Raw genomic sequence first — 121461 nt, forward strand, 5'->3', positions numbered from 1 at the left:
ACGATGGCTAATGGTACCCAATACGTAGCTCACAAATATGACTCATTGTAAGCAACCAGAGAATGTAATTTTGGACTCGATTTTGGACACAGTGTCGAGGTAGACTTGCTCTAAGTCTAATTCGTGCTTGAGAGTGGAGTATTTTCTTCCTTCGCAGAGGTAGACAGGAAGGAAACAAATGTTCCTCTCTCAAGCACGAGATAGACTTTTCGCATGGGGCTATTTGCCACAACAAGCATAACAAAAATTGAACACCCTCGTAAACATAAATTTTGACATATCATGCTTTATTCTGACACAATTTACATCTGTATACTTCTTTAAATTTCAGGTTAGAAATTCAGGCTACACTTCCTAATGTTGGTTTCTCTTCGAGTTTGTCATAGTCTACATGAAATTCCTTCGGAACTTTCCGCCAACTATGATAGTCAAAGCAGTAATACATTCCGCGTTCATATGAACTTGTTTTCACTTGTGGATCCATACCAGGGGCTCTTGTGATCCAAACTCTCTCCTCCTTGTGATACCTCCAGTCTCTAGAATATCTGCAACAAAACACAGTGTAAACAAAGTGGTTCAAAATTCGGGACTATCTAATTAAAAACAAGGAAAATATTCCAATGTTGGGAGTTTGAGGGTATTCTTTTATAAAAAAGCTTTTGGTACCTCAAAAATTCAAAATGTCATAGAAAACAGTAACATGGCAATGCGGGAAGCTTAGAATGCTTAATTCTCGCTGTTTCGTAATTTTTTCAAATACAAGCAGGGTTTGGTATGAGCTGGATTCTACTCTATGAGAAAGGGTAGCAATCAGAAGGCTGACCTTTGGTTTATTGCACTACCACTACCCTTAGGGTATCAACTTCTAGGGAGCGTTAATATCTGAAACTGCAGGGTATTGGTGACTTTTGGGGTTGATCTCACTGAATGATAACATTTTTTATAGGTACAAGCTGGAAAGGTCATGACCCCAGGCCCCTGCTTTTTTAACCCTTAAACCCCATCATAAGTCATTGGATGGAATCGGTGCTGATGATGTCCGTTTGAATTTAAAAACCAAGTATTTTACCTGCCTATTGAGTGGTATCCATAGTTTGTTCAGATGATCTCCCCGACACCCGCCATCTAAGAAATACCCTTGCTACCAGCCGTCTATTTCTTGCCAATCGAAGTTTTTTAACACATTGTGTCACAAGCCCCCTTTTTAGCTAAGAAAGATACATCCTCGCAAAAAGAACCTAAAATTTTAGAATCTACAAACTGTCTTTTTTGATTAAGAACATTTTTGTTCGAGATCAATTGTTTGCCCTACAAAGCTTTCTAAACCTCTGATTGTCATCCTTATTACCTGCAATTACTAACCCAAAATATTATCTTTCATATAAGAACCTAATGTAAGAACCTTGAACATTGCAACTTATATATTTATCATCAAAACAAGCCCCAAGAACTGTTTTTTGAAAAAGGGTCTCTTGATAGTCTAGCAGACACCACCCCTCTTTGATGATCGCAAAGGAAACGTCTATTTTGATGCATTCACTTTTGACGTTATGTAACTCCTAAATTTAATCGCAAACTTTTTCAATCGAAAAGAATATTATTTGTAAAACATCAAATGGACAACAGTAGCGCTGTTTATTGTAGCATATCAGATCAGTTGGAGTTCGCGAAATTTTGAAGCGTCCAGGTGCAAAACATTATCGTTAAGGTCCTAAATTCAAATACTGAAAAACGCAATTTTAAAGAACTTTAGCACGTTCAGTTCTATTGTTGGTTGTATGAAAACAAACCAGGAGACAAAATAACACGATGTCGATGTTCTTTTCGAATAAAAACATTATCGTCTTAAACACGCACAATTTTGCCATAATTTATGAATCAAGAGGATTTTTTATTGATTAGCAAACTCTCAGAAATATAAACACAAAACCAAACGATACAAAATCAATGACAGTAATTTATAATTCGATAAACGAGATATCAAAGCTAAAAGCGCAGCTGTCGTGTTCATATCAACTTTGTCGAAAATTGAGCAAGGAGAAAAAGCAAAAATTGATATGGCATAACAAAAAGTCTTATTTCACACGGGAGTCACGGGAAATACTCAGCTGAACATTCAGTCCTCTTTTATCAGTTTTCTTTTGTTGTCAAATTTTTGTTAGAAAACGAAGAACGACCAACAAAGTCTCTGGGCATCGTTATACGAGACCGCAAACATTTGATTTGCTAGGATCCTGAAAATGAACCTTAGGTTATTCTGCACTTTTCACAATTTTTGAGTCAGGAGTTTTTTGATCCATTGACTCCTGGGAAATATATTGTCCTTTTCCATTCGCTATGGATTGACCAAGCTAGCCCATACATCTTTATACTAAGGCGAGGTTCGAGGTTTTAGCTCATTGGAAGTGGGTTGGAAAACACAAATCAGTGTTCCGAAACCGTTTTAGGTCAGATTTGAAATTTTTGGCCAATTGGTCTTCTCAAACCATACCCGGTAAATTTCGATGTACATATCAATTTAATTTCATTGCATGTAGGGTCAAGGAAAGCTGACGAAACTTCTACCAGCGCACAATCCAACTTTGTTATTCAAATAACACTATGGGTGGGAAAATGAAATTAAGCTTAAGGTGGGTATGACGTCATAAAAAACAATTGAGGAGGAGATAATGATCATGAAACGTTACAGTTGCTTAAGCAAAGATAACTGCATTGTCACTTCAATATGAAGATCCGCGCTTGCTTGAAAATAAGTGTGCTCTAATCTTTTAACAAGGTAGGCTTTTCTCGTTAACAATTGGTTCGAGTAACTGCGGTTGCAAAAGGAAACCACGTGACATGTTATCTGCTTCGCATTAAACGATATTAATACGTTCAGGAGAAAGAAACCCAGCCTACTAAGAACATATCAACAAAAGGTATATTGATGAATAAATTTTCATTAAGACATGTCAATTTTACTGTTTCCACAATCCCATTCTCATTATGCCAGTGTTGACATTAGAACAAAATACTCAGTAAACAGGGTCTGCATGACAAATCTGAATTCACAACTTCATAGCTCCGAAAACGTCTACTTCAAGCCACCAATGTTTAAACGTAACAGAGCTGTCACAAACTAACAAATATCGCAATGCAGTATACCAGGTCTCTTTCCTTACTTCAAATAAATTTCAGCCTGTTTCAGCTATTGCAAAAAATAGGTTCAGAAGCACTGACCCTGTCTCACAAACTTAATTTAAATCATCGTCTGCCTGATAAGAGTTCAAAGAATTCTTCCACTAACATCTGACAATCACTTTGAATTTTGTAGAAAATTTCGCTGGTCGAAAATCACAAATCGATATCAAACTTTTGTCCCAATCCACAAAATGCTATCACATTGGTTGATATTTGGTTGTTCAATTGGTTGCTGGCTCAATTAGATTAGCTGCCCAATCAGAGTAAGACTTGGTACAGCCCACGTGTTTCGCAAGCTCAGCGCCTGTGTAACGGATAGCACTTTGAGCAGTGGGGCGGTCAAGGGGGGAGTTTGCGCACAGTCTTGCGTCAGGGTCCTGGTAAATCAGGAAACGATTCGATGTTTCTCTTCAGATAATTAAACGAGGATTTCGCGTTACATATTCTAGCCATGTTGGTTGGGCCATGGAACACCTCAGATTCGGGACACTGATATAAACCTCAGTCGTTATCAAAGGCAAGGACCAAAAAGTTATAGGCTAGGTATTATCAAGTGGAAATAACGACAATTGACAAAGCAGAGCGTCTTCTTAGATCCATATTGGAATAAAATAGATCCAATCAAGGGTACAAGGTCTAATCATGAATATGAACGGCCAAAGTAAGCCCTGCTAAGAAAAAAACAGTTCTATTTTCTCATTAGAACTGGCAAAACTGCTAACAAGGTCGTTTACTTACAGTTCTGCTGCAGCGGCTAGTTGTAGAATATCACCACAGTTCGTATAATACAAATAGAACAGCAAATCCTCGCCGTATCGATTTAGTCGTATATTCGCCAGTCGATCTCGGATTGTAGTGTTTACTAAGTATTCTGGAGGCACGTAGAAATCTAGAAACAAAGAGAGAGTAATCAGCGTCAAAATCTAAAGAGTCAAAATCTAAAAGGAAAGATATCGCCTTAGTTGGTACGTGAATGCGAGGCCATGCAGTCCTATCAAATGTAATCATCAAACTAAAAGATTCAACATCGACGCCAAAAAGGATTTGCTCAGGGGTCAGACTTAAGAGATACTGTATTGAGACCTTAGGCATATTTCTTAGGCGTGACAAGGTGTTTAACTTGCAAAAATGGGCAATTAAATACACATAAATTGCACTTCATGTATCTTAAAATTTCAACCAAACTCAACTTGGGCTGTCTTGTTGTCTTCTTGGGTTTACAATAATATCCTGTGACCTCCAAAGTGAAAGCTTTTTAAAGCTGTCAAGTTTTTTTCAATGAGCTGGAAACCAAAACAATAGAGCCACAGGTCCTCAACGTTTAAAATATAAAAAAAACAGCAAGCGTACTTTCCACCACTGAAAGGGAGGGCGCTTTCAAACCGTTCTTGGATAGTCCAAATGCCAAAGACGTACAACAAAATACTGCAAAGTTTCCCTTGACAGTTGTATGGTTTCAAAGATTACGCTTGCAAACCCCTCTGCAGGGGTCAAAATCGAGAAAAGAAATGCTTACAGAAGAGGACTAATTCAGTGACAATGGGATTGTGAAAATTGTGTAAACATTCTGAAGAAAGTAGTATGATTGTGAAAATCAGTTATAATGATCAGGATTTAACACAGGATCACGTAATATTTCCTTTTTGAGCTACCCTCTGCCTGCAATATTACCTGATATGACAAGATACTTCCCTAAAGTGTTCCAATTATCAATAGAGCTTTTTTTAAGTTAACAAAGCTAGCTAGAATGTGGCCCCTAGTAGAGGATGGAAACTGTTTATTGAGCAAAATTTGACGCTAAGAAACTCGTCTAGGTAAAAACCGGCTTTTAACTACGATAATGCATAAACTTGCTGCATCTGAAATTTTTTCAACGTGCATTCGAGTGAAATTGGTACGATGTAGCTAATTGGACCGATGTACTAATGTGTAAAATCCCATTAGCTGATATTAAAAAATTAACCACTGGTGATATCAAAACAAAAGGCCCGAGCTAATGTAACTTTTAATACCTAATCTGGCAGCAACAATACAATAGGTTTAAGAAAAGACGTTCTCGAATCTGGAGCAGCGAATCGATTAAACAGAAATCCCAACGTTCTGCCAAGACGTGTTTCAAATTTGAAATCAAATTAAAATTTGGTTTTGAGTAGAGAACACTTCTAGTAATCTTTCCGGGCATTGCTTTTCCACTTTGGGATTTTGAGACGTTTGAAGATACCGGAGGATGGAGACTCTAGGAACATTTACTTTAACTGATTTTTATTACCTATAAAGGGTAGAGGCACCAATTTTAAACACTGCTATACAGCTTGCTATGAAACTGGCTATCTTCATTGTTTATTAAAATACATTTCACAACGTTTTGTTCTTAGACACAGCTCAATAGTAATGCAATGTAAGGTAAATTGAATGGATTTGGAAATTATTTCCGGCGATTCTCATTAAAGTTTGGTAAGTTCCTAAACCAGCAAATTTTTCTAAGTGCATTAGAGAATAGAGTTTATTGTCTAACACCTTTGTTGAAAAGACAGAAAAAGGTCTGAACAAACAAACATTTGTAATAACATTCTCTTGAAAAACGTAGGCCTCGTTTAGCCAGTGACGTCACGATTTCGATTCGTTACAGAAGCGTTTTGGAAAGGCCTCCTTTTCAAAAATCGCTGAACAGTTACAGATAGATATCGTTGGTAAACTTGCTTACGCTTAGTAAAGCAAACACAAAGTATGTGTTACTTTATAAACCCTTGTATCCAGTTATATGGTACCGAAATGAGGTTCACGGCGAACCGAAAACGAGGTTTTATTTCTACCGGCCACAAAGTTATGTCACTGAACTCGCGAAACCAATCACGGATAGCGCTGGATCATTATTTAAGGGTTGGATCAATCGCTATCTGAATGGGCAACACAATAGAAAAAGTTCTTTCAGCTTTGTTTTACGAATAGAGCCAGAATGAGTCACGAGCAAACGAAAAACGCAAAGGTGAAAAAGACAGCTCCAATCAAGATAAATAGTTGTGACGAGCGGTGGTGGTGCAAAAAAGTGGTTAGCATTGAGGGGTCTAAAAACTAAGACATCATAACTAGTGGTTCGACCAAATACCACACTTTGTGTCAATAATGGACCAAAGAAAAGTACCATAGGGTTAGGGAGGGGGAGGAGTGGTGCGAGAGACACAAGCGTACCGAGCATCCAAGATAATACTCTTTCCACCATGGACCTCCCGGCCAGTAGTATGACCACATAGATTATAAGGTCTTTGAAGTCAATACTGAGTATTGATAAACTTTTTTGCAACAATACTGAACAAATTTCGATTCAATAATCTTTTATTTTGTTATAATTTCTATTGTTTATAAAAACAAAGTTCTTTATAAATCAACTCTTATACACTTGGTTTCAATTCTTTTCAAAATTATCAAAAATAAAAGTGGCAGAATGGAAGCTGAATGTAGACCACCAACATAATACGAGAGACCTGGAAACAAATGACGTCAACACTTCATATATATATATATATATATAGCAGTGTTTCCATAACAAAAAGGTTAGTTGACTTGACCGTTAATAAAAAACAAGGACATTTCTTTAACATTGACGCAATAATCATGAGTCATGACGAGGTGTTTTTTTAGATTATATTTTTAATTTCTTTATTAACAAAACATATCAATCGAATTCCTCCAACAGCCAAAGATAGAACAGTGCAACAACGAAAAAGGAAACAACACTACCAACTTTGCAAAAATGGCCTGGAAAAATGACGTCAAGAGTTTCAAATATAGACCACGTTTTCTTTAGTAAGGAAACTGATGCACTGAGCTATAACTTTACCCATCCATTATTACTTTTGCGAAAACTATCCCTTTATTTCTACATTTTTTTTGCATACAAAACAGGCTTTGTAAAGGAACCTTTCAAACAATTTCAATTCCTAGGTATGGTTAAAAATATTGTAAGAAATCTAAATATAATTTCTACTATTTAGGCTCCACCTACGGTTGCACCTATTCGCACGATGGAAGCATAGGCATTGAAGCAAGGTGACAAACTTTACTCCAGAGGCCTGGACACAGATTGCTTACAGCATGGGTAGAATTACGTAACTTCAAGCTTGAATTGGGGTTACGTCAATTGTTTCAAACTTAAAACTGAGGGAAGCAAACGAGACAGAATGGAAATGCAATGAAGTCAATAGGGGATAAATTTCAAAAGAAAATGAAGAATAAATAGTAAGAATCACCAAAATTGGGAGCAGGTATTTCAGTTCAAGTTTTCTGCACAAGAAAGACAAAAGTCTTAGCAACGACTGTCTCGAAGGTTTCGTGACAACGTGATCGCAATTGATGGCTGAGAGCTGGTCAGAAAATAGATTATCCTCCAGAAATCTTCTAGCAATCTAATCTTTCCGCGGCTTCAAGGCTGAGTTCAAAACACCAGGCTTTCGAACGGCTAAGGAAGGCCTGGAAAACAAAGCTGCTACCAGACAAGGACAACTCCTTGCTTCTACTGTTTCTTTGACTCCGCCACGACGATTTCTACATTCCTGCGCAAGACTCAGTGGATTTCTTGGATTTCGTGGAGTTCAATGGATTTCTTGACCCAGTGAAAAATTAATGCAGAACGGAAGCTTAGTTAATGAGAAAGGCACCCAAGGTTGAGCTTTGTCTGATTTTGAACTTAAGCCGAAACAAATCGTGAGCACTGATATGTGATCGTCTTCCCTGCTTATCATGTCTACTTTTGACTGCCTTCTCCGAATACTTCCCGCGATGGCTCTCTAGATAAAGGAGTTCTCATATTCTCCAAACTTAAGAATTTTCTTTGGGGTTTTAGAATCCTTTAGCCTTAAACACAAAATGCAGCTTCAAACAGCTCCGTCCAACAATCTTCTGACACTAGAGATAATCTCCCTAAATGCATAGTGATAAAGGTGAATCCCATATGGTCTGGCAAGGTACTTAAGATGTGCCTATCTGGGAAGGCATTTACTATAGGCCAGCAGCACGAGGACAGTCACAAGTACCTCGATGCTTTTAGCCCCCCCCCCCTGGATGGAAATAAAGTATATCTATTGTTTTAGGGGGGGTTCGTGTCCAACTCATAACCATTGTACCTATGGCCTGCCATTGGCTGCTGGGTAAATAGAAGGCGAGTGTACAAGTGGTGGCTTGAAATCTGGCTTTAACTTAAAACCTTCAGCATTTCCCGTAAACAGAACTGTTTCTGAAGCCCCCGAGTAATCTCAGTAAAACGGAAACCTTAATCGCAGTGGTTATCTTAAATAATAAGTATTCAGGAACTACGTCATCGGTTAATGGTAATAAGGGTTAAGTAGAGAAATGACAATACTCACCAATTTCATGCGGTCGACACGTGGTGTCTGAGAAGGGTGATCCAAAAGTATGATACAGGCTTCTTTAAAAAGAAAAAAACAAAAATGAAGCTGAAAGACGTACTAGTATAGACTACTCCTGAGATTGCGCGTGTTTACAGTGGCGATAACTAAAATAAGCCCCGCATCTGTACCAAACAGTAGCAGAAAAAATACAGGATAAAATTAAATCCAATAGGCGAAATTTGTGCCCCTAGATATAAAGCCCCTTGTCTCTAGATATGAAAACGTTCAAGGTTTTATGGAGCGTTGTTGAGAACGATTTAACAGAACATCAGCGAAGCACCAGTCCACGCAACGGTAGTCAAGATGCGCGAGGGTGGCTCGGTGGTTAGGGTCTATAAATCCAAGTGATTAATAATAGCGAGGAGATTCGCCAGCTCTCTGTTATTAAAAATACGAGGGGTAGTTGCATCGAATGGAAGGACCAGGACACTGCTCGATAAGCATGAGCTTCTCAGTGTCCTAAAAACTACTACAGAAGCTAGGTAAAAACAAATATATATGGAGTTTCTTTTAGCGCCAAACTTAAAACAAATAGATAGTTGTCTACAAGGTCGTATGCTATATGAAAATGCTGGGAGACGAGGGGCCATTTCACTTTTGCAAATAGCGTACGAGATTATGCCTAAAACAAAAGGATTTATGGGGGGAAGGATTACATTTTTAGATAAAACAATAGGATTTTCACAAAAGGTGTATGAGATTTTCTTAGAGTGATTTGCCCCTCGCTGGGAGAGTTTTAACACCTCAAAATGAACATCACTGGACAGCGCTCTACAAATTTTGAGCAATGTTCAGTTATATGTTGAGTGTTTCAAAAAGGCTTAAACCTAGAATTCCTTGAACTATTTGAAATGAGAAGGTTTTTATTTATCTCAACATCGACAAAACCTTTGAAGACCATGGTACTATAAAAAACCTCAACAAAGATAGGTTTCGTCAATACCGGTTTTGGTGGGCCTACAGTCCTTCTGCGAACGGGGAAATCTCCACGATTATTCAGAACATCCCAGAACCCTTGAAACACGATTCACAGTAAGAAATAACCATCAGTGTTTCCTAAAAATTCCACACACTATTGTATTGCTAATCCTGGCTAAAAACGTCATCATAATTGCAATAATGGATTTAGGGCTCTTCAAGTATAATGGGACATAAGTTCGTTTTAACACCTCCAAAAAGAATATCACTTTAAGTCTCTTAATAATACACAGATAAAATCTTATCCTGTAGGATACCATCAGTTCACAAGTCATTTTTCATACGAATTTTGAAAGGCCAAGTTACAATGATGACTTTAGCCAAGCTATAAAATTTTGGCCAGTTTTAATATGGGCGGAATTGTGGTTAGATTTATGTTTTAACGCGTATTACTTTGGTCATGTACATACTAACTGAACCAGTCAACGTATTCTATTTTTGGCACCAATGGAAAGACAAGCTTTATCCATGGAAATCTGCAATAATAATTTGATAGGATATAAGCCTGAATATAAATACACCCCGATATATAGTGAGTCGTTTTGAATTCCGTGAAACTTATGCCTTGAATACAACCATGGTAGAAAAAAGAACAAATTATACCATGTGCTTTCAATAAAAACTGTAGGAAAATGTGCAAGTAAACACGATCATGAACTTCCCGTGAGAGGTCTGGAGACGAATGACGTCAAAAGCTCTAATTGTAGGGTAGACATTTTATAAAAGCCTTTTCTGACGCCACTGATAGGTTGAATGTTTCCTAGCTTTTCTTACTGTCTATCTACAAGGTCATTGAAAAAAGTTCTCGACATTATACACGCCCACTTCTTCTCAAAGGCTCCTGGGTAATCTTTCCTTGGTCGTTTCGCTTCGATTCCAAAAAAATGTCTTCTTTACGCCTTAATCGGTGTTCGAATCGAAAAAGGAATAGAATGGATGCTTCGTTGCTTAAAAAAGCGCTGTGATACAAAAATTACTCGGCATTCATTGTCAAAACAATCTGTCTTCGGAGAAGAACAACGTGAACACAACATATACGTTTTTCTATAGAAATGAGGTAGCGTAGACAAACAAATCGTGTTTGTTTACGTTACCTTAAGACAGACAAACAGCGTGTCTAAGTAAGTCGACAGACAAATCGTTGTGGAAATTGCATCATCTATTTTCCAGTAACCTAATTCTCTCAACTTTATGATCACCACATCTGTGAATCCAATGGCCTTCCTTTTGTTATATCCATCATTCCATTAGAAATACTCCTCAAAATTATCTTTATCTTATCCTCCATGAAATCGTTTTCCTCCGTCGTTTACAGCTTCGTAATGCTCAACAAATTCTCAGTTGCCCTCGATTAGACCGCATTTAACCTTGGATTTTCCCATTTCTGAAGCCTAACGTAAGCAGCATATCCCTTTTCGAAATCAGAGAATTAAAATCTAACTGCGGGGAAAATATCTCTTCTTCAGTCTCAAAGAAAAATATCAACTGATTCATAAAACAAAAAAGTACTTACTCTGTTGAGTTTAAATTCAGTCCAAGGGTCGTTAAATCGCTAAAAATACGAAAAATAAAAGTTAAATTCACATTCGCTGTCACTGTCTCAATGTGACTGTATAGAAATTTTAAGAGTGAGGTCATCAAATTATATATCCGGATGGGGAGAACGCCTGTCCTCAAATGGTCATGTGTAAGCCAACAGGCAACAGATTCATTTAATTTTGTACAATTAGAGACAGTTTGTGATCCTTTTTAGGAAATGTAATCCATAACTTAAAAATTCTAAAAAGTATACTCCTGACGTCATCAAATAAGGGCTCTTTTGGAAGGATGAGCAGATAGGGTTCCTTTCAACTTCATTTGTAACATTTAAGCATGATACTTCAAAGAGACGTGTGTGTACTTTTAACATACAAATGATCGCTTTCTTTACTAAGAGGAGATCATGTATCAACCTTAAGGTTACGGTAAACGTTTTCTGGATGAAAAAACCCATTTTCGATTTTTCACGTTCAAGTAGGCGAACTTTCAAGGCACACAATAATACCAAATTTGAAACTAATAGAAATTTCGAAAATGGAAAAAATCCCATGTGAACGAAGGTTTCCATAATTTCTTTATCAAAGCTTTTAGTTGAGGTCTGAAAATCTCTTGACCTGTTAAGCCGATTATCGTTGCTTTGCGGTTGTGGTCGCATTTCCATTTACAATATCGCATGGAACATCCATGTATCCCATGTACGGCTGTGTTTATTTAAACAGGCTTATTGATCTGAAAGCTTTAAGTGACTTGACCCGGATTTCACTGTGGTTTACGAGTGTACCTTGCAAGTGCGATCAGTAAAATGCCGTTTTCTACAGACTTACAATTCCTCAACATACAGGTACGAAAAGCTATTTTGTACCCAAGGAACCAATTTGACAGGATATAGTTTCAAGGGGAGGAGGAATTTGAAAATTCTGAGACACAATTTGGTAGCTAAGGACCTGCGCTTTTTGGTGATATAAGTCAGATTTTGTTACCGCAAATGCAAGGGTACAAAAATAGCTTTTTAAGATGGTACACTCATGTAAGCAATAAATTTGCCTGGAAAGTATCATTTTACAATATTTGCCAATTATGTTTATATGGTTGGAATGACCACGTTCTTGTGCATCGAATGATGTATAGTTTAATCTGATTCCGTTAACAGTTTTGCTTTTAGGGAGAGAAAATCAAATATCGTGTCAAAATGTTTACCGTAACCTTAAAGCTATCTTGTGAGTATTTGACAATGGCTATATTGCCTGATGTCACAGCACAAGAGAAAGATAAAACAAATATACAGTTGCAAACTGTTTCAAACAGTTGTGAACTGTTTTAAACTGCTTTAAACTTTCGCAAAAAAATCATATAAACAAGTGCCAAAACTCGTATTAAAATGACAAGGCTCTTGCACTTGCTTTAATACGGTAACGATGCCGTTAGCAGTTTGTCGTTAACTATTGTAAACCTTTGTACATTGTCTTAAACTAACTATTGTAAACAATGGTGAACAGTTGTGACCTGTGGCGAACTGCTGTAAATAGTTCAAAGTAACGATCAAAACAAGGCTGAAATGTAACATGGCTCTTACGCATGCTGTTACGCTTAAGTAATACCATGTTTCATACTAACTTTTATAAACTATTGTAAACTTTTGTTTAGACTTGTAAAACTGTTTTAATCTGTTTTGAAATGTTGTAGACTTGTTGTTGACTGGTGTAAACAGATGTAAACTAAAGATGAGATGTTTGATACACAGGTTAACAAAAGCTTGATGAAACGAACAAACAAACCTTCCAAGGGCCAAAGTGACCAAATTCGGTTCCGTCTCTGCTGCTCGGATGAACGTTAACAGTCCAATCATACCAAACTGATCAGTAACCATTCCGACGGGAATATTGGTAATAACACCTACAGGAAATTTGTGTATTAGCAGAAAAGTCGAATATTTCACTAAAAGTGACTATATTTATGGATTGATTATTGACTACAGAGAAAATATGCTCGTGCACACTCTTTGTGGTATGGTACTATCTTGTCCTTGTAGTAAGTTGTAGTACTGTAATATTGTAGTATTATTGCAATCTAGTAATTGTATTATTTGTAATATTGTAATGTATGATTTTATATCTTAATATCTAAGTGTTGCAGTTTTTGACCTTCAAGGCTCACATAAAAAGAAAAATGAGGTATTAAATCGTTACAGTTGACAATAAAGAAATTTATATGTTATACAAAACTGAAACTTTTTGAATGTTCATTGTATCAAACGCGAAAAGGATACTAAAGCAGATATATTTCACTAATAACCTTTTACTTTTCTAACAGCTATGCCCGCCCTACACTTAGTTCTCAATACGTCTATGTTTAAACTGTCAGTCAAGTATCAGTTACATTTCAAACTAATGTTTTTAAAAAGACCTTTAAAAAAATTGCTGCTTAAGCCATCTGTCATATAACTCTTGATGCCATGCAGAGCAGGACAGATGTAAGTTGAAATTCTGAGTTTCACGCTTAATGGATCATTAGGCAACTGTCGATATAAATAGACGCTTTGGCGCAGATAACAGGACGGTTCTAAGATGAAACTCAGAATTTTATGCCAAATGCGATCATCAATTAACAAAAAACCTTTATGTGTTAAAATAATGTCTATCTTACCAGATGAGCTCGTTTGTATCCCAGCAGAGCCTGGAGTTCTTGACTTTTTATCACTAAAAGGCCTACAAAGATCAAGAAAAGCAGATAATAAAGCATTTACAAACAGCCAACAGTCAAAAAAATTAAGGTATCTAATTGGCAAGCTTTTTACTCAATTACTGATAAAGTGAGAAAAACGGAAAGGGATTTCTATAAAATCACGCGGCTGAAAAGAAAGTAGCAGCTAATAATTTGCTCATCATTAAAAAATGCGAAACAGCTGCTCAGAATCTGATGCTCCAAAAAATCTCGGCGTTTAGTGAAAGGAAAAGAAGACGTGGAGAACGGCTGCCCATTGACACAGAACATTTAGAACTGCTCATTTGCAGATATCATCGCGAATGCTGAACAAAAGTAGCAAATGGCGAAATCGATACTTTTAGTCGTATATCGATAGAAATGGTCAAATCTTGCCGAAATAACAATACATAAAAAAATATGTGATATAATTTGTCACTAGAAAGCAATGTCAATAATGTGTCAAAAATAAAGAACCAACAGCCTAATCAGTCCAATCAACTATGATCGCTTGCCATCATATCATCAATCAAATAATCATCAATCACTTACCATCAATCATAAATCGAATAATAATTAACTTTTAACTTGTTTATAGCCTAGCAACAATGACTGCCATTAATCATAGTAAATGTCAAGGATTGTCTTGAATCGTGCCATCACAAAATCATCGAACAACAAAGTCCCCAATCGTTAATAACTGAATCACAATCAGTCGCAAAATTAATCTCACACCGAAACCACGAACCATCATGAATGGAAAACAGCTTCAATAACTCATTATAAAGCCGAAAATTAAAAAGTGATTAATCAACAATCATGACGATCATTCGACAATCATGACGATCATTCAACAATCATGACAATCACATGTCAATCATGATAATCACTCGACAATTATTAATGACATACCTGCCGTCTTTTACCACACTTTCGTAAGAAGATCCTGAGCTCATTAGTAACTCCTGGTACACTGTGGAAACAAGAAAATTACTCATCAGATACCTTATCTAAAAACAACAAAGTAAGTGATACAAATGACAAAATTATGCCTGATATTGACACTTAATGTTTAATTACAGCCTTAATCACGCTTGTAACTGCAACTGTTGAATGTGCGCTATTTTGAATACCATGATGAGCATTCTGTTTATTTTTACGAGCCACCTTATATTGCAAAAATGCTGAACAGAATCACCTGAAAACGACTTTCCTCGTAACAAGAAAACCACGCATAAAAACAAAGATTCAAAAACAAGACTTTTTCAATTGTTTTTCTACTTAAAAACGAAATATTATGGAAAAGATTACACCTAAGCAAAAGAAACTGGCCTGATGAAGAATCATTTGGTAATTTACACCGATATTTTATCTGCAGGAATAAAGTGCAGACAGTTTTTTAAGGCCCACAGATAATCTAATGTCCCTCGTTAAATTTTCAGTGGCAAACGTAACTATAATTTGAGGCACGGGCCATTCTGAATAACCCAAGGCATTAGAAAGTCCAAGTCGTCTAACAATTCGGAACATTTCCCTTTCGGATTCCAGTACCCTCCACAACAAATTAAAGACATTTATGACAATTTAGTTAAAAAAATTGGTCTGCATCAATTGCTGATGTATCAATCTGAACCCTCCTTGTGATCTTTATGAATGAAGAGCATACATTTCGAGAGAGCGTTTCGGTGACAATCTGTTAATTCCTCTAAGATGGGCCTACACTGTTGCTGCGCGGGTTAATCTGTTGTACGCCACAATAAACATAAGGGGATCGATCAATGGTATCGCTGGCTGCTCAGAGAGCCACGGTAAAAGCTATATCAGGCCATGTATACCCCGCCCCAGTGTAGCGCTATGGGGGGGGGGGGCTGACTACAGATCTAAGGGTCTGTGGTTCTAGACCCTGGCATGACCGCTCTCTGTAATTCAAGGTCGAGGAATCACGAGGTGTGGTCACATCGAGAGGTAGGAGGAGGACACTGCTCGATAGGCCTAGCTTTTCAGTGTCCTAAAAAATAACCTTCAGATGCAGATTTTACTTTCGGCAATACCGCATCGACCAACCGCTTGAATTAGGCTCGCTAAAGGATAGGTTAAAATTGTCATAGTTAAAAAGCACTGGAATATTAAAGCTTTTAAAGCGACAAACAAGCTAAAACTGACAGTGGCTGGCTGATTAACAAATAGCTAGTTTATAGACCCTGTTTACTTTGACACCAAGAATTCATGTCAAAATTCAACAGCGTGGCTTCTAAATAGCCTTGAAAGCTTCGAAAAGTGATCTTTTCATGAAACTTTGTTTGCTGATAAAAAATTAAACAAACACACCTGCAATTAAATCACAGTTAAAAGAAACTGTCTTAGTACAAATTACATTTAAGTATACATTTAAGGGTGTATCACAGAACCTCGAATAAAGATGAGGGGCATTGATGTCAATGTCTTATGAGCCAAAATAATGATCAAAACCATTACTGTTATAGTTAGAGTCAAGGCTATTATGTCTCTACTGGAATGAAAACAATACTCGGGATAAAAAATTGTCATTACCCCCATTGGCAGTTTCATAACAAACAAAAGAAAATCTAAAATGCTATAAAATAATATCATATCGTTTCGCTACAAACACAAAATATTTATCCTATAGATAAATCGTTGGTATTTCACATCTATCCTGTTTTTAATTTGTTTTGAGATAGCTACATTTGATACGTATTGTATTGCATTTTGCAATTACAGTTAACAGTTAAGGCTTTATTAGCTCTGCTTCCTCTACTTTGTCGCATAGATTCCCTATTTTTGGTTAGACCTTGTACTAGGATGTACTTCTATGCAGGGGCGGACACTTCGTCAAATATTGAGGGGGGGGCAAGCCTATTGTTTAAATAAGATGACGTCACATTTCCCATTGTTTTAGAGCAAAAGACCATTGTCCTCTAAAGTATTGGGGCCAGTCACCCCCCCCCCCCCCCTTGCCCCCCCCCAAGTGTCCGCCACTGCTTCTATGAACAATTTGGATTGCTTTTCGCGATTTCGCTTGCTTTAACATCTTATCGAAGTCAATTTCAGGTTATATGAATGATTTATACAGCGAACATACATAAACGCAGTGCCCAGAAAATACAAAGTTTTGCTTTGTCAATAGAACTGGAGTAGAATTCACTCACCCAGTGATTTGTTTTCTTGATGTAATGAAGAATCTGACTGCGAAGATCCCGGGAGAGCTGGAAAGTCTTCATTTTGAATTTGAAACTCGCTAACTGAGTCTTGACTTTTGTTTGTTACCATGACAACTAGAATGAGGGTAGACATAGCCTTACGAAATATATAGAGCAGGGGCGGATCCAGAGCAAACTTGAAGGAGGGGCAGTTGGTAGTGGGGGCGCTGAAAAATTTGACGATGAGAGAACATTGTATACAACAATTTCAGATCCATTTTCGGAATAAACAAGATAACTTTGAAGTAATCCTTGAAGCAAATTAACCTATTGGTCTCAGAAACTTTTTTACCGGATTCTCATTCTTCGAAAGGGGCGCACAATTTCCAAAAAAGGGGCGCCATACTTGCTTCAACTCGTCGAGGGAGGGGTAACTGCCCCTAGTTGCCCCCCCTCCTAAATCCGCCACTGATATAGAGCGACTTAAGAAGAGTATAAACGAAGGGGAAGGGTGACTTAATCGAAAATTTAATGTGAATATACAAGATTTTAGTGTTGCTAAGGATGTAGATACTAGGACTAAATTTGCTATGTGATGAATATTCTTTGAAGATGGCAAAAAATACAGCGGAAACACAGCATAATGAAGCTCTACGTCCGACATTCCTCAGAGTATAAGCGTCGGACAATGACCGAAAGTAAGCTGGAAACCTATATATATAACAAGGTGTTGATCGAAAGCAAAGTGAGAGGAAGAAAGACGCATTTGATTGGCTCATTTGTTTTTAAAATTTACATTTATGTATTTACAGAAGACTCCAAAGAAAACAATGAGATACTTACATGATTCTAAATCATGATTTTGAAGAGCACCACCTAAGGTAGAAATATGAACATAGTCAAGAAAAATAAAAAAAATATCTGCTTTAAATAATTGTTAATAATATAGGTATAGCAAGACAATAAACGGAAAACTTTCATATCACACAGGCGATGATATAATTCTTGCTCCCATCAAGAGGGGCGTCAAACAGACGATTCAACGTAACTGTGGCAAGGAACAAATAAAGGAATCGTGTTGCATGTCGTTGCAAAAAATTTCAAACCGTTGGGGAATTGCATTTTGTAGTCTCCTTTTACAATTAATCAATTAATTTTACAATTGTATTCGCCTTTTATGCCCCAACCTTGAATGATATTCCACCCTGACATACCAGTTCTAAGGGTGAGGTTAGATGGGTACATACATGGTTATCATGTGAGGAATAACACATTCAACGGGCAATTACATATTCAATATTGCCTCGCAGAATGTTTCGTTTCTGAAATAAACTTGAAAAATAATGTGAAAATGCCTCAAAAGAGCTATTTGCATGGCGACCATCAAGTAGATTTTAAAAGGCCCCTCCACGAAGCAGCCCAAAAAGCTCAGCCTAAATGAAGAAGCTCCCCTCTCCCCCTGTATCAAATAATTTGTAAGCTAATTCGAAGATCAACAATAATAAAAAACAAAGACGAACCGTAGCCCGTTCTTGAAGGCAGTGACGCACTTTGTGAACTTGAGGGTGACGATGATGATGAAGCTCCTCTGTTTGCCAGTGCAGGGAAGTCTACGTCAAAATTACTGATTCCTGAACCGATTGGCTGTGTAAGATTGTCTGATGACCCTGCGTAAAAATAATCAGGATTACAAGTATTGAAAAGATATATCAAAACTGTAGTATCGTAGGGCAAAAGGAATTCCAGCGTTTGAACTGACGGGTAAAAGTTGGCTTGCGAAATACACTGTTGAGAAATCAAGTGTCAGACTTTTCGACCAAAACCTCTAAAAAAGGCAAGAATCACTTTTTCCTTTTCGAATATAAAATGGGCGCTGAGTGTAGGCTATGAGGGCGTTTTATAAAAATATCAAACTCAGCCTCTGATTTGGAAATGGTGAATGTGTCGTCAACAAATCGAAAAAAGACACCAGGATTTTGGTCTCAGTCGAAACGTTTTATACTCTGAGAAAAGTCAGACAAAAAGTTTTAGGCATGTTGTAAAATGTTTGCTTTTTTTCAATGCCATTTTCAAATTATGTATCGTGAAACAATTCTACAAAGTTCTTATAAGAATACCTTAATTTTTGCTGAGCTTCGATATTGTTAAAAATTTGTGATTCTCAGAGTAAAATTATTCTTAAAACATTCTTTAGAAAAAAAATTAAGTTATTTGCTTCTCCTCTTCTCTATCGCGAAAACAGTGCAGGAAAAAAAGAAAGCCAAACGAGGGTACCTGAAAAATGCTGTTTGAAAGTAAGGTACGTCTTGTTTGCTCAAAGTCTCATACAGAAAATAAGCCTTACTGTTGATAAAAATTAAGCCCTTGCTATTATTTTTAATTAGTTCTTAAGTTAAAGCAATTTCGAGCCTTAATATTCTATTGAAATGTATTCTTATAAAAATGTGTATTTACGTGTTATCGTTATACAGCCATGCCTTAACGTCCATAAGCACTTTATGACAGACTGGTAAACAGAAATTTTTATTAACTTCATTTAAACATTGTTACAGATAAAACCAGAAATAAAACCACTACTTACCTGAGAAAACTGATGCCATTGTTGATTGTAAAGATGATACCGCGTGCCCTGCTGATACATTTTGTAACTGGCCAAGTAAACCACCCTGAAAAATCGGGTGTTAATTAAAAAAAACAATTATATGAGAAAACAGAAATACGTATTTCGCGCAAAAAGTGCAATTGGAGTTCAAGTCGATGAAAAAATTTATAAAAACTTGTAGAGCTATCAGAAACTTCCTCTCCCAAAAATTTCTATCGAATAAATTATGTTTCCAAGAAGAATCGATAGATCTATCAACTCAAAAACTTTCAAAACGAGAAAAACTATCCCGAGAACCAGAAGACCGTTCTTATAAGCAATAACCATTTCCATCTAGCAGGTATTGCAATATTTAATGCCAATAGCATGACAATTAACGAAGAAATAATCATCAACATTTCAATGAGGACACTATCAAGAGCTTCAATTTACAATTTCTTACAAAGTACGAAGCAAGAGGCAGCCTCTTTTTAAAACAAAACTCAAAATGAGGCTTTAACAAAATAGGAAGATAAATAAAAGTTTGCTGCTTTTTAAAGACTTTTTACAGTATAAGCTCATCACCAATAAAGGTATACAAACGTACCTGGCTACCAGATGATGAGAAAGGTCTTGTTCCGATTCCTGACAACGGTCCGCCTCCGGACAAGCTGCTTAAGCTGCAGATAGATTATATTTATATCATCAAAATCATCATGATCAATTCAAATATTGAAAACAGTTAACTGACGATGCTAACAAAATCTAGCGAACGGTTACAAATGGTTGGTGGTGCTGACCCTACTAACGTGGCTCTACTAGAAAAACAGCACGTATATTACAATCAATTTGATGTTCTTTCTAACCACTAAGTCAAAACTTTACTAATGAACACCACATACGGACATTTCCCAATAACGGACACCCTACAGCAACCGAGAAATGATTTCAGTCCGAAATATTTTGAGTGTGATCGAAATCTCACATAACGAACCCATAGTTTTACGACACCTTTCTTCAACGGGCATAATATCTTATCCGTTATGTTGATGTTTACTTTAATAATCAAAAATGAAACAATAACAAGCCAAACATAATTATAGAAATATCTTGCAAAAAGATTCTTGAAACTAATGAAAATATATCAACTCTTATATTTAAGAAAGCTTAGTTTACCTTCCAAAACTTCCAACTCTGTTCGGTTGTTGATTTGATGTTTGTATTTGTGAAACTTGTTGCTGATGTACAGGCTGGGTCAGTCCAAGAGGTAATAAATTTGGGGAACTTCGGGAGCCACTAAATGAAACACAAAAAATTAAATCGATTTGATGATCCAGAATATAAAATTAAATCAGCGGAACTAACTTTAAAAGCAAAACTTATTGACTAGGTCAGAATAAAAATATGAAGTAAATAGTATGAACTTTAATAGATTCTTTAAGAGAAAACTTACTAACCTGTGGGATTTTCTGGAATCACATGAAAATTGTAAAATCTTTCGTGTATTGAATTATCGAATATTCAAATCCTATATATAGATTTCACGTATTCCTTTAAAACCAAACAACAGGCGCACTCTTGCAGTCACCTAATTGATATTTTTCATTCTAAACAGGATCAGCCGATTACACTAAGATTAAAACAGGGCCAGGAAACGGACAAGGTGTCTTGAAAAGGGAATCTTCTCGACCAACTGATCCAAATAAAATTGATGTACCTGCTTAAAACAGAGGGTAATCCTGCAGTTCTTCCTGTCTTTTGTATTGAGTTATTTATTGCTGATTGGCTCTGTGAATTAGACGCAAGACTTGACGGTAACTGCTGTCCAATTGTTGATCGTCCACCCATTGATAGCAATCCATTCCTGCTTAAACAAGAAAAAAACGTTTAGCAAAAAACATTAAACATTCACACATTTCTAAAATAAAGATTGCATTTTTTGCATGCATGACAATTAGAACTTAGAATTAGAAATTAAACGATATGGTCTCCATTATGATATTAGACGATGGGTTGCTTCGAAAGACTGATATTGGGGGGGGGGGGGCGGGGTGTATGGTCAGGATCACCATAACCTACCCGCTTAAACCGCATCTGCATCCACCAAACTTGCACCAAAACCTTTAAGAGTTCTGAAGAATCATCCTTCTATTTAATCTGAGGCGTGGCATGTCTAGTGCTCCTCTTATTTTTTGGTAAATCGAGCCTTGGTCTTCTTATAAAGTCTTTTGCTTTAAAAAAAATGTTTCTTCGTAAATTATTCCAAGTGGTGGGTGAAGAATTTGATGACTTCCTAATCGTGTGCCCTATCCAAATTCGCCAAAGCATGTTCCGCAAATCTTACAACCTACCGGGATTCAAAACTTTGGTATATACCTTATCCGCATTTGCTAATACGTCCAACGGTTTGCAACGCATTTGCTAATCAGTTAATACTACAACCGGTTGAAGATTAAATGAAGGTAGGACAATCATAAATTCAGGTGAGAAGTAATCTCCTGAAACTTTGCTTACCTGCCAGGGGACGTCTGACCAGATGTAGAAGATGAACTGTGGTGAAATCCAGTAGAAATAGGCGGCATTCCTGTACCAGATAAACCGCCAAACCTGTCACTTCCAGATGCAATCGGCGGCGTAGAAAAACTCCGCGAGAACTGCAAAGGAAAAAACCAAACAATTCGTTATCCTGGTTTCCTCCGAAATAACTCAACAATGTCTACCACCAGAATGGATCCTTGTAAACATCGTGTTCTTTCCATTAATGATTCTTTTTAAAAACAGCAAACGTCATAATGTTTCCAACCACAACGACGCTAGTTGACAAGTTAATGATCGAAACAAATAGACGGATTATGTTGTTTCATACTGAAAATGGCAGCAGAAAAACCGACATAGCTTTTTCCATCGTTTGCAGAAAATGCTTGGGGACATATTTTTAAAAACCCTTTTGGTGTTGTTCAAGTCAATTTAACCTTCAAAAACGAGGTAATTTATTCGCAACAAACAAAGGAACATCGACATACATTATTCAACATACATTCTGTAATTACATACATCCCTTTGGTTGCTGTATCACAAAGAAAGATCCTTAAGTGCTTGTAGGCACTACAAATCTTATAGCACTGTTTGTTCCTCACTACACATTACCTGTGTTGTACTAATCTGCCCTCTTGATGTTTGTGTCATTTGTCCTGAACTGTACATTGGTAAAACTCCTCCTAAAACACGACAATGAAAAGCTGAGGGCATGCCAATCTACCTTAAGTTGCTTAAGTATATGTGTAACAAAGACAAAGGTCGTGTATACAGATGTAATATATTTTTTATGTCGCATATACCTTCAAAAGGTAATACTCTATATTCTGGGAAAATGACTCACATTGTTCTGATAAAGCATCCAAGACGAAATTACTTCTTGTGTAAATAGAGTTCTTAAGTGTGACGTCAAAGAATTATTTATTTTTGACTATGAAATTAAAAACTCTCTTAAGTGCAAATGCATTGAATCTGCTATGAATTGGTCACATCTCAGCAAAGTCGAAATACATTTAACTGATTGTCCACATAAAAAGGATGGCATAATTGTTCTTGGCAGGTTATGTGGTCTAAATTAAAAGGCTTTAAAGATAGATCTTTAATGACGTCATAACTAAAGAGCTCGAGTGACCCTCTCAAGGGTTCGTTTGGAAAACCCGTTGCACGTTAGATAATGGTATTTGCTGCTGGGAAAACAGCGGATAGAGTTTTCAATATACTGTATACGTTTTTAAGGCTAGAAGGGCTTAGGAAATATTCGTAAGGTTTAAAAATTTAGATAAGGTGGCTTTAGTACATGTTTCTGAAATTATGATACTCTGTGGCAAAGTTTTCACAAGACACTAGAAGTGAGGAAAATTATGGTGCTATTCTTCAAAATTTCTTTAAAAAATGCGATATGGTTAGAGCAAGCAGAAGTTTTTGGGAATCGTGAATCAGGAGAATATTCTATTTAACAAGGGGCCGTATCCAAGTAGCAGGGGCCGGTGAAAGACTCATTATATGACAAAAGTTAGCCAGGATTTTGTTTCATTCCAGGTCGCCATTTTTCCCGCATGTTGGAAATTTGGTTTCTACTTACGGGCGATTTGGACCAGTATGGCCTTCCCAGTATTTTGTGCTTTTTAGTAAATCATTGCGTCGAAGGTCAAGAAGATTTTCTATTCACAAGTATATTTCTTCTCTTGTGGAAATTCAGCATGGGATGAAACAGTAAACTGGAGTTGCTGTGTTGTCAGCTGCTGAACTTAGACTAGATCCGGGTTGAAATGTTTTATGCAAGGGGTTTCTGTAGATAAACTTAATGGGTTAGAAATCAATTTAGGATGTTAGCAAAAAACATACCTGGCTGACTAGTCGACCTCCATAAATCGGCTGAAACGTCTAAAAAAGGAGGAAATTTGATATAACAATAGGCAGACAGATGGCAGATAAATATAGAAGGTAACAAATCAACAGTTCAAATCAACGATAAAAGAGCAACGCAAAAAGTTGAGTAAATTTAAATTAAAAATAGACAAGCATTGATGAAAATCCATTCTTGTACTTAGACATAGCTCCATATGATATAATTTTTTATTTAATAATTCAATATAGTCATTTTTTAAAATTGCCCTTTTCTTGATATAGCCCCTTTCTGGGTTTAGCCCTATTCTAAATATAGCCCCTTTTTGGGGTATAGCCCCTTTTTGGATCAAGCCCCTTATCGAAAATAGCCTCTTTCTGGAAACTGCATCACTTGCCAACTACAGCTGCTATATGGATGTTGCCTTTTCTGGATTTTCTTTCTGATAATTAGAGAGTTTGCATGATAAATTTTTACGAAATATATAATGGTTAAAAGGAATTTTAGGCTTTTGTCAAGCCATAGTCAGATAAAGTGAAATTAGGCCGTACCATCTAACGACTGTCCACCATTCCATGCAGCCGACCGTGGATCTGATGGAACAAAAATAATTTATAAACATCAAAAGTAAATACGCATAAACCACTTGAGGCTTGGCTAGCAAATCCCCTCACCATGAAGAGTATTTGAAATAATCAAATCAAATAGGCAAGAGAACTCTAACCAATACTGCAGAAAACCATTTAGTAACAAAACAATGGCTAGATACATCTTCCCAGATTCTAGTGTGAAACCCCCCTCAAATTCCTAAAAATTGACAACGGTAGCATAAACCCCGCATCTCCGTCCCATAAAAAGAGACAAAATACTTGCCATCAAAAGTTTGTCCTGAACCATTCCAAGTGCCAACTCTCGGATCTGAAAGTAAGAACAGAAAACCTTTAATGTTGATACAGAACATTCCGCTGCAAACCAACTCTTACAAAACTACCTCATGTTAAATGACACCAATTGGAACAGACCTACTGTCCTTTTTATGAAGCACAGTATATAATAATAACTGCTAAAATGCACATGGCAGAGTGTTCGATGCAGCACTGACAGAACTGTGCGTGCTTTGGCAGATGATCTACCTAAGAACAAAACTTGGACGTTCAACCCAGAACCGTTCTACACGCAAACGCTCAGTATACACTGATTAGGTTGCTCAAAAATCTATCGTTTTCGTAAATAAACATAACAGATGTTGTCTAAATGGATGTCTTCACATGAATGATTAACATGTATGGCATGATGCAATAATTTTGACATCTGTGCTAAAAGCTCTGAACAGTGGGATGTGCTTGTCAGACCATTGCTCAAAAGAAATACGATCTGATAAGCATGGTTGATATTGCTTGGAATTTCTGATAATATACTGCTATAGAGACCCGTATTTTTTACTAATTAAACATTTTCTAAACGATTCAGTTGAATACTAATTGATAAAAGGGGATTTCATGACATAAAGATGTGCCTGATGCAAGCTGACAAACTTGAAATCTCACATTTGACAGCCTACATTTTTTAGGTTTGCCAAGGTTGACAATATAACTTGAAAATAAGGTGAAAGTGTCCTGGAAAATAAGCGAATTAAAAGCAAGACGTTTCGAGTGTAGCCCGTTATCAAGTGAAAATAGAAAGTGGTGATAGAATTATATACGTAAAAGGAAGAGGGGGTTCGAGAGAGCCTAGGCTGGTTCTCATTCAAAAAATATTTCTCACCAATTTAGGGTTTAGATTCATATAATATTGGTGCTCCCAGTATGCAATGATTTCAGGTATTTTGTCCTTGTTTTCTGATTCACCTAATTAAGTGTTAGTTTTGTTGGACCTCTAATATTAACACTGAAAATTGAAGTCTAGCTTATTCTTTATCAGAAACCTTCTTTGGATATTACGGTAAACAAGTTACCTATTAAACTTGGGCACAAATACAGCTTTCTAGGCTACAGATTCTATAAAATGTGATCTTATAAGACGGTATTTTAAAGTAATAAATTCCCGGGGTCAGCGAAGTATAAGGTGGAAATCACACAAACCTGACTGGGATCCATATAAACTTAACTGTGACATTTGTTGACTGATCTAAAATATAAAAACGTCAAACTACAGTTTCCGTTTTTTTGGCATTATTCAGCCTATGCCACACAATGAGAAGGTCGCAAAATTATCTTTTACTGGCATCTTAAAGGTTTTATAAACAATATTTGGCGGTACAGATTTGAAAAAAATGGCTTTGGAAAAAGTAAACATTTTTTGACAAACTAAAAGCTTTTCGTCCGACACTCTTCAGAGCATAAAACTTAAGAATGCTGATCGATAATTCAAAACAATTTTCAAAATATTTGATGTTTTAGCACATGATTTTAATATGAACCTGGTGGTAAATTTAATTGGCTAAATAATATGACTACCAATCAAAACAAGATTCTAGCTGGCTGGCCTTTGTATAAATTCAAAGAAATATCATCTGTCATTGTTTTTCCCCTAAACTCCTACTTTTGCCAAAAGAAACAGCTTATGATAAAATTAATGGAAGACAGCAGCTTACATCTCTGTCTGAGGGTCTTTGCGGAAATCCTGGTTTGCTAAGCAATGGGTTGTTGAAATCTTCTTCAGTTTCATTTTCGTCTTTATACATTCCCATTTTGTAACCTTGTTTTCCATGTCCGAATCCACTGCCAAGATTTGGTTTTCGTCCACCTACATCGAAAATTGGAGTTGACGAGGGAACTGCCTTTACTTAAAAACACAACTGAATGAATTCCTTTAAAAGAAATAAACCAACATTCTGCTTTTTCTGCACTTGAATGTTCAATGTTTCCAAGGAGCATCCCTTAAGGTAAGCTAATAGATTTTCACAGTGATCATGCCATTCTCGTAGGCTGTAGAATTTTTGGACACTTCTATACCTACTTACTTTATGCCTTCAAATTCTTTGTGTTGCAATTTCATCGACTCGTGATTTTTTCAATTTCTGAAGATTAAGCATTGGTGAAAAAGTTGTTTCGCTCGAGAGGCAAGAATCTCGTGTCATAAACTGTCAGTACATAGTGGGATGTGGCAAATTTTTACACTTTTTCGTAACGCAAACATTTGCCGCATAAATAAACCTTGGAAAAAAGCTTTATTTCGAATCGGTTCCAGTTAAGAAAATGTTGCAATTATTCAAAGTTTAAGTAATATCACCCAGTAAAGGCAGGCTCTTATCAGAATAGAGATAAGTTCGGTCTGGGAATCGAAAGCCACGATACCATTTGAACACATTCAAACATCATTAGCCGCATGGAGCAGGTAATCCAAATGCTGGTGACATTGCTTCAAAATATTCTAAAAGGCATTAAAAATTTGATTTACAGAGATTTGGCTCTCGGCTCCCCAAAGAATGTCAGAATATCAGAAAATTTCATACCTGGTGATAAATCTTGCGGTTGTTTTCTATAGGAGCCTTGAAACCTACAAAAATAAAAAACATTTATGAGTGTTCAATAACCCTTATAATATCATAAAGCAAAACTGTGTTCCCAAAACCCTTTGACAATTTGGGTGAAGACACTCTGACTGAGGGGCAAATCACTCCAAGAAAATCTCGTACACCTTTTGTGAAAATCCTATTGTTATATTTGAAAATCGACAGAAATCCTTTTGTTTTAGGAAAAATCTCGTGCGCTATTTGCAAGAGTGAATTGCCCCTCGACTCTGGCCACACTTAAAAATCTTATTATTGGAATAAAAAAGGGTGCCACATTTCGTCTGCTATAACTTTTCTACATCAAAATTGCGATTCGATTCTGCATGATTTGTAGAGGAAAAGCCTGCTTCGGCTATAGAATGCATTTAAAGGACATAGCAATACATAAGGAAACCAATGCCTGAGGGCTGCAGGAGTGGAAGCTGCCTGTTCCAATAATCCCCCAAAACATCCACTGCCCTTATTTTCTATCATATTCAAAATATCGCTGACTTTATCTCTTACATCCCAACCCCCTTCCAATCCACAGTATGCCGTAATAACTATGTGCAAGGGGAGGGGGGCATTGCGGAGTGACAATTCTTGAAGTAGCGATAAAAACATTCTATGGGTTTTTAGTCATCAAGGGTCGATTTATTTGGAAAGAGGATTCCAGTAAATAAGCCTGATAGCAAAATCTGGAAGCGAGAAATAATGAGGTGGGGTTTAAGGAATTTTAAAGCCGGACACACTCTATAAAGTACGATACTATTTTTGGTAAATTAAGGGCTTATTTCAGAATAACACACTGCCAACCCGCTTCTCTTTCTCTCATGTGAAATAAAGTTGACATCGCCGTTTTCGACAAGTATTCTTCCTTTAACCATAAACTCAAATAAATGACCTTCCTTATGCAAAATACACAACACTCTTTTTCTTAGCAGTAGGGCATAAGAACTAAATTTGATCCTAAAATATAATACTGAAGGTAACAAGCATTAGACAGCCAGCGATGGCTGTTTACGAGTTATTCGCAAGAAATGGGATTGATTTCCAAACAAACAGCTGTACTGGTTGTGTTTGATTGGATTTCCTGCCACAACTATTTTATAAACCATAAACTATTTCTTAACTGATCAAAACATCACCAGACACTTCCATAATTGCGTTCCAGGCTCTTACTACAACCCATTTACGGTGGGGTAATGTGTATACCATGACAGGGTCTTTGTCACAGAACGGTGATCATGTAATAAAAGTAGCATTTCACTTTAAGGGCTGTTTACTAGATGCTTTGATAAGTCGCAGATTAAGCAGACCATTTAACGTCTTAACAAGTTAGGAAAAACCCAATAAAAAGACCAGATCAACATTAATCCAGTCTAGCTTGAAACAAGGTTTCTTCTCAGTTTCAAAAAGTCTTTGGGGATATGACATTTAACAGGAAAATAAAAAAAACTAGATTAATTTTGAAAATTTAAAAACAATTGTTCTCATCGTGCGTAAAACAAGAAACTCTAAAAATGTTTATACTGTGCTCAAGTGACAAATCAGTAAGTTTCAATTAAAAATTCAAGTGGATGAGCAAAATGAAAAAAGGACAAATGAGCTAAATTTCAATTTTCAAGCCATGTCAAAGGGAACCTAAGATAGGTGCAAAAAAGAAGGATTTATTATGAAAAGACAGTGGATATATGAATATTTGAAGTAATTATGAATATGGAAAATAACAGTAGAAAGAAACAGACATGTCATTTCTAAAGGAGATTGTCACTAACAGAGATACTAGAATCATTTATTCCCTAGCAAATGGATGCATAGACATAACAGCTTATGAAAATGTAACAGTTAACTTAAAGAATTATGAAATGAGTGTCAGCATAGAAAATATATTCCAAAACATTATTTGCAAGAAATTTTTATTGGAACATCTAATAGCTACACTAATAATCCAAATATTTTTCGCTTCTTCTCTTCCTGGATGCTATTTCTTCCGCGCCCTCTCTTGCTCCCTCACACAATGTTGATAATTTTTGGAAAATATTCCATGATTCCTAATCTATTATGTAATTTTAAAGTAAACAAATGGGAAAGGGAAGAATGGTTGAATTCACTTAAAATCAAAACTTTTAATGTTACTGTTTCAACACTTTTGACAGTGGTTTCATTTGCAGAAAGGCTTTGAGTGATAAAACTTTTGGCAGTGGTATGAGAGACTTTACTATAAGGGTTATATTTACAAAAATGTCTAGCAAGATCAACATGAGATTGAAAAGGTTTCTGATGGAGAGACCTTAACTTAAAACTGGTTAACATTTTCAGCCTTTTTCAGAGACAAAGCATTTTTTCATTTAAATTACCAGGTACATGAAAGATTGAGCAGGAAAAAAGGTGGAGCAGAAAGTTTACTCTTAAAGTTACTGTTTTACTAACAAATGCTTTCTGTAACTTCGCTTAAAGTAGTCATCCCAAGTGAAAGCACAGAAAAACATGAATTTTCCCTTTAGACATTAGTACAAGTTCTAATAGCTTTCCAGCTAGTGCAAGTTACTGTAGCTAGATTACCAGAAAGCAGAGACAATGCAAATAATGTATTATATGATAGACTTTGCTTAAAGTCACCCCAAATGTTGCTGGAAATAAGGCTAAATTGACTAGTTTTGGATATTTTTGATAAAATTTTATGGTCATAACTAAGACCAGCACTCAGTGTATAAGATCTTGGATTAAATTGCTTATGATGAATAATGTAAATCAGCAAAGGATGGTACAGTTTAGAAAGGGATGACAAAAGTATTTACAATAATATTGAAACTAGGCTTAAACTATAGAAACTTATAACTTATCCCTGTATACAGGGGGAGGGCTTATAACTGTTTCTACCTAGCATATGAAGGTAGTTTTTAGGACACTGAGAAGCTTATGCTTATTGAGCAGTGTTCTGGTCCTTCCTCTCAATGTGACCACACCTCGTGATTCCTTTGCCTGGAATTACAGAGAGCTGGAAACTCTCCTCACTCTGGGTGAAAGTTTGGTCATGCCAGGGAGTCAGTGCCTCTAGCAACTGAGCCATCCTCACACATTTTGAAGGGCTTCATATTTATATGGTAGAGAAGGATTTAAGTTAAATTTTTAACCAAAAACTAGCTGTCTGCTTTAATATCTTCAGGGCATTTTCTTATTGGAAATCCCTGTGTTGATAATTAAAACCAAGATCCAAAGCTCTTATAAGGAATAATTGAAAGAAAAGTAAAGATTTAAGTCTGATTTTTCAGGGAATCAAGAATTAAGCATAACCATACCTGTACAATGCTAAAGCATATTTGATAAATTTGACATTTAATGTGTTTCAATTTTTTTGATAAGCAAAAAATTAATAACTGTCATTATATTTTTAATTTAGCATTTAGCATTTTGTTCTGACATCATGAATAAAAATTAACAATTCTTAATCTTAACTCTCTCAGCAGTGTGAAACGTCTGGAGTGTCAGAGATCTGATTAATCAATAATAACTACATTATTGACCAGAATACATGATAAACATTGAAAACTATTGAATACAATTTGACTTTTTTCAGAATAATGGGACTTATGTCTTCTTTATGTACAACAAAAAACATTTATTAAGGTGTTTAAAAAAATATTTGATAAGCTGTTGCCATCTTAAAATGGTACTTACTGGTTCATCCCTAAAATATTATCTCCAAAACCTCCACCAACAGACATTAAACCAAATAAATCTTTGATCTGTATATGAATTGTTTATGCTAAGAAAGAAGGAAAAGAGGTGTTAGTTGTTACCATATCAAGTACTAGCTTTCAATAATTATTAGAGAAAAAATATTCTGAAGTGTGACCTTAACTGTTAAGAGAAAATGATCAACAGGTCCAAATTAGTGATTCACTAATTTAACAATTTGCAATCAAGATCTCATTTTCATGAGTAGACTTTCTGCAAAAACTTGTGAATTGTCAAAGCATTATATGAGTGAAATTTTTCTCTAAGTTAAAGATGTCCAAAATTACAACATACAGCAATGAATTTTCATAAAGTTGTATAAAATTTTCTGATTCGCTGTACAAAACAGGCCTGCCTGTTCGGGGCAAGTGATAGCTCACACTCGCCTCAGTGCTCAGTATTCAGAGAACCCTGAACAACCTATAAGATGATTAATTGGTTGAACAAAAATATGCGATTCTGCTATCGGGCAGCATTTACTGGAAAACACAGGTTGTGCGAAAAATTATAGTGGCAACATGTTTCGATTTATTGGTAAAGCTTGATCGTTGTTCCATCTAGCAGTTTTGCAATGCACCTACTTAAACATGAAAAAGCCGGTATTGTCTAGACAGGAGTTCGTTTTCACCTAAAGATCTGTTGGTAATATTTTCCATTTGCCATAGGCAAGTGGTACTGATTGGGCAACCTCAATAGTTGTGCTCATGTTTCTGATTGGCCTATTTATATCCACAATTGGATATATATATTTCCTAGCATAGAGTTTTTGATCTATGTTCTGATGATTTATACTCTGAAGTGTGTCTGAGGAAAAACTTAAGTCCATTTCAAAATGTGTTTTGCAAAGCCATTTTTAAACTCTGTGCAACAAAAAGATTGTTATTTTTGTGTTGTGCGAGCTTTACACGAAACTGAAAGAGTGCTTTCTTTTAAATCCTTTCAGCAAAGGCGGTGTCTTAGTCACGGCTAAAGCAAATACAAATTGAAAGAAGTAAAACAGCATACTCCTGACTGAGGCTATTAAAGGCAACCGACAGATACTAAAGTGGCTTAAGTCATCTGTCGATTGTCTTTAAAGTACATTCTATGTGTTACTGATTCAGCTTGCCATAGCAAATTAGGGGAGAGATTCACGGCTCACCTACAAAAATACAAACAACTAGGCCTGCAATAGTTATCATGAGTGCTAGATTGTTGTCAACATTGATGCCTTTACCATCAAGAAGAAAAAAATCAAGATAATCAGTAAGCCTTTGTTCTGCAATGTCTTAGTTTCATGGATACATTGCTAAACATGATTTCACAGTAAGAAAACCCGAATAAAAGATTTAAGTCATGCAGTTAATAATATTGTCAAACATTTGTGATTGTTGTGTCTTGAAGACTGGAAAAAATATGACAACAATAGCTTGATCAATAAAACATGATGCTTAGTTTCATCAATATGTTAAAAGATGTCTAGTTTTCAGGAGAAGCCAATGTGTTGAGCTATAAACAAAAAAACTTATCATATGATTGCATTGTTAAAAAATAATAACAAAAAATGCATAAATTGAATCAAAGCAGTGAATAATTTATCAAGATACAACCACATATCAATTGAAAATCCTTGATATCTTTTGTTAACTGGGTAAGAATCTGAATAATTCCATAATTGTCTCAAAGTGTATAAATAATCTTTGGTAAAGAAAGCTTGATTCTGAAATTGCCACATCTCCAAAAAGTTTTTTCAATTCATGAGATAATTATCTAATCAAAAATTTAGATATGGCACTAAACTCTTTTGATTATCTTTTAATACTTGAATATATCCAAGCAGTGATCAAATTTAAATACTGAAAAATATCCATCTACAGCTCTGCAAATTGAAGAAACTCAAAACAATTTTCACTGATACATCAGGTACCATGAGTGTTGAGAAGGGTTATGGGTCTAAAAAAAGTGCAAGGGATATAACCAAACAAAAACAGAGCTTTAATGGTGGTTCACTTCTTAATATCTTGCATCGTTTGCAAAAAGTGGGGTAAGGCTCCCCATGCCCCCTCCTTCGCAGTGCCTGTACATGATGTGAAAAACACAATAAATAAAGGAAAAAAGACATGTTTTTTATTGCCGCTGAAGGATATTGTCATTTTAAAAACCTAATTCTAAAAATGTATAATAACTACTACTTTTCACCTACACCTTAATGGATGTAAAATAATCATAATGACCAAAATGGTAAGCTTCTGTGAATTTATACCCAGATGTGGATTGAAAGTAAGGTGTCAGGAAGAATCATGTGTTGATAAACCTATTTTGTCATACTTTGAGGGGTATAAAAAACACTTCATTATGGCTTATTCTTTTTCTTTTCTGTGCCATTTTCAAACACAAATAAAAGTGTGTTAAACTATGCACCAAGACTTGTGGAAAAGTTAGAAACAACTAACTTGCTTCATAATTCAAGTATTTTTACGAGCATTTTAGTTTCAAAATACAGAAACAGCTAAAATGCACAAGAGGCAGAAAAATATCAATTTCCTTATTTCATAGCAGAAATATCTAAGGCAAAAAGTTGCTTCAAATGTTATGCTTAGTGCCTTGAAAATAAACTTTGATAAACTCTGTCATTCCTTGTTTAATTTTGTGCAAGACCTGTCTCTAGCACCATCATTGAATAATAACCAAGTATCAAAATGTTTTGAAAAAAATAGCTGTAAAAAGATGCATTGTTGGAGTATGGTTGTCTGAAATAGGACATAAGAAAATATATATATACAAGGCTCGACGAATTTAATGATGGAATAAAATTTATTAGCAAATTTTGAGCAAAAAAACCCATGTGAAAATTCTCAAATTGATAAAAGTAATGCTTATAGCCAGTCAAATCTAACCAAACCTTAATTTATGTTATTTGGAAGTCATTGTAAACCAAAAAAATATTCTAGTACAAGAGATTTTCTATAAAGCAGCAATTACATCAAACTTGGTATAAATTTTGCAGAAAGAATATTGCTTTGGTATGAAAAAAACAAAGAGAAAAAATGGCCACAAGAAGAAGAAAACATACACAGAACATTATAGACAGAAAAATACATAGATACATTGCCATCAATTATCAGCTCAACTTAATTGTAATGTTAGAAGAAGCTTTTAGCTTTCTTAAGAGATGAGGTACTTTAATTTGTTTGATTTTTGCATATGGAAGCTAATTTGGAACTGAATTAAAGTGCATCTGAAGATCGCTTGGTGATAGGATTGTGTATACAAAGTAAGTATGAAATGCCCCTTCAAGGTTTGGACAGATCATGTAAGAAACCTTACACACCATACTATGAATCATACATGCCCTCTCTCTTGTTTCCTCAGAACAACGTTGATGGTTTTGGAAAATGTCATACAAGTTCCATGAAAAAACACAATTCCTAATCTGTTGTGTCATTTTAGATGGGAATGAGAAGAAAGGTTGAATTTACTTTGAGGGGTGTAATCAAATCAATTTGCAAATGATGTTAAACAATGATGAAGATTTTTTTAACCTTAAATATTTTAATGCACACAGAGATTTCAGGCAAGGCACAGAAGTTCTTCCATTTACATAACAAACTTTTCATCTGGGGCACATATCCCAATTAAAGATAATTTTGGGCGAGCATTGCTGCACACAGTTTTAGTATATGAGGTGGAGTTGCAAATGGAGAGAAATAGCGCACAAGCATAATTTTTCATTGCTGTCTATTAGATGCAAGACTTCTTTGATAGGAGGGTAAGATAAATTGGCGGTTTGCATCTGGGTCTGTTCTTTAATCATTGTTATTTTATAATAATTGTAGTTAGTTAATATCATAAATATATATTCATTGATAGTGTATATGATAATAAAAGGTTTTTATAATTGGGCCCTTGAAAATCAGCTTTGCTTTAGGACAGCCCCTCAAATGAAATGAAAACTTATGTGCAGTAATATAATGGAGCAGTCTTGAGTCCCTTAGGAAAGAATCTCTTGTGGGGCTTTGCTAATAAAAATATTGTCCTTTAGGTTGTCTTACAAACTGTTAGCTTTCTACCCAAACACTTCAAGATCAAAATGCCGATTTCAGTATGCAACTGTAAGTATGTGCAAGTTTTCCAGCTTGAGACATTTTCCAGCTTCAATCAATATGATCTGGTGAAGTCTTCATTGTCTACCAAAACTATTTTCAATTACATCTCCTTACTATCTAAACTATAGAACTAACTATTTATTGTTGCATTTGGTTAATTTGTAGAACAAATAATCAAAGCATATTGCTATAAAATCCTAGCTTGTCTCAAAGCAATCTTTAAAAAACTGTTGGCCCTAATTTCATTGGCAATGAGGCATGAAAGGATATCGTCTGCTTTAAACCAATAACGGTTTCCTGTTTCTTTGTTGTAATTCTCATGATAAAATCCACATTTAATAAACAGTACACAATAAAGAAACGAAACGAATATTCGAATTTTCTTCATAAGCTTGATAAAATGCAACAATCTTGCATTATTATCATAATATTTCAGCTTGCGCCACAACAAAGTAGTTCCAGGAAATTTTAATGAAAACATAGCAAAACCGATAATCTTAAGGACATCTAATTCTTAATGTTCCTACGCACAAATACAAGTCAACTCATCAAACAGTATCGTTATCGAAGAATTTTGATATTAATAGATAGATGCGCATAATGTTTGATTCAAACGTAGATTACCGCCCTTCTTCGTTTGGGCCTAGCCTCAAGATATCGGAAAACTTCCCTCACTTCGCGTCATTCATAAAGCAAAAATAGAGCCGATACATACCTCATAAGTTTATTTAAACCAAGTAGAAAGATGAAGCTTGATGATATTTACAGCAGATTTACAAGCAAGACATACCAATACAAATAATAATTATTCAAAATATCCTAAGCAGTTTTTACAAAAGTGGAAACCCCGACTTATCAAGCAGTCGCGCATAAAAAGAATCAATAACGCATGCGTGTGCCTGCAGCCTCAGCTCCATAACGAAACGAAATTGCTGGCTGTATAAATTTACTTGCAACGTTCTTTTGGTAAAGTTATGTGTTTTCTCAAACCTGCAATATTTTTCATCATCAAAATAGACGTTAGTAGAACAGTGATTATCGTTTTAAATGAACAAAATGCACAATTTTTATTTGACAATAACTGTTCACAATTCATGTGGTTACCATTCGAAGTTATCAATTTCTATTTTCACATTTGCCAAAAAATGGATCATAGAATCTGAATCTTGAAGTTAAAATTAGTCTGTGCCTAAAAATTGGCCGTGAATCATGCCATTTTCAAAATCAAGCTTTTCCGTTACAACTCATTGAAATTTTCACTGAAAATATTTCAAAAACTACAAGCAGTATCTCGCGAATGAACAGTCAAAACTACATGAGATTTTAATTGTAGACTGATTTCAACAGGATGATTTCAAATCTAATTTCTCAATGCTGGCAAAGTTTTCAAAATAGCGACATACAAAACCTACATCAAATTGAATCCGCGAATTAGCCACAATTTGGCTGTTTTTGTATATGTTCTTTGGCAGGCCGAATTTGGCAATCGTTCGTAAAATATGTGGCTGCCAAAAATTCGAGATATCTGGCAACCCTGCACAAAAGGATAGAATAAGGCTACGTTCACACTACTCCGTATTCGTTTCGCTCCGTTTTCGTTGGTGAAAACGATGTCCGTTCACACTACACTCTTTTTTTATAAGAACCAGTAAATTTGAGTTCAGGCTGACTGTCCTTAATTTTTTCGAAAATCTGAGGCTGAATTGTTCTTAATTTGTTTTTAAATTAAGAGGGTGTAAGCAGTGCTATTGCTAGCTTTTTCGCTCTAAGGAGGTGTTCAGGCCTCATTTGCCAATAAAGTGAGAGACAGTCTTAATTTGCTGACAAATTTGAATATTCACCGAAAAAGCACCCACACATCGCTTCAAAATCGTCGATTTTGAGAAAAAAGTTATTCAAAATTGCATTTTGCAGAAGCTCAGTCTCAGCTTGTTCTTAATTTGTTCTTAACTTTTGACCAGTTTTGAGTTTCGTGTTCTTATAAAATTGTTCTTATAAAAAAAGTGTAATCCGTTTTCGTATGAAACGCTTTGAATACGATAGGTGCTCACACTACTCCAACAAAAACGCTTGTGGTTGCCTCTTTTTTGGGAAGAGACGTTCACGAATCCACAACAAATTGGCGTCATTATAAATGAAATTAAATAAAATCGTGAAAAACTTTGTTGTAACAGCTACAAGTCTATTGTGAAATCTCAATTTAAAAATTTTTAGATTTGGTGTGCTAGAAAGCACGTATTTTGTTGCCGTTGCTAGCGTATTCAAATGTCTCCGTTTTTGGTGCTCACACTGAAAATGGAGCGTATTCGAAAGTATCCGTTTTCATTGGCGTTTTCAAACGACTCCATTTTCATAGCAGAGTAGTGTGAACGCAAGGCAAAAATCGGATAAGTTTGACTCCGTTTTCATTTGAAAACGGAGTAGTGTGAACTAAGGCGTTTTCCATATAACTTTCATACGACCCTGTTTTCAAAATTAGTCTGCTTAATTGTCAATTACATCTATCCGCCCAATCTTGTTTTTAATATAATTGATAATAATTCATCATATTTCATAAGGACTATATTCAATCTTCTAAATGATACTTGCAGTAGAACCTATTTATTATGAAGATGCATAGGGACCATCGATGCTTATAAAAGGTTTAGGAAAGTACCGGTTTAAATGATGGCCTATCAGAAATCATCAGGTCATATCAAGCATTGAATAATTTCAACAAGCATGCTTCTGTTTGGCATTAACCATTTTATATTTAAAGATAATTTTTTTTCAAAGCAGAGTTTAAGCTTCAGAGTTGTTCAAGAACTTTTGACAACTGTTCAAGTTGATATTTTTATTGTTGTATTGGACAACCAAACTGGTCAGATATTTGGAAATATAGCACAACATTTTGAATCTTGGATTCATTTCTGTTCAAAATAATATATGTTTGCGAAAATCACCCAATATTTTTTAGCAATGGACATAGCAACGCTCTTTGGGTTTTTTAGAATTTTTCGTTCAAGTTGATAAAAAATACATCATTCATATTGATAATTCAGTCATGATCATCTGATGACAGGGAAAGTTGCAATTTCGTAAATTTTGTAAAAGATTTTTTAATCGCAGAGAGAATGGATGATCTATGGCTGTTCGATTTTGCAAAGCACCCAGCTTTTGAAGTTGGAAAGCAATTTACCATTTATACCATCACAACCATTAAAGATATGAACAAAACACAGCGTGGCACACCAAGTGTTTTAAAAGAGCATGCCATGGAATGTTACGGAAAAGGAGCTTGATTCTGGTAACATGTAAAAATAGATAACTGTCCCTTTAATCGTAACGGTCACCACTTAGGCCACTTTGACATCAAGGTAGCTGAGAATTTCTGCAGAAAGAGGTAATTAATTAGATTTCTGTTTTTGAACGCTTTTCTTTGCCCTTTTATTCAAATGATTCTTTCTCATATCTGTCTAAAATAGATGCAAAGTGAACAAAACTTTGATATAGACAAATTCAAAGCTTTGCCATGTAAAAATTATACACATGCTGTTTCTGTCATACAAACTTTTGTATATAAGAATACCCTAATTATTGCTAATTCTCAATATTCTTAAAAATTCGTGACTCTGAGCCTAAAATCATTCTTGTGAGCAAAGATCAAAATTCATCACGAAAACATTGTAGAAAACGAAACGTGATAGCATAATAAAGCATGTCGTGTGTTTCTCAATTTTTTGCATTTAATTCACGCTTGTCTGTTGGCTCAAATAGCTCATGTGATTAAATAGTCAAATTGTAATGAAAATTAAATTTTGCTTTCGTTTTTATCAAATCGTAATTTCTACCTGTTTTTAGCCTTTATATTTCTTGTAAAATCTATTCTTACAATATAGTGTGTAGTTTTCATACTGTTTATAAAGCTTTGGTTATAATAATACTTGCAGGTTCACAACCAAAAACCTTTCAATGGCAGAAGTAACGGGTCTTTAAATAATGATCAGTTTAGTGCAAGGAGTGCTTGAAAAAGCCTTCTTTGCAAATATGCCTATGTGAAAAAGTCTTTGACAGCTTAACTGTCAAATAAAGAAGAAAAATTGTTAATTTTTCTAGACAGTTTCTAGAAAGTAAAATTGTTAATGGGAAAGTTTAAAGATAAAATCGGATGCTCACTGAAATACGATTGATGGTAAAATATGACATTTGTCAGAAAAACAAATAGAAAGAAGACACACATTTCACTACATGAAAATAAAACGAACAATACCGAACAAAATCCTAAGATTTACAAACAATTTACGTCATTGGCCTTTCACCTTTTATCAATTGGCCTTTGACCTTTGCTACTGTCTTTGTCAAACATGGGTAAGTACAAAGTCAAGATCTTCCAATAAAACTATAAACAGTGCTTTTTCCAAAATGAAAAGTCAAGTATGATAAAGTTCATAAACAAAAGAAGTTGGAGAAAATATTTCAAATTGCCACTGTTTTGTATTCAGAAGAAGATTCTAAGAATTATGAAACTAAGAGGAAAGAAGAAGGCTTTCAGTGTCTGTTCACTCGTTCGTTCTATAAATGAGATCATCGGCTGCGTTATTTGAAATGTGAAGGAGCCAACAGATTTTAGTCTTACTTTTGCATTTTAGATGACATTTTCAAACTCTATATCTGACACACAAAACAGTGGTTTGTGTAAATGAAACGCTAGGGTGGGTTATTTGCAAAAGTCAAGGGGAATTTATAACTGTCTTTTTATCAAATCATATTGTTATAGACTATGCCATTTCCAAATGTACATGGAATAGTCCTGAAAATCACTTGATATTAAAAGTTACATTTTGGAACATCGTGAAGTCATATGTCCATAGTTTAGAATTGGGGTCGGAATACTCTATTGACGGGATTGACTTTGCTCTTTGTCTGGGCCTTAGCCTTTTTTGCGAGCCATCTCTTTTGTACGAAGCAACAAGTTGGTGTGCAGGTTGGTGCACATGTAGAGGGGCATCCTACTGCACAGCCGGCTGGTGCGGGTGGTGGTGGAGGTGGCATAGGTTGGGCCATTGGAACTGGGACATAAATGGTCTGCTCGTTTCCTTGTTCACCTCCGCAGCATGATGCATCGCATGCTGGGGCACAGGTCTGTGGGCATCCTCCCATACAAGCTGCTCCGGCTGGGGCTCCTCCGACGAGGAGATTCTGGTCGAGGTCGGCTAGAAGAAGAAAAGGAATGATGTTTATGAAGGTAGAGTAACATGTGACGGAAGCAAAGTACCAGAGTTAAAAGTATAACATAATTATTCTGTATTTGTGACAGGACAAGGGCGTTGTTTGATGACTTGGCATATAAAAAAGAGCATCAGAATCGATTCCCCACAAGGTTTTGCAAATCATTCAAAAATTGCACTGCAAGACCAAAAATGTGCCGTTTCTCTTTATCAAGTTGAATTTGAATAAACGGCCCGTTTTATAAGAGCTGCTTGTACGGTTTGTCATATAATAGTTCAAATCAAATCTCAACTACTGATTATAAAGGCTAATAATCTAAAAAGGGGGCGAGGTTAAGGCACCGTAAAATGTGTTTGAAACCATAGAAAAACGCTTTGCTCTTGGTTTTTAACAGATTCAGCCCCCCAAATATTTCAACCCCTTCAATCTGCTTTGTGCTTCGCGGTCCCTCAATGTGGGTTAAGGTGCCATTCCCTTGCTGCACTCTCCCAATTCTTTGAATGAAACCTACGTCTGTAACTTTTGTTATGTGTTTGCAGTTGGTCCAGGATTTTATCTCACCTCTATAGCTTACACATACTCGGTCATGTGAATAGCACAAACTGGTACCTGTACTTGCATATCGATAGTGGAAGTCAGTCAAGCGCAATAAAACAAGAAGTACTTACTGACTTCAATGTAACTTGGTTGAATCTCAAGTTCACCAATTTTGCCAGCTTGAACTGCTTGGGAAAAGATATTCATGTGGCCTTTTGCCTTCTTTGTGAATCGAATGGCAAAGTGTGCCAAAATTCCTCCCTCAGTACACCTGAATCAAATAAAGAATTAAAAATGACGATGACGACAAAATTATCCTTTCATTCAAAGATTCTTTTAGGGACTAGCTAAGAAAAATTTTACTCCATTCTACAGATATTTATTTACTAAAAGTTTCTCTGTGAACGGTTTTGGACCGTACAGAACTTGAAAATGGTTTTCAAAAAGCAAACATTTGAAACGTTCTCTTGGTATAAAGTTTCTCTTTGGTTTTTAATGATAACTGCAGGACATAAAAAACTTCTGCGAGGCCTAAGCCTATCTGTTCATAGAACAACGTACTTCAATTCAACATCAACATGAAATTTTATCTTTGCTATGGATATTGATACCTCACGATCCCTTGTTAAGCAAGAAAGTTGCTACAATATAACAAACGGGATACATGGTGGTTGAAAAACAAGAGAGTTTCACAGTGAAAAGGTTATATCCATGTCTAAGAACATAATATTTTTCATGTCATTATTTATTTTTCTTATATACATGTAACCAAGTTTTTTTCTTAAAAACATCAGCCAGAAATCAATCAGAAACTAACAGCCTTATCCCTAAACATTTATTTAGTAGAAACATGTCTTCATTTATTTATGTCTTTATTTTCCATTTTTGTGTCATTTATCTGTTGATCCTATTTCATCGTATTAATCTAAAGCATCTTTTAAATTATACTTAATGATTATAGATTTTCTCTAACCATTTCATATATTCTACATAACTAGCAAAAATCCTCCTCTCTTGATTTCTAATAGAAATAGATTTTCTAGATAAAGACAAAGGTAGGATATGCATAAAAAGCGAAAAACCGTTTCATTACTCTTTCTTTTATGCATCGCTCTTTATAAGTATTTGTTGTTCATTGCAAACCTGTAACTTAATGTTCGTTGCATACCTGAAAGTGTCCATTCTTTGAGCATTGCTTATTTGCAACTCTATCTGAGGCATTTACTCTTTGTTACATTTGTTTATGTTTAACGTAGCTATCAATTTCCTAGTGGTGTCAACTAAAAACTAGCATTATATTGTAAACAATTAGCTAGCAAGCTTGCCGTAGCTTTCGGAGATGTAGTTGCGAATGAAGATGAAGACAAATGAGTACTATAACGTAAAACTTACTCGAAGCTTAGTGCAAGCAAATCTTGATAATAATCGTAGTTTGCGTACATTTGAAGGGTCTGTAATAGAAATTATGGCTAAATGCATATTTTCCTTGTAGAAAAGGATCATATCAATATTTGAGCAAACAAATGCTAAAAGACGTATTACATTGTAAGAAATCTTTGGAACATTAATATTGACATAAGATATTTGTTTAAAAACATACACAAGATATTAACTGTTTTGTTTATTGAAATCGATTTTGTGACGAAGTAAGATGCACATATATGCAAGGTGTGTTTGTAAATGGTACCACGATATAATAAGGCATCTGGCGTCCTGTATTGTAGTCTAGGTACATTTTAATGCATAGAAAGTAAAAAAGAAAGTGTGATGAATAAGATGATGTTTGAGGAAGTGATAAAGAATAAAGAGGAATTGATTGATTATGACTTGAGTAAATACATCAAAATAAGAAAGGAGATAAAGCAGAACACTTTATTCATCTAGAGGCAAGTGATGCTCTTTTTCTTTATATACAGACTCAGGGCTAACACGAAAAAACAGTATTCGACATTATCAACAAAGATAAAAAATATTTTCCTTCATGTTATTTTTTTGTTTTTTCTTCATATTTGATCTTATAGATGTCTGTTTTTAGATTGGGTCATTTTGTTATTTTTCGGTTATATCTTCATATTTTACTATTATTGTTAAGTTTCTTACTGTATTTAACAATAAGATTATGCAGCTATATAGAATGAATGGATAATAAAAACAGAATGGAGTCTGCTTACAGCATCGTAGAGTTTTCCTCTGAGTTCCTGGAATTTTGCACTTGCAACATTGGTTAAATCAGCACTGCATTCTTGCCCAAGAATTTTCAATGTGACGTAATAGTCTTTTCCTACCATTGATAAAGAAGAGAAAAAATTCATCATTTAGTCTAAACTCTCTGGCTTATTTAAATACAGCAAATATGAGACTCAGCATACAGATATTGAAAGGTTAAGGAATCAAATTAGGCGGAATATTGTGCAAAAATGGCTAGTTTTAAAATGAAAATTGTATCTGGTTTACTTACCTTCAGCTGGTGGTGTTGGCGGTTTTGTAGGTTTGGGCGTCGTAACCTTTGGTGTTGTTGGTTTTTTGGTTGGTTTTGGTTTATCTGCATCAACAGCGAGGTCTGGAAACGAAGCAACGCAAAATCATTCTAGCTTTATTAAACGTTTTCCGGAAACATCGAGATTCCTTTTGAAATAAACGAAAGCTTCTGTTGTGTTGAACTGGTGAATCTATTTTCAAGCAGATTCTTAGACTTGAAGTCTATACCCATAAAGTTTATAACAAGGGTCTTTCCTCAGAAAAAAAGTCATTTTTTGCTGTAGTGCATATTATCATGATATAATTGTTTGTCAGCCAAGGGGTCGTTCACACCCCATTTCCACACTCTATCTACACGCAAATTTGGCTAAGGAATTTATAATTATAAACATTCATCATGGAAAATGGAGAAATTAAATTTACTGTGAAGATCATGGCCTTAATTTTATATTTTGAATGCACAATGATGAACACTATTCATGTCGCCAATGCATGAGTTTGGCATCTCTCTTATGTGCTATTTATCATTGTTAATCAACTCAAGAAAAAAAGTACTTATTGCAAAGCTAATGCAAAGAAATAATAACGATCAATATAAGTAAACTGTACCAGGAAAATTTTTTTCTAAAATAACTAATGACGTTTCGAGCATAGCCCGTTATCAAGTGACACATTTTTCCTGGTACAATTTACTTACATTAATCGTTATCATAGCATCATATTGTACCGCACGCATTTTAGTATATTTATGGAATCTAAAGCAAAGAACACGGTTTACGAAATACCATTAGATTGAGATATAAGGATACACAGTAGAAAATTATCATGAAATAATATAACGCTCCTCGGTAATGATATAAAATCTGAAGAAGTAGACTTAGATCTTATTGCGTTATAAGAATCGGAAGTTAAAATACTTACAACTAATGGATAACAGCACCAGGACAGCTAAGAGTTTGTGGCTGCGAAAGGCCTATAGCAAAAAAATTGTATAGCATTTATTGAGCAGAAAGAGTATTTTAACTATTTTGAGTGGCGTGAGGTGTTTAAAAGGTATCGAGGCAATTAAAAAATGCCTCATATATTCGCTATTCTCTCTTTTCAAAAGAACTGTAAAGAAATGAAAAAAAAGCATTAGAATATTTTTGAATTCATTTCTTGATCTTAGATTTTGATTGGAATGCCGTCTATTTGCAGTATTCATGAACCCCACACGCGCCATTACAAGTATGCCAAAACAGCTTTTGATGTACAATAGAAGAAACAAATATATATTTTCCGCAATGCATCATTGCTTTGACACAGTACAATTTTAAAAACCACCAAAGTATAACCCGGGCTAGATATTTATTATATAAAATTTCAGTAACATCATTTTTGTATCGGAATATGTTACAGGGCAACAAAGACGCTACAATCTAGACACTTACTATATTAACAAAAAGGTTTTTAAGGAAAAACTGGATCTATTTTTGAAATGAAGTAGCTTTGATAAACTAGGCTTTTAAAATTCATCATGAACTTTTAACACGTTCATAGTTATGAAATAGTAAATTAGGCTTTTGACATTTCTTTTCTTCTCTTTTTAGCAGGACAAGCATTGAAAACAGCGTTACTTATGTTGAAGCTTTTATCCTGTTGAAATATTCGTATTATTATCTTTATTATTATTATTATCATTATTATTTTTGTTATTATGAGTTCATTTCACACCGTCATTGGTGGATTTCTTGAAGGTCCAGTGGCAACAAGCCTCCTTAGAGCTCCAAGACTTTCCTTATGATCCTGGCTGTGTTCAGCAACGCGGTGGTCTGCATGGTTTCAATCTTTGTTCAGATTCCAATTTGGTCTAATCTTTTTTTTATATTATTATTATTATTATTATTACTATTATTGTTATTATATTTATGTGTACGAATACCGTCTTTACACTTATACCATATAGCTAAACCTTATTCAGATGAATTGAAAGAAGTGACTACATCTCAACAACATCAAAGTCTCTATGTGCCCTATTGAATTAGAGAAGGTGTTGTTCAGTACCCCAGAAGCACTGTATTTAATCGTGACTTTTTGTCACCTTATATTGTGATAGTACAGACAAATAGAAGATATTCTTAAAAGCACAAAGCTTTTTTGAAGGCATTTTTTCGAAATGATCATAAGATGGCTAATGTTGTTAAACGCAATGTTATTTTGAAAAAACAAATCTGTCTTTTTGCAAAATACACACATTGACATGCAATTGGCCATGATGTCTCTCGGGCAACATACAATCCAAGTGCACTGTCAAGGTCTGAAAAGAGGGTATTGCTATTCCTGAACACAATCAGGAAAAATAACCTTGCTGTAAATAATAGTTTAAGTAATATGATCGCAGAATCTATAAGAAAAAGCATTCAAAATTTGCTATGTTCTTCTGTGTTTGCAAAGCTTGTTTGATTCGTCTAGATATTTAGGTTAAACATATTTGTCAGCATCCTTAAAGTAAAGATTCAAATATTGTTCGAGTTTTGAAACGAGTCACGTAAAGTTTTTGATAGACATTACTTGAAATTGGTTTATACCAGGGCACGAGATGAAATGTTTAGCTTCTAATTTGAAAAATAGTAGCCCATATTACTTGACAAATCTATAACCCTATCTGTAATAGGATCCTGTCAAAAGATTAAAAAGATTGAAAAAACGAAGGTACAAAAGTAACAGTCTGTGACGCCTTCATAACAGATCGTCTCAGTCTTTCAAGTTTTTCTCTTGCATTAAACCATGTACAAAGATGAGCGATCAAGAATATATTGCAGCGAATCTGTATTCCAAACACTCTATAAATTCTTAATTCTTATTCTTTAAATGAATTTTCGGATATCATAGAAAATAGCATTACGCAACAAGCATCACAAAGTTTGGCGGCATTCGCATCGATGCTTGCCAATGCTGCACCTCTAACTAAAGAGAAACAGCTGCAAAATATTGCTTATAAAAATGCTATTAAATTAACGCTATCAATATCGAATTTCAGTAAAAGCTATTTTAGCAAAGAAAAATGATATTCTTACCTCCATTTTCGTGTTTAAGGATGGCCTACGTTACGATCCAGGCTCGAGCATTAACAAAAATATTTACAACGTGTGATCACATTGAGAGAGGAGTCATTTCACAAGATCAAAAGGGCAGTGACGTCTGGTCAAGCATAAAGGGCTACCCGTCGTTATAATGGACCCAAGGCAGTTGTCCAATGGCGACTGGAAGAGTATTTGAAAGACGAAAAGGCCAGCAAAGTTAAATTTTTCGTAAGATATTTCCCAAGCGAAGATGCTAAGAAAGGAATGGTATTACCATTGGCAGAAAAATAAAAGTTTAAGTCAGAATGCGGCGTTGAAAAGAACAAAACCTCCTGCCTAGGCCATATCATGAAGAGCTTCGGCTCACGCATCAGCGACCTGCTGGTTGAATAGGTGACCGAGCCCCAGGTCAAGGCCATTGAGCATCATTGGCTTTCAAACAAACTAATGCAGAATTTGGAAATTTAAATGTCATTATAGCATTCGTTTTAAGTTTGCTGCTTTTTAAACAAACAACTATAACACAAGGTGTCATAAACATCTCAAGGTTTAGTAGCGAGAAGAGAACAAAGTACGACAGATAGATATCCCAACGGGTACTTGCTCTATCTTTGCAACTGTTTAGAGGGGGGTACATGTAAAGGGATGGGCTGCCCTTGCAATTTTTTAACAACGAAGGAGAGCTCTGTTTGCCTTTCCCTGAAGATCGCTGTTGAATCAGATTTTGCACACTCTACTAAAAATACTCATGGGTTCCCCCTAAATGGAATAACTGCTTTGACAATGTTGCTAGAGTTTTTGAATTTCTAGCACACTGTTCTTCAGTCCTTTACAATCTTTTAATAAAACTGCTGTGGAGGACGAAATTCGTTTTTTATCAGTTTGTCCCCTTTACGAGACTGCTAGGAATTTTTTGTTATCTATGACATATTCAAAATTCCCCAAATAATCATGCCTTGACCTTTGTGATAAGTTTATTTGGTTGTTGAGTCAAGAAGATACGGATTGTCTGATATCAATAGCTATTTTACATCGCTGGCTTTTGAATCACGGGAATCTTTTGGGAAGTCCTTTATGTGCATATCCTCGTAACGTAAACTTTCTAGCTTATAATCATTTTTTCATCTGTTTATCTTCGTATTAGCTGTTGCTGTTTTCTGAGAGTTATTGTTAATTTGTAATTATTTTAATTTGTAAGTATAGTAATTGTGTTGGCGATGGGCTATTTCGGCCTACAAGCTTTATTGTAAAAAAAAATAACAATGATGACTATTTATTCCCACCTTTGTCTTTCAACATGCGTTAATCACAATCTGTTTTTAAAACAGCCTTACCTATTTTTTCCCTGATAGCTTCAAGGCATATGGCTAACTTGCATTAGTTTATTCTTCTTATTGCTTGTTATTATCTTTCACTATGAATCAAGCGGTTATTCAACATCCTATCGCTGAAAAGTTACTTTAGCTAACCGTAAGTCAGTCTATGGAAGACACAGGTTTGTATAATCAAATTCTGGGGGACCTTTTAAGGAACATTGCCTTTTTACAAATATATACAAAAAATTTTGTACCTCTCAGTGATTAAAGATGATACAGCGTACATGGAGGAGAAAAACTTGGTGAATAAACAAGATACAAAGAGAGGAAACAGAAACAATAATTAGACGCATCTCACCTGGAAGGGGTAATGACATTTTAGATCACATATGCAATTGAAGTGCGCAAAGAACTCAGGCTGTGCAAGGGTCGTTGTACTGATGAAGATTCACCTAAAGAGTTGGTTGAAAATTATTGTCATTCCAAACAGACAAAAAGCTGATTTAGGGGCATTTCGTTAACAATCGGCTCACCTAGGAAGTTACATCAATAGCTATTCACTGAAGGTGAGTGAAAGTGAGCGCTCACAAGGTAACAAAGAATCGAAAGACCTACAGGCAACAGTCAACAGTCAACAGAATCGGAGCATATGGAAATGTACTGGAGCCTAGATATTCAAACTTAGTTTTAGAAATAAGAAAAACAAAAAGAGAAAAATATCAGAGTAGTGGCAATACAACAAGTTGCAGGGAGGCAGAAAGAAAATGTAAGGTTCGCTAAAAAGTAAGATTAAATTTGACCACAAATCACAGAAGACTCTATGTGATGTAAATAAAAAAAATGTTCCAGCTTATATTCTTGTTATGAAAACAAGATTTCAAAACAAAATAGAAGCTAGATTCTTGCTGCTGCCTGCCTTCGTAACATCTTTTGCAAATATCTTAGATAATTTTTACTGAATTTTTGCCAATCATCAAGCGATGACTAGCGCATCTGTTTTATCTAGCTGATATGGCTCCCAGCTTTTGGGTCTCATCTAAAACGTGCACGATCAGGGAGAATTGATTGAAGTCCAACAAAAGAGATCATCAACATATAATAAACCTCTTTGCTAGTTCCATTGCTTTGAGAATTTGTAATAATTTTTTAAAACACAGTCTAGAAATTAAAATCACGTCTTTCTGACAGGTATCAATTGTTAAGCAAAAAAAATAAAGAGTCGCAATTTTTGGCTTAAACTTCTAGGTAAGATGAGTTCATTTAATTTGTCACGTATTAGTGAAAAAAACATAAATCTGTGCGGTTAATGCAGAATCTACATTGTCAGTAAGCATCGGCAAGGATGTATCGAAAGGAAAACTAAAGAATCGGTAATCGATAAAATTTTAGTAAAATATATGAAAAGTGCTTGCGATTGTAAATAAACTCTACAGCAATGATATAAACTAGACTATATGATATTATATATATACATTCCAGATCCAGTCTAATTCTAAATACAATGCTACAACAATGAATCCGTCACTGAGACGAAAGTTCGTCGTGTTTATGACTGCAAACAGCTATCTACCGATTGAACATGATGACATCATTTCATAAATTCAGCCACTTACAATGCAATTATCTACATACAAACTTGACGGCGTAAATAAGAAATGCACCGTTCATTTTACGGTGAATAAATTTGTTCAGAAATGGGATCCAGTTTCCACTGTTGCTTTGCAAATTCAAAAAAAGCTTAGAAGTCGTCTGCATCATATTTCTTTGCAAAAATTGTTCTTTGAAGTTTAATATTTCGTTGAATACGAGTTAGCTTCAAAAGGAGGCTACCATATCTCATCCGGCATGGGAATGACTTCTTCCTCCTCATCGTCATCAATTCCTCCCTCATTTCCACCAGCCTTTTTGTTTAGGTAATGTTTTACAACGAAAATCAAGCCTGCTGTTCCGCAAATTGTACCAGCAACAAAGCTTCCAATAGCAACGGCCATTCCAGATGAGCTCTTTGACGTCGTAGCAAACCCAGGTAGCTAAACGAGAAAATGTGGGTTTTCATATTTTGCTACCCTTACTTAATGTACCTTTTGTACCTAGTGTTGGGGAATTAAGTTAATTATTAATGGAAACACAAACAAAAATATCTTATTCGAATAAAAATTGGGCAATAACAACAACATAACGGCAAAAAGTTGAAAACATCTATTTAGCTGAAGTGAATCGCATCGAGAATGTATATTATTTTTTGTGACAGAGATTGCTGATTTTACAATAAAGAAGGTTTTCACACAAAGCTCAGCCTATAAGACCAGGTCAGGCTAACATTGAAACTGGTCTCAAAATTGCTAGAATTTGCTAATGTAGTCTACAGACAAGGAAACATTTACAAGTTATAAAAATGCACAGAAAATGTGGGAGTTGACAATTCTGGAAGTACAGGAGTAAATAATTGATTCTTTCAACAATATCAAGACACAAAAGAAATCAGGCAAGAAATACAAATGGTGAGCGCTTTGGATCTATTTACATGGCCTTTTCTAAGAGAAATCATCTTAGGAGTTGGGATCGAGCCTTTGTTTTTATAAAGAGGTGGACGGAAGACTATTGTTATAAAAAATGGAAGATAAACAATAGGCCAATTGGGCTGGAGGGACAATGTTCCCCTTAGTTAGTGAGCTAAAAAGTCTAAACACTTTTGCCTTTCTCTTCTCTGCTAACATGAGTGTCATTATAACTTAGCAAAAAGTTTGCAAAACAAAGGAACATACATCTGCTCTCTTTGAACTAATGTCAACAACCGCACTCTTGGCCGCTTGAGTATCATCGTGATCAGTTGAATTTGTACACACTGCCCCGTTGACTCCACATCCACCTGTAACAAAACGCAATAATAAAATGGAACAACTGGAAAATATTAAGCATATGAGCAACGGTTGGATACCATTAAATGTGCAATATCTGTTATATCTGCCACAGATCACGAGAGATCTGGAAAATAAAAGATTGGAGGTTGCTGACGAATTTTTGTTATTTTTGCTTGGTTCATAAATTTATTTGAGATTTGATGGGTAAAGAGCCAGTGCTAATTTGGCAATTTAAGGCAATTCGCACTAGATACAAACGATTTGGCACATTTAGAGGTATCTTTTGGTGTTCTTTGGACTATATGCTCAAGTTGAATTCTAAAAATAGTTTTCGCTGATGTCATGACCTTACCGCTCTATGGTGATGTAAAACCCTAACAACTCACTGTACGTTTCTGAAGGGGGAATCGAAGAGATGAACAATCAAAATGGAGGAAAAGTAACTTCAAAGGAACTTCAAAGGAGGCTTTTTAAATCATAAAAAAGTGCATTTGGCTGTCAAAAGTTAAGGGGTAAGAACAAGCAAAGGAATGGAAATTTTTCACGACATTAAACAGTGGGGAGGCAGCAAATAATTTTGCCCGAACTTTCTGCTACGATCAAAGCCTACTCTAATTAATTTCCGGACAACGGACATATTCCCCATTCGGACAGCTATTCGGGCCATACAGTTGTTCACTGTACCTTGGAGTTTCATTGTATAGACAAACATATGTAGCACAATATTTCTTACCAAATTCGTAATAACAGAAGTAAATCTTTGTGTTCCATCGTCCCTTCTTGACGTCGTAAGGAACAATGCGGCTATTGTCATTTCTGTTTCCTTTATCTTCATCATCCCATTTGATAAATTCCGACAAAGATCTTGCACCAGAAACTGTTTGACATTCAGAAGATCCAAAAGCAAGCAGATAAAATGGTTGTGCCAATGGTAGGGATATGGGTACCTACAAAGATGAATCAAAATAAGAACACGCTTCTAATGTTTTATTAGCTTAGTTGAATCGCGTGTAGAGGAAGTCTCTTGAATTTTCCATACACTGAATACGAAAAAATGTTTCAAACCACAGCTAGAAGGAAATAGACGCCAGTTATATTCATGTCGTATTTAGAGCTATACCAAAAGCAATAGAAAAAATACTTCGGCGCTCACTCCAGCAATATAAAATTCCTATAGTCAAGAGGATTTCACGTGACCTTATCTAAGTTGACCAATCAAATTTCATATATTGTATAGTCTCTCTGGGGCATCAGCTTACATCACCGTCACCCTATTTGCTCTATGCAGATAAATTTGCTTCATATATTCTATATTGGACGAAATTTCCGTTTAATGTTCCTTGTTCAATATTTTTAAGCAAGAGCGAATATCGAAACTTTCGATCTTGCTATCAAAAGAACGAAATGGAGTCGAGTTTATGGGTAAGGTACATAGGTAAAACTTTTTCAAAATACAGTCATCGTATCGAACAAGAATGGGAGACGCCAATTTATGTAGAGCAAGAATTCAGAGTGAGTACAAACCTTTTTGTCCCCATCTGTTCTACAGCATGTGTATATCAATGTGTCTTTTTCATAGATGCCCGCAGGAACGTAGCCTTGGTACAAGCTTTCTGAATCGATCATCTCGTCATTTTCATCATCCCAAAAAATCCAACCTGCAACAAAAATCGACATGATAACAAGGAGTTGCACCAGAAATTCTCCGAAGTGGAGGCTGACTACTGCGAAAGGGAGGCTAAATAATTTCCAAGACTACATATCTATAAATCATTGAATACCTATATAACGATGCATGATTCTCCTTCAAAAAAGGTCTAGAACGAAGTGGGCTGCTACACCCCAAGCCCTACTCCAATATCAAATAGGAATATTAGGATTATAATAGAATTTTCAACTATGCTCATGACAACGAACAGGTTTGCCAATTATCAGTGTAAGTCTAGCATTTCTGCCTGCAGGATACAGATTTTTGTTTACTGCTTTAACGTTATCGGATATTATAACATTGCTACAGCCTTGGTAAGTAATTCAAGCAAGCTGTTTTATGTGTCCCATTACTCAGGGACCGTGTAAGCGGGGGGAGGGGCTAAGGGGGCTCTAGCACCTACAATTAGTTCTAAAGTATACTCTAAACTATGCAAAAAATTGTCTTGCTCTGGTTTTTAGCATGTTAAGCCCCCTAAAACGTTTTAGCACCCTCAATCTGTTTTATGCTCCACGATCCTTGCCGTTACTTGGTTCATAATCAGGCTTTAAATGTTGCATGTGTCAAAAGTTCTTTCCATTAAAAACTATACGTTTTCATAGAAATTCTTGGAAATGATAGTAGTAAAAAAGATTTGCATATAAATTCCAATTGAAATGAAATTAGCCAACTCCCACCTTCTATTAGGCCCTGTGGACATGTTGGTCCATAACGATATATACAATACTGTCCAGTGGGCCAATCCCCGGTGCCATCATTTGAATCAAATTTGGTGCAAAATTCCTGCCTGACACCGTGCTTATTGACAGTGCCTGCTAAATGGTAAGATTCTGATCGACCATTGGAATTCAAGACGTTTTCTGAATCTTGGTATCTCATCCCTTCTTTCCAGTCGGGAGGGCATCCAGTTATGGGCCTAGGCAGTGAATAGGTACCTAAAGGCCATTCTAGTGAAGCTAAAATATAGAGGAATCATAAAGAATAGGCATTGATTTAAATTGCGCTGATCAAATCATAATATTTTAAGGCACGGAAAAGGAAACAACATAGGCTGGTGCAAATAAATGGGCATCTTAATGAATTCCTGAATCAATGGTTTTTTATTGTTATTTCCAAATGATGACAGCGGCTTAAAACACAGAATTTAGAAAAATTTATTTGGTATGGAGATGATTAAACAGGGTTATTCCTGGAAACACTACAGTTTTTTAGTTACAATTCCATTGTCCCTGTTTGCGCTGCACGTCTTTTATGAAACTTACCAGCGTTTGAATAAAAAAAATCCACCATGAATGATCGAATCATGAGTTGGGGAATGACAAAATTCAACTAAAGGATCCTTGAAAAGAAAAAACGTTGTTTACACATGAACTGTTTTAGAGATAATCTTTTTGACGCTTTGAAAGCAGTCATGGTGGTACGGTATGATGCTTATATTTCATAAAAATCAATTTCTTTGCAAAGCAGATTGTGTAAAAATTGTGCACAGGTCTAGAAAATAAATCAGCGAGAGATTTCACTTACTAACCTTTAATTTGGATTACAGCTTCCATGAAAAACAGTATTTGCAGAATCATCTGGACATTCTTTATTCATATTTCAAGATACTCGCTCAAAATCATTTTTAAAAGGCAATCATAGTAACATCTTTGGAAACGTCTTGATATTATCATTTCTGTATAACCAGCTACAGCATATTTCCAATAATTTCCGCTTCTGTTTACAATTAAATTTTGCTCGATGAATGCAATGTTCATAAAAATTGTAGCCGCCCTTATTAAAAATTCATATTGAAACCAATGCAATGCGCAGGAAGAACTGAAGTGAAGCCGCTACATGCTTTCCGCTTGAGCGCGCACGATTGGACACTTCCGGTAAAGATCTAATCTCTTACCATCATTAGCAAGGATTTCTTCGCAACAACCAGCAAACTGGTCAAACCGTTATCACTAGACTGAGAAGGAACTTCGCAGTTAAGATAAGATGTGCTACTCAAATCTGCTTTGCTGTCAACGGTTTCGCAGTTGGCCTTTTTTCTACATTCTCAGATCCTTTGATTCCACTCGCTTCATTTTGCTGGAAGTTTTGCATTCCCCCCTTGGCAAAGAAATGCATTTTTATGCAAAGCAAAGCTTTTAAACATATAAAAGCTAGGCAACGCCAAGTCAAGGTGTAATTTAATATTATTGTTTATAACAACAGCTAAAATTCTTGCACAGCAAAACTTTTTGACTGATGGGAAAGTTAGAATGAATCTGAAAACAGATTTCTTTGTAATGGCTTTGGAAAAAGCATTTTTCAAGGCCATTTTCAAGTTCTGTACCGCCAAAAAACTGTTCAGATTTCTTGGTACAGTACATGCTAATAGAAGCATATTGACCCAAGGAAAAGAAGTTGAAAAGGTAACTACTTTGTGAATACTTTAAGAATCTCTGTTAAATGTTTAACGAATTGTGGCAGACGAAATACTACACGGTTTCCTACCGTAGTTTCTTGTCACTAGCTCTATTTTGTTTTGGTTCATGCTGCCTTTCTTTCTAATTTTGTTGGCAAATTTGACAGTAGCAAAAACATACAATTTCATACAGATTTATACAATTTCGGGGTCTCAAGATATCAATGAAAATTTCATACTTTATAAAGCCCTTCTTCTTTCACTCCTTAGCTAGTGAAAGTAAGGAATATCGAAATTTAAACTTTAGACAAATAATATATTTTGATCACCACACAACAATCTATCCTGTGATGTAATTGGGCGTCACTCACGAAGAAAAAGGATTATAAATATCAAGTAAGACAAAATTCTGCTTGAAATATAAAATTTATATATAGAAGAATTTTCAGACACTTTTCAAGATCCTTGATCGTCATCTTACTGTTTACGAACTGACATTTCAAAGTCACTTTAAAGGATTAGCATAAAGATTGACGGATTCATTGAAATAAAAAAGATAAATATAAGATTTCCAAAATTCACGAGAGTTATTTGATTTGCTCAGGTGATAATTTCTAATTGTAGAACTTCCTTGATTTGTTGTCCCCAAATAATCGATTTCTGATTTCTGGAAGCATCTGAAATGACAGAAAAAGAATAATGTAGAATTTTAGTAAAAGGATGGCTAATATTTATCTTATATCAATTTTAATTGAAATTACTATTGTATCACTCATATTGTAATCGATGCCACAAAGGCAGAGCGTTATACATTTTGGTGTATAGTTCTATAGGTTCGGTTCTAAGATGCAACCACGCGTTACCTGCTTAATGTGATTAACAGACAACTGCCCTATATTGATTATATCGATTTGAAATAAAAATTGGCTTTTATCGTTAGGGCAAAGTGTCAGGGTCAGGAGGAACATACACTACACATTCACAACAAACCTTGCAATCGCCATGCATCAATTGGATTCCCACTGACGATATCCTAGACTTTACTTTTCTAAGTTGGAATAGACTCAAAATTGTACAAAGTAACCTCTCTTTTGTGTCTCAGAATCCTCTCCAGAAGTGATTCCCATTGACCAATCAAGGGGACCAGGTCTTAATCAAGGGGACCTTTGCAAATGGCGAAAATATTGTTCAAACTATATAAAGCAAAAAGCTTGAACTTCAAATTTCCCTGATGGGTCGGTGGGAAAAATCAAGAACTTTACGGCCAACAACAGACATTTTTTTCTCACTTACATGAATATGTTTACTTTAATGAAAGAAAATTATTGTAACTTACCTGTCTGCTCAGAAGCTCAAGACGACTCTCTAGAGTATTGATAACTCGAATCTTGCCATCTTTGGCAATCAATTCAACCCCACCAGAACTTCAGGAAGGAGAAAAAAAGAATTTCAATAAAGATGGATGATATGGTGTGAAAAAGAAAAATGATGATTTCAAATAATTTGAAAATCAAATGCTTGGTTTGCAAACTACTTCCATCTTGAAGAAGCTTATAAAATTTTTGAAATTAATATGTTATGTAAGGGTATTAAATATAGTTATGTAGTTACATCACCGTAATGCCTCGAACAAGTGCCCCCCTCAAATAAGAGCCCACCTTCGAATAAGCGCCCACCCTAGAGGTAAAGTTATTGGATAAGCGTCCCCTCTAATAAGCACCCATTCTTCAACCTTCAGAAATGGGTGCTTATTCGAATTTCCAATGAAAACATAACTGGAAAGCAATTCAACACAAAAGATCAATGAAGAACACAATTTGTACCCAAATCTACTTCTTAAATAAGTGCCCCCCTCAATTAAGCACCTTCCTCAAATAAACGCCCATCCTGGAGCCTTGAAAATTAAATAAGCGCCCGGGCACTTATTCCAGGCATTACGGTATATAATAAAAGTGTAATGATTTAACTTACCAGTCACTTCCTAAAAAGTTCTCCTTATCAACCACAACTTTGCAGTCTTTCCCAGTCTTCTCCTTGTACACTTTCACAGCCTTATCTTTTGTTTCCTGCAGCAAAATGAAGAAAATAAAAGAGAAAATTCATGAAACATAATCTTGGCTTGATATTGACTTCTTTTAAATTTTCCTAGCATTAAATGTTTAGACAGTCTGAAACATGTGATCTAGATCAGCACTGCAAACATAAAAACCATGCTTTGAACCAATAAGGTTGGCTATTCTATGCAGACCTGATTATCTTATCTGGTTGGCATGCAAAAAATTGAATGAGAAAAAGTTTTCTTCTTCATGGCAGATCTCAAATAATATTTGAACTGCCATTGCCAACATAACAATTTCTGCATTCTTAAGTGACAACTCAATTCTTCAGACTTTCCAGAGCAGATGTGTTCCTTTTGGTAGTTGAAATTAGCAGCATTACCTAAATAAACTATGGACTTTGTTCAAAATGAATCTAATATAATTATACTATAAACTGTAACCCTAGTCAGCATACTTCATTAAAAATACAGTAACTTAAAAATGTTAAGTAAAGCTTACCGTGACTAAAGTGACATCAGCTTTGCGGCATCTTAAAATTACTGTTGGCTCCAGAATTTGAAAAAGTCCCTAATAAAATATAAAGAATATAGAATTAATCAGTGTTGTTACATGCGGAATATGCAGTACTAATCCTAATTGAAGCTGAATGCCACACAAGTTAGGAAAGGAAGCCCCTCAAGAAGGTGATCAATTGAGCAATAAAGATCTTTGTAATTTAATTTTGGACAATAATTGTAGTTATCACTCAATTCACTTCTCAATTTAAAAAAATATGTCTGTTTTTTGAGTCCCTGTTGTAATTTGAGACATTACAACAGGGATTGAACCATCATTTAGTGTTGACCTTTTTACTTTGTATTGTTATGCTGTTATTTGTATGTAGCCCCTTATTGTAAGATAATCAGTTCACAAAAAAACAAGCAGCAGTTCACTTTTGGGTGAACTCCCTTCCACTTGGAATATTACACCTGTCAAATTTCATTTCAAAATTATAATGTTTTTTATTACTTTCTGTCCCTATTTTTTGATTGCTTTTTCAACCAATCTCAAGTAAAAAACACATGCATATGCATACGTACCTGGGTAATCAGCCCCTCTAGAACACTCTTGTACTTCGCAGTATCATCTGTAACATGGCCTAACTTGCTCCTTGTTTCATCTAAAAGTGTCTATTAAAAGAAATTGTGTTTTTGGAAAAAATGAATAAATTGTTAAAAAATTAAACCAGCAATTTGTGAATGAATGTGGAGAGAGAAAGAGGACCTAAAATCCCACCAACAATAGTGAAGGCTATTCAAGAAAAAATGATGTTTTTCTTTCTTTTCAAAAATAGCTTTCCATTGTACACTGATTTATTGTGAATTAAAGTTTTTGAAGCACAAAGGATAGGACTATATCTTTAATTGATATAAGGCATTTTGGGGGATTTGGATTTTCAGGGGCAACGCAAAGTCAGAAATCTCAAAAATTGTAATTTGTCTTAACAATTTCTTGCAGGACTGTAGCAGAGAATGTTAAGGAATGAACAAATACTTTGCTATAGGAGCCAAATGGAGACTATTGGCAGGGTTACTGAGCTAGAGATTTGTTATCTGTATGAGAAGCTACATATATATAAATTTTTGTCTTTTCGTCCAACATAAATTTTTGTCTTTTCAAAAAGCTTTGTCTTGGTGGTTTCTTTTTAGTACAGGGACTGCGGAAGGAGGGAAGAGGGCTCAGGGGACTCAGTCTCCCAAAATATGTCAAAGTGTTCCTAAAATTATACAAAAAATTACCTTGCTCTCTAATTTTGTAGCTTAGCCCCCCAAAAAAACTTTTTAGCCCCTTGATCACCACAGTCTTTGTAGTTTTTTAGTAAACTGCTAATACTGGTTTTTCTTTAGGTTTGCGTTGTTTGTGATTAGGAGGGCATGTTATTGTTTGATTTTGAGGTGACATCTCTCATTGATGTATGAGATGAATTGTCTAAAGAACTATATCAAATCATATCTTGTATGAAGGCAACTGTTGTTAATAACAGCAACAGTTGCCAATTTATTTCTTGAAAGGCAGTCTGTTCCCTCAGTGTCCCCTCAATATGAAAAAATGACATGGTCTTCCTGCCTGAACAGCGTAGGCTGCTCGCTTCGGCTGGCTTAGCTGGGGTAGTGGACGACATTTGAAACTGCGAGCAAAAAGCTATCAGAAATGGCAAGAAGATTTACTACCTGGAATTTAATGATGATAATGGAAGCATTTCCTTTTGCTTTTGACATATCTGTTACACAAACCAAACAGAGAGAACATTTTTTTAGTCACAGCTTCACTTAAACAAAAACACAGCCATTTGATTCGAAAGCTCTGGAATCAAAGTTGTCTCTGATTGGTTTAAATAATTTAATTATTGATCAAGCTCAACGGTACATAAATTTCACTCCCGTGAAAATAAATTTCAGCACAATAGGGGACAGACTGCCTTTTAATTATATAACTTCATTAGCATAATTGCATATCTATAAAAATTATTTCAAGCATCTACCTGAATTTGATCATCTTGAGACTTTAAAATCTTTAACCGGGACTGATTCAAGAAGTTTGATCTTTGGCTAAACACAAAACATAAAAAGCTTTTACTATCATCTTGAAAAAAATGTAATAACATTTTGTTAATAAATTTAAAAAGTACCAAGAAATGATTAAGCCTGTCAGTACAGTGATATCATACTTATGGATATATCAAAAATATTTCACTGAAATAATTCAATATCCAACAAAAAGTAAAATTTATGGACTTTAGACTTAATTGTGAAAGGAAAAAAGTTGGCACTCCTTCTGCAAATATTTTTGCTTCGAGCAGAAAGACAGTCTCAGATACATACATTTTCATCTGCAATTCAATCTGCTTCTCCTTTCTCTCATAAAAAGCCATGATCTTCAAACGCTCTTGTTGCACTAGCCTTCCTTTCTCTATGTTGAACTCCTCTTCAGCCTGGAAATCAATTTAATAACAAATTATTTAGTATGCATAAAAATGTTTTCATTACCAATCATTGAAGAGTGGTATGCTGGTGAAAAGTGAGAATAAATGAAGACTTTCTGACTTTGTAGAGACAGATGATGACAATGCTTGAGAATGAGAAACTTGTAAATAATCATCATGGATATCATAAAAACATCAAAACCTTTTCAACAGAAAACAAAGCCATTGAAAATAATAGCAAAAAAGCAAGCAAAATACCTTAGCTTCAATCTCATCAGCTTTCTCTTTGGCTTCTTGATGGATAAAATCCATCATGTGCTGAATCTGGGAAAAACAATTTCTTTTATTAGCAGATTGTATTGCCCTTTTTTTCAAAAATACTATCTACACTAGTGGCAGTTTGAAACAAAGCACACGTCAAATCTTTAATTTTGTCGATCAGCTAGTAAAAGAACAGACTATTTTTGACAATAAGCAATGGGAAAAAAGACAGGAATTATGCATTTCTCTTTGGATCCACAAAAATGGCAAAAGCTGCTGGCATGTAACTCTTTTGAAAAAATACAAACAGGCAGTAAAGCAATCAGCACTGTCAGATTTTATAATACATGGCATATCATGACTATTGCAATTTCAACGTCATAGCATTAATAATTTCAAATCTTAGTAATTAAACCTAGTAATTAAACGAATAAAAAATCTAAAAATGAAATGAACGTTCCTGTTTAGTTAACCAAACTTTGAAAAATCACAGGATCCTTTCCAAAAGCAGTTCATCTTTAAGATGGATTCGAAATAAAATGTTTACTCTATTCATACTATAGTGTTTTCTTTTTTTTAATTCGGACATAAACAAGCAAACTTTGTTTGGTATCGTCAGCATCAAGAATGGTGATCCGTGATCGCAATCGCATTGCACGCTAAGACATATCAACTTTACAATTGCACGCAAACACATCCATTTAATCGGAACATTGAAAAATGAACTTTCCAACTACCAAAATTTTCCCAGATTTAAGTGCTTTAGCGAGGAATTAAGCAGGGTTTCACGTGAGATTTTCGGATCTTCATGGAGCGAGAAAACGGCCTAGCTGAAAGCATTTCATCTGCTGGAAAACCGTTACCAAAACTTAAAAAAAAAGACTTTGCAAAAGAATATAAAATGCATTATTTATATACCTGCTTCTTCACTTCTGCGTCGTTTAGCCCCATTTTGATCGTCTTTACTAGAACTGTAAAATATTACAAGATGAAGAGAACAACCAGTTTCGAAGCTGTGTTTATGACTCCACCTCGAGGTCATCCAACGCATGCGTGACTTCTCCTCTCACGGTCATGAGATTTCTCCCGCAAAGTTTTTTTCCTCCACAGTGGTCTCTGAATTTCGTGGACGATGACGTCATAAATCTATTTTTTGAATTTTTTACTTTACATCACACGAATTCAAAAAGAATTTGGAAATGTTTCTTAATGTGCATTATCAACTAAATATACTACAAATTGTCTGAGATATGGCAATATGAGCAAAGGCTGGTTCCAAAATTGGTAAACAAGGCAAGAACTCTTCTCTTGCCATGTCTCAGTCAAGGTGTTTCTTTAGGTTTTATCTGTAAGAAGTTCATGATGATTAACCAAGTAGATGATACTCAGAATGGCTATAGTCCTTCTTGCTTTGACCATCCTTTCTAAAATGTTCTCCTTCGCTTACAGCAGATACACATGAAAAAACGTTTAGCACTATGTATCCTTCGTCCAAGATTGATATCCTTGAAAAGTCTTCTTAATCTTAAATTTTCTTATCAGATTTGACCGAATACATGTAACTGTTAGGACCTGGAGCTGATGAAATCTTGGACAGTTCAAATTTTTGGAGATCTCCACAAGGATTGCTCTTATGTTGTGTTCTGTACATGTTTTCATATTTCAATCAACGATTACAGTTGACTATTGTCGGGGGTCAAGGATATATAAAATTTCGAGGCAAGCGATATTCAAAGGGGCCACAAAGTACTTCGGATCTTCGGATAAAATAGCTGTGGGTAAAAGAAACTGCACCATATTTGTGGGGGAGCGAAAATTCTCTATGAAAAAATGTTCAAAAGTAGGTTTATTTATCAACATCAATAAGTTTGTAGCATAGCTTAAAAATCATGTTTTTAGTGCATGAAATTATTCGACAAAAAAAAAATGAAAGGCCAGGTTTTGAAAAAACATTATCAAATTATTCTGGTTAATTATTTTAGGGATACGCATTCTTGAACTGGAACTATAAGGAAGTTAAAAGGCAAAGGAGTAACTTAGTTTGATCAGAGCTAAAATGTACTGGGCAACCACAAAAGGTCACAAGACCATAAATAATGAAATTTTTGGTCTTGCTTTCAAGCTTTGTGCGTCGATTGACTTTGTGCAATAAAGAAAACGAGAAAGAGATCACCACAATTCAGTTATAGCGCAAATCGAAACAAATTCTCAATTGAAGCTAAAATAGTTACAAAATATTATAAGAACATAATCTAGCTAAAGCAAACGAATATCATTTCAAACATTTCCAAGCAATTAATTTGAGAAGAATGGTTTCTTTCTGATAACAGATTAAGATTTAGAAAGGGCCGAATGAAGTGACGTCCTGAATCAGAGGTCTCTCAGTCCTGCAAGATCCCCCTTCAGAGACTTGCCAGCCCCATTCCTTAAATAACACAGAACAAAAACATTGTTAATATTTCATCAACCAAATAAAAATACTATCAACAAACATAAAGCACGTATACAAGAACGCAAGGAGTCGACATCAAAGTATGTTTTCGATACTTTATTGATTGTATTAACCAAATGATGCTGAAATTCAGGTAATCGATGGCGGGTTTCCTTTACATCTAAAAGTAAACTTCCCTAAAAAGGAGCTATTTTCAAATGGAAGTTTACAAATAGTTATCTTTGATTATCGCTTTCAAACCTTTGCCACACGTCACAAACCAATACGTTCCTTGGCAAGAATTGGGCTGATTAAGACACTTAAAGCAAAAGAAAAAATATACGTAGAATTTCATACTGCAGATCCTTTCAGAACAACACTTTTTCATTTATTAGGATATATTCTGTACATCAAAGCAACTTTCTCTGAACTTTCGGTATCGCACCATCTTAGGCCAAAATGACATTTATCTAAATCAAATTAAAAGTGGGATAAGCTAATGAGGTTTTCCTGCAATGAAGTTTATTTTTCTTTGTTTTTTTCATAATCTTAATTGATAATATCAATTTTTTTACTAAAAAGTAAATTTCATGTTAGCAAATTTAACATCTTCCTTAAATAATTAGTTGATTGGGAAGGCTTGATGCAAGTGGCATCAAGTGTTGGCATGTAAATGTATCTGTGGATACATGACTATCGTTTTTTAGAACTTTAATGCAGGATTATTAACGGAGATATTCTTGAAAATGAAACTGTTTGAAAGAGGAGAGCATGTGGTCTTCAATCAATCTATTGTTGCAGGTGGGTAGGAAAATATTGAAACTTGAGGGATACAGCAAAAAGGGCACTGTCTGGTAAGGGCGAGCAAAAGGGGTTTTTACAATAAAAGGGGCTTTAGTGATAAAAGGTATAAAGCCTAGTATATCTGTTTCAAGGATGAGGTAACGAAAGGCATTAATAATGTACTGTCTTGAATTATCAATGCCCCACAAATTTGAACCAAGTGGTGCGATGCCTTAGAATAGGGAATGGAATTTAAACAACAACGAACAATTTTGCCTGGAAGCTAATCATTTAACGTATAAGGAAGCTGCAGTTCGATCTATTCCAAGGTCTTCATTAACTTGATGATGTCAGGGTATATCAATTTGTAGGCATCTTGCCCCCAAATGAAATCAAGGTGATTCCACACTTCAATATTTTTGCTGTAAATCAGGTTTTTTATTTGGGGTTTTAACCAAGCTACATCGGTCGGATCAGCAAGCCAGTCTTGAGTGCCTGTGAATAGGGCAGTTGGCACAGGGCTGTCCCCAACGTTGTATAATGGTGGAGTTTCCTGTTAGAGAAATCAATAAAACAATTGAAATAAACTGGTTTTGTTGGTGCAAAAAGAGACTATAGTGTACGATGAAGCAATACCACCATAAGTAAATTCTATACGGAAAACTTACTACAGGCCCATATTGTACAATGAGGAAGTTGAAGTAAGATAGGGTAGCAAAGAGGAAAAGTAAGAAGAAGGAGTTTCATGCTATGGAGTCAGGTTTGGGGGCAAGAACACTAATCAACTGCCCTATTTCCATCTTTAAAAACGTAGAAAGGAATGGAAGGGTGATGAATGCAACTGCCGATTATGCAAGACTTTCTTAACACAATTTGGGTTTTTAAATTAACCTTGTTTTTATCTAAATTCGAAACTTGCCTGTAAATATGTAACATATGTATGTATATATAAATATCACGTGGCATTAAAAAATGAAGTTTGAGAGAAGACGTTGGATCAGATTGGGAAGAAAGGAATTCTAAATTTATTAGGTTTGGGTTTACCCTTTCATAATGGTAACACAGGTAGAACGAATTTTTGCATGACAGGAAACTGTATAGGTTATTTACGTGTCTTGTTGCCAGTTCAATCGCTGGATGAACGTCATAAAGTAACAAAGGAAAGAGAGAGCGAACATATTAAAACGAAAACAATAAAAAGTTGACGGTTGAACGCTAAAGACGGGACTGGGCGTAAAAAGGATTGAGAATGAATAGCCCGAAAGGTATATCGTGACGACAAAACGTTACCTGGTGGTAATGCTTCATGTTGCCATCTTTTCCGTAATCATATGCCTGGAATTTGTTTGCTTGGACCATCTACGAAGATAAAAAGTTCATGCCTAAACTTGGCAAATTTAACCTGTTTCAAATGAACCGAAAGTCTACGAGATTTCAGCAAAACTAAGCATTCCTATGTTTGTATTATCGTTCAACAAACGCCGTTTGTGTCATTACTACCGAGAAGCCCTTTGTGCAAAAACTTCGCGACAAAAAGACATTTAAATCTATCATCCTTTTAACAAATTACGTGAACAAGTTTGATATCTTATTAAGCATGGTTACGTATATTATACGACTCGTCTTTATTTGCATCTTTATTTAATTGTCATGATTAGCAGGCAGGAATTAGTCGATCACTAAGCTTCAAAGGAAAGGTCTGTCGTCTTTCTGATCCTCGTCTTCGCGCCTTGAACATTAACAGACTTTACATGCAATTTTTATATAATTTGCGTTCATACCACCTCTACCTTTAGGTTTTAAATTATTTCTTATTTAAAGTTCTATGTGCTGATCACGATCAAGAAATACATGAAGCTTTTCTTGGAAACTAAGAGCCAGTCTCCAAAAAACGTAACAAATGGAGCATAGTTATTTGTTTGTTTTTTGTCTCCCACCTATCTCAACGATAATTATTATCATTTTTGAATCTTCAGTCAGGAGCTGGCGTAGCCGAGTCCAACTGAGGTATTTTAGTGGAATAGTTGAACATAAAAAAATCGGACGTCCTTCTTGACACTAAGCGTTGACTTAGGCTGAGAGAAAGCTCAAACTTCGAACCTTTTGTCTTCAGTTTTAGGTCGAGCTTTTTATCAACTTGGTCATGGCGGCGCAGTGATAACGATCAATCAGTGACTAGAAATGCAAACGTTTGAAGGCGCAGAGTGGAAACTATCGATTTTAAAACGGCTGTTTTCGTAGAGACGCAAAGATTTCGACTCGTTTTTATTAACATGAAAGGTAGCCTTTTAAAAATGTGTACTCAAAGGGAACCTTTGTGTATTAAGGCGGATTCTAAGGAACGTCTTTTTCTCCATAAAAATAAAACTCTATTCACTTTAATTTAAAGTGTTCATTTTCATTTAAACATTTAAACATGGTAGCCCCTCCGATAATAAAACATGATGTGTATAACTAAAAAGGAATGTTTGTGTCCTTAAAATCGAAAAATGATACATCACCTGAGCAAAATGGATGATATCCTGAGTTGATGCTCCAGCTGGTGTATGGCTGATGTATACAGGCAATCTTGTCTGAAAGATTTAATATAAAGGAAGCTTTAAATCGTTAAGATGGTATTACTGCCTGGTGAAACTTTGAGAATTCACTGACAATGATAGGCAGTCGTAGCGGGGAATCAAAATATGGATTAAAACTGTTATGGGCGTCATGATTAATTGCAGGGGGATTTTACAGCTATGGATAGGATAATATAACTTTAAACTAAGGTAAAGTAAAACAAATACTATCTTAATTTCAAGTTTTACAGTCACATCTTATTGTTTGACACGCAAGCTAATACATTTATGGAATTTTAATTGATAGGATAACCCAAAAGAAAGTACAGATAAAGCCTACTTAGTCATAAAGTATAAAAACAGAACAGGGTTTCTGCAAATGTTGAGAATTTACATCAAGACGGGCAATGGTGTTATAGATGTAAATATAGAGCTAATAGTAAATGGGTGAAAATTTTGGCACTTACATCATTTAGATTTGTAGTATCGTAGCCACAAAGTAAGAATATGATATTGGCACAGACACTCTCAGTCACGTGACTATTGCAAAGCGTATCTGCAAACAACTTCATCAACCAGTTTGAAGGAGCAAAGTCTCTCACTCCGAGAATTTTCAGAAGATACTGTTGACAGAAAGAATAAGTCATTTCTTAGGACATCAGCAAGAAAAGTTTCTCAGTGGTTGCATGAACAGGGGGATATCTATGAAAAGAGAAGAGCAAATGTTGCTTGCGGTGAGTTAAACCTCCCGTTTTACGTGTTCGTCTTTAAATGAAAGATGCGTTATTTTAAATATGACCAGGTGCTAAGACGACACCTTATTTTATCCACGTAAAAAATGTATGTTTTCTACAAGTTAAGAACTAAGTGTAGTGCAGCTTGGTGACAAGTACTTTCATCTCAGATACTAAATATAGCAAGCTTGTCCGTCAATAACGTTAATCTTAATTTTGAACTTGTGAAGAAGAAGTGTTTATCAGAAGACATGCAATTTGTAAAACGATCGAATGTAAAACCTTCGGCAAATTAATTGTTGTTGTCATTTCGTCAGTAAGGAAGAAGGGAATTTGTGCCTTAACCTGGCATGTTTGTTATTTCTCGTCGATTTTGGGTACATGTGGGATGAAGTTCTGTTCAGAACAAATAGGACATCAGGAGAAATCTGAAGTGAAAGTATTTTGGGCTTTTAAATAACATTCGTTGATATCTGGAAATTCAAAGGGGGTGTCAACCAGCCAATTTGCAAAATAAAGACATGGAAACTTTCTGTTTACTCTGAACATTTAACACTAAGCAAGTTCAATTAAAAATGTGAGTTATCTCTCCAAAGATCAATATTCGTGGATGCTGCCTAATAGTGCAGGTCGCTTGCGAAAGTATTTCATGTTTTGTTTACATATAATTCCAGCTCTCAATAAGTGCAGAACGATGTTAAAAAACCCATAGTTTCCGACTGAACTCTAAAATTGTTCACCAATGTAATTTTCGATACATCATCAAAGAGTTTTAGCAACATAAATAAATTTAGTGATCTCATAGTAAAAAATTAACACGTGGTTACAATTAAACAATGATACCTCTAGCTCTGGTGTAAAATGAGATATCAATTTGATTGCCCCTTCGATGTGTCCAACTCTAGCCACTGGTGCAAGTGCGAAGAAGCCTTTGATCTTTTTGGCAAGCTCAAGGTCCTGGCCAAAACCAGCAAAGCCAATCAATGTTCCTTGCGAATGACCAACATAAAACAACTGCTGTTGTTTGGATACTTTTAGGACGTAATTCACAGAGGCAGGTAAGTCGTATTTCGCCATCTCGTCCCAACTGCAACAAAGAGCATGTTTATTAGTTGAGTACGGCACGTAATTCAAAGATTACTTGTTTTGATGATACAAAGAGGGTTTCAAAAGCAAATACACTGCTTATAATGGTTATAAACAGTTCTGAATTAGTTGTAGAAAGACTCGAACGAATGACATGCATGCTTAGGCCATCATGAAATAGCAGCCATAGCAAAACTCATGATCTACTAAAGCGATAAAAAAGTCTGGGCTCTAGTCCTAATAACAGTGAGTGCCGGGATTCAATATAGTTTTGTAATAGGATTGCTTCAGGAAAAGTCCAGAAAAGTTGGTGGTCACACATGTTGAAGGTCGGTGATTCCAAGGTTCAGAAGAAGATTCAAAGTACCCACACTTAGATCTCACATTGTTTACATAGAATGTTTTGGTTTTTGGGCCAGGGCAAATGAATACTTGCTCTCGACTATGTCTTAAGCGTGATGGGGACTGTTCTTTATTAAAACAACGTAAATTCTATACAATTTAAAACTACCTGAAAGCCCAGAATTTCGGATCATCATTGGAAAGATTAACATGTTTATTTGAATATGTGTTGCCTCTGCTGTTGCCAAGCCATACGTCATAACCAAGATCGGCGAGAATGAAACCGAGGCTTTCCTCCGGCAGATTCATGACGTAATCAGCGCTTGAAGACACAAGACCATGCTGCATGAAAACTACTTGACCATTCGGTTCAACTCCCTTTCTTCCTCTCGGGATACGTTGCAAACTCAGAATGTAGCCATCCTCTGTTATAACATAATGCTCTTCCGCAGGGTACCCAAAGTATTTGATCATTTGAGACTGGAATGAGAAGAGTGGTTGGTCACCTTATTTATTTCTGGCTCTTGGTAATAGAATTCTTAAGTGATGGATTTTAAATTTTGATCCCAAACCTGAAAAGAGCATCGGGGAATACCTCTTAATATGCAAAATTAGTTAAATGTGTTACGAATTGGTAGAGATATGGCCATATCAGTACAGGCTTTTGCCCTACCAAACCTTTGTAGTTTGGTCTCTAGCGAAAATGACAGGGATCCGTTAGCAAATTTCAAACCTCTTACTGGCTATATTTCACCCGGTTTTTGATTCATTGACCCGATTTTGCATATTTGGAAGAATTTCGTTGAGCTCTTTTATTTCATGAAGTCAAATTTTAAAATTCTAAAAATAGTTTGCGTGACGTCATATTTATGTTTTCAGAAAATCAGAAAAGAAAAGCTTACTAAAGCGGGATTTGCGTCTAAGGCACTTGGAAACTTTTCAACTGAGAATTTATTGTTGGGATTTTATTACTTTTGATAAAACAAACGTATTACATCGTGTTCACCACATTTTTTGGCAGCAAAACTTTGTCAACAGCTTGTCTCCGGAAATAAAGACAAAATAAAAACGTTTTTGATGATTAGTGCACACAACACGCGGCTTGGAACAACAATTTACTATACAATTCACCTTTCATCAGACGGCGCCAGATACAACCATTAAAGCATGGTAGAATTAAGAAAAGAGCGTAGAGAAAAAATGAAACTGCAGCGAATTCGCAAGAAAGTAGAAAAGAGTTCTACTTTTTCTCGGCGAAATATTTCGCAGCACCTAATAGCCAGTCAAAGCATGGTAAATTCGCTTGATTTGTGAGAAAACAATCTTGGAACATTCGCCATGCGTGCAGTTCTGAAAATGGGCGCCTTAAAGTTGAGTTTTGGGGGAAATTATTATATAATTTCGCAGCGAATTCGCCGTCTCGTGGAAATCAAAGACAATTTCGAAGCGAATTCGGTGCGAAATTCGCCTCGTGGAAATCAGCCTCTTTGCTCCTGAGTTCTAGCCACAAGTAAAGGCAAAAATCAAAATTCGTATGTTTTTCCTGTTTCTGTACTATTTTTATGGCATTTAATGTGCAATGAAAATTAAGGAACTATTAAGGAACTTTTGGTACTACAATTTGATGATTTGAGGTCTACGAATAAGGAACTTTTGAAACTAGGCCTTGAGGTAAGTTCCTTATAAAATACGTGTATTTGTAAGAACAAGATAAAGTAACGATTACACTCAATTCTTTACAAGAAACTTATAAACCGCCAAGAACCTTTGTGCTCAGTTTTTGTTCCCTTCGTCAAGAACAAGTTAATTTCATTTTTTAAAAGCGTACCGAATGGCCCGCAAGGACCTGCCCCCAGAAAGAATTTTTGAGGCTCAAGTATTTTTAAAGTTTTTCTTATCCCAATATTAACTATTCTGCAACTTCATACAATAAATTTTTTATAAGATCATTTAATAACAATTTTGTATGACATTAATAATACACTCATTTCTTTATAAGAAACTGGCTATAAAAAACGAGTACTGGACAGTCAGAAAAAATTAAGAAACTTCAGTACTCGAAGCAAAAAAAATAAGGAAATATTAAATCGTGATAAAACAGAGAAAAAAGAAATTTTCTAAAATCCAAGAACATGATTGCCCTGTTGGCCTAGAACTCAAGACACAAGGGATGAAAATGTACTTCCCACATCTAATACAGCATCGGAATGGAAGCGAATCTCTTGACGTGAAAAAAGGTCACGAAGATTTCATAACATCATTCATATGAACTCATAATAAAGAAACTCTTAAGAAACAGTGAGTATTGAAATTTCCAGAACATTAAGAAACTGGAGTACTTAACATCGAACTTTGCTTCTTATAAAAAAATATGTAGCACGGTTAAACAACATAAGAGAGGTTTTTAAAAACATTGTTTTTCTTCTGTTATTTTACCTGAGGTTGGATTACAGGGTGGCCGTGATACACCGATGTATAAAGAATATTTTAACAGTTTATATTGTAAGCATAGCATTTTTAAAGACTTTCCTAGGCCGCAAAAAGCAACATGGCAATTTACACTAGACTCACAGAGTTATAGGACCATATTGCTTACATGATATAAACTAATAGGCTTGAAAATATCCAATTCAAAAAAACATATTTTCCATTTCTACTTGAAAGACAGTGCAAAGAGGGAACAGAGCTCAAAATCACAGTCTGTAGTTTGCATTCTTGCGTGTAGCGTCAATTTCGAAGAATTTGTAACTTCCGTTTCGTTATGAAACATTGTTTTGCAAATGAAAAGTTAAAATTTGCGAGCATACCGTATTTAGTTTTGCCTCAGGAGGGACATCGTGCAAATGGTATGGCTTGGCGGTGCAATGTGAAACAAGGCACAAAGCAAGAGCTAGAATAACCAGACGTTCCATCTTCTTTGTTTAAAAGTTCACAGGCGGCCTTGATGCTGCTCCACTGCCAAACAAACCTAGACACACAACATCTGAGCGTGATGTTCGAATTTATGCAACTGTCATGTGCTTAGCAGGTGACATCTGTATGGCTGCTCATTGTTACTGGGACATTTACTTTGAAAGATCGAATTCCAAGAACAATAGGGCTCGATAGGTTTTATAGGGACAAAAAGTCATCAGATTGTCATCTCTGTGGCACGAAAGCCAAAAAGATTGTTTTTACAACAAAGGCCTTTCTTGTCACGAAAAAAGACAAGGAAGGGGTGGCAGAAGGCCGAAAGGGGTGGCAGAAGGGTGGAGTCTCGCTAGATCGAATATACTCTCAAGTTCCTGAAGGGGGTTGGCATTTTTTAAAAAACCCTAAAATGGGGGGATCATAATAGATTGAAATGCTTAGATTTTCCGAAAAAATGTTTAAATTGGGGGTTGTTTAAATAGGAATTTTTGCATGAAATACATAATTAGGGAGGGTGTTGATAAATTGAAATGGTTATGCGAAATTTCTGAAAAATGGAGCCCCCCCCCCTACAATTAGGAATTTGAGAGTAAGTGTGTGAGAGTAAGAGAGTAAGAGTAAGTGCGTTTTTAGGATTTGTAAACTCAGTTACTGTTGCGTCTTAATGTCACATGTTTATTTGTCGCGCTGTTGTGTTAGTAACCTCCTTTCCGGGAAACATGCGTCACTGTCATCGTGTTATGTGATGTTTCACAGTGTTCCTTTGTTTGTGTTGAATATAATGTAATCCAAGTAAGAATAATGTAGTCTTACTGTTTTGACCATAAAGATAACATCAAAGAACGAGTATATATCTCTTGTGTGCTATCTATTTGGGGCTTAGGCCCGTTGGCCTAGCCCATCGCTCCATTAACGAGCTTGGTTATTAACTGGTTCTTCACCGTCCTGACAAGAACCCTTATCGCTATAAGTGTTTAAAGTTTGGGTAAATTATTTCGGAAATTGTCGCAAATAGTGGAATCAATGTTTACTTTGTAACTGTGTTTTTAATTTCTAATATGACAACATGTCTAGTTTCTTTTTGTTGCTTCTGGAAATGAGAATATGTACTTTAGAATAGTGCTAACATAGAAGATCATTTTCCACAAAAATAGAAATCAAGGATTGGTTTTCACTTGAATTATTTTGGTAGCCTGAAACAGAACGAAGAAAATATGAAAATTGGCCGAAACCAATGGGAACCTTGTTTTCTAAAAATGCGCACTCATTAACAAGTTGTAGATATTTTTGTTAATTTTTTAACTTCGAGAGTTATTTATTAATATTAAATTGTGTCTTTCATAATCAACTGTGTCTTCTACCAAAAACCCTTGATCCATATAATACCAAAAACACGTGCATTAACTGCTCCGCTAAAGAAGATTTAAAAGTTTCAAGACACAAGGTTGTATTTTCTTTCTTTATTTTTGACAACAGTTGGTACTGGCAAAATCCAAAATTTAGTCTTTTTGATGGCATGATTTGCTCTTTCAAGAAACGAGCAGAATTTCCATTAAACCAATTGGGTTTCTAGAAATTTTCAGATAAAATAATATGATTTTCACCGAAGGTGTACGGGATTCCATGGCGTGTTCTTCCACTTGGTTTCTTATGATTCTAGAACCAAAAGCTTACATACTAAACTTTATCTACCATTGCACCCGTTCGGAGGATAACTATTAGCCATATCTTTTATGTACAGTGCAAACGAAGTTCCTTAGCAAATTGGCCTTCTTAAAAACGGAAATATTACACTATCTAAAAATTTGGTGACAGGATACAGTCTTTATTTCGCCAGAAAAGGACCCTGGAAATGCATACAGTAAAAACCAGCGTGATAGAACCTACTTTTTTCAAAGTTTGGCAAAACAGGTTCTTGTATTATGGGGTACTTATTGACAGTTTAGGCTAAATTGCTTCTTAATTAGGTTCTTAATTTCTATAAAGTAGATATTGTTGTTGATTATCAGAAAACAACATTAAATCTGGCCTGTACTTCATTCTAAATATTTATTAGTGTACCAATGTTGCCAAAGTCCACCAACAATTGATCAATGATACAATACTGTATATTTAATAGTAGCAATAATTGTTTCATAATATAATTTCAAATTTAACACACATTGTGCTCTTTGAGTTTTATTTAACAATTCAGTATTCTGTCACCTTTTTTGTTTTCGGTAAAAAAAATATTAAATGGTGAAACCCTACATATAAGAACCTGTTGGTAATGGTTTGGCTAATTAGATTCTTATATTTTGAAGTATCAAAAAAGCAAATTTCTGCCAGAAGGTTCTTAAAACTCTAGGTTCTTACACGCGGATTTTTACTGTATCCCTTTTTTACTAAAAAACCCAGCTTTTCTTATAGGAAACGGCTTCACAACATGAACTTAAGTATATTGATCATTACGTCATTCTCTTAAATTGACGAATGGGGCAGATTCTCCTAAGATATCACCTTGGTTTGTCCGATAGGGGCATGGTATTCAAGGCATACGAATCAAGGGCTCATAAGCAAAAGGTAGGTAAAGTGACAACACAACAAAATTTTCCTTCACCAGTTTTTCCCAATTTTGGTAGAAGAAAGAACCCGGGATAGTTTAAAAAGACTGTTTTGAAGTCTATAGGACACTTTTACGATGATATTAAACCACATATCATGTATGTCATTTAGGATTCAAGTAACGCCATAGCTTTGTCAAATCCAGGGTCATATTATCACAAGTACAAAGATCACATGATCACAAGTTACAGTCACGTTTTTAACGAACTTCTTCTCAAATGTCACAAGGGTCTAGGTTCAAAAAAATGGTATCTCTATATTCTTAATGACCTAAGAAGAGCTTTTACTTGGAGCCTAAATGCAAACAAAGTCGTTGTTTATCTCTGACTTGGTGTGATCCAAACCTGTAAAGTGTGTTTGTAAGGTGAAGATGTAAATTTATAACTAAAAGGAGACGGATTGAAAAACTAGGCCCTAAAAATGACGAAGCTAAAATATCCCGCAAATTAGAACTATCACTCAAGGGAAAGGCTAACCAAGCAACTGTTGCAGACATAACTTAAGAAGATGACTCCTTACACTAGAAACTGAACGCAATACTGTTGAAAATACTGTTGAAATATAAATTCTGCAAAATTTAAATATAGGAAATCATTACCGATAAAACACTGAGGAATACAATATTTTGAAACAATATTTATAATTTAAAGTCTGTTTTGACGATTTACGATCTTTATGCACTGATCAGTTAAAAAATTCGGAATCCAGCACCATCAGAAACAGGGAGAATCCTTCAGGTTTTCGGTCAAAAAAGTTCAAATTATCAATTGAAAATTGGCGATCGGAGAAACGCGTTTCTGTACCTCTAAGTAAATTCAATATCTTTCTGATGGCGCTGTAATCAAGTAAAAATTGATAATTCTGCAAACTACAATTCAAAATTTTGCGTTGAATCTTTCTCTCAGGCATCATAAAATTTATTTGCTTGGGTGAAAAGACATCTTCCAAAAAGTCAGATCATCTCAATTTGATTTACTACTTTTTAGTTCACGCCAATCAGTCATCATTGCATGGATAATATCTTTGTAAATGAGACTGGTTGCATCCATGCCCCAGATAAAATCAAGGTGCATCCATGCATCTATTTGCTTATTTTTCAGCACGTTTTTAGGGGCAAGTGTGGCTATAAGTCGTGTGACGTCATCTGGGTCAGCCAACCAGTCGTTCCCTCCAGAGTACAAGATCGTTTCAACGTTGAAATTTTCTAGATTATATTCAGGTGGGGTCGCCTATAGAAAGAAAATGAATTTCAAACTAAAGTAACAAAGATCGTCTTATCAGGTAACATATCTTCTAGTTATATATTACCCCTAGAAACACTAGAATAAAATTTGCTGTGTAGCTTTTTGAGCTTTAATCTCAACGGGCTATCTTGAAAGTTCAAAATTTTACAGAGAAAATAGACAGATTCAAGCTTCGGGCACTAGCTTACAAAAAAGGGTTGGAAAGGTTCGAATTTTATCCCTGACTTCTTATTTCTTTACTAGTTATGATATAGAAACTTTTGGCATGTTTAATGATAATGGCAAAAAAATGTAATAGATGGCTATAAAATGTAGAATTACTGGTTGACTGGGGCTCCTGCAGACCCACTATTCAATTAACCTTGAATTATAGTATATAAAATCCAGTTAACATGACAATGTTGAACAAAAGTGTAATCTTTATATTAACTTATAAATGCAACAAAAAAACTTACTTGATGGTAGACATCCATGTTTTCTTTTTCACCATAGTCATATTTCATAAACTTCTTTGATTTGTAAGCCTGAAAAAAATTAGGAGCATGTGTCAATGCAACAATGTTAACAATAGACATAAATAGAGTTTCTTGCTTGACACAGGCATATTGAGGAATGAAATGATTATGGCCGGAAAGCTTTGATGAAAAAAAAATGTCACAAGGATACCAATATAAAACTGACACCCCTAAACATTAGACAGATATCTTTGTCCCAGGTGGTCAAAATGCTCTTAAAGGAACCTCTTTACAGTGGATGCCTCTAAACAATAGACAAATACACTGGCCCAAATGGTGTTTGTTAAATGGAGGCTCCAATGTATTTCATGCGTTGTTGCCGCAAATATACAATACATCTTTATTTAAGTCGAAGCTGCAAAATTATCCAATTAATAAGCTCAAACATAAATACAAAAGTTAACCAATGATTCATATTACCTGGGCATAATGAATCATATTTTGCACAGAAGTCCCTGCTGGCGAGTGTGTTGTGTAAACATCTAAACGTGTCTACAAAATGAAAATTGCAAGAGCTGCATTAAGTATTGAATTTTTTCTTTACTTAGGAGAGGTCAAATAATGATTGAAAAGAAGTTATGAACAGGTATTGATATCTAGAATACATGATAGCAGCTACAGTAATGACTGAATAAATTCAGGATTAATTTTTGGCATTGCAAAAAATTTGTTACACAATGTTAATCAGTATAAACACACACTACAACATCCTGTCATACAACAAAATTTGAAGATTTCACCAAACATCTAAGACATTTTGCAACATACATTTGAAGGATTTTTGGTCTGGCAATTCTCTGAGTATGAGCTAAGGGATAATAACCAAAATATTCCTCGTCAAAATACCCCATCAAAAAAATGCAATGCTGGGAATATAACACAGATCACAAAATGGGTACTAAATAAACAGGCCTTTTAGAGAACTTGAGATAACATGCTTGAAAGAAAACTGTAACACCTGAATATGTAAAATATATAAAGACAGTGAAATACTTATACATTCTAGAAAAGCAGAGCATACCTCGTTCATTTGTGGTACATCATAGCCACATAGACTAAATATGATATTGGCACAAACTTTCTCACCAAAGGATAAGGTGCAGATATGTGATGCAAACCATTTGATCAACCAGGACTGAGGCATAAAGTCTCTGACACCCAATATTTTGAACAATAACTATCAGAAAATGATAAACCTCAAATGATAAACTGAAACTGAATCACGACCTAAGGGTCACAAAATTTGTTAAGGGAAACAAAAGGCTTCATTAAGCCAATCCCAAATCGGGGCTTTATCCTTTCTTTGTCATAACCTAGTACTTTTTTACCTCTGTTTAAAAACATATGAAAATGATAGATCCATAAAGAGATTGATCTTTCTGTATCATAGAAATATTTAAATGTTAATATATTTAAATGTATACTTTCAGTTATGCATGTAAAGTTGGATTTTTAAGTATAAAAGCTTGCCCTAAAAGCCAAATATTGGGCATGGGATGACAATGACCTACACCTCCCAATTGATCCTTTTTAGTAGAGTGATGTAAAAATGTTGGGTGTTTGTAGCAAATAAGAAATAATGAAATGGCTGTGTTAGTCAGATTTGAATTAAAGGACAGTTTCAATTTAGATTTGAATTAAAGGACAGTTCAAATTCAGAGGCAATTTTTAACGGCATAATTGTCTTGATATGCTTTAGTTTTGATCATAAATAGCAGAGCTCTTGTCAGAAGGTTTAATAAAGAAAGCAAGAATCAAACCTTTAATTCTGGAACAAGGTCAGCCAAGTACTTCAAAGGACTTTTCATGTTTCCAAGATATGTCACTGGGCCTAGTGCAAAGAACTTTCTCACTGACTTTGCAAGCTCTTGGTTTGATGAAAATTCAGCAAAAGCAATCATTGTTCCTTGAGAATGGCCAACATAGTATAACTGTTCTTGGTTTGTGTTTTGTTTTATGTATCCGAGGATAGCTGGGAGGTCAAAACTGGCCATTTGATCCCAGCTGAAAAACAGAGAGAAAACATGTTTTGTCACAACCCCATTATAATAAAAAATATGTCATAGAGCAGCAAGCTCTTTCATAAGTGTAAACTGATCATAAAAACATGCTGTTTAAATAATGCAGTAATGCAGTTAAATGCTGTTTAAATGAAATAGGTATATTGAAAAATGTACAGGAACTTTAAGAAATATTGAAAACTATAGGGAATGCCAGACCCTACAACCCATGGACATTACATCTGGGTCAATCTAGATCCAGCATGGGGGTGGTGATGATAAATTTGAGATAGATACAAGATATGAACCAGCCTATGCATGCATAAAATTCTCATAGTTCTCTTGCGAGCTAAGAACCTCAGGTGAAGAAAAAGTGAGGGATGTAGAAATAGTTATCATCATCGTTATATGTTATACATATGATTCTATGCTAGCATGAGTTGGATGGGATATTCACTTAATTTGCATAAATAATCTCAACATTAAAATTGTAATTTTTCAAATGTTGTTTGTTGGATTATGACCACCAAGTTGGTGAAACCATGAGTTGTAATATGGGATAACCAATACAGTTTTTTTAAGCATTACCTTAACATTTATGTTCTTTACTTATATTCTTACAAAAAAATATATTCAGAAACTCTTGAGACAGTTTATTGCAATGATGAAAACCTTGAAAATTAATTTCTAAAAGTCCATGATTTGAAAGTTTTGAATAGATTGATTCAAAGGGTTACCTAAGAAAGCCATCCTGTGTTTGATATTTTCAAGGCTTTAAAATATGTTATCAAAATGCACATTATGGCATAAAAACACTTACCTGAACCTCCAAAATTCATCGGAGTCAACCTTTAGTGAAACATGGTTTCTAGAGTATGTATTTCCTCGACTATTTCCTAACCAAACATCAAAACCAGCATCAGCCAATAGAAAACCAAGACTCTCATTTCTAAGATTAACAATCCAGTCTGCACTGGAGCAGAGCAAACCATGTTGGAGGTAAGCAACAGGCCTGGATTCATTCAGACCCTTGTCATTGCGTCCATATGGGATTCTATGAATGCCGAGGATATAGCCATCTTTAGTTTGCACAAAATGCTCTTCAACTGGATATCCATTGTAGGCTATTATTTCAGGCTGTAAAAATTAAGAAAAAATACGCGTGAATTTTCAAAAGTTGCAAAATAAATACAACCTAAAATTTCTGGACTTTTTAATATATAAATAGAACCCCTAGTTCCCTGACAATAACTTAATTGCTGTGATAAAATAGCAATATAATCAATCCTGTTATCTCAACGATAAGCAAGAAAACTAAGTATGCCTTGACAATTCACTTCAGTCACCTTCACTTGCTCAAACTGGAAGTGAGAGCTCCAGATATTTGACAGGGGAATGACAAAAACTGATTCTTTTATTACACACAGACACACAGAAAAAATTCCTAATTTTTCAAACTTTGTTTGGTTAGGTAAAAAAGTTGTTAAAGTGGCAGATGACCCAAGGGTTTTCACAGTGGTGTGTGGCAAAAAGTTGAAGTTTTAATACAGAAGTAAAAAATTTACTACTTGGGCCAAAACTTATTTGGATATATTCACTATTTTGCATAAACAATGCAACACACACAACAGAACAGGGGGACTGGGAGGGCTTTAGCAAGAAGTGCAAAATTTTTAGAAATTTTAAAAGTTAGATATTTAGAAGAATGAAAAATAGTTTTCAATTTGATGAAAAGAAAGTGGATTTCAATTGTTTACAAGTGTACATACTTCCGTTTTATTAACCACCAATTTCCAGCCACCATACCACAATTTTTTTTGTGAAATTCTGAAATTTGCGAAAAGCGATTCCTGAAAATAAAACAGCATATTGGAGAAATCTTACCACAGACATGTGTGCTTCTGGATCTGCACCAAACGAGTGTGTCACAATTAGGCCATAGGCCATAAACATTTGGAGAGCGTACCCTAGCATCCTTCTTCTTGTCGTTCAAAAAAGAAAACAAGGTTGCCACTTAAAGTAAAACGATCATGCTCGCATTGCTATTGTTTTTTGGTGAACTATGATCTCTGAACACAACTGGACAACGCCAAAAACATCAGAGATCTTACGATTTTGTGTTGTCCCTGTGTCCTCGTTTTGAAAATGTACGGTAGTTTTCGATGATATAGAAGCGCCGAAGGCGCTAGATGTCTAACTCGGGTCCGTAAACAGAAAGAGAAGCGAATGAGCGTACTCTTATCTTCTATTTCCGCTTATTCTAATTTATGTGGCTCTGATGCCCAGGCTATCTGACTGTCAGAGACAGTGCTGTGGGAACGTAATTCATATTGGGGGGGGGGGGGGCGGCTGCTCATTGTATTTATTTCCACCTAGTACACTGTTTTGCAGGATATAAGGCTTAGGCTGCAATTATTGGGAGGGGGCTTCAGTAAATGAAAATAACGTAAAATTCAAAACAGGGAATTCAGAAGAGAGATGACAAGGGGTCGTCACTATCATCTGGTTACAGAGATCTGTATCAGGATTTAACGATGCTAAGAAGATTTGTTGACACAAAGGGAAAGCAAACGAGCAATAAGAGCCTTTTTTCAAGATTTTAAATTCATAGAATGTCAGAATTGCTGGCATTTGCAAATTGCTACCAGCAGCTTATCGATCAAGTGAAAACAACAACTGGTGGAAATAGAGATCCTGAAAACAGATGTTCTCAAGGAACAAGCTCTTAGAGATGAAACATATGGAGAGGAAAACTGTGACTTTCAAGGTGGGGATTCACAAAGAGAGAAAGGACCTCAAAGTCGACATCGACACCTTTTATCAAAAGGGTAAAAACTCGCCAACTGTGCATACCCTGCGCATTCTAAACTTTGTACTGACGCCCATTTTTATTTCATTTTTATATATTTATATCTTTTAACATATATAACAATTTTATAAGAATATGAGCATCAAAACTGGTCAAAAGTTGCGATCAAATTAGGAACAAGCTAAGGCTGAGTTACTGTTTAATGCATTTTTGAACGACATTTTAACCCAAAACGAGGATTTTTAGCCATGTGTGGTTCCTTTCCGGTGAATATTCAATCTTGTCGTCAAATGAAGGCTGTCTCACTCACTTTGTTGACAAATAATGCCTGAACACCTCCCAAGAGCGAAAAAGCTAGCAATCGCACTGCTTACACCCTATTAATTTAAGAATAAATTAAGGACAATCCACCCTCGGATTTTTGCGAAAATTAGGAACAGTCAGCCTGAACCTAAATTTACTGGTTGTTATAAAAAATTAGTGAATACAACATGCACCTAGCAGCATACCCTTCTCTCTACAACGCGTATAAATGCTTGATGACACTTAGCTGCACCCAAGTTTCCTTTGAAAGATTATTCAGCCCTACTGATAATTTCAAAAGAAGATAAAACTTTCCACTTGATTACGAGCAAGTCATTGGCCAATTTGCTGATTCATTTGCACTTCTTCGAAAAGAGTTGAAACTCTGAGAATTTAAATAAATTTTGATCTTGATTCTTAACTCTTCATGGGATTTTAAAGCTTGTTTACACGAGAGGAAAGGTATGGATCCAATTGGGTCCGAATTTACGAATTAAAGTCGATATACTGCTGCTGTTTAGCGCATTGCTTTATTATCAGTTTTTTTAATCAATCGTATTCTAAGCCACATTTTTAGTGGGTGTGGCTCAATTCCCCTGCCACGTTCTAAACCGGGCCCTTGAGTTTTCTAGCCACCCTGCGATTTTGACGCCAGACCGCCCCTGGTTTCGAAGTTGCTTATATCTTGGCCATAGTGCTGGATCTCTCTCAGCCCGTCTCCTAATATGGTCTCTCTCGCACATCAAATTCTTGATGCTTGGAGAAATCCATGGTACATGTGCATGCCCCGTCTTAGCGGTCCTTTTTTCAACGGGGCATGCACATTCAAGACAGCGAGAAAGAGATCGTAGAAATTGCTAGCCATCCTATTAGGGTCATCCGATATTAAGGAAAGAGTCACGGTCATAATTTTCCAAACTGCGTGACTCTGTCTTAAATTTCACGTGATTGACATGAACTCTAGCGTTTAATTTTCTAAAACCGTATGTCATATAGTGGTCTGTGATACCGATTTTTACGACCGATACATTTTACCGGTTGTTGGGTCTGTTTGAAGAAAGGTGATGTATTAACTAAAAAGTTTTCTTAGGCTCTTTATCTTTATTTTAGTGAAGTTAAGTGAGCTTCTGCTAGATGCCCAGAGCATGATAGGGCAACTGATAAATTATTACTGAATGTTTTATCTTCGACAAGATCAAATTACGAAAATTACATAAATGCTGAAATTTACAGGAGATGTTTTGTTTTTGGTTCTGGGCATTTCCCTTTGTTTTAAGTTTTGATAAGAGAGTCTTTCCGATGGTTATACAAGAATTACAATACATGACGAGGAAAATTCACATTTTTGAACAAAGCAGGAATCTGGGATAGCCACAAATAGACATTTTCTCAAATCCCAAAATTCAATACTGCACATTTTCGAAATCAATACTGCACGTTTTTAAATTAATACTGCACAAAGTGTGTAATACTGCACACTAAAATAGGCCCTGAAAAGAGTATTATCATTCAAGAAAGGAACATGCACAAATTACATTACAAAATATAGGCAACATTGGAAAAATCCTCTTCCCCCTAAATTATCATCTAATTTGCATCATTTATTGATCATTATGACCGTAAACATTTGTGTGAACCCCCTCCCTCCATCTTTGGTTAGGTAATATGTGAACGTTCCCATACCCAACAGCCAACACATCGATAATCTTATCCAGATACAACCATTCTGAATGGAAAGAACATAGGATAGAACCCTCTCAGCTATTCGATATCAGGCATTTGAAATAATTCGCATTAGTCATAAGTGAAGAAACTAATTTGCGTTAGTCATAAGTCTTGGTTAATCACAAGTCTTGGGCGTTTTCGAAGATTTCGGAAAACCATTCAACAAATTATACAATTATGAGGAATTGGCAAAAACTGGTGGAAATTTGATACATCATTGATATAGTTTTACTCAATTTAATGGTGAAGCTAAAGCCTGGTTTCCATATAGCCGTAAGGCTGCCTGCGGCTGCCTGCGACTGCTTTCTGCCATCTTCCATCTTCCATCCCTACGGTATCGCCGGCAGATAATTCTTTATGGAAACGCTTTCTAACGGTACCGCAGGCAGCTGTTTGAAGTGCCGTAAGACTGCCGGGAGAGCCGGGAGAAAGTTGAACGAGTTCAACTTTTCCCGGCTCTTACGGCAGCCTCCCCGTACCGCCGGCAGACAAATTACAAATGGAAACGCCTTGCCTGCGGCTGCCTGCGGCATTCTTTTGTTCAAACGAATCATGTGATGTGCAAGAACCAATTGAAACAGGGCTTTGTTGTTGAATTTTGCCCGCCAGTTTTTCCCGCTCAAACATTACCTAGTTACTGGCATAGTTACCGATACCGCAGGCAATTGAAAACAGAACGTTTCCATTTCCCGGCGATACTGTACGGGTGGAAGATGGAAGATGGCAGAAAGCAGTCGCAGGCAGTCGCAGGCAGCCTTACGGCTATATGGAAACCAGGCTTAAACTAAACTGTAAAATCTATGACGCCGAAACCATAACAACGGCGAACTTTTTATGCAAACGTTCTTTCGAGAGGTCAATTGATGGTTGTAATCAATTTTAGTTCTGTGCGAATATTAATAATTGCCTTTCGAAAGTTTTCAAGTTTTTTGAAAAATATAACTCGAAGCAAGGGCGTAACGGGAAATTTCGAAGTGTCCTGGTAGGCCGAGAAGCGATGGGTTGAGAAAAACTGTGGGTAATTTTTCGCAGGTAGAAAGGCCAAAATTTGGTGTATCGTACAGAGCAGTGAGAGATCGCTTCCAGAATATTTTCACCAACAAAAAGTCCAAAAATAGAAGAGAAGAAAGTGCAAGTGGAATTAATCCTGAGCACACAGAAAACATGTTCTCCTTGCAAGATAAGGGAGCTTTTTGATGCAGCAATTGCTGATCAGCAAGCAGCATCCCAGCAAGTTGAAGAAAAACAAACAGCAGAAATGGAAAAAGCTGAAGAAATGAGAAGGAAATCAGTAGAAATAATGAGAGGAAGCAGGAAGAGAAAGGAAGGGGAGGTAAAAAATGTAAGTGAAAAAAAAAGGAACGTTCGGCAGAAAACCTTCAAAATTATTCAAGAAAGAATCAGAGTTGACAGTTGACTCAATCCGGGCTGACTCACAAATGCGTTTGGAAATCAAGTTTAGACTCTAATTCCGTTTAAAATACAAATTGAAGAGAGGTTACCCTGTGTGAACTCAACACAGGTTGAGCCCGGGTAGCTTTTGGAGTGTAAACCGGGCTTTCGATTGGAAATAATTTCACTTGCTTTCATTAATAAGCGTCAGACGAAGAGTTCAAGTGACTTTTGTTCCACTTTTCCGAGGTATTTTAAACATTATTTCTTCCTGGTACTCATATTGTAATTTTCTTAATGTAACATCAGTCATTCTATCAAGTCAATTTTGCGTAGACACGACATGCTCAATGCATTCTAAACAACATGTTTAAAATGAGTCAGCCCGGGCCGCTGACTCGGCCCGGGCTGACTCGGCCCGGGCTGACTCGGCCCGGGCTGACTCGGCCCGGGCTGACTCGGCCCGGGCCGCTGACTCGGCCCGGGCCGCTGACTCGGCCCGGGCCGCTGACTCGGCCCGGGCCGCTGATTCGGCCCGGGCCGCTGATTCGGCCCGGGCTGACTCGGCCCGGGCTGACTCGGCCCGGGCTGACTCGGCCCGGGCTGACTCGGCCCGGGCTGACTCGGCCCGGGCTGACTCGGCCCGGGCTGACTCGGCCCGGGCTGACTCGGCCCGGGCTGACTCGGCCCGGGCTGACTCGGCCCGGGCTGACTCGGCCCGGGCTGACTCGGCCCGGGCTGACTCGGCCCGGGCTGACTCGGCCCGGGCTGACTCGGCCCGGGCTGACTCGGCCCGGGCTGACTCGGCCCGGGCTGACTCGGCCCGGGCTGACTCGGCCCGGGCTGACTCGGCCCGGGCTGACTCGGCCCGGGCTGACTCGGCCCGGGCTGACTCGGCCCGGGCTGACTCGGCCCGGGCTGACTCGGCCCGGGCTGACTCGGCCCGGGCTGACTCGGCCCGGGCTGACTCGGCCCGGGCTGACTCGGCCCGGGCTGACTCGGCCCGGGCTGACTCGGCCCGGGCTGACTCGGCCCGGGCTGACTCGGCCCGGGCTGACTCGGCCCGGGCTGACTCGGCCCGGGCTGACTCGGCCCGGGCTGACTCGGCCCGGGCTGACTCGGCCCGGGCTGACTCGGCCCGGGCTGACTCGGCCCGGGCTGACTCGGCCCTGACTCATTTGGATAGAAATAATGTATTGTAAAGGCGAAAGAGGGTAGGGCCTGGTCAACTTTTCCACTGCGCATGCGGAATAAGGTTGTGAATTGAAAAAGACGAACTTTTAAGGCACACAATTAAAATGTGTGAGAAGGAAGAACCGCAGGATAGGCTGTCCACCGGATTCTGTGAATCTTACAACGAGATTTTAAAATGAAAGATATACAGGAACAACGCAATACGACGATGAGAATTCATTGTGATGAAATAAAATTTTCAAAATAAATTAAATTTAAAGAATAATAATAATTATTCATTTCCTGTTCCTCGTACACAATCCATGTAAGTGGATTCATATCAGATTATTATTCAAACATTTGAAGTTCAAATTGACGAAAACTGGCTTGAAAGTTTCATCAAGCTGCGATGATGGAATTCCCCCTTCTGAAGACGTCCTGAATAATTTTTTCTAATCCAGTATCGCTTTTTGCTGTTTTGCTCGCTTTTTTGATAAATTTAAAATTTAAAACTTTCTGATAAGAGCACTCTTCGGACAGTCGCTATATTCTTTTTTAATACTCGCAGCGAATTCGCATAAAAATTTCTGCCAGTGTAAATTGAACTTCGACTTCGAGTGAAAAATTCGCAGCTAAAAAATTCGTGGCGAAAAATTCGCTTCGCCCGAAAAATTCGTCTCATGTAAATAAGGCTTAACTTTTAACCCGGTTTTGTTTTAGCCCGGGCTCGTCTAGAAAGCAAGATGGCAGCCTCAAAGTCAAGTGATGAGGAAGTTAACAACGATCAAGATTTGGCCTTCGTGGCAAACATGGGAAAATTAATAGAGCACAATGCTCTTGGCATATCTTTAGCCATTGGTTACCGTGTAGGACTGATTGAAGTTCTTGCAAATCTTGACGAACCCAAGACTTCGATTGAAATTGCTGACAAAGCTGGCCTAAATGAGAGGTTTGTCTTCAGCAATGACTCGTTTCTAACAACGAAATTATGATATTTGAAATTTTCAAGGAGTTTAATTTACTTGAATGGTGGGTGGGGGAAGATACTGTTAGATATTTATTGTTATTATCTCTTTTGTTAAAACAGCTTGAACTATGGTATGGTTGCATGCGTGCGCTGGACGGATTCAAGAGAGGATAGGATAGTGTCACCAGCAAACGTCTTTTCAGCTTCATAGACAGCTTAAAACTGCTAGAAGCTTAACCAGTAACAATTCGGTGTTTTTTTCAGTGGTGGCTCCAGGGGAGGGCTAGGGGGGCTACAGCCCTCCGTCGGAAGCATCTAGCCCCCCCCCCCCATCGGAGGAAATTTTAGGTTATTGTCGGAGCAAATTTGACAAAATAACGTACGAAAACTGCTTATTTTAGTCATTTTAGCCCCCCTGTCGGAAGCTCCAGCCCCTCTGTCGGAAGATTTCTGCCGCCACCTCTGGTTTTTTTATCAGAAACTTTTTCAACCTACATAGTGTATTGGGGTACCTCTATGCAAAACATCTAAACAGTACAAAGTTCAACTTGCTGAATTTACTGGCACTTTCACAAATGTACTAAACAGGAAAATACAAATTTCAACTTGTAATTCTTTAATTTAGAGAGCCTGCAAGTAGTCATTTCACAGTGAACAATAACCAAACTTTGTTAATTTGCAGTGTTACCAAAAAAATCCATCTTTGCCCTTTTTTCTCAGAAATGGTCAACCTTTTAGTTTCACCTTTATGTATAACCCAGGGTGGAATTCATGTGAAACTCACGCCGGACATATGCCAATAAACTATAGAAAGACAATGGGAAATCGTTAGTCTACGCCGGATATATCCGGTGTAAGCTACATGGATTCGACACTTGGATTTTTTTCAGTTATGACATGCAGCCATCTATCTAACAGTCAGTAATGATATATATTATCATCTTAATTTTGATTAATTATTTGAAATTGGTTTTCGTTATTTATACTTATTAAACATAAGCAATTTTTTTCAAACGTGATTACACTTTCTGTTTTTCCTGTGAAAAGAATGAGGTTTCTGTTGCATACAACAAATACAACTTTTCAAACAAACTACAAATCTAATTTTGATTTTTCTGCAGAACTGATTCTTGTGGTAAAGCTGCTATCAAACGTGACAAGTGCCACAAGTGTGACAACTGCTAGTGATCCTTCTGTTTGTTCAATTTGCCATGCACTGAAACAGCTTCTCTATACGGATTACTCTTTTATATAAATGAAACGCCATCTTGGTTAAAAAAGTCATCACTACAAAAACAGGCCTTGTTAAAGTGCTTGAGCACCGCTCACAGGCAAAATGTGCCAATCATATTACGTCTGCAGGCACATCTGAATGAGCGGTCTTAGATAGATTTGTTCAAAGTTTTCAATTGTTTAAGAATTTAGAGAAAAAATTAAGCTACAAGTTTCACCATGTTAATATTAAGCTTTGTCGAAGTGATTTATGTAGCAAAAAGAGAATAATAGATTTTTCTAATTAGGAAGAACAAAATTTCCAAAGATCTTGTTATGATTATTTATTCTGTTTACATTGCTGCAGGAAGCTATTGGTTAAATCGGTCATTGATTGAAGGCTTCCGTTTAAAAATATTCAGGACAGACTACCAATCTGGGTGGGGCGTGCAAGAGATGGAAATTGTGATTGCTGTTAATGGTTAAAATATTAAAAAAGCTGAAAGAATCCTTAGTTATAGTATCAAACAATATCAAGCAATAAAACCAGCTGCCATTTGTTTTTTTGCTTGAAAAAAATTAAGGACTCAATCACTACAAATTTTCGGCGTGACTTATTGGTCTCAATGATAACCTCAGTGCATGCCTGCATGCTCGCACGCTATCGCACCCCATTGGAAGCACCATAAAATAGTTCCTATGGAATAATATATAAAATCAGGGCTTCCTTGAGTGCGTTCCATTGAAAGCCCTGATTTTATATACTACGCATTGCATATGAAAAAAGTCTTGTAGGCACCCTTTGCAGAACAGTTTGTGCTTGCAGCCACAACAAATTTGAAGGGAGGTATATCCAAAAGAGACTGTTGTATTTTTTATTGCCTCTCTCGCAAATTTACGTGTTTTAATCTGTCATCGAGCAATAAACCAGGCACTGAAATTGAATGTCTTTTGAGATGCGCTATTAATTTTATAGCTGTTTAGAGAGTAAATCAATTTATTTAAAATGTATTGTTTCTTCATATTGTGTATGTATAATCAAAATTTATCTTTTACATCAGATATGTTAGAGAATGGTTGGCAATCTTGGCAGTTGCAAGGGTGATAAATGTTGACAAAGAGACTAATACCTATTTCCTTCCAAGGAACCGTAGGAAATTTCTAAACAGCCCTTATACCAGATTCAACTTTGAAGTATTCTTCACAATGTTCCCACCAATTATACCTCAGTTAGAAACATGTTTTAGTAAGGGTGGAGGCATATCATATGATAGCTATGCTGGATTCCATGCGTGGATGGACTCATTGTCATCGTATGGCCACAAGATGACATTGTTACAACATCACATACCATCAATAGAAGGCTTGCATGAGAAGCTGGAGTCAGGTATATGTTGCCTGGATGTAGGATGTGGGATGGGAAGCCCAGGGCTCTTATTAGCAAAACAGTATCCAAAAAGTCAATTCTATGGTTTTGACTTATCTGAAGAGGCAATAACTCATGCTAAAGAAGAGGCAAATAAATTGGGATTGCAAAATATTAATTTCTTGGTGAAAGACTGTGCAAAGTTTTATCCAGAATATGAGGAAATGTTTGACTACATATCAGCCCATGATGCAATCCATGATCAAGCATATCCAGCTGCTGTTTTGTCATCCATTTTCAAGATGATGAAAAAGGGTGGGATTTTCTCAATGATTGATGTTGAGGCACACAGTCATCCTGCTGACAATATAGATGTTTCAAAAGCAACTTTGAAGTATACCTATAGTCTTATGCATTGCATGCCTGTCAGTCTTTATTTTGAAGGTGGAGCTGGCCTGGGTACTTGCTGGGGAAGGGAGCTGGCTACACAAATGCTGAAAGAAGCAGGCTTTTCAAAAGTTGTCATGAAAAATTATGCCGGAGAATCATTCAATCTAAGTTATGTTGCAACAAAAGAATAAACATTTTTAAAGATAATCTTATACTTTTCCAAACAAATATATATATAGTACATCGGTAATAAATTTATGTTTATGAGTAAGCTTTATAACATAGATGATTAAAATGACATGACAGATACAAATAAGACAAAAAATGCAAGAATATTTTGAACTTTTTGTATTATGATGGAAAATGGAAACAAAAAATCTGGCAACAAGAAATCCAGCAACTAAATTTTGATCCAATTTGATCAGTTTTAATGATTTATATATGATTCTTATATACCCTTCCTTTTTAGATTTGGTGTTAATAAATTATACAGTATTTTTTCCAATAAAAGTCATATTTTTTGTTTTGACTTAAGTCAAGGATTTTGAAAATTAGATTTATATTTAAATCAAGAAACAATCTTCAAAAATCATATCACTGTAAAGTGTTGTGTGCATGGAGAGTCAGCTGCTTTGTTCTTGTTTGTGAGTTTTGTGTTGTTGCTTGTTTCCTCTGTTGACATTGTTTGCTGTGCGCCCTTGAGCTATTATTATGTGTTGTTGTTTATGAGTGTCATTGTTTTTGGTGTGAGCCTGAAGTGTGATTGTTTTGCATGTGTGTTGGGAAATTTGACATTTTTTGCTTGCGTTTGAGCATTGATTTAGAAATTCAACAACGTAGAATGCAAAGTTTTTTATTTGATGAATCGGCCCTAAAAACATTCTTTCTAGGTTGATTTTGGGATGTAATTAGATAGAGGTTTTTATAAATGAGATAAAATATGTATTGACAAGTATTTTTATGCTGTGGATGTAAAAATTGCGGTTTTTAGATAATTAGATAATTAGATAATGCCAGATTTGGCTGTGTGTTGAAGATTAATATAATTGCAACACTCTACACCTAATAGAAATTTTGTGGCTGTGACATATAAATGTACTGAATGAAACCATTGTGTGTATAAAATTGTCAAGTGTTCTAGAAACACGTGATTGTGATTAGAAGGCATAAATAAGAAGGTACCATTGAAACAATTCTAAAATGAGGTTTGAATGCCCTAAAAAGTAACATTTATTGATGGAGAACTAGACCATTTTGCTTACCAACTAGCAATTTTGCAAAACCAGTAATGACTGTAGCGATCAAACCATGTAACAACATATCCCCTTGTTGGAATATTATGGTTGTGGATAATATCCGTTGCATTTGTGAATATCTGCATTTATATGTTACATAATCATGGGCAAAGCAGATTCAAAACTTTTAAGGGGGCTTGCCAGAATTTCACTGCTAAACTGCCTGAATGGAGCCTGAAGTGCAATACATTTTGCCTGATCAGGGGGGCTGCAACCCTCCTTCCCGATGCCTCCTAGGCCCACAAACATAATTTCTGGTACAATGGACCTTTTCAGTTCTATTGACCTTTTCTCAAAATTTTTCAAGTTTGTCCAATTTATTCCTTACTTACAAACAGGTCTGTGAGATGAAGCAGGTTTTAAGTATCAATGGGTTGTAGACAGAAAGTAGCTCAAAGCAGTGAATTATCTATTCAGCTATGAACACACATCTTTGAAATATCAACATAATTTACAAGTCATTTGTGAAAAAATATATACTTATCTCTACCCTTGTAATCAGGACAAGAGTGCATATTACAGAGTTGATGCAGGGCTGAAAAAAGTTGGGAGGGGGTTCAACACGTTAAAAGCTAAGGTAAATATAGTTTATTGTATAATTAAAGTACACTTTGAAAATTATCAGGAGGCTTGAATAAGGGATACATAATTTTAGGTCAAGTTTGGATTGGGAATAAATAGATGGTAAGCCTTTATTAGCCATTTTAATGCTAGGATGAGGATAATTCGAGGAGGCTTATACTAAGGGGTAGGGTGATTCGAGAATTTACGGTACCTTCACAGGTGCACCATCGTCAAAAAGACAGTCACCCACTTAGCTAATGGGTGTTAGATATCTCACCATCATAATTGCTCGCTTTAGAATATGCCAACTTGTAATAACTTACCTTTGAAAAACCAAACACTCCAAATAATTATACTTAGGGAAATTTAAACACCGTTTCACCATATAAATCCAGTATTCTAATTTGTCGTATTCCAATCTGTTGGGACTGCAATACATTAGAACCACTACCGATAGAGTAGGTATCTTTATTGCAGCGCTCGTTTCTCTTCGCTAGCTGAGAAAATTCCAAAGCTTTACAATGCAGTCTTGTGATGCAGTGACTATTCTCGCTTCGTCAAAAACCACGCTTGTTATAGCGTCCTCGTGGCCTCTGAACGAGTTCAAGCAAACGCAACTGTAATATAGAAAGTTTTTAGGTAAAATCCAGGAAAACATTTATTGGTTTATATTTGAAGATTTGCAAGCCCATAATTTTCATTCTGTCTTTTGCTTGGCTAAAACTTTTGCGGCTAAAACAATATTTCCGCGCCACGATTTCAAAAACCAGTGTTTTGTTTGAAAATATAACAAAACCCTGACCTACCCCAACACAAAAGTTCTTATTGATCTTGAATAGTTTAAGGTGGGGAGTTTGGTATTTAATCGCATTGCACCACCCACCACCACTGCCTCAGAAGCCATGCCAAAAAACATTTTTAGTCGCGGTAATTCGTTCCCTAAATAGTTATGTAAAAGAGGTTGCTTCAAAAAAGCATATCCCCTATCCTTGAAACCAGTTTTTCATTACGTACCGCCACAACCTTGAAACAAACTTTATTTTTAGAAGACAAGAAATCTTGCACACTGCCCCGACTTAAAGGCGCGGTTGCAAGGGGTGCAAAAGCACCAATTACGTTGGGAAATTTTCGCAAATTCGCTACTTTGTCGGAGTTATTGGAAAATAAAGCCCCCCTTAAAATATACGCAGGCGATTGCCCTGTTCTATAGGTTTATTTGATAATAAATACAAACAAGAAGACATCTAATATTCTAGGTTACTCACAAAATTGTATTTCACCAAGAACACAAAATTGCAGCATACCTTTCTGCATTCCAATATTTGATCTTCCCATCTCTGGAACAACTCACTATAACCTTTAGCGGCCTTTTTCGATTAGCTTCTCTAGAGGATATTTGCAATGCCTCTATCCTATAAGTAAAGAAATAAACGCACTCAGAATCTAGCTTAACAAGCCAACCGAAAGGTAAATGAGATGTAAGAACTGGAGCGAACAGATCTTCTTTAGAGCACATGTCTTGCTTCACTAGCGTTTTAAAATCGTAAAACTGATAGGCTCCAATTAGTTACCGTAGTACGATGGAGGGAGATACTGTTTCTATGCAGCCTCACGGACAGACCTTGTAGGATCCTGTCTGTATTATTTTCCATTACCCATTCCTGGTTGACATAAACATGTTATTGACATGGACAGGAAAATCGTTTTATTTAATGATCAGTCTAAAATAAACTTGTTCAAGTGTTAAATGAAGCTTAAGTACAGTACTGAAGAAGCAAAATATGGCAAATGCCAACTACAAGAGGCTTCTACTGGCAAACAACCTTGTTCCTATTTTTATTGGTACTAAATTAAAGATGTTCGATTTTTGGAAAAATTAATGACCTGATACTGTTATTAATAGTTATTACTTATGGAATCTTTAAAAGAGGTTTTGAATCAAAAAACGTGTTTTGCTGCCTTAGGTATAAAAATGTTCCTCCATAAAAAGAGTATTGAGGTTTCTAAGAGCCTTATAAACTTCAGGTGCGAGCAATCTTTCGAAGTACAAGTTATTCCGAATAAGCAAGCAGATTGTTGTACGATTAAAAACGGTCCAAGTAACACCCTCTCTTTTCCCTGGTTTTTCCTGAATTCATTTGCCCTATATCATCAGTATTCACATAGTGTAGAACATATAATGTTTTCTATTTTCCTCTTCCAAAAACTGACCTCGTTTGCCTTTTTTGAGACTTTTACAGACTTTTTACTGATTTTATCGTCATAATAATCAAGTTTCAACCCTTCATGTAGGTAATCAACGAGAAAGAAAAAAGAAAAAAAACCAAACCTTTCTTTGTGGCCTTTGAAGTCCCCGATGTTTTCCCATGTGTGTGTGTCCCAAAGAGACAAATTGTTTCCAAAGGAACAAGCTAGAACACCCTACAAAAATATGGACGGAATAACTAGAAAAAGTCCTTAAAATCCAATTAATAGCCGTATAAATTTAGAGAAAAATTTGTGGTTTTATCCTGGGATATACTCATGACTTAATTCAATGATTTGTCATCATCTTTGGGAATAGGATTTTTTTTAAAGACATTTATCTACATTACCAATAGATATTGTAAGATAGTTGAAAAAATTATTGATTTTAACACACAATGGCGTCGCAAAATATCTGGTCTTCTATGACACTTTTCAAACTTAATAGTTTAAGTTCAAAGTGGGTAGCCATAGTAAATCGAGGTTAGGCTCAGTGGTTTACAACAGGCCTAACATTGAAAAAAGTTAATAAAATAGAATCAAGTTAACATCCAAAGTATGTTTAAACCATAAATCGAAAAAAGACCCTTTGAGGCGCTGTTCTAAATGGTATCTCAAATAAACTCAAAAGGTATGGCCTTATTTTTCGATTACAGAAACGAATGACAATTCTATTGAAGGCACAAAGTGGTAATAACCGATGCTATAATGGAGACATGCTGGCAGAGCCCGATCGTCATTCCATCTAGCAGTTTTAAAATCCAAGAATACAAGAATACAATATAGTTTTAGAATGGAAACTAAAGAACCGCTTTTGTGTAGAAAAGTAGGCGATTTCTGATTGGCCTATTCCGATCCACAAATGGGTATATGAAAATTACTGTTTACCGGTCTGCCATAAAGTGCCCCATGCCGTATAGGCAGAGCATTGCACACTGCCTGATGCTCGTATTAACGTGAAACTTGCAATAGCAACTAACAACTGTCCTGTTCTATACAAAAAAGAACAACTGGGTACACGTATTCCCTAGCCCAGAGTTTTAAAACAAAATTATGACGTTTTTTACATTGAAGTGTGTCAGTAAAAATTTTGGAATTATAAAGTAAGGTATGCTACCTGTAATACGACATTAATGTTGCAGAAATTGTCATACCTCGTGGTATCCTACAGCAGTGACCGGGTGGTGACCTGAAGAAATCATGATGCATTTCACGCATTCAGTTGTTACCATATTCCACATGCGAATAGTCTGGCAGAAAATAAAATAGGAAATACAGTATAATCCGGTTATAACGTACTTTAAGGGACCAGCGTATTAAGTACGTTATATCCGAAGTACGTTGTAACGTGGGTAAGCAAAAATTAACTAAAACCAAGCACATCTTTTGCCAGGACATAGTACACCGGTACGTTATATCCGAAAGTACGTAATAACCGAGTACGTTATAGCGTGATTCTACTGTAGTAAAATTCTTCATAACTACAGCTGCTGACTGGGCAGTCTTTGTTGTGACTTGGGCGAGACATAGGTGTGTACCATAGAGAGAGACATGTCTTCTAATAAGAATATATATCAATATATACATATATGATGATTATAGAAATTTGTCTTTTGATACTTCCGTAGCATAGTGCTCAATACGTTAGCACGTAGAGCGTGATATATCATAGATTGAAGAAAGTAAAACTACATGGTTTATCTCTACAAGCCTGTTTCGTGAGTAACTCACTTTTCAGGAGATATATGATGATTATATGTAATTATTTATACTCAAGAGAGAGAACCTCTCTCCATGCCTCGTACATCTAACTCTAAATCAATACAAAAGATGAGAGGGCGTAATGCGAAGAGATTCCGGAAATGCCAAATATGGTGAGACCTTCTCACTATGTGTCCCGGAGCCCTGGACCCAAATGGAGGTTTTCTGTCTCCTTTGCAAAAGTCTTTTTAGTTCTTTAAATGTTTTAATCTTAACAAGTTTTACTTACTTGCAAAAACATAAGTTATGTGTTAGAAAAGCAATACAGTTTAGCGTTAAATGTGAAAAATTAAATTTAGAAGGAAGGAAATCAAATTTTGTACATATCAGACAAGCATGTATATATCATGAATATTTCATTTTGTATATATGTAGGGTGGGTTTGATTGGGTTCCAGGGCCTCAGTGAAAAGATGGTCGAAAAGTGGGCTCGTCTTACGAGGAAAAGAACTCTCTTTAAGACAGTCTCGATAGTCTCAGCACTGCTTTGCGGTGCTGTTCTTGGTGATATTTCTTAAAGAGAATGTAGAGTTTCTTGCGTACTTCTTTTCCTTTCGACACTTCCTCCCACATGCATTGCCACTGACAGCCTAATTGCTTGCCCAACTGTACCGAGGAGCCCTGATATGGGGCGAAACCAGTCTGACAGCCAACTGTTAGAAGTGAAAGTGGTTTTCTTTACTGTTTCCTTGACCCACTGTTTCCTTGACCCACTGTTTCCCTGACCCACTGTTTTTCTGACCCACTGTTTTTCTGACCCACTGTTTGTGTTTCCCTGACCCACTGTTTGTGTTTCCCTGACCCACTGTTCGTGTTTCCCTGACCCACTGTTTGTATTTCCCTGACCCATTGTTTCCCTGACCCACTAGTTCCCTGACCCACTGTTTTTCTGACCCACTGTTTGTGTTTCCCTGACCCACTGTTTGTGTTTCCCTGACCCACTGTTTGTGTTTCCCTGACCCACTGTTTCCCTGACCCACTGGTTCCCTGACCCACTTTTTCACTGAGGCTCTGGCATCCAAGCTATATATCAATAATGGCGACATTCTTTCCCTACATAAATGGAAACAGCCATGCATCTAAGCTGCTTTTAATTGATATTATCAATGAATACCTTATCAGCTGATCCTGTGAATACAAATCCACGCTGTGGGTCAAAATCGATACCAAATATTGCACCAGAGTGACCAGAGAAAGTCGCTTTTAATCTGCAATGTCTTAGGTTCCAGAGGCGTGCCTGAAATAAAGTAAAGACGAATTTCAGTGAACAAAACATTACGCATAGAAATCAACTCGTCCCAGAAATCTTGGCCATGCATAAAATAATCTCGTAGGAAGGAATCGAATCAGTTGGAGCATACCGTTTTATCGACAGAGCCACTGACCAAGAGATCGCCTTTGCGTTCAATACACCAAACGCCTCCATCGTGGCCTAAAAATGTCCTAAGATGAAGAAAAAGAGCTGCATATATTGATAATGTATGAAAAAGCATGAAATGACACTCTTAAAGGAAGACTTAAAACATTACTGTATTGATTACATATTTTCTTTGGTTCAACATGTAGTGATTTAATCAAACATAGAGCAAATCAGCCTTCTTTTTTGATGAAAGATGACTTTGAAAAGATACCGAGTCAGATGTACAATACCCCCAAACATTACTTGCAACACCTTAATATTTCGGGACATTTTTGCGAGTTTCATTTCTCTTACATGTTGCTAATAGACTAACCCCCTCTTCCTAAAACAATTTTGGTTCCAAAATAGCGAATTAAACAAGTCATGATAAAAAGTTTGTCAAAAATATTTCTTAATTTTGCTACATGACAACATTGTTTGAAGGAGGAGGGGAATGTACAGGGATCTTGGAAGGGGAAGGGGGCTGAGGGGCTCGAGTTCACTAATGATTTTTAGAAATGTACTCAAAAGAATACAATAATAACCTTGCTTTTTGCCTTTTGTTTATTAGCCCTTTAAACGTTGGCAGAATTCAGTTTTACTGAGATTAAACATCATGGCAGGACAACATGTCAAGCCACGTGGACAAAGGCAAACTGCAGAGATTGAAAAATCGCAAAGAGCACGACCTTAAAAAGTATCATGTGTAAATAAGAAAGATACAGAAGACAGGGGCACCATCTTGCTCAATGCTAGAGGCTACGAGAAAATTTGTGTTTCTAATTGGCATGCAAATAAGCAAGTTAACCTTGCACACGTGTTCGTCCGAAGATTCCAGATCTAGATGAGAGAAAAGATTAATAATCAATATAAATGAAACTTAACAATTGATAATAAAAAATAAAATCAAGATCAATGCTCAAATTTACCAATATTTAATTTGTAATGTACCTTGAAATGAAATATGTCTGTTGGAGAAATTTTTAATCTTTCACGCCCTAGTTTTGCCTTTCTAAGCATTGTCTATTTTTAGGCTGTATTAATAAAGCGACATTTCATTGGATCAAATTTTCTAAGCTAACACTATATTTTACCTTGAGTTATTAATTCTTATACAAGAAGCGTTCTGTAGTGAGAAATTGTACAATTTCTTACCAAAACATGTGTAGGTTAACAAATAAAAGATACAGGTGAGGAAGAACCAGACTAGAGTATAGTTATATCCAAATGCAGAGGTAAATCCAAAAATAATATAGCAAGGTTGCCGCGACATTAATAGTCTGCCTTATATCCTTAAAGTAGTTCTTATATTTCAGGTTGTAGTTCCCAATTGGATGAAAGCATTCCAAGCACTTTCCATATGGTATAATCAAATGAAAATGGTATGTTATATCTATTAATTTAAGTATGCTTTATGTACAGCAAACATACTAACAAAAACATTGGTACAAATAAAACAATTACATTTATTAAGCTGATTTTCTTGCATAAACTATTTCACAAGACCAAAATAATTTTTCCGATAAACGATGTTATTGTTAACAATCTTTTCGTGGTACAAAATATAAAAATGGCTTTGAAAAAGCACTTTGACGAAAACGAAAATGAGCATAACAGACGAAAAGCTTTAAAAAAATTATCCAAAATGTTTACTTTTTCAAAAGTATATTGTTTTTGAATAATTTGAGGCTTATCTCTATTCTTATTTTCAAATTGATTTTTCAACAACCACAAACTATCAAATTTTCGGATATGTAGCAGTTTTGCATGATATTCTAAGCAGCATGGTTTGTTAGTTGCTAAAAACTGTTCTGTTTTTCAACAGAAGAGAAAAATTACGAAAACATTTTGTTTTTTCTTCTTCTAATTATTTATCTGAGGCTAGGCATGGCTCCGACTGTTTTAATTTTCAGGTGTTCTTATAAAGCGTGTTCTTATTGAAAGAATTGAAACGAGAAATAAAACCCAGGTGAGCGCTAATTGGAAATTTCATAATACCTTGATTGTGTGATCATTTGAGCAGCTTATAAGCAGTGTTCTTGACATGAAACGAAGGCCCCAAACTCCTTTCTAGAAAAAATGTCAATCGTTATTGTTAAATTTAATCCAATTATTGAAAAGCATACTTAATTGTATTTGGTATTTTCAAACATTAGTTTGCACCCAACAGTGCTAAGATCTTAATTAGAAATTCTTACGATTTAAGCCGACTGTGAATATCATTTTCGCTAAATAGCGAGACAGCCATTGAAAAATCAACTCTGATAAAACATTTGTGATACAGCAACAATGCCGGCCATAAGTCTTGGACAGTAACGACAATTTTCAAAGGCAAATTCAGCCATCTCCCTACCCCTTGAAATAATGCCAGTTCACTATGAATCAAAGAAGGAGACAGCCAGTAAGTACGTTGTTCTTCTGACATGTATGATATATGTCTAGACAATCAACATTTTTTTAGGACGAGGAGGTGGCGGACGTAGTAGTATTTGAGAAAAGAAATTAAAAATTCAAAATACAACGCAACGTGCCAGTCCAGACAATTACGACATGCATTCTCGAAACTTAGAAAAAATGAATGATAAACATAAAAAAAATTCATTCTCATTTCCTCAAAAAAACAGGAAGAGCAAAACATCGTTAGCCCAAAAACAGCAAATGAAGATAACAGCAAATGAAGATAACATAAAATGAAGATAGAAGAACATTTAAAGATAAGTATTTTGGTGTTGAAATATCAGCAAATGATCAAGAGGTGCATTAACCGTGAAGGAAAGAAGAGGGATTATAAAATTTACTGTAGCGTTTAAAAGGAAGATTAAACGTAATTCCTGATGAAAAAAGCATTTCAGCCGAGCACGGAAGCTTCTTTGAAAACGCAAAAACGAAATTTTCAGCCAAATAGCAAAAAAACGTAAAAATCTTGTGAGTCTAGCCTAATTGCTTTAAGTTATTAACTAAGCAATCCAATATTATTTTGTACGGGAACGTGCATTATTTTACGCTTAAAATTGTTTGACTTTGTATGCAGACATTGCAAATTATTGTGTTGTGGGGTTCCAAGTTAAATAAGGGTTTGGAATTGTTTCTTGACTTGTTAAAGGGTCTTGGGCAACCCTCATACTTTGCAGTAGTTTGTGTTGTAAGCGAGACAAAAAAGGCTTTATTTTATGTTTTCATGCAATACGATATTTTGAGTATAGAGGCAGGTTTTGAAAATTTAATTCAAAGCATTTCGGTTGCGCAAGAGCCTTTAAGACAACATTTTATCGTAAGGTGCATTACTGCACACAGGTATTTCACTACTGCACACAAAGGTAGTCGCTGCCTTATTTCGGAGCCAAAATAAGCGGTCCCTGCGCCCAGGTCCACATACGTCAAATGGATGGAAATGTCCGATGACAGTCTTCCATCTGGTAACTTATTTTTTCTTCAAATTTCAAAAATTTGGAGAATGAATTGCGTTTGACAGCAAGCGATGGAAAATCCGTTTGCCGACCATTCACTTTATTTAGGAAGAGAACAGTGTGGAAAATGGCTGTGGTAAGATGGCTAATAAATAACATTTATATTGACCCTGAGTAGAAAAAATAGCGATTAACATTTTAAAAAAGCTTAGGTCGAGCTGATTTCCAAGTAATCTAGTTTTCTTTTTGCTCAATGCAATCTGGAAAAATAATTAAAAGGTAATGAGTACCCAACTTAAAACTTAGTGCTCCCGGTTAAAAATTTAATGAGCACCCCTGGCGAACTTAAGAGGATTACAGTAAATTGTTACTGAATCAGTCACTAGCGACTCGTGAAACAAGAACCTTACCCTGGGAATCAGAGCCACACAAGATTGAGCGCGGAAATAGAAGAGCTGAGCTGAAAAGCGGAGGAGCGTCTAGCTGAGATAAAGGATTTTCCCCGTTCCACTTTTCCTTCTTCTCAGCTGGACGCTCCTCCGTTCCTCCGCTCTTGGGTTTCCACACTCGAATCAAATTTCCCATAGATGAAATCGCTGATATTATTGATTCCGTACTGTACGATTGATATACTTCCAAACAGAATGAAGAGCCGCTGAATGCAAACGGTAGGCTGGGCCTAGGATGCAATCGCTTCCCAGGATCCCTTGCCCGGCTGTGCAAACAATCAAGAAACGAGGTGCAAACATGCCCCTATTTTCCCCGTCCTAGCAGTTCAATCTTTCAACTCACAGAGAATCAGAAAACTCTAATTGCATTGTTGTTTCGGATTTCCAGCAACTAGGAACTACATAATCTTGCTGTATCCACTTTCAATAAAAAGTGCATTAAGGGATTGTAAAATGTATGAAAATGCTAAGTCGCAGCTATAGGTAGATTTGGAAAAAAGGTCAAGAAACATGAAACAGAACAATAAAATGAAACTTTGTAACTGCTCTGATTCGTTTTGGATTAACAACCAGAAATCGGATAAACCACATATAAAAATTTAATGTACCTTGTTGATCCAAAAACTCAATAACAATGGAAAACTAAGGAATAATCCCTGTGAAGGATTATTAAATATTCTTAATTTCTGTTAATCCTGAGGGCAAGTTTCTGATACTTTGTCAGGCAACTTTGTCTAATTAAAAGCAAATATTTATGCTTGAATATCAACAGCTACGTTTAGCAATAAAGCTTGGCTAAACGCAACTATTTCTAACAAAACAATGGATAGGTCAATGTTAAGGTTTATTGTGGCCCTTGGCGTTATGGCTGTACACATTTGCAATAATTATGCTTAAATAATCTGTCAGAAATTATGTGCGTGGAAAATACATTAAAGTATTCGATGTTAACTTACTTATCACATATTCTGTCAAAGAACTGTGGGCAAACTTGACTTACAGAACTTTTCATAGGCACCAACTTTTTGTTCTCCATTGGTTGACTCAAAACTCAAAATAAAAACAATGTTACAAAAAGGGGCTCTTATCTTTTGGAAAATGATACATCTTTGATTTGCAGAATCTTAAATGAAGAAAAGCATTTTTAAGGTATTTTTTGGCCAGTTTTTTGCTATGCCATTACTCAAGGATGTTCCTTTGTGACGAAATTCTGATTGAAGGAGGTTTGAATAGAGTAAAAGTAATTACTTTTAGAGGTGATTAATGTATTGTAAGTTCGCTTCAATATGAGCTGGCATCAATTAGCTGGCCATTTAAAACACAACTTTTCGCTTCCAGCCCTCCCCTAAATGAACCTAAAATTTCAGAGGTCATTGCGTAGAAAGAGCTTGGAGATCAATTTCACAAAGGCCACGACCGAAAAGGTTTATATAACATACTAACTACACTTACTCTATTTAAAATACTAATTATTTAACATAAAAAACTTTACTTAACATACTAACATACTTTACATAGATGATTCGCTTACTTTAAATAGATGATTCACTTAATCGAATCCATTATTATTCTGCTAGGTTATATTTGTAGTTTATGATGTAAGTTTGATCGTCTATAAACAGTGATAAATGAAATGAAATACCATGGCACCATTAACAGAACAATTAGGTTACGTTATCAAGGGCTGTAAAATGCGTTATTTTTATTCTTGAAATTAGTATTCTAAGACAAAAAGAGGTAGTTTAGAGGAAGGACTCGTATATTCAATGCTAGACAAATTTACAAATTTATCCTTGACATGCAAATACAAACTTTTAATGCAGTGGTGCAATGTTGGGTTGATTAAGAAGCAGAATAGTTTGCCAAGGATTTGTGTGAGCAGAGAAAACCAGCAATTTGAACAATTAAGGGTAATCTCTTGTTACAGCAGCTGTGGTTCTCTCTAGCTCCAGAAATCCGTTGACATACTATAAAAACCAATTCTCAGTTACCTCTAAGCTCATCCAGATTATCAGTCTGAATATCATCTTCGTCTACAGTGGGGGAGCGTAAAATAAGGGATTTTAAATAAATCCTTATTATACTCTTCATAGAATATCCCCTCGAACTTCTGAGCGAATGAAGAAATCAGTCTGCAAGTGGCTGGATATCTTTGAAGATTAGCTCACTACTCGAAACAACTCTCTCAAATAAAGGTTTTTACAAAATGAAACAACAGTTTCAAATAGAACGGACTTATCAGGTTAAAAAGGCGGCAGACTTGTTCATATTTTTAATGTTGCACAGTCGTGTAACGATCATTTCGTGCCATTTTTGCGTTTTCAAGTGTTGGCGGGGCAATGTGCGTTTGTTGGCTTCCTTAAAATATCTTACGTCGATTTCCAACAATCTACACGTAACACGACTCACCGATACGTTTTTGCAATATAAAAAGATCGAATCATCTACTTCCCTGCCCAAGTTGGGTGCCATTGAAAAATTATAAAATCAATATGTTCATATGTAGACCGACAAAGTTTTCATCTATTCTCTCGTAGGGATATTTTCCTTCCAAATTCCATCCTCATATCTTTAAACTGTCTCTTTACAACGTTTCTTGTAATATCACAAAAGGTATTTAGCCTAACTAATGCCATTAAATTGCTGCAAATAAACACCAGTCGGTAAAATGCAAACAAATAATCAAGTCTGGCAAAATGCACAGTAGAGATATAAAAGGATAAGACACGTAGAGTCGATGATACGCATAAACAAATAAAATATAACTCACAGAATGACCTTTGAGTGTTTGAACGAGTTCCCCTGTATCAGTATTCCATATCCTGTTTGTTAAAGAAAAAAATATAGACAGAACGAAAAGGGGAAGGGGGCTGCCTCAGCTTCAAACAGAAGGGATTTATTGCACATTTCTGGGGCTAGATGGGTCAAAATCACATTTTATCGGTGCTAACAGTGCGGAAAACAAATATTGGATGAACTTCAATGAACAAGTAAATGAAATCAAAAACGTAAGTATATCTTGACGTATCAGAAATTATTCCAACTGTTTTTAAAGATTAATTTTTTTGTTAACGTATTGGGTCACTGTACTACACGTTTTCAAAAGATTGGTCAGAAAAACAAAAACATGGAACCAGAAATATTATCAAAGGAAAGCAGAAAGACGAAATATTGTGAAATGGAAAACAGTGTAGAGAAACTAACTTGATTGTTTTATCGACGCTCCCACTTGCAAGCAAATTCTTGTAAAGTTGGACTGAAATAACACTAGAAAAAATTAAGCAGCATTAGCTTATGTTCAGAACAGTGGATATTGATCTGAGTGTTGTTGCTCAGAAAATACACTTACAACACTTCGTAATAGGAACAGCCTCAAAGCTGCAGTTACTAGCCGCGTAATCGTGTTATAAGTTTATATATTGTAAGAGCTTCTTTTACAATATATGCCAATTTTTTTCTAGCTTAGGTTCCTTCTTATTGATGACGAGGCAGAGCATGTAAAGGAGGTTCTTCTCATTTTGCTTTTTTCTTTGATTGAGATCTCGTTGAGGACTTAACTTATCGAATTTCTTGGACCAGGACATTATCAGAACATCGATTTGAAAAGAAATTAAGTTGTGAAGGCACCATCTTTCGTTGAGAATTTGACAAAAAGATTACTCTGATAAGATTCAAATAGTGAAAGCTTCCTCATTAAAAAACCAAATTTCTCTTTGGCTTTTAGGTCTGCTTTGACAAAACTCGATGTTCCCGGGCCCAAATACGCAGCTGAACTCAGGAGGTTCCAAGAATTGGTATATAACAAAGTGCAATAATCGACGAGGGAGAAGGTGATTAAAAACAATTTTGAATTTTAGTGAATCTAAATTTAGATGTGCCATACTTTTATTTGAAAATGCCAGCGTTTATAAGGATGTTGTCGACCTTCGTACTGATGCGCCAAAAACGTTACACAGATGTACCAAAACTCCGGACCTCTACATGGATGTGCCAACAATTAAATAGTGACGTGCCGGAAATGTTACACAGATATACGGAAACCACTAGTTAGATGTGCAAACAATTTATATAGATGTGCCAAATTTTTATAAGGATGTTCCAGAACTTTTCAAGGATGTGCCAATAACTTAATTTTGACATGGCAAAAACGTTACATAGATGCGCGAAAATGGTTTGTTAAATGTGCCAAATCATTCATATAAATTATACAAAAACCTGCCTAACAGTTGTGCTGAAAACCTGTTGTTACAAAACATAATTACAGACTTGCCTGACCTCTACAGTGATATGCTCGACTATAATCTGGATGTGCCGCAAAATAAAACATAGATGTAAAAGTCCCCTCAACATCCCATTTCAAACGCTCTAAGTGAGACGTAAATCTCGCCATTGCTTCTCGAAAGGAGCTTTATGATCCGATTACTTTAAAGGATTAACTAATTCCAATAGCTATAGAATTTTGTGGCTACACTTAGTGGGGTCATCTTAGCAATATTTATGAACTGAAATTAACCATAGTTCCTTACTTACAGTAAAGTCAGCGAAATATATGAAACTCGCAGGTCGAGGTCAGTCTGTCAAATTCTTAACTCGTACTTGCCACATCAAATACACTTCGATAATGAAGGCATAATTAGATATCATATTCGCTGACTCAAGAACTTATCTCAAACCTAGCTGACTAATCATCCCTTTACACTACAGTCAGCTTCCAGGCATATAAAAAATGAGTTAACAGCATCTGGTCCACATATATAGTAGAATATGACGCAAACCTTCCAGTGTGCCCAAGAAATTCAGTGACCGTGTATTTCCCCTTGCACCAGTTTTCCTCTAGGTTGTCATACCTAATGTACATGTCCTTCCAATTTACAGGCGTTTGGAAGAGACCTGAAATGATGACAGCACACAATGAAAGCAAAAACCATGGCTAGAGCAGACAGCAAAAAATATTTACAGCAACAAAGAATGCATAGTTCGTTTGTTGCTTATTTATTCTAAGGGGCAAGTCTTCTTGTAAAATGTTTTCTTTTATAAGAAACAAAAAGTACTTGAGGAAGACAAACAATATCAAAGTCATACGAAAAAGAAAATTCGAATGGTCTATGTGCACACAATATAGGGATAAATTGGCAGCCCAGAAATATAAGTCTTGGTTTGCATGGAAAAGGATTTGTCAGACTGAGCCTAGATTTGAAGATATCTCTTCTTTTGAGGGCCATAATGAGTTTCATTAGCGGAGAATTGAACCAATCAACACAAAGACGGTATAAACTTAAAATAATCAAAATAGATTACAGTAATGACAAGTTCCATTTTTGTACATTTCATTTGTTCAGGGCTCCTAGGGTTTCAAGAGACGTAAGACTTTCCTAAGACGAGCAAAAAGCTGGGTTTGAAGGAATAATTTGCATGTGATCTCACCCACTCGTCTTTCGCGACACTTTAGTCGCCATAGTTCATTGTCACTCGCCAGCTCTTTCCATTTATGAGACACCTGCGGGGGATTACAATCAAAATTGAGAAAATAATCAGTAAAATAGGCATTTTGGTTCCAGACATTAGCACCAGACATTTTTGCTAAACTTGTACGACCTTAGAATTTCACTTAAGAGACAAAATCACTAAAAATATTTAGAAACCTTAGATTCCAACATTTGGCCTTGGAATCTTGAAAAACCGATGCCTCCTTTACAACTTAAACTCAAAAACAAATTTTCTAGTTTCTTTACGGCTCCAGTAAATATTAGCAGGTTTTAATGACTTTCTCTGAAAAGGCTGGAATATTGCTAACAATGGTTGGAAGTGACGTATGACAATGTTGGATTCCATTTACAGTTGCAGAAACGGATGCAGAAATTGTTGATGAGAATGTTGGAGAAACTGTTAGAGAAACTTGTGAAGAAATTGCTCGAGAGACAGGAAAAGCGGTTAGAAAAACCGATGGAAAAGATGCTGTGGAAACTGTTTGAGAAAAGGTGAAAAAACCGTTCAAAGGACGCATAAGGGGGACTTTACCTTTGCGACTTTCAGCAGATCTGTTGGTGGTAGATATGACAATACTTTGATGGATAGGTTCCTTGGCAGGAGCGAAATAAAATCCCGATACAGCCGCACCTACAAATGAAATATGAATAAAATCTGGATCAAATTTGACCTCACTGTTTTTATCGTAATCGGGGCTCGCAAGCTAACTTAAAGTACATTTGGGCTGCCAAAAACGAAAAACCCCTTACTAACTAATGATGATTTTGATTCTACCCCCCCCCCCTTTTTAAAGGAGACAGGGGGCGATTTCCAGTCTTAGCTCCACTCTTGTAAAGCCTGGATATATAGCTTGTCATAGAACCTTAAATCAAACTAACTTGATGAAATACATTTTGAAAAGTGTAATGTAGTAGGAAAATTCAATGCACTTTAAAAAAATTTTGAAGATTTTGCTTTGGGATTTTAATTACTCTTCAGCGAGTTGAATTATATTCCCAGCAAAATTGTTATTCCCAGAATAAATTTTATTCCCAAAATAAATTATATTCTCAACATAAATAGTATTCCAGAAATTAATTGCATTCGCAACATGAATTAAATTCCCAATGTAAACTATACGCTCAAAATGAATTATATTTTAGCATAATTTATATAGGCAACATAAATTATAGTCTACAATTTGGATGGTAAAACTGTCTTCAATTTGCAGTGAACAAGGACTACGGTTCTGAAAATACTGGATTGTCAATAAACTACATTTTCAAAATTGGCAAAGGAATCGAGCATTTCTAGCTAAAAGTAAATTTTGCATTCCGATTAATATTACAGATGCATTTTCAAGCTCTAGCTTTATATCTTCATACTAATCGTTTTGCTTATCATGCCAGCAAGAGGGCGATGCTATCCCCCATCACTTAATAGCACTTGCTTAAAAGCAGATGCCACACCGAATCGATTTACAAATTAAGTTTCGTCACAATCATCTTTCATACAAAAACTTCGTGCAACTGTATTGATTTTTTCTTACTTTTACCTTAATGAATGACCAGCTTGGCGATGGCTAAGAGTGAAAATTTTCAATAATTGATAACGTGAAATTACCATGATCAGCCCATACAAAAGGTATAATTGACCGGTATCGAGGGTCTGAATAAACAGCTGCAAAAATTCCTTTTTCTGCCAATCTAAAACACGAGAAAGTATTTCTTTTAGTCATGATTTTTTTAATATAAAATTAATTAGCAAAAGTTTACACAAGATTCATGTTTTGATTTTTTATAGTCAAGATACAGTTTTATATAAATACGGTATTGATAATAAATAAAATGGTAGCAAAGAAGTCTTTAATAGAGAAAGCTCATAGGATAAAAAAGATATGACACAATAAATTAGAACTCATCAATATCCTAACAGCTTTAACTCCATTACAGATTGTGTAGGACACGTGACTTAATCCCTTAATTCTTTCATGCCTTTCAACTACATGGAGTACCGTTAATATGAACAGAGCTAATGCAAAACAATCGAAATTGATGTGCAATCAGTTATGTCAAAATTAAAACGACTATAGCGTAAGAATGAAATAAAAGTTTTCGACATTCTAAACTTAAGTCAAAAATAGAGATTCTCTGAAGCAGGTAAAATGCTGAAACAATCCAAATGCCAATTGGTGCAAATGAATGTGCTTGTTAAGTTGGCACATGAGATAAAATTTTACAACTGTGTCATAAATTGATTATCTGTATATATCATTATCAATAGAAATCATTTGAGAGGAAGGTCTCTCGGGAGTGTTTTTCACGAGGGAATCCTCTACAAGATTCCACTTGGTTTTACTCTGAAAATGGTCATCCAATATTTTTATCTAGAAAATGCCCCCTAGACTCACCATTCCAATGATTATGGAACCATTGAATAAGAATTTTGTCATGCTTATCCTCTGTCTCACTTTTAGCAAAGGTCGTTGTGAATGTTGACAATGAAGTTTGACTCTGTAACAAACAATATTTTTTCAAATTTTTATATAACAAGACTCTTTTCTCGATAGTAAAAAATTAAAAACTTCGCTACAAATATCAGTGTTTCTAGCTTTCGAAAATCGAAATATGTAGCAATTGGTGCAGAAACCTTTTAAAACATTAATACTATTTGTTTAGCGTGACTGATAATGCTTTATTCTGAAACATTGAAAATTAAAACACTTAATCACACTATAATCACGTGATTTTCATCAGCCAATCAAAACATCGATACTAATTTTTCGTACAAAAATTAAAACTAATGCAGGATATGAACCTAAACATTGAAGTGACAAAAACATTATTGATTATAATGACTGATTAAGAGCATCAAATTTGATGCGTGTGAAAAAATTTTTAACTTACTCTTGTATTTCTTGGTTTGCAATCTCTGCGAGACTCTTTGTAGCTATCCAGCGAAGAACATGATCGAGTCTTTAGAAAGACTTTCATGTGGCTTCTACAATATAAAAAAAGACAATTTCAAACATGAAAAATCTAACATTTCTTTGCAGATATTCGGGGCTTCCGGCAATGGGGAGGGGGTTTGGGGGTTCAAAGGGTCCAGATCTACGCATTTTTGCAAAAAAAAAGAGCCTGAATATTTTGTTTGAAATCTCTAGTTTGCCCTTGCCCCCTCCACTTTCCAACTTGCGTCGAGGCCCCTTTTTTACTCTTAGCAAATGAAATATTATCAGTTCTTAAAACGTTTAAAATTACGTCACGTAAAGTTTAGTGAAAAGCCTTGTTCGGTAAAAATACCTTTGTAAAAATCAGCACTTGAGCAGCATAAGTGCATTTGCTAAAGATCCCAAGGGATATCATGGCTTGTCCATAATAGGCCGTTAAAATCATGGCCTGAAATTGCAGTATCTGTATTGATATCAATCTAATTCAAAAGAAGCATTTAAACTTAAAGGTAGTATAAAAATGGAATCCCTTGCATCACGTGAAATATGTATAAGAAAAATGGGGAACGTCAATACTAAAAAATTTGCAATTTTCAGTCAGGTAATTAGGAAGGGAAGTGCAATAAAAACGTAGAGGGTAATTGTTGAGAATTGTTAGAGGGTTGACACCTGTGTGGGATTTCACTCTGTGTGAGTTTATTGTCTTAGTACGTGAGTTTAATGCAAAGAAGTGGGTGTTTTCCAAAAATGGACGAATAGACTGTGGATGAAATCCATCCAATGACGAAAATGCTGCTGTCACGTTTAGAAAGCACACTGTAAAAGCATTAAAAGAAACACCTGTCAATCTTGCAACGATTTCCTTAGACATAATTGATCTGGTTTAAAAATGAGAGAATTGTGCAACTTTAAAGGCGCAAAATATGATAAATGACCATAAAGCAGCAAGTCAACGTGGTGCGTAGGCGAGAAGAAAATTCGCTCATCTTCATTCAAAAAAATAAAACTACAATTTCAACGGTAAACAAAATCTGACCAGAATTATGATACAGAAATGCCACAGAATCACACTTTGTTCTGCCTGTTTGATTAGAATGCACTCGCTGCTGGGTTTTCGAAAATTTGCATTTGAATAGTCTTGTTTTTTATTTCCTTAAAGCATTTTCCACATCAAAACAAATTTTATCAATACGACCTAATGCTAGCAAAACGAATGAATGGAAATGACAGTGAATAGCAAGCCCAATGCTAGCTGATCTCAAATCTACCAAAGTACCAAAGGAAAATTGTTTGAATCAAAACAAAGACCGATTCTAATTTTATTTGCATCAAAAGCCACTAGATCGAAATATTAAAAAATATATATAGTAACGACTGTTAGAATTCGGTACTTTCATTAAGAAGTTCAAAGGCTATGTTAGGCTACCAATCAGGCCCGCCGAAAGTCCAAATGTACCATCAAGAATGTCCCATCTTGGCCAGGTCAGCCTTGAGATCCACTTCTCGTAAATTTTGTAAAATTATCAAATGCCATTGAAATTCTGGCTGCAGGCAAAGCAAACTGTGCAAATTGTGGAAATGGAAATAAACAAAAACTCGTATAAATACGAGTATTTAAATTGGTAGATACTTTAATTTTTCTTGGCTTTGCCCTGGTCATTTAATTTTTTGAAGAGAATTTCCCAATCTGGAAATTTTAAATACAGTTTCACCAGGTTTGTTTACATTTGCCTTTCAGGCAACAAAGGCAAAAGCCTAACAGATTTACCTAAAGTTCAGAATGGAGGAAGGTACTTGCCTCATTATAGGGTTCTACTATGATAGAAAGTAAGAATGTTAAACTTTTGGGAGTAACACTAGACCATCAACTTAGACCCCGTTTACACTGTCCCGTGCAAGTTTGGAACCGTGACAAAACTGTCGCGGTTCGCCCTTGCGTTTACACTAGCACTGTGGAACCGTGACGATTTTGCTCTGCTATCCGGAACAGTTTTTACCCTGCTTTGAAAGCGAACGAATTTTGTACCGTCACGGTTCCGTTTTTGAACGGGACAGTGTAAACACCTATCCGAGACGATTTTGTCACGGATTCACAAAGAGGTCTTTTGTATGGCTGTTTCAGGTAATCGAGGCTTTGATTGTGGCGTAACTACGTTCTCAAATTCTGAAGAAAAGGAAATTCTGAAGAAAAGACGACCACAGAAAAGGCTTGTAGTGTTTCCCAGTCCAAGCCTTGATTGGACTTTGCAGTTTTGTAGTCTAAAATAATACTGAAAATTAAAGCCACCTTGTCTCTCGTCCAAGTAAAGTTTTAATCGGCCTTCCGCTCCATTTTAACTCACAATAAAAATTCGATTGTTGACTTCAGCGGCAAAATAAAAGCCTTGGTTGACTAAATACAGCTTCTTCTGAACAATGTTCTACCATTAAATTAAGGTCGTACCGGTACAGTGTAAACGGAACAGCTAAACGGAACAATTTGGAACCGCGACAGTGTAAACACTTGCGAACCGTAACGGTACAAAATTGTCCCGGGACAGTGTAAACGGGGTCTTAGATTAGAAGAACATATTAAAGATTTTTGTAAAGAAGCCGGTGAAAAGGTAAACGCTCTAGCCAGGATTGCTTTGTATATGAACAAATCTAAGCAAATTCTTCTAATGAAAACGTTCATATTATCATATTTTAATTTTTGTCCTCTTATTTGGATGTTTTGCAAAAAAAAGTAATGAAAAAGTAATGTTTTGCATGATGATTGCGAATCAACTTTTGAACAACTTTTAACAAAGAATAAAACAATAACTTCTCATAAAAAAAATTTACAATATCTTGCGATAGAAATTTACTAAACATTTAACGGTTTCAATCCACTTTTCATGGATGAAATATTTTCCACAAATGAATGCCAATATTACTTAAGAAACTCCCAATTCAAAACAGCGGAGCCACATTACAAAATGTATGGATTTAATACCGTATCATACAGATGTAGCCAAATATGGAACTCAGTTCCAAACAAGATAAAGTACTCCCCTACTTTACAAATATTCAAGAAAAAAATCTCAGAATTTTCATCGTTTAAATGTACTTGTAATCTTTGCAAGGAATACGTTAGCAACATCAGTTACATTTTATTTACATTATATTTAGCGTTGGTCATCTAAATTAGTTGGTTTTAATTAGCTTGAGTATGCATAACTAGAAATTGTACCAACTTCAAATAAAGAAAAACAGGGATTCGATATACTTGAATTACAGCAGGTATGAAAACAAGACTTGTCCATCTGTAAAAACTAACTGAAAAAAGCAAATCGACTTTGTGAATACAGCTTGGCAGTTCAGAGATAGGGGGGGGGGGGGAGATAAATGCTACCGTGGAGAATAATTTCTGGTTTTTTCTCGGTGGGAACAGTGCTTTGGAAAAAATATGCAACAATTGTCATGTCAAATAGGCGACAGAGGTTGCTGGAACAGAAAAGATGGAAATGGAAATTAAGGCAAAAAAGAAGAACGGAAGAGTACCACATTTGAGTACCCCAAACTCTGTGTAATTATCGAGAATAATTTGGATTATTTCCTTGAGCCCTATTATGTTGATGTGGATTTTGGCGCAGCAAACAATAGCCCAATATTTTGACCCAAGTGTCCTGGCACTAAATAATGCATGATTTCACTGCTTTCTGGTTACCACCATTTCACACACTAATGACAGAGGATTAAAAAGAATCCACTACACTCTTAGAAAGCAACCATACACTCACTGTAGCGGGGAAAAATTATTGAAACTTCTTTTGATTTGCCAACCCCAGATAAAAAGTTATTAAGTACTGAGACAGAATTGCTCAACATCAAGCTAAAACATGCACTATCGATTTGATTTTGAAAGTTTGTCATTATTCTCAAGATGTTGTATGCGTCGTGAATCATATCCAGTTTTGATGAAAATACCTTTATTATGCACGTTTCTCAGTTGCATTTAAGATACTGAAGCAAAATCATAATAGGGGGTGGGGGGTTTGGGGGTCACGATCTTCTGTATTTAATTTTACCATTTTCCAGAGATTTAAAAGATAAAAACAAAGTTATAGAATATGCGAGGAATATTTTTCGTTTCTGTTTTTGTGTCAGTTGCTTAATTAAAGATCGTATGAAACTTTTAAAATACCTTTGGAATGGAGTGGTAATTCAAAGTTTCTGAATACCAGAGACTACTCTACTTGGCTGAAATGCTTTCTTAGTAGAACTTTATGTTTTTCATGGCTTTTTATAACATCTGCATAATGCTACAAGATATCTGTGCTACAATACAGATGATGAAATATGTTTGGTCGAGGCATCATGCTTAATATTGCAGACCGCTGAGCAGGGAGCTAAAGCTTAAAAAAACCAATCCAAAACAGTGAAAGCAACGTGTAGTATTAATGTTTTTCGATTAACTTTTGCTTTTCAATGACCTCTCTTTTAAATTTATCAGCATCGAATTTCCAAACAAAAATTGGGTTCTCTTTCAACACATTTTACACTTGTTATATTGTGAGTGTTGATCAAAACGTACAAAATAGGCCTAAATCTAGGTGCGAGGCACGTTTGTTGTCAAATTCTTTAGCTCCTATTGGTCATTATTGTATGAAGAATTTCAATTTAATCAAAACCCTTTTTGCCAATCAAAGATTTGGAAGAAAAGTTGTATTTATCAGCCATAAGACCACATCTCGTTCACTACAATGTGCCAATGTTCAGTGTCATATTTCTTCTTCCAGCTTTTCATGGCAGCTCTATCAGTTTGCTTTTAGTCTGCTGAACTTTCTAATAACGTAATTTCATCATGCAGTAAGTTATTTCATCATTTCATCTAATAACGTAAGTTAAAACAAGATTATGGAGTCTTATATTATCGATACAGGATATATGCTGAAAACACAAATCTCAAGTAGCAGAGAGCGAGGTACAACCGACGATTAATTTATTGTGTCATTGACCGAGACTGTGTGATGAAATTAAAAGCACGAAAATATGCTATATTTTAATTTAATTCTTTTTGCAGATGGCGAAAACGAGCAGTAATAGCTACCAATTCTGGTCTTTTTTAGGAAACTAGCTTTGAAAATTAATGAGAATATCAAGAAATTAGGTTGCCCTGAAGAGACTTGTTCAATTTTACATGAAAGTAGACACATGGAGCATATACAGCTTAATTATAAATCCGGCTTAACTTCAAATGAAACACATTTGACCTTGGTTAATCTTTTTGGCTGAAATTGGAATTGATATCGTGGGGTCTTGATCCTGTAGAGCCAGAAAGTTTGGCGAATGATTTATTAACATCTGCTCTTCTACATATTTGGAGTGTTATACTCAATTTTCACATAAATATTGTTCCGTTTTTGTACTTTAAGGAGCTTATCACTTATCATTGATCCCTCGTTCTGCTGTGCTCCTTGAAGCTCAAGCCAACTCAATTTGAAACTGGAGAAAGTTACTACAATTATCTCATCAAAAGTTGGCGACAAAACCTTCAGATACGTTAAACAATGCTGTTTCAAACTTGGTTTCTCAATTCTGGTAGAGCTGAAAGTTGCAAGATGACAGGCGACAGTTTATGATACTCATTCTGCTTCTGATGTTGGCAATCATGATTATAACATGAATGGAATCGAAGTATTGAGTGCAAGATAAGTGGCCAGGCCAGTCCCTAGATAATTCCTGAGGCAAGTGGGGGGGGGGGGGGGCATTCGACTACCCTTTTTAACGAGAAAAAATTCCTTCGTACCGAATAGAGAAAGAAGAAACCAAGAAAAATGTACCTATTGAAGATTTTTCTTCAGATTGTCACCAAATTACAGACTATTTCTCTACTGAATTTTTTAGGGAACCACATAATCTGTTGCTAGCATTTTGAAAATAAAATTGACCATATAATGCGTTACGTTCTAGTTATAAAAGATTTGAGTTCCTTCAGTAGTATATTGTCGTTACAGATGGCAATGTATAAAATCGCTGAAGCAGCTATCCCGATCATAAAACACCTTATGGAAAATGCACCCACCTTTCATGGCTGCTTCTGAATATCACCTCTCTGTCCTTTTGTGGTTTATTCTGGTAAAGTTCATCTTGCTGGAGATGTCTTTGCTTGGTTTGATGACGTAAGGGGATATCATTCAAAGACTTCTGTCTGCGAGAAGCGTGCCTGCTTCCAACTGATGTGCTACATTGCAACTGTATTAAGGGTAGAGCAGATTTGTCTTTTGTTACTGATGGAGAAGCCTTCGATCTAGAAAAGGTTAAAACAACTGTTTATGCAGTTATGGATACAGCAAAATAACGTAACTTACTGCAAAAATGTGGAAAGCAAAAGCGTCCTAGATAAAATTATCAAAGGTGGGACGGTATTTCCGAGGGGTGTGAATATTTGTGGGAGGTGTGGGTGCGACACCCCTAATATTTTTATGTTCTTTGGTAAATTTTGCTTCGATTCGGCAAAAACACTTTTTGGTAGAAAATAGTACTAAAACAATGTAAAATTCTACTGTATTCATCTTCTTATCTTCTTCATTATAAAGTTAAAAACTAAGTTTTAAAAACTGGTTTTTCTATCAATTTCCAGTCACTTGAAGGGTGTACCGCCAAAATATAATCATTATCTAACGCCCCCTTCCCCATCCTTGTCGCTCAAATCCACCCCTGTTAAAATGATCAGGTTCCCTACAAGCACTGATCTTCTTGAACTAAGGTTGCATTTTCAATTGTCTGATATTGCCCTCTCACTTTGTTAGAAATCGTTGACTAAATTCTTTAAACCCATGATAGCCAATAGGATTGCTGAAAACTGTTAGCACCAGCATGTTTTATCTGTACACTGAAAATACCCCCGAGATGTGGAGCTAGGGCTAAGTAGCCCTTTTTTACTAAAAAAACTTTTCTTGAAAAATTTTCCTCTCATAGTTGCATACCTAGGTATACCAAGAATTTACAGCTTTTGTTGTTGATTTAAAGTTGGCTGGGGACAATTAGAAAGTTTATACCATAAATGACATAAGATAATCCAACACTTATAACAACATAAATGTTTTACATATATGCATAGATGTTATTATTCGTAAAAAGAAATCGCTAAGGAATTCTTGATAAAACTGAATCACTAGATGCAAAACAGATTACAAAAAAAGAGGCAAAACTGAACAAAATTCACTTGTTCTAAAGACGATTGAGAAATAGTGCGTTTTGAATAATGGGGCTATATTCACAAACGTTTTATCCCACGATCAACTTCGGCTTCAAAAAGCTCAAGGGAGACGACAGGGATCCTTGCAATCATAATTATGGTATTTGCAGTACTCATGATAGATATAAATTAAAAATAAAATAGGAACGTAGACTGACAAATACCTAGTCAGAGTCAGTCTTGATTCCAAAATCTTTTCGTTTTCAAATCCTTTGATAACGGGCAGAACAGATTCACTTGCCCATCCTTTCACTGATGCCTATAAAAGGAAAAACACTAGTGAATGAATGCAAATAAACTAGCGATTGTTGAGACCATTGTTAGCGATTGTCGAAACGTGAGATTGACTAAATAACACGATCCCCGAAACCGTATTTATTGAAAATAGAGAAGGAAGACATGTTACGGATATTTGGTAGAGCTCGGTTAAGATTCCATCAAGCAGTTTTGAAATCCATCGACAAAAAAACGAAAAACCACCTTTGTTTTTGTTTAGACAGATGAAGTTAGTTTTTAGCTTTATCCTCTATTGATAAAATATTCAATAGACAAGCAGCGGTACTTATAGGGCAACCAGCCCTGTGCTCGCATTTCTGATTGGCCCCTTATATATATCTTAGCTTAAAACATTCGATTACTTATTTGACATTGTATATTTTGAAGAGTGTCAAATGAAAAGGTCAAGTGTGTTTTAAAATTTTTGCTTGTTCAAAGCTATTTTTAAATTTCGTGCCACCACGAAATTTTTGTACATCTTTCTTTAATTTTCCAGAAAAATTTAAGAACGTAGGAAATCTGGCTAAACATTAAAATTAAAAATACTCACTTCATCTTTTACGATGCTGCTTGGAATTCGATAGACTTCACCTCTTTTACGCTGCGAAGAAAAACGCTTTTCACAAATTGATCTTTCCTGCTACTTGCAACCCACAACATCATTGTCAAATTTGCAAATATAATTGCCAAGGCCAAGGAGGAAATAACTGCCTATGAGAAGGAGAGCTGTTACACGGCCTAGAGATGCAAAAGAGGGAACATTCGACGTTCTCTAGCTTTTTGAATTAGAAAAGAGTTTAAAATCTTACAGGAAAATCATTTTATTACCGCAAAAATTGAAGATAGCACATAAAATCGCAGAAACATATAGTATGCAGTGTTGCAGTTATTTCGTTTAATCTTCAAATCATTTTATGTTCCTGCGAAAACAACGACTGCATTTCAAAGTTATGATTTCTGGCTGAAGAATTGAGTAAGAATAATTTTCTGATTGTCATTGCTTGCCTGGAAAACCTTAAATACGCCTTCAAAAACAATATCGATGATTCCATCCATTTAATGTAAACGATCCGTTCAACAAACGCAAACACTTGCGTTTATAAAGTACTTCAAATTAAAGCAGCTGGCTTCACACAGTTCAGTTAGCCGTTTTGATAAATGAAGCTTTCGATGATACTTTCAAAGAAGAAAATTAAAAGTGAACAACGCGGCTTCTTGTCAGTACAAATGTGAGATGTTCACGACGTTCTGATAATGATTGAAAAGAGATTTGAAAAGACGACAGGATCAGCAAATTTCGGTGCGACATTTTAAAGGATATCATTGTCAAACAAAGTTATTCAGCAGCCAAGATCTTCACTACATTTTGTAGATATGAGCTCAACCGTCAGTAGTTGAGATTTTTAACACACAGTTAAGATATGAGCTCAAACTCTTTGACAGTAGTCTGACCGATATGAGAAAAGCATTTCTCAAAAAGCAGTTTTCACTTAATTTATTTTTATCTTTTTGGTAACATTCTTCAAAGGTATTTTCAAATGAATCATCATTTCAATATTCTTTTAATTGATGACTGTAATTCTTCCTGCATAAGATGCACTATGTTCTGACATGCTTGTATTTTAGTTTGAGAGCGTAGCTAACGAATGAATGGCAAGGCTCGCACTGCCTAGCGTGTGATGTCTGCTATCTGCTTCATACAGGAAAGCTGCTGTTCTAGAAGACTAGCCATAAAGGAATCTCATAACAGCCGACTAAGGAGTATTATTGTACAAAAACAACAATGGTAAGCAAAAGATTGAAAGCTTTGTCATGATGAAAATGGCTGCATTGATGTGAAAAATTGCATTGGAGCAAAAGAATGGGAGTTTATTTTTTTGTGGACTAAGGTCAATATTTCCTATATTATTTCTTAGAAAAAATTTGGAAACTGTAGCCACCCTACTCCAAGCTGCTGTGCAATGGATTTACCTGATGATCAGGAAGGTTGACTTAATTTTGTTTTGGCTGGGGGATGTAGTCATTTTCAAAACTTTATTTATGAGGAGGAAAGCTTTCAAAATTAGCACATAAATAAGTTTTTCCCCTGAAAGAAAAATTGATTCCTCTGAAAGGATTGTTGCTAATGGCAAAAATTTAAAATGAAACTAATCAAACCGATTTTCGATAAATTCTAGGAAAGAACTCTAGGCTTGAAAGAAAGAGAATATTTGCAATAGCAACCAAAGAGAAAATATGGCATAGAGTTGTATACCAAGATTGATTTTGCAAGGAAAGACAATTAAAAAGTTAGTATCTTACCCTGTATTTATTGACAATCTTCTCTAACCTTCCATAAAGTTCTCTAGTAATATAACTGGACAGAGTATGAAAAGTGCTGCCTGGAAAGGGATCAAATTTGTTGTAGATAAAATCTCTGTGCACCAGTGGCTCCAAAACCTGTTGTCGTAAAAAACGAAATGTTAATAAAAAACTGACATTTAAAAAATCATTCAGTCTTAAACTGTAGCATATATGGTACTTTGATGAATTTAAACTTACAGAAAGTTAATATGGTATACATTTTGTGGGTTTCATCACCAGAAGCATTGATTTGTAATTCTTCTGTAATTTACAATTGATGTGATAAATTTAAACACTGTCGGGTCGTATAAGTCAAAACATTATCATATCACTTATCTTTGCCCAAATCTTCTTGTGACAGAATTTTAGTTCAAAGCCACAAGCCCTTGAGGAATAAGATTGATGCAAACCTCTTAACAATTACAAAAGTGTGTGTTTATTACCAATACAACAGTTATTGATAAGAAAGTTAAAAGTTTATTTGAATTAGAAGTAAATCCAGAAATACTTACAGTCCACAAAAACCTGATGATCATATAATTACAAACTTGGAGAAGTTGTTCCACAAAAGTGCATTTCTGCAAAAAATTAAAAGTATCAAAAATTTATTTACAGCAAAAGCATGCAAATTACACAACAGCCAATGTACAATTAAAAAACAACAAATATAAAAATGTTTGGATATAGAAACAAATAGTAAATAAATAATTTTACAACATTTTTCTTGTAAAATATGCTGACTGAAACACTATAGGATACAGTAATATCTTAGGATATAGTAAGCACAAGAACTACCAGCAAGATTTATGTGTGTGAAGCAGGGCAACTTTCCCACTACAAAATTCCCACTAAAATGTTTGAAACAAATATGTTCTCACCAAAAATTTTCAAACGCAAGAAAGCTGGCAACTTTTCCATTTTTTCATTTACAAACTTCAAACTTCAGTTTTTTCTTCATTTCGATATATCAAAAATTTCCATCTACGTCACGTTTGTCAAATTCGAATCTGTCATCAAATTGGGTTGTTTAGTGCATCAAGGAAGTTATGTATGAAGTCAAAAAAGGTATGATCAAAACTATGAAATGAAAGAATTTTTCAACGAAAATGTTGGTATTGATTTTTGGGAAATGGTACGTACAACTTGTGTGGGTGACATAACAAGCAAACATTCAATATAATTCAATTCAATAATTGCACTTTATTTATCTATTATGTGGCAATGATAAGTCATAATTATTGTGGTTTACCCACTTTTTCGAAATCCCAGTCAGCAGTCCAATGGAATATTCTGTCTAATTGCCTTTCAAATACCAAGGTTGTGTGAGGGCGGTTTTTGAATAAAGCTTCTTCTTCATATGGCTCTGCTAAATAATGGCTAGGCCGAGAGTCTCTATCAACATCACTTTTCTTCCGCGGATTTCTTGCATCCTGATTTCGTAAATCGCATTTTAAATCATGCGATAATAATTCATTCATTCTTTAAAGTCGAAAATCAAATTAAGATCTTTGCTCAAAGGAAACTTTCATGTGTTCTTTTGCATGAAACTTTCATTTCAAAATAGGGAAGCTCGTTGCCATGGAAGTGAGTAAAGATCAGCCTCTTTTATCGTTCTTTTTGTTCACAAAAAGGAGGCCAGGCCAATCTTAAGGCCGACCTCCACTTGGCCGCGCGTACGGTGCGGCCAAATCAGCGCATGCCCAGTGACTCGGTATGATGCAATATTCTTGCCCGTCACGTTCAAACTTTGTACGCTTTGAAAGTAGAACCTGGTTCTACTCTCAGAGCGGCCGCTCTACGTACGTCGGAGATTATCCAATCAAATTGCAAGGAAGTGAAAGCTGCGCTGACTTGGCCGCACCGTACGCGCGGCCAAGTGGAGGTCGGCCTTTAGCACAGCTTCCAAACGGACAACTCAGGAAGACCATTGGTACCAAGCGAAGAAAACATACCAATCAATTAGCTAAAAATGCACAGAAAAAGCTGCTCAAAAAGGCTATCCTTGCCACTAAACCAATCAATAACACTGTCAATCTATCCATAGCTCACATTTCAACAAGTGAGACATCTCTGCTGAACAGGGGGCTATAGTTTATCCCTGTCCCGGTCCGGTTGACAATGATCTCATTCTTTCCATTCCCCCCCCCCCCAAGGACGGAACCTGAACCCTTTAGAAAGAAATCATTTTGGGTCCCCCTTGATGATGTCTGTCCCCGATTATAAAAATTTTTTGATAAAATCTCCGTCGGCATCAACAAGATCACAAGGTCAGCTGCTAACCCCACACCCTATAACCTCACCCCAATAGAAACTGAGAGCACAAAGACCTTACGCACCCGAAAGGAAATAGACATCAAAGCCGCCGACAAAGGGGGGGCCATTGTCTGACGGTCTATAGAAGCTTACCTTAAGGAAGCTAACAATCAGCTGTCCAACCCCCTCCATTACCGTAAACAAGAACACGATGGAACACATCTGCTATCCACCCAGATTCTTAACACAGCTACTAGGTAGAAATCTTCTCGCACAGCAATGCTATGATTTCCTTGAACCAAGCCCTCGCCCCAGAATTCTACCTTCTACCAAAAATACACAAACCGAAGATTAACAACCTCACAACGGGCAGATCAATTATCGATGATATTTTCATGATAAGGCAATACAATGAAGCTTCCCTCACTGAATTTCTTGCTCATACCAATAATGTGCACAACACGATTAAATTTGAAGCATAACAATCTAGACCAAGAATAAATTTCCTTGACACCACAATTTATCTTAATAATAACAGTGGACTCCTGAAAAGCACCCTGTTTGTGAAGCCCATTTATATTATGCACCCTTTTACATGCTAAATCATTCCACCCACCTTCGTGTAAAAAAGTGTTATTTACAGCCAAGCACTTCGCTTCAGACGTTTGATTACAGACAACAATGAACATCTCAAAACACTTGAAAAAATCTAATCATAAGAGGTTATGAATAAAAGGATCTCACCACCGAATTTAGTGAACTGACATATGTCACCCAAAACGAGCTCCTCTTCCCAGGAAACCCCACCAACAAGGAAACCACCCCTCAGGGCGCCCAGACAGGGGGCCCGCACTACCTCAACTTCGAACCCCATCCACAAAAACCACAAGTTTTGACCGTTTCTTATTGGGCAGAATCAGGCTATGACAAAGGAATCTTCATGAACCCTCTGTCAATTACTGGTCAAATACAGGGCTTTCAACATAGAGAGTACATTAAACACACCATGAAAACAGTAACGCCCTTATCAGAAATTAATTAATATAATCCTAATGATTGCCAAAATCATTTAAAATTATCGCTGAAAATGGCTCAAATTTACTGACAGAGGCAAGAAGACATCACCGTTCCACGGCTATCAGCCGAAGAAAGGTAATCCAACGATGGTCTAATTTTGAGGAAGGCCACTTCATAACTTGA

General features: G+C 35.9%; 8 protein-coding genes across 10 annotated transcripts; 1 reads left to right on the forward strand and 7 right to left on the reverse strand.

The window, feature by feature from the left end:
- Positions 1 to 260: 260 nt before the first annotated feature.
- Positions 261 to 36123, reverse strand: LOC135682679 (uncharacterized). 3 transcript variants are annotated; one of them, XM_065197787.2, is made up of 24 exons: positions 35957 to 36122; positions 31097 to 31184; positions 27377 to 27420; positions 26516 to 26667; positions 26004 to 26049; positions 24796 to 24840; positions 24474 to 24515; positions 23922 to 23960; positions 22689 to 22759; positions 22056 to 22195; positions 21259 to 21405; positions 20718 to 20837; positions 20149 to 20221; positions 19542 to 19626; positions 18481 to 18627; positions 17804 to 17836; positions 16970 to 17095; positions 14715 to 14775; positions 13746 to 13807; positions 12878 to 12995; positions 11077 to 11115; positions 8541 to 8602; positions 3919 to 4069; positions 261 to 545 (listed from the first exon to the last, which is right to left on the reverse strand). In XM_065197787.2, the coding sequence occupies exons 2-24, from the start codon at positions 31141 to 31143 to the stop codon at positions 341 to 343; spliced, it is 2055 nt and encodes a 684-aa protein (XP_065053859.1). In that variant the 5' UTR covers positions 31144 to 31184; positions 35957 to 36122; the 3' UTR covers positions 261 to 340. The 3 variants fall into 3 exon arrangements, with proteins under 3 accessions (XP_065053859.1, XP_065053779.1, XP_088969457.1); XM_065197707.2 differs by having other exon boundaries at positions 21259 to 21408; XM_089113331.1 differs by lacking the exon at positions 16970 to 17095 and having other exon boundaries at positions 21259 to 21408; positions 35957 to 36123.
- Positions 36124 to 39459: 3336 nt separating this feature from the next.
- Positions 39460 to 46626, reverse strand: LOC135683425 (uncharacterized). The gene is made up of 7 exons (XM_065198673.2): positions 46521 to 46626; positions 44386 to 44437; positions 43445 to 43546; positions 43158 to 43267; positions 42379 to 42437; positions 41118 to 41257; positions 39460 to 40433 (listed from the first exon to the last, which is right to left on the reverse strand). Exons 1-7 carry the CDS (start codon positions 46524 to 46526, stop codon positions 40093 to 40095), a joined length of 810 nt encoding a protein of 269 aa, XP_065054745.1. The 5' UTR covers positions 46527 to 46626; the 3' UTR covers positions 39460 to 40092.
- A 2531-nt stretch (positions 46627 to 49157) lies between these two features.
- Positions 49158 to 55078, reverse strand: LOC135683403 (uncharacterized). Its single transcript, XM_065198649.2, has 6 exons — positions 53940 to 55078; positions 53089 to 53367; positions 52228 to 52361; positions 51437 to 51650; positions 50608 to 50711; positions 49158 to 49872 (listed from the first exon to the last, which is right to left on the reverse strand). The coding sequence occupies exons 1-6, from the start codon at positions 53986 to 53988 to the stop codon at positions 49669 to 49671; spliced, it is 984 nt and encodes a 327-aa protein (XP_065054721.2). The 5' UTR covers positions 53989 to 55078; the 3' UTR covers positions 49158 to 49668.
- A 135-nt stretch (positions 55079 to 55213) lies between these two features.
- LOC135683434 (V-type proton ATPase subunit E) lies at positions 55214 to 61163 on the reverse strand. The gene is made up of 9 exons (XM_065198684.2): positions 61008 to 61163; positions 60087 to 60152; positions 59728 to 59837; positions 59388 to 59454; positions 57946 to 58035; positions 57365 to 57433; positions 56778 to 56872; positions 56143 to 56230; positions 55214 to 55483 (listed from the first exon to the last, which is right to left on the reverse strand). The coding sequence occupies exons 1-9, from the start codon at positions 61038 to 61040 to the stop codon at positions 55421 to 55423; spliced, it is 681 nt and encodes a 226-aa protein (XP_065054756.1). The 5' UTR covers positions 61041 to 61163; the 3' UTR covers positions 55214 to 55420.
- A 1104-nt stretch (positions 61164 to 62267) lies between these two features.
- Positions 62268 to 71040, reverse strand: LOC135683394 (gastric triacylglycerol lipase). Its single transcript, XM_065198640.2, has 7 exons — positions 70831 to 71040; positions 68193 to 68503; positions 67439 to 67682; positions 66329 to 66484; positions 65805 to 65876; positions 64594 to 64662; positions 62268 to 63856 (listed from the first exon to the last, which is right to left on the reverse strand). Exons 1-7 carry the CDS (start codon positions 70933 to 70935, stop codon positions 63623 to 63625), a joined length of 1191 nt encoding a protein of 396 aa, XP_065054712.2. The 5' UTR covers positions 70936 to 71040; the 3' UTR covers positions 62268 to 63622.
- A 2628-nt stretch (positions 71041 to 73668) lies between these two features.
- LOC135683381 (lysosomal acid lipase/cholesteryl ester hydrolase) lies at positions 73669 to 79449 on the reverse strand. The gene is made up of 7 exons (XM_065198627.2): positions 79181 to 79449; positions 78117 to 78433; positions 77057 to 77300; positions 76318 to 76473; positions 75717 to 75788; positions 75237 to 75305; positions 73669 to 74766 (listed from the first exon to the last, which is right to left on the reverse strand). Exons 1-7 carry the CDS (start codon positions 79268 to 79270, stop codon positions 74500 to 74502), a joined length of 1215 nt encoding a protein of 404 aa, XP_065054699.2. The 5' UTR covers positions 79271 to 79449; the 3' UTR covers positions 73669 to 74499.
- A 5946-nt stretch (positions 79450 to 85395) lies between these two features.
- On the forward strand, positions 85396 to 89758 carry LOC135682937 (uncharacterized). Its single transcript, XM_065198040.2, has 2 exons — positions 85396 to 85647; positions 87939 to 89758. The coding sequence occupies exons 1-2, from the start codon at positions 85442 to 85444 to the stop codon at positions 88822 to 88824; spliced, it is 1092 nt and encodes a 363-aa protein (XP_065054112.2). The 5' UTR covers positions 85396 to 85441; the 3' UTR covers positions 88825 to 89758.
- On the reverse strand, positions 88485 to 119627 carry LOC135683371 (uncharacterized). The gene is made up of 22 exons (XM_065198610.2): positions 119262 to 119627; positions 118521 to 118586; positions 117967 to 118104; positions 116216 to 116266; positions 115554 to 115648; positions 114214 to 114438; positions 108124 to 108217; positions 107628 to 107730; positions 106841 to 106923; positions 105770 to 105868; positions 105176 to 105248; positions 104527 to 104641; positions 102956 to 103018; positions 102522 to 102573; positions 97894 to 97965; positions 96704 to 96735; positions 95858 to 95939; positions 95611 to 95733; positions 93891 to 93986; positions 92822 to 92913; positions 91797 to 91904; positions 88485 to 91109 (listed from the first exon to the last, which is right to left on the reverse strand). Exons 1-22 carry the CDS (start codon positions 119484 to 119486, stop codon positions 90986 to 90988), a joined length of 2211 nt encoding a protein of 736 aa, XP_065054682.2. The 5' UTR covers positions 119487 to 119627; the 3' UTR covers positions 88485 to 90985.
- Positions 119628 to 121461: the final 1834 nt, after the last annotated feature.

The sequence above is a fragment of the Rhopilema esculentum genome, chromosome 17 (genome assembly GCF_057945365.1).
Source record: "Rhopilema esculentum isolate cy_ngs chromosome 17, ASM5794536v1, whole genome shotgun sequence".
Taxonomy (NCBI): domain Eukaryota; kingdom Metazoa; phylum Cnidaria; class Scyphozoa; order Rhizostomeae; family Rhizostomatidae; genus Rhopilema; species Rhopilema esculentum.

Bases quoted from the DNA above. Each gene is read 5' to 3' on its own strand.
- LOC135682679 (XM_065197707.2), bottom strand. From the start codon at position 31,143: ATGTCTGTTGGTGGAGGTTTTGGAGATAATATTTTAGGGATGAACCA. The intron at 20,222-20,717 runs GTAAACTAAGCT...ATCTATCTGCAG, and splicing joins AGAGTTGGAAGTTTTGGAAG to CTTAAGCAGCTTGTCCGGAG. The intron at 546-3,918 runs GTAAGTAAACGA...GTTTTGTTGCAG, and splicing joins CTAGCCGCTGCAGCAGAACT to ATATTCTAGAGACTGGAGGT.
- LOC135683425 (XM_065198673.2), bottom strand. The intron at 42,438-43,157 runs GTAAGCAGACTC...TTTCTATTACAG, and splicing joins GAGGAAAACTCTACGATGCT to ACCCTTCAAATGTACGCAAA. The intron at 40,434-41,117 runs GTAAGTACTTCT...TTCTTCTTCTAG, and splicing joins ACCAAGTTACATTGAAGTCA to CCGACCTCGACCAGAATCTC.
- LOC135683403 (XM_065198649.2), bottom strand. From the start codon at position 53,988: ATGATTCTGCAAATACTGTTTTTCATGGAAGCTGTAATCCAAATTAAA. The intron at 53,368-53,939 runs GTTAGTAAGTGA...TCTATATTTTAG, and splicing joins AGCTGTAATCCAAATTAAAG to CTTCACTAGAATGGCCTTTA. The intron at 50,712-51,436 runs GTAAGAAATATT...GTTTTGTTACAG, and splicing joins CTTCTGTTATTACGAATTTG to GTGGATGTGGAGTCAACGGG.
- LOC135683434 (XM_065198684.2), bottom strand. From the start codon at position 61,040: ATGGGGCTAAACGACGCAGAAGTGAAGAAGCAG. The intron at 60,153-61,007 runs GTATATAAATAA...TGTTTTTCCCAG, and splicing joins ACGCAGAAGTGAAGAAGCAG to ATTCAGCACATGATGGATTT. The intron at 59,838-60,086 runs GTATTTTGCTTG...ATTGATTTCCAG, and splicing joins CTGATGAGATTGAAGCTAAG to GCTGAAGAGGAGTTCAACAT.
- LOC135683394 (XM_065198640.2), bottom strand. From the start codon at position 70,935: ATGGAACGTCTGGTTATTCTAGCTCTTGCTTTGTGCCTTGTTTCACAT. The intron at 68,504-70,830 runs GTATGCTCGCAA...TTCTCATTCCAG, and splicing joins CTGAGGCAAAACTAAATACG to TCTCAAATGATCAAATACTT. The intron at 66,485-67,438 runs GTATCATTGTTT...TTCTGTCAACAG, and splicing joins ATTTTACACCAGAGCTAGAG to TATCTTCTGAAAATTCTCGG.
- LOC135683381 (XM_065198627.2), bottom strand. From the start codon at position 79,270: ATGCTAGGGTACGCTCTCCAAATGTTTATGGCCTATGGCCTAATTGTG. The intron at 75,789-76,317 runs GTATGCTCTGCT...TTCATTTTGTAG, and splicing joins ATGTACCACAAATGAACGAG to ACACGTTTAGATGTTTACAC. The intron at 74,767-75,236 runs GTAAGTTTTTTT...TTCTTTCTATAG, and splicing joins ACATGGATGTCTACCATCAA to GCGACCCCACCTGAATATAA.
- LOC135682937 (XM_065198040.2), top strand. From the start codon at position 85,442: ATGGCAGCCTCAAAGTCAAGTGATGAGGAAGTTAACAACGATCAAGAT. The intron at 85,648-87,938 runs GTTTGTCTTCAG...CTTTTACATCAG, and splicing joins AAAGCTGGCCTAAATGAGAG to ATATGTTAGAGAATGGTTGG.
- LOC135683371 (XM_065198610.2), bottom strand. From the start codon at position 119,486: ATGAATGAATTATTATCGCATGATTTAAAATGCGATTTACGAAATCAG. The intron at 108,218-114,213 runs GTGGGTGCATTT...TTTATATTGTAG, and splicing joins TTCAGAAGCAGCCATGAAAG to AAGCCACATGAAAGTCTTTC. The intron at 96,736-97,893 runs GTATTATGAAAT...TCTCTCATCTAG, and splicing joins CAAATGATCACACAATCAAG to ATCTGGAATCTTCGGACGAA.